This window comes from Bos indicus x Bos taurus, chromosome 26, assembly GCF_003369695.1.
Source record: "Bos indicus x Bos taurus breed Angus x Brahman F1 hybrid chromosome 26, Bos_hybrid_MaternalHap_v2.0, whole genome shotgun sequence".
In the NCBI taxonomy this organism is placed as follows: Eukaryota; Metazoa; Chordata; class Mammalia; order Artiodactyla; family Bovidae; genus Bos; species Bos indicus x Bos taurus.
The window spans coordinates 30,016,212-30,159,558 of record NC_040101.1 but is presented as its reverse complement, the minus strand read 5'-3'; the positions used below and the strand labels follow the sequence as shown (position 1 = coordinate 30,159,558).

Here is a 143,347-nt window from a genome sequence, read left to right as displayed (position 1 = left end):
TAAGTACAGAAAACCAACCCTCACAACAGCCCTGACCCCTAAGGTCTCAGACCAAGCTCCTCGTGACACTGGAACCTAACAGCCCTTCAGTAAGGAGAAAGTACATTCCATCAACTTTGCCTAGGTAGCGTGTTTTCAGTTCCTTTGCTTCCTAAAGGCTGCACATTCTTTGTTTAAGGTTCAGAAAGAGTCTCTTCTTCCTTGCATTCTCTACGCCCATTTCCACCACCTTGTAATCTCTCCTACCATATAACTTCTTGTTCTGGACAGGTTAAAGTTGATTTGAAAAGAAAGCTGAGAGAAGAGAGTACAGAAAGTCAAATTTCTACTCAGAAAGCAATATCTCTATGGCATGTATGAGATTCTTTACTAATAGGCACAGTAGTTCAGAAATCAGGCAAAATTAGAAGTAAGTTATAAGAAAGCTGTCCTTTCAATGCACTTCAGTAACAGTGAAGATGTTTTTGCATATATGTTTTTCACAAAGCTCTCGCAGGGGACATATGTGATAATGAGGATTAAGGGGCTTAGAGGCAGGCTCACAAATACCGGAGATTGGAGTCCAGAAAGATAAGTCTGCATTTCCTTTAATCTTTACCCATCTCTTTACTCCAGTTAAGTGTTCCTGGACCCCATAAACATTTTTCTATTAATGTTTCCACATATCTTTATAATTTCCAAGAAGGCCCTTAAGTCTGTCCCTAAAATTCATTCATTCAACTTAAGTTCCTTTATTTTCCACCACTGAGCCAAGCACTGCCAATACAAATGGGAATTAGACATGATCCTCAACGTTGAGGAGCTTATGGTTTAGTGGTGATTCAAGAAAAAACAAATTCAAACACCTCTGGAGATCTAAAAGCATTTTTAGAAATATAAAGTGGTAACATCTGGATCTTGTTTTGTAGATAAGTTAACATCTTCTGATTTTGTATTACTGAAATCATGACTCCAAGTATCCACCTGTGTATGCATGTAACCTTAGGTGTTTACACGGTTAAATTTTAAATTGGTCCTTAAATAGAGGGGTTTTGCAATTCATTCATTTTTGAGTTTGTTTCTGAGGTATTTCTTAATACTGAAGCACTTACTGGATAGTTTAAACATACTCACAAATTTTGAGAGTCAAAAGGCATCTCTGAAAATAAGTACAGGGTACAGTGTCCAAGAATTTCCTGTTCTCCTTAGCTTTGATGGCTTTGTTTGCCTTGTTCAAAGAGATATTTGACTATTATGTAGAACTCATATTTAACAGACAGCTTTGCAAAGCTGAGTTGTGATATTTTCTCTTTTGCTGATCCATTTTACCATCTAAAGAGTGCTTTTACAGTTTAGCATCTGGGCTCCTCCCTTCAAACACATGGGGCTTGAAATTGAGATACACAGTTAAAATGAAACAAAAGTTTCATGATGCTTCACCATAATTATTTAATATTTATTGTATACCTTTCATTTTTCTAATTATTAACTCAGTTTTGGCTCAAATGATTCTAACCTGTAATCTATATACAATCAGTCTTAATGAATGCTGAGTAGATTAACCCAGAGATAGAGGTAGCCTCGGAGAAGGCGATGGCACCCCACTCCAGTACTCTTGCCTGAAAAATCCCATGGATGGAGGAGCCTGGGAGGCTGCAGTCCATGGGGTCGCTGAGGGTCGGACACGACTGAACGACTTCACTTTCACTTTTCACTTTCATGCATTGGAGAAGGAAATGGCAACCCACTCCAGTGCTCTTGCCTGAAAAATCCCATGGACGGAGGAGCCTGGAAGGCTGCAGTCCATGGGGTCGCTGAGGGTCGGACACGACTGAACGACTTCACTTTCACTTTTCACTTTCATGCATTGGAGAAGGAAATGGCAACCCACTCCAGTGTTCTTGCCTGGAGAATCCCAGGGATGGCGGAGCCTGGAGGGCTGCTGTCTATGGGGTTGCACAGAGTCGGAGGTGACTGAAGCAACAGCAGCAGAGGTAGCCTATGAACTTGAAATCAAGTTATCTTGTAGAAAATAAATATTCCAATTTCGTTTCATTCTTTCATTCACAAACATTTATTCAGGACCTTCCAAAGGATAGGAACTGTTCTAGGCGTTGAAAAGACATCAGTGAACAAAACAGGCTCCTGTAGGGAGCTCATTTTACTGGAGCTTACATTCATTTGACCAAAACCCCCGAACAGCCAATTTTGAGAAGGGACTCCACTTTTTATGGGGGAAGGGAAACAAATGACAATAATCCCAAATCATTTGAAAGCTGCAGCATGGCAGAGTCAAAGGGCCTCTGGATTTGCAATCAGGCGACACTGATCATAGACGTCCTGTACTCGTTTTCCTTGTTGTTTTCTGGGTCTTAGTTTTCTCATCTATTAAATAATGGCATTAAATTTCATAATCTCAAGAGTCTCTTCTGGAGTGAATAGTCTATTATTCTACAATATGTAACAGGCATTTACTTGATTAAGGTAAATTCACATACAGTGAAATGCACGGATTACAGAGATTTCTTTTTCAAAAGTACAGAAATGTCTGGGAGCCATCTTAAACTTCTCTACCTTCTGTTGCTACAGTATGGTGTACAAGTGTATTTTATGTTCAGAGTAATGATCCTGAGGCATTGCAGGATGCTGAATCAGTAAGACAAGGTTTAATTATGTTCATTAGACTACCTATTAAAGCAAGAAAATGACTAAGGCAATATAGAGAGATTTCAAACAAAATTGTCTTCTCATAACCCATAGTTAATTAGAAACCCAATTAACTAGTATGCTCCAGTCCAAGAGTTAACAGTTTTCAGACTTATTCATTCTTCTTTACAACCATGACCAAGTCACTGATCCAGATCCCAGCCATTTCACACTGATTCCACTAAAATCAGTGGATTATGTCTCCTTCAAACTACATGAGATGAACCAAGAACTTCCAGATGTACAAGCTGGATTTAGAAAAGGCAGAGGAATCAGAGATCAAATTGCCAACATCTGCTGGATCATAGAAAAAGCAAGAGAATTCCAGAAAAACTTCTGCTTCATTGACTATGCTAAAGCCTTTGACTGTGTATATCACAACAAACTGGAAAGTTCTTAAAGTGATAGGAATACCATATCACCTTGCCTGCCCCTGAGAAATCTGTATGCAGGTCAAGAAGCAACAGTTAGAACTGGACATGGAACAAGGGACTGGTTCCAAATTGGGAAAGGAGTACATCAAGGCTATGATTTGTCACCCTGCTTATTTAACCTATATGCAGAGTACATCACGCAAAATGTCAGTTGAAGGATAAGCTGGAATTAAGATTACTGATAATCAACAACCTCAGATATGCAGATGATACTATCCTAAATGTAGAAATCAAAGAGCCTCTTGTAGGTGAAAGAGGAGAGTGAAAAAGCTGGCCTAAACTCAACATTCAAAAAATGAAGATCATGGCATCCAGTCCCATCACTTAATGGCAAATAGATGGGAAAACGATGGAAACAATGACAGACTTTATTTTCTTGGGCTTCAAAATCATTGTGGACGGTGACTGCGGCCATGAAATTAAGACAGTTGCTCCTTGGAAGGAAAGTTATGACAAACCTAGACGGCATATTAAAAAGCAGAGACATTACTTTGCTGATGATGGTCCATATAGTCAAAGCTATGGTTTTTCCAGTAGTCATGTACAGATGTGAAAGCTCAACAATAAAAAAGGCTGAGCACTGAAGAATTGATGCCTTCTCAACTGTGGTGCTGGAGAAGACTCTTGAGAGTCCGTTGGACAGCAAGGAGATCAAACCAGTCAATCCTAAAGGAAATCAACCCTGAATATTCATTGGATGAACTGATCCTGAAGCTGAAGCTCCAATACTTTGGCTACCTGTTGGGAAGAGCTGACTCATTGGAAAAGACCCTGATGCTGGGAAAGATTGAAGGCAGGAGAAGGGGACGACAGAGGATGAGATGGTTGGATGGCATCACTGACTCGATGGACATGAGTCTGAGGAAGCTCCAGGAGTTGGTGATGGATGGGGAAGCCTGGCGTGCTGCAGTGCATGGTGTTGCAAAGAGTCAGACACGACTGAGCAACTGAACAGCCACCACCGCCAAAACAATCACTTCAGAGACAGAAAAAAAAATTATTTAAATAAGAAACAGATTTATATAAGACTTATATAAGTCTTATTATGTTAAATAAGAAACAGATGGGGTGAAGTGATACAATTCTGAGTTGTGATGTGTGTGTTTTAAATGAAGGGGCCAAAGCCCGGGATAGGTTAGACACTTAAAGGACAGGCACCTGAGACAGAACAGACACCAAGAGACAGCTCAGTAGACAGAAGGCATATAAAGTGGTAGGTGCTCAGGAGAGCTGGGCATTTTTCAGGAGACTAGAGGCAAGCCGGAAGACATTTAAAGAGGCAAGGGCTGGGGTATGAAAACATGTTTATTAAAGAGGCAGGAAAAGGGAGTATCTTGTCAGGGGCCTGGGCAGGCAAGAAGAACATGCACTCCTCTTCTCCATGTGAAAGAAAGAAAGGAAGAGAGAAAGAAAGAAAAAATATGAGCAAAGTGATAAAGTTCTGAGTTTTGTTTGACAACATTCCAGATGTATTCTATCAAGTATATGTGCAACTAAAAAGCAAGGGAAAATAAGAAATGAAACATCTATTTTCCAAGTGTGCTTTTACTTCAATAAATCTTAATCCTTTCTAAATTCTAAGCATTAAAATATGCTAAATAAGGGTCTCTGGCAAACATGCCTCGCTGATGAGGCTGAGTGTTGGAAGGGCTATAGTGGCGCTAGTGGTAAAGGACACACCTGCCAGGGCAGGAGACATAAGAGACACGGGTTCAATTCCAGGGTTGGGAAGATCCCCTGGAGGAGGGCATGGCAACCCACTCCAGTACTCTTGCCTGGAGAATCCCGTGGCCAGAGGAGCCTGATGGAGAATCCCCAGTCCATAGGGTCACAAGGAGTCGGACATGACTCAGCGACTTGGGACAGACAGATGGAAAACATGCCTCACTGATGAAACTGAGTGTTGGAAAGGCAAGACTATCCTCCTCAATTCATGGTATCTAGGGAGCTAAAGCACAACCAGAACTCTTTGAAATCTTAAAGGACACATATACTGGCTTGATTCTTATAGAAGAATAAAGTCAGATTTCAAAATGGCTTTGGTCTTCAATATTTGATTGTAACATTCAGGAAGAATGTGAAGTCTGGCCTATTGTTTTAAAGCTGTATTCATTTACCAACTGGGTGAATTTACAACTCACACATTCCAAAAGTATAACTTTCTTTCATAGCATACCTTTTGAAACATTCATCTTGGTCATCATTCAGTGAAGAAATCTTATTTTCCTTGTGTATGAATCACAATATGTCCTCAGAAGTTATTGTCCACAACAGCATTTCCACTTTTTGAAAAAACTAATTTCCTCCCTTCATGTTGTCTCTGATTAGACCTTTTCTTCTGTTTTCTTTTTCTGAAACTACTCCTTCTACTGGTCAGTTAAATCAGTCTTTTAGAAACATTATTTTTTAATCCCTTTCTCTTTCCTGGCTCTCCCTCACCTCTCATTCTCTTAAAACACCTCTCCTCATTATTCAGTCAGCCCAAACATTCATGTTGACCAGGCAGTGCCTATTCAACAATGTAGACGTCGGAAGGCTAGAAGAGATCTAGGCTTGGAACCTTCAGTCAAGGGGCTTTCAGTCTGGTTAGGGAGACAGCAAGCATATTGGAGCAAACAAAACCACAAGGAAACCAGGGCACTAGACCCTGTGATCCGGCTTCCAGATCTGAGCTCTAGAGTTCAGAAAACCAAGCAGCCTGAAGCTGCAAAACAGGGAAACAAAGCCACACCATCATCTGCCAAGAAATCGTGCACAAATCTGCAGAGACACAGATCCTGGCCAGTGTGACTACCCAACTTTGGAGCCAATATGGAACTGTTACAAAACAAGAAGAGAAGGCAACCAGGTAGACTATGATTTTATGTACACTTTTAGCATCTTCTTTCTAGCTGTATTAATTTGTTAGCTGGATCACCAAAGATGATCAGGCCATTGAAAAAGGTGTCCATAAATATCAGAAACATGAGTGTATGAGTGTGAGAAATAGACAGACAGAGATGGAGGGAGACTTAGCCAGGTAGGAATCAATCAAAAGGTGAATAATCAGAACACAATGTACCCCAACCTGCTCCATCAATATAGCCAATGTGTCACTCACTGTGGAGAAATAGCACCATATAAGAGGTCTGATATATTAATTAATGCTTGAATTATCATACAAAAAATAAATCTTTCCAAGATCTACCTTACAGCAGGTACTACCTGAGATAGATATTTTTTAAATGAATATTGACTGGGAAACGGGGACCACTCTAGTCTTTCCCTGAGCAAGACTGTCACAGATATTGGCATTTAACGTCGGCAGAAGGCTTGGCCATGGTTTCACAGCGAGGAGATTTTTGGTTTCTGTCTGGCGCAATGTTCCTTCCATCTTGTGCCTTTCTATAAGGATGTTTGCTAAGGTCACCCCACACAGGTAAGGAAAGAAAACTGCCTCACCTAAAAATGTAAGGAAATGGTGCTCTCTGCAGGACAAAATGGTAATCACAGCCCCAGTGACCCTTGAGGACCGCGTCGTGCTTTTTGTAGTACAATACTGTTTCTCTCCACAATGTGGCGCTGCTGTTCTAAACGTCGTTTTCCAGCCAGTTTTGGGCGGGAAAGAGGGTGATGGGGACAGTGAAGATATAGGGTGGGAAGTACAAGCGAATTAGGAGGAGAGATTGGCTAAGGAAGAAAGCAGACTCTTTCTGCCAGAGAGGGCTTGCCTGGCAACTCAAATCAGACCCATTCCAATTAGGAAAGTTACCCCCGAACCCAAGTAGTTCATTTTATTTAATCCAATGGTTCCCAAACCTTCCTGACCAACAGAATCACCAGGGACTTTTTAAAAAAGATGTAGATCCCCAGATTCTACCCTCAAGAAACTCTGATTCATAAATCTGGGGAGGAGCCCAGCCACTCGTCTTTTTAAAAAGCTCTCCCGAAGTTCATTGGTGTTTCATTTATACAAGTTTTAGAGAGGAAAACAGAATTTTTAAGAGGAATCAATTCTTGCAGCATACAGTTTCCATTTCTTAATTCAATAACAACTAATGCCATGAGAATCTATTCTGTGGTTATGAGAATCTATTCTTGAGTTCTCTAGGAAATCAGAGCACAATTGATTGACAATGCCCATCTGTCTCCTTGAAGTGCTTACTAAACAGACCTCTATTCCATGTTTCCTCTCACCATGGGCAAAGACTGTGACCCAACAGAACCATAATTTCCTAGTACCAGACCACACTGTCTCCTTTCCATGCACTGATCACCCCAGTTAGAGAGCAGAGGTGGTCTGGCTAACTTTGGCATCATTCAGAACTGAATTTGAATCCCAACCCAAAAACTGATCGGCTATGGGGCATTTAAAATTTTACCTAACCTTTCTGAACCTTTATTTATAATAGGAGATAGTCATACTTGCCTCTGAAGGCTGTAGAGGACTCAAATGAGGTAATTTAAAGTCCATACATCCTGCCTGGCACAGGATGGTTAATGAATGGTATTTATTACTGGCAGTAGTAGTCATGCTACCTGTGATCTCTGGAACTTCTCTCCAGCACCTGCACAATCTAAGGATTCTCTACATACATGATATTTTTTGCATCCTAATGCCCTGTTTTGAGAAAGACTGCTCAGCCTTGTTTCTAATAACCTGTTTAAAAAGTAAGGAAAGTGTCCTTCCCTTCTCGGAATCATAGCAGATAGACAAAATGAATATCTTTAGCAATCCTTAATCCCCCAATCATTCATGTTAGAATGATACCATTGGAACTTACCTTAGCAAGAGTTTTCAGGTTTTGGTGAATGATGGAATCCTCCAGAGCACATATTAAAAGCGCAGTTTCCTAGGCTACGGCTCATGATTCTTGATTAAGTTAACCTGGCATGGAGCCCGGGCATCATCACTTCAACAATCCGCACACTTGCACCGTGAAAAACATGGCCTTAAAAATAACTTAGTCCCAGGTGATGGGTATTAACAAAACAGAATGGTGATCCTCTTGCAATATATATGTCTGTCGAATCAGGTTGTACACCTTAAACTTCTACAATGCTATATATCAATTATATTTCAATAAAACGGGAAAAATTACCCAGTTCCAGCTTATCAAACTCAAAAGCTTTCAGAGGCCAGGCAGATTGTGCATGTACAGGAAGGGACAGGGTGTTAGGTAAAAATGGTGTGATGCTTACCAAATGCAACTGGAAAGCCCATGCCCTATCTTCTTTACTTTTTAAAAATTAAGTTACGACGCATTTGGAAACAATTTACTAGACAAAAGGAATTTGTCTCTGAGCGTAGGAAGGTAAAATGACTTGCTCTTTATCACTTGAGGAGTGGTGGAGCGATACTCACTTTGTGAATGTCCTGGTTACTGTGCCATTGTGACAGCCTCTTGAGTGGAACTCAATAGTGTCCTTCTTTTTTGGCCTGAGACTAAATTTTATATCCAGTTGGAAAAAAGGAAAAACAGCATTGAGAGAGCACAGCTCAGAGGGTGACTCCAGCCTAGGATGTTCCCCTAAAGAAATCTTTTTTTTAAGCAAAGAAGCCTAGAGTTCACAGAGGAGGTCTTTATCCAGTGGTCCTGAATGCCAAGACCTCTCAAACTGCAGACAAATACGTGCCATCAATTATTTTTGATGGACTTTAACATCACTTAAATGTTTATTTTCAAAGCAACCAGAAGCAGCGTGTCTCCTTCCTGAGAAAACTATGCACCTGACGTGTGCCGTGCTTAGTTGCTCAGTTGTGTCCACCTGGTAATGGTGATCAATAGAGACAAGGAAAGACAGAGTCTGATTAAATGGGGGAAGGGAGCAATGTCAGGAAACTGTGGGAAAGCAAGACATGGCATTTTTAAACATGACTCGCCTGCCTCATAAAATTTCAGGGAAACCAACATCCCATAAAAATAAGCAACAGAAAAGCAGCAAGATTAAATCCAATAAAGGTTATCATGAGGAAAAGGAGAATGAGAAGCAGATAACATTTTTACAAACAGTGAAAATGAAAACACACCAGGAATAGGTGAAAGCTATTACATTCTGCTCTAAAATGAACTGAAAAACACTTTTAAATGATCCAAGACATAAAATAATAGTAGAAATCAGAAGTAGAGATACTTGAAATAAAGTGACAGAACTCATAAAAGAACTAGAAATAAAAGAAAAAATTCAGAGACTGGAACACCAGAGTGAACAAACAAACAGAAAACACCTTAACAGACACAGAAGGTGAAAAATAAGGAAACTTCAAAATCAAAAAGAAATTTAAAATATTAAAGAGAAAGTGACAAATATTAAAGGCAAACTAAAGCAAAAGTGAAAGTCACTCAGTCATGTCCGACTCTTTGCAACCCCATGGTCTATACAGTCCATGGAATTCTCCAGGCCAGAATAGTGGAGTGGGTAGCCTCACCTTTCTCCAGGGGATCTTTCCAACCCAGGGACTGAACCCAGATCTCCCACATTGCAAGTGGATTCTTTACCAGGTGAACCACAAGGGAAGCCCCCAAAAGACAAACTAAGGACATCCAATATACCGATGATAGGTTTATACTACCATGGTTGGGAGAGATCCCAACTAAATTGGGAACATGAATTTAAATTTTAAAATTTAAAAATTTTTTTAGTTTAAAATTTTTAGTTTATATTAAACTAAAAAGGATTAAAATTCATTCAATGATTTTGAAGTTTTTCACTGATTAGAACCCAAATCCCCCCTTCCTGGGACTTATCATGTGAACCAGTCATTCCATTTCTAAGTATTTACTTCCAAATAAATGAAAGTATATGTTCATACAAAGACTTGTATTAAATGTTATAGCAGCTTTCTTTGTAAAAGCTAAGAACTGGAAGGGCTTCCCTGGTGGATCAGTGGTAAAGAATCCACCTGCAATGCAGGAGACCAGGTTCAGTCCCTGGGTTGGGAAGATCCCCTGGAGAAGGAAATGGCAATCCATTCCAGTATTCTTGCCTGGGAAATCCCATAGACAGAGGAGCCTGGTGGGCTACAGTCCATGGCCTTGCGAAAGAGTCGGATATAACTTTGCAATTAAACAACTGGAAACAACCCTTATGACCATCTACACGTGAACAGGTAAGCAAAATGTGGTACATTCATGCAATGGAATACTACTTAGCAAAAAGAAAAGAAAAGAAATGAACTTGATAAATGAACAATTTGGAAAAACCTCAAAAACATTATATTGAATGAAATAACACAGACAAAAAAAGTACATACTGTATATGATTCCATCCATATCAAAAATTCTAGGGCTTCCTTGGTGGTCCAGTGGTTAAGAATCTGCCTGCCAATGCAGGAGACATGGGTTCAATCCCTAGTCTGGGAAGATTCCACATGCTGTGGAGCAACTAAGCCTGTGTGCTACAACAATTGAGCCTGTTCTCTAGAACCCAGGAGCCGAAACAAATGAGCCCACGTGCCGCAACTATTGAAGTCCTCACGCCCTACAGCCTGTGCTCCACAATAAGAGAAGCTACTGCGATGAGAAACCCACGCACTGCAACTACAGAGTAGCCCTTGTTCACTGTAGCTAGAGAAAAGTCCTTGGAACCACAAAGACCCAGCACTGCTGCTGCTGCTGCTAAGTCACTTCAGTCATGTCCGACTCTGTGCGACCCCACAGACGGCAGCCCACCAGGCTCCACCGTCCCTGGGATTCTCCAGGCCAGAACACTGGAGGGGGTTGCCATTCCCTTCTCCAATGCATGAAAGTGAAAAGTGAAAGTGAAGTCGCTCAGTCGTGTCTGACTCTTCTCGACCCCATGGACTGCAGCCTACCAGGCAAGAGTACTGGAGTGGGTCACCAGTGCCTTCTCCAGACCCAGCACTGCTGCTAAGTCGCTTCAGTCGTGTCTGACTCTGTGTGACCCCATAGACGGCAGCCCACGGGGCTCCCCCATCCCTGGGATTCTCCAGGCAAGAACACTGGAGTGGGTTGCCATTAACTAAATAAAATTTTTTTTAAATTATAAAAAATGCAGACTAATCTAGAGTGATAGAAAGATGAGTGGTTGCTTGGAAAATGTAATAGGAAATGGCGGGGTGGGGGTGTGGTGGGGAGTAGAAGTTGGTAACATGGTATCGTACGATTGAAATTTTCTAGGAGAGTAGAATTTAAGTGTCTACACACAAAGAGAAAAGATGAATATGCAAGGTGATGGATGTGTTCATTAACTAATGGGAGGAGCCTTTCATATGTACATGTATATTAAATCAAGATGTACATTTTAAATATCTTATAATTTTAGTTGTCAATTATACCTCAATATGGCTGAATTACAGAGAGAGAGAGAAAGACTAGAGAAATGACTGACAAAGAAGGGATAACCATGACTAGTGGGAAACATACCAATAAATCACCCTCACAGGGAGCGAGCTAGGCTGGTGCTCAGAAAACCTGAGTAGTTAAACAGTTCAGGCAATGGCCAGGCCAAAGCCATCTAAAGCCGTAGGTGAGGTGTCACTTCATCATGGCTCCTCTAGCACATTAGCAGAGGTATGCGCATTTGGGTGAGAATAGTTTCCTGTATTGCTTGGTGCTTTTTTTTTTTTTTTTTAATATGAAATGTATCTCTTCAGAAGTCCAGAGTAAAATAAAACACCAGAGGGTTTCTTGGAGGGCTGGCTTTTGGACAGGCAGAGACCATTAGATACCATGTTTCAGTCTTGCAGAACTTAAGCTGAACGGTTACCATGGGTCTCCTTGACTTGTCCTGTAATTGACTGTACTAAGGCATTCTTCTCTTTCTCCAGCCTGTCCTTTGGCAGATTGCAGCTGCTGACACAAAATAGCTTGCCTTTATTACCCTTTCCTTTATTTCCTCTTTTTTTTAAAAAAAAAATTGTGATTAAAAATATATAATATAAAATTTACCATCTTAACCATTTTTAATGGTATAGTTCAGAAATGTTAAGTATAATTCTCATCATTGTGAAACAGATCCATTCTATTTCCTCTTGCCCCAAACCATCTCCTTTTCTGTTCTTCACTTTCCCTTAATAAGCATCCTACTTTTCGATTCAACATGTCAGGAACAACCTTTGTCTACTTCTCTTCCACTTGCTAATTCCAGTCAGTTCCGTCTGTAAGTTGTGTTCGAGGCTGTAAGTCAGCCTCCTAACTTTCTCATCTCATCAGTTCCTTCCTTTCTCATCTCTGTCTCTATCCTAGTCTAAAGTCTCACTACTTCTTGCCTGGATAACTAAGAGTTTTATAAGTGATTCTCTTATCTCCAGGATCTCTCCCACTTTGATCCATTCTTTACCAAATTAACATTTTTAATACAAGTGTTTAAGCCTAGTATTCATCTGCTCAGAAAAATCTTCCATGACTCCCCTATAAAATAAAATATGGTGTCCTTAGCCTATCATACAAAGGTCTGCATGATGTGCCATAAATTATCTTTCTAGCCTCATCACTAATAAGCATGGTGCAACTTCAGAGGACTGAGAAGAAAAGAACCATTGTCAATGCACAAAGCAGAGAACACATCTCCATCGAGACCATTCCATAACAGCATATGACACTGATTTCATCAATGCTCTTGTTTCAAAGAATGCCTTTCCAATTTTCCATATAATGTAAGTGTACAAGTCATTGGGAAATCATAGGCAGTAAAAGTTATATGTTCATGCTTCTTGCATGCCTATGTTATTTTTCTTTTGGAAATAAAAATATTAATTTCCTTGGACAATCATAGAACCGATGTACTGGGAAAAGTCTTCGTATCTGTCTACTTCTCTTTTCATCTACTGCTACCACTCTTGGCCAAACCACCATCATCTTCTGCTTGCACCTCCACAGAAGCCTCCCAAATGTTTCTCTGTTTCTATTCGATCATTTGTCTAAAGTGTTCTTCACACAGCAACCAGAATACATTTTTCAATAATGTTAACCATATTATGATACTACTCCCCTGCTTAAAATCCTCCTATGACTTCCCATTGTCTTAGAATCAAATCCAAATATCTTGCAGGCTCTTCCTGGCCTAGTTTATTCTATTTGACCTTATTTCCAACTATTCTCCCCGTTCTGCTTACTAGGCTTCAGCCACACACCAAAAGTTATGAAACTTCTGGTTTCATAAATCTGCCTAACTTGTTCCTACCTCTGGACCTTTGCATCTACTGTTCCATTCACTGAAATGCTCCTCTGTGAATCCATGCCTGGTGGCTCCTTCCTGTCTTTCATGTCTCATTTCATATATTCCTCTCTTCAGAAATTCCTTCCATCACCACCTGATCTAAAGTAGGTCTCTGGTCATTTATTTATTTATTTTTATGGTTTTTCTTTTTTAATAAATTTATTTATTTTAATTGGAGGCTAATTACTTTACAATATTATGTTGGTTTTGCCATACATTGACATGAATCCGCCACGGGTGTACATGTGTTCCCTATCCTGAACCCCCCTCCCACCTCCCTCCCTATCCCATCCCTCAGGATCATCCCAGTGCACCAGCCTTCAGCACCCTGTCTCATGTATCGAACCTGGACTGGTGATCTTTTTCACATATGATAATATACATATTTCAATGCTATACCCTCAAATCATCCCACCTTTGCCTTCTCCCACAGAGTCCAAAAGACTGTTCTATACATCTGTGTCTCTTTTGCTGTCTCGCATACAGGGTTATTGTTACTATCTTTCTAAATTCCATATGTATGCATTAGTATACTGTATTGGTGTTTTTCTTTCTGGCTTAATTCGCTCTGTATAATAGGCTTCAGTTTCATCCACCTCATTAGAACTGACTCAACTGTATTCTTTTTAATGGCTGAGTAATATTCCATTGTGTATATGTACCATGGCTTTCTTATCCATTCATCTGTTGATATAGATTGCTTCCATGTTGATAGATTGCTTCCATGTCCTGGCTATTATAAACAGTGCTGTGATGAACATTGGGGTACACGTGTCTCTTTCAATTCTGATTTCCTCAGTGTGTATGCCCAGAATTGGGATTGCTGGGTCGTATGGCAGTTCTATGTCCAGTTTTTTAAGGAATCTCCACACTGTTCTCCATAGTGGCTGTACTAGTTTGCATTCCCACCAACAGTGTAAGAGGGTTCCCTTTTCTCCACACCCTCTCCAGCATTTATTGCTTGTAGACTTTTGGATCGCAGCCATTCTGACTGGTGTGAAATGGTACCTCATTGTGGTTTTGATTAGCATTTCTCTGATAATGAGTGATGTTGAGCATCTTTTCATGTGTTTGTTAGCCATCTGTATGTCTTCTTTGGAGAAATGTCTGTTTAGTTCTTTGGCCCATTTTTTGATTGGGTTGTTTATTTTTCTGGAATTGAGCTGCAGGAGTTGCTTGTATATTTTTGAGATTAATGTTTTGTCAGTTTCTTCATTTGCTATTATTTTCTCCCATTCTGAAGGCTGTCTTTTCACCTTGCTTATAGTTTCCTTCATTGTGCAGAAGCTTTTAATTTTAATTAGGTCCCATTTGTTTATTTTTGCTTTTATTTCCAATATTCTGGGGGGTGGGTCATAGAGGATCCTGCTGTGATTTATGTCGGAGAGTGTTTTGCCTACGTTCTCCTCTAGGAGTTTTATAGTTTCTGGTCTTATGTTTAGATCTTTAATCCATTTTGAGTTTATTTTTGTGTATGGTGTTAGGAAGTGTTCTAGTTTCATTCTTTTACAAGTGGTTGACCAGTTTTCCCAGCACCACTTGTTAAAGAGATTGTCTTTTCTCCATTGTATACTCTTGCCTCCTTTGTCAAAGATAAGGTGTCCATAGGTGCATGGATTTATCTCTGGGCTTTCTATTTTGTTCCATTGATCTATATTTCTGTCTTTGTGCCAGTACCATACTGTCTTGATGACTGTGGCTTTGTAGTAGAGCCTGAAGTCAGGCAGGTTGATTCCTCCAGTTCCATTCTTTTTTCTCAAGATTGCTTTGGCTATTTGAGGTTTTTTTGTACAAATTGTGAAATTATTTGTTCTAGCTCTGTGAAAAATACCGTTGGTAGCTTGATGGGGATTGCATGGAATCTATAGATTGCTTTGGGTAGTATACTCATTTTCACTATCTTGATTCTTCCAATCCATGAACACAGTGTATGTCACCATCTATTAGTGTCCTCTTTGATTTCTTTCATCAGTGTTTTATACTTTTCTATATATAGGTCTTTTGAATCTTCCAGCAAACAAAAGCCCAGGTTGACGGCTTCAAAGCTGAATTCTACCAAAAATTTAGAGTAGAGCTAACACCTATCCTACTCAAACTCTTCCAGAAAATTGCAGAGGAAGGTAAACTTCCAAACTCATTCTATGAGGCCACCATCACCCTAATACCAAAACCAGACAAAGATGCCACAAAAAAAAAAAAGAAAACTACAGGCCAATATCACTGATGAACATAAATGCAAAAATCCTTAACAAAATTCTAGCAATCAGAATCCAACAACACATTAAAAAGATCATACATCATGACCAAGTGGGCTTTATCCCAGGGATGCAAGGATTTTTCAATATCTGCAAGTCAATCAATGTAATACACCACATTAACAAATTGAAAAATAAAAGCCATATGATTATCTCAATAGATGCAGAGAAAGCCTTTGACAAAATTCAACATCCATTTATGATAAAAACCCTCCAGAAAGCAGGAATAGAAGGAACATACCTCAACATAATAAAAGCTATATATGACAAAACCACAGCAAACATTATCCTCAATGGTGAAAAATTGAAAACATTTCCCCTAAAGTCAGAAAGAAGACAAGGATGCCCACTCTCACCACTGCTGTTCAACATAGTTTTGGAAGTTTTGGCCACAGTAATCAGAGCAGAAAAAGAAATAAAAGGAATCCAAATTGGAAAAGAAGTAAAACTCTCGCTGTTTGCAGATGACATAATCCTCTACATAGAAAACCCTAACGACTCCACCAGAAAATTACTAGAGCTAATCAATGAATATAGTAAAGTTGCAAGATATAAAATCAACACACAGAAATCCTTTGCATTCCTATACACTAATAATTAGAAAATAGAAAGAGAAATTAAGGAAACAATTCCATTCACCATTGCAATGAAAAGAATAAAATACTTAGGAATATATCTACATTTATTTCTTTTAACTGAAGTATAGTTGATTTACAATGTTATGCCAATCTCTGTCATACAGCAAAATGACTCAGTTACACACATATATACTTTCTTTTTTTATATTCATTTCCATTATGCTTTATCCCAGGATATTGAATATAGTCCCCTGTCCTATTAGTCATTAGTCATTTCTTATTAATTATCCTGTTTGATAGCATGTATCATCTGAAATTGCTGTGTCATTTATTCATTATTTATCACCTTCACCATCACCACCTCTGTAATGTGAAGTTCCATGACAGAAGTTCATTTCTACGTTTTCACAGCTGTCTCTCTTGCACATAGAACAGCATCTAGAACAGAGGCACCCGTTAAATATGTGTTGAATGAATAAACGAACTACTTCCAAGCAGGCTGAAGGGAAATAGATTGTTCTCTCCTTAAACATTTCCAGAGATGATACCACCATTTTTCTGAAAATGAATTCCAGCATCCAATAACTTTTAGTTGTCAGAAAGGTCTTTCTAATATCCAACCTAAATCCTTTCTAAAGCAATTTCTGTCTCTTCCTATTTGGCTCTCAATGGAATCATTAAATTGTCTTCTTACAGTCAGTCATAAATTTGTTATTAGGCCCTAACACTGTTTTTACTGTTCATATTTTCTAACATTGTTGTCTTCTTCTGTCATTGTCAAATTCTCCATCTTAAACTTTGTGAGCCCAATACTGGACACAAATATTACTGCTTAAAATAATGCCTATGTAAGAAAACCTCAGCTTATAAGTACCAACCTTAAAAAAAAGCAGTTCTCATTGTCATCCCACCTCTTCCTTAATCTCTTTTTCTACAGGTTCCATATGTGTTTTTATAGGAGACTTTTATGAAAATGCTCGGATTTTACAAGAATCTGTAAGTTCAGATGAGAATTGAAATAGCTGAAGGACATAGATCCTAGAAAAGATCCTCAATTTGACTGACCCATCTGTATTTTAGCCTAAACTCCACACAAAGCAGATTACAGGCACTACGTCTGAGGTTCCAACAACCCAGAGGAAGGTTGAATGGATAACAGTAAGGGCATACTTCAGTGAGAAGTTATTAAGACTAAAAGTGAGTTTTAGGGGTAAATCTCTTCAAAGTTGAGATGGCAGAAAAGATAAGCAGAACTTTTAAACTATCTGTTTAAAAGGAATCTTTAAACTAGCTGATATTCAAGAATGTGGCATAGTTTTATTTCCAATAGCCAAGACATGGAAGCGACCTAAATGTCAATCAACAGATACACGGTTAAAGAAAGATGTGGTACATATATACAATGGAATACTAATCAGCTGTAAAAAAGAAGAAAATAATGCCATTTGCAGCAACATAGATGGACCTAGAGATTGTCATACTAAGTGAAGTAAGTCAGAAAGAGAAAGACAAATACCATATGATATCATTTATATGTGAAATCTAACATATGACACAAATTAACGTATCTATGAAACAGAACCAGACTCACAGACACAGAGGACAGGCTTGTGGTTTCCAAGGGAGAGGAGGATGTGAATGATGGATTGGAAGTTTGGGATTATCAGATGCAAGCTATTATATAGAGAATGGATAAACAACAAGGTCCTACCGTATAGCACAGTAAACTGTATTCAGTATCCTTTGATAAACCATAATGGAAAAGAACATAAAGAAGAATGTCTCTGTGTGTGTGTGTGTGTGTGTGTGTGTGTGTGTGTGTAAAACTGAATTACTTCGATATACAGCAGAAATTAACACAACATTGTAGATCAACTATACATCAATAAAATAAATTTTTTTAAAAAGAAACCCATCTTCAGAAACAGTGTAGTGTAGCTGCAGGACGTCCAAAACAAAAAAACTATCTTAAAATCAGACAGGAAGTTACTACTTTCAAAGGAAAGATTATTAGATTTACATCTGACATTTCAGTAGGAACAATGGAAGCCAGAAAACGGTAATGTATTCAATATGCTCAAATAAAATAAGCATAAACTAGAAATGTATATTTAGTAAAACTGTCTTTGAAAAGGGGCTTCCCTGATAGCTCAGTTGGTAAAGAATCTGCCTGCAATGCAGGAGACCTGGGTTTGATCCCTGGGTTGGGAAGATCCCCTGGAGAAGGGAAATGCTACCCACTCCAGTATTCTTGCCTGGAGAATTCCATGGACTGTATAGTCCATGAGGTCTCAAAGGGTCAGACATGACTTAATATCTTTCAAAAACAAGAATGAAATAAAAATATTTCAAACAAATATTGAGAGTTGGCCACAACACTGCAGGAATTCTAAGAGTTATAATTCAGGTAAAAGGAAAATTATCTGTTTCTTCCAAAATAATTAGCAAAGAAAGTGGTAAATATGTGGGTGACTCTAAAAAAGCAATAACTAGATGAAATAATGACAATGTCTTATGGGGTTTAAATAAAACAACATAGAATTAAAATGCATGAAAACAATACCATAAAATTGGAAAGGAGACCTTTGGAGGCAAAGTTTTCTACAGTCTTTTTTATTGTCAGGTGTGGTAAAGACATTGATTACCTTCGGACTTTGAAAAGCTGAATATGGATAATAAAATTCCAAGGGTAAACATTAAAAAAATAGAGAAAGTGTATAATTTCTAAGTTACTACTGGGAAATAAAGAATGAAAAAATACTCAATCACTTTAAAAGAGGCAAGAAAAGATAGAAAAAGAAACATGCCAGAAGGTGGAACAAAGAGAAATCACATAGAAATACAAATATGTCTGTAATCACAATAAATGTAAATGGGTTAAATGGTTTCATTTAATCAGATTGATTAAAAGTAAGTTTATCTATATCAGGTTTTACAAGAGAGACATAAACCATAACAATTTTTCAAGGGAAAAGATGGAAAAAATACGCCAGGAAAACACTAGCAACAACAATTAGGTTAGTTATATTAATATTGGACAAATCAATGTTAAAGCAAAAAGCGTTACTTGAGATAATGCAGATCAATTCCAGAAAGTTTAGCAATTCTGAACAACATAATTCACAATTTAATCTAATAGATCTAGAAGATACCCAACATAACAAGGTATATACTCTTTAGAATTCAAAAATACTTTAAACTAAGTGACATATACCACATATGTGATACAACTAAAACAATACTTAAAAGGAAGTTTATAACATTAAATGCTTTTGAAAAGAGGATGATCATAATAGGGCTGCTAAGTGTTCCCCCAACACAGCAGTTAGCTTCTCCCAGAGCGAGTCATTCAAGAATGAGAACAAAATGGCATATAGCTTAAGAAGTTAAGAAAAGGGAAATCATAAATCCAAAAAGAGTAACTAAAATGAAGGAAATAATTAAGATAACCTCAGAAAGTAAGACTTTACATAGTACTTTCCATGTGCAGGGTAGTGTTCTAAATTCTTAGCACTTATTAACAAAACCATGCAAAATAGAAAAAAACATGCTGCTGCTGCTGCTAAGTCGCTTCAGTCGTGTCCGACTCTGTGCCACCCCACAGACGGCAGCCCACCAGGCTCCCCTGTCCCTGGGATTCTCCAGGCAAGAACACTGGAGTGGGTTGCCATTTCCTTCTCCAATGCATGAAAGTAAAAAGCGCAAGTGAAGTCGCTGAGTCGTGTCTGACTCTTCAAGACCCCATGGACTGCAGCCTACCAGGGTCCTCCATCCATGGGATTTTCCAGGCAAGAGTACTGGAGTGGGGTGCCACTGCCACAAAACATTTTTGGGCATGCCAAGAGGAACATGAAAAAATGCTCAGCATCATTAACTAATGGAGAAATGCAAATTAAAACCCACAATGAAGTATCAACTCACGTTGGGTCACAATGGCCATCATCAAAAAGCCTATGAATGACAAATGGTGAAGAGGGTATGCAGAAAAGGGAACCCTCCTGTACTGTTGGTGGGAATGTAACTTGTGTAGCCACTATGAAAAACAGTATCAAGATTCCTTAAAAACTAAAAATAGAGTTCTACATAATCCAGTAGCCCACTCCTGGATATATATCTAGAAAAGATAAAAATTTTAATTCAAAAGGTTACATGCACCCCTATGATCATAGCAGCACTATTTATATTAGCCAAGACATGGAAGCAACCTAAATGTCCATTGGCAGATGAATGAAGAAAGAAGATGTGGTATATATACACAATGGAATATTATTCAGCAATAAAAAGAACAAAATAATTCCATTTGCAGCAACATGGACGGACCTAGAGAATATCTTACTAAATGAAGTAAGTCAAATAGAGAAAGACAAATATTGGTATAACTTACATACGGAATCTTAGAAAAAATTGATACAAATGAACTTATTTACAAAACAGAAACAAACTCACAGACATAGAAAACAAACTTAAGGTTACCAGAATGGAAAGGGATGGGGAGAAGAGATAAATTAGGAGTATGGGATTAATAGAGACAAACTACGAGCGACTTCACTACTTGCTGCTGCTGCTGCTGCGTCGCTTTAGTCGTGTCCGACTCTGTGCCACCCCACAGACGGCCGCCCACCAGGCTTCCCGTCCCTGGGATTCTCTGGGCAAGAACACTGGAGTGGGTTGCCATTTCCTTCTCCAGTGCATGAAAGTGAAAAGTGAAAGTGAAGTCACTCAGTCGTGTCCGACTCTAGCGACCCCAGGGACTGCAGCCTACCAGGCTCCTCCATCCTTGGGATTCTCCAGGCAAAAGTATTGGAGTGGGGTGCCATTGCCTTCTCTGTACTACTATACATAAAGTAGATAAGGAACAAGGATTTACTGTATAACACAGTGGACTATATTCAATGTCTTATAATAACCTATAATGGAAAATAATCTGAAATATATGTATCTGAATCACCTTCCTGTACACCTGAAACTAACACAAAATTGTAAATCAACTACACTCCAATTTAAAAAGAAAGAAATTCATATAACAGAAAGAATGAACAAAATCAAAGCTTCAATTAAAAATTTTAAATCTCTGGCAAGATTGATCAAGTAAGGGCGGGGGCGGGGGGGGGGGTCCAAATAGTAATAAGTATAAAAATGACAGAGATTAAGTAGGTAACAAGAGTATATTATGATAAAAAACAACATAAATGAAAACTTGCATGAATTGAATCAACTTCCAGAAAAAAAATATAGCTTTCTCAAACAGACACAGGAATAAACAAAAACCTTGACTAATTCTATAATTGTTAAGTCATTGAAACAATAGTTGAAAATCTTCCCAGATAGAAATCAGGTCCAGATTGTTTTACCAGTGAGTTAAAATACACATTGAAGGGCCAAACAATTTCACTTGACATAAGCCAATTCAGAGTGTGGACAAAAATAAATTACTCCCCAACTGATGAAAAGCAAAATCCCGGCACCAAAACTCAACAAGGACTTTATGACAAAGGGGGCTTCCCTGGTGGCTCAGTCGGTAAAGAATCTGCCTGCAATCTGGGAGACCCAAGTTTGATCCCTGGGTCAGGAAGTTCCCCTGGAGAAGGAAATGGCTACCCACTCCAGTATTCTTGCCTGGAGACTCCCATGGACAGAGGAGCCTGGCGGGCAGAGGAAGATTGTAGGTCAGACTCACTCAATAACATAGATGCAAAAATCCTAATAAAGTATTAAAAAACTAAATCCAATAATGTAAAAAAGGGCAATACGTTATGACCAACTTGGGTTTATCCTAGAAGTACAAGCTTGTTTTAACACTAGAAAATCAACCAATATAACTAACCATAGTCATAGTGTTGTGTCACTCAGTTGTGTCTGAATCTTGGCAGCTCTGTGGACTGTAGCCCACCAGGCTCCTCTGTCCATAGGATTCTTCAGGCAAGAATACTGGAGTGGGTTGCCATTTCCTCCTCCAGAGGATCTTCCCAATCCAGGGATCAAACCTAGGTCTCCCCCATTGCAGGCAGATTCTTTACTGTCTGAGCCACCAGGGAAGCATAACTAATCATGCTTTTATATTAAAGAATGATAATATGTTCACTTACTAGATGGATAAAATTCATATAATATTCAACATCAATTCATAATTGTAAAGAAATCTTATGAAAGTAGAAATCAATGGGAACTTCCTTAATCTGATAAAGCTTCTACATAATCTCCCTGCATTTGTTATTCATTTTATACAGTAAATTACCCCCAATGTTAATAGCTTCATTCAATAATAAACATTCATGCTTTCACATGATTTCTGTGGGTTAGAAATTCAGAAGCTAGGGTTTCGCACAAGGTTTCAGTCAAGAATGTTGGCCAGTACTGCAGTCTCCTGAAGACTTGACTAGGCCAGGAGGGCCCACTTCCAAGGAGGCTTACTCACAGAACTAGCAAATTGATGCTGGCTGCTGACAAGAGGCCTCTGCCACACTGACCCTGCCATTGGGCTGCTTGAGTAGGCGCCCAACACAGCACCTGGTTTCCAAAGTAGAGCAAAGTGGAAGCAGCAGTATCTCTTATAATCTAGCCTCAGAAGTCGCACATGGAAATGACACCCTCATTTCCACAATATCTTGTTACACAGGTCAACTTTATTCAGCATTGGGTTGAGTATATCATTAGGCAGAAATCATTTGAAGGCATCCTGAGGACAGGTTATCACAAAGCTATGACAAATATTTTGTGGTGAAGCATTCAAAGTATTGCAATTTCACAAACAAGACAAAGGTTGCCACTATCATCACTTCTATTCAGTATGGAACTAGAGGTCTTGGCTGATACAGGAAAACAAGAAAAAGAAACAGAAGGAAGAAACAGTCACTATTTTCAGATCATATAATGTATCAAAAAAGAAACAACAAACAAATACACCACAAAATAATAGAATTAAGGTGAATAATATTATGTTTCTAGATACAAAATCAATTTATGAAATTCATTTTTAAAATTTTAAATTAAAAAAACATTTGTTTTATTTGTTTGACTATATCAGTGTCTAGTCGCAGCAGTCAGGATCTTTGATCCTCACTTTAGCATGCAGGATTGCAGGATTTTTTTTTTAGCTGCCACATGCAGGATCCAGTCCCTGACTAGGGATCAAACTCGGATCCCCTGCACTGAAGTGTGGTGCCCCAGCCACTGGACCACCAGGGAACTCCCAATCAGTTGAATTTTTACACATTAGCAACAATGTTAGAAAATTCAATTTAAAAGATGATTTAACTTACAATAGCATAAAAATTATGAAGTACCTAGGAATAAACCTGACAAAATATATCTGAGACCTTGGAGGAGAATATCATAAGACTTCGCTGAGTAATATTAGCGATCATCTAATAATGGAGGGATGTATCACCATCATGGACTGGAAGACTCAGTGATGCAAGGGTGCCAATCCCCCCAAATTAATCTGCAGGTCTGATAAATTCCAATCAAAAGCCTAAGAGAATTTTGGGAGGAGGAGAGAATTCACAAAGTGATTCTAAAGAACTAGATAGGAGGACTTGCCATACAAAATATAAAGAATGATTATAAATCCCAAATAATTAAACTCTATCTTACTAATATAGAGATAAAAATGTAGCCACTGAAATAAAATGGCCCAGAAACAGACTCATGAATAAACGAAAACTGGACTTATGATAGAGCTGGTAAAAAAGGGCAGAGGAAAAAGGATAACTTTTTTTGATAGGTACTTGGTTATCCATATGAAAAGTAATTAAATTGGACCCCTATCTTACACCATAAACAAAAATAAATTCTTAGTGAATTCAGAATCTAAATACAAAGGGTAAACTATAATATTTTTATAACACAATATCAGAGATTATCTTTATAACCTATGGATAGGAAATAATTTCTTAAAGAAGCAGAAAAGTTACAAGTTGTTGATAATAATGATAATAATGACAACAGAAACACTAAATTTCATAGAATGTCAGATGCCAATGATTATACGATGCACCACTACTTTTAAAATAGGAAAAATATATCAATTAAACTATAGGACAGTTTTCTTATTAATCAGGGTTTTTAACCTTATATTTTATAAACTTATGTAAACATAGATTTTATTTACGTACATGCATAAGAAAGACAATTTGAGAGAAACAGACTAATTAAAATATTCAATATCCAGTATATACAAAGAATTTATGTACTTCATTAAAAGAGGAAAGACAAATAAAGCCAATAGAAAAAAAATAGGTTAAAGATTTGAAATTACACATCATAAAGTACCCAACAGAGTATAAATTACTGCTGCTAAGTTGCTTCAGTCGTGTCCGACTCTGTGTGACCCCATAGACAGCAGCCCACGAGGCTCCCCCATCCCTGGGATTCTCCAGGCAAGAACACTGGAGTGGGTTGCCATTTCCTTCTCCAATGCATGAAAGTGAAAAGTGAAAGTGAAGTCGCTGAGTCTTGTCCGACTCTTAGCGACCCCATGGACTGCGGCCCACCAGGCTCCTCCGTCCATGGGATTTTCCAGGCAAGAGTGCTGGAGTGGGGTGCCATTGCCTTCCCCAATAAAATACTAGTTGGAATGTAAATTAGTATAATTGCTTTGGGAAATAATTTAACATCGTCTCCTAAAGTGGAAGATGAACTAGCCCTACAATCATGGAATTTCACTTTAGGTATATATTCTAAAGAAACTGCTGTGAATGTGTACAAAAGAATCTATAAGAACATTCACAGCATCTCTGTTATGGACTAGCAAAAGATAAGACACAGCCCAAATACTATCAACAGTAACATGGATAAATTGTAAACTATATATACAATTAAATAGTCTATCACAGTGAAAATGAATGCACTACAGCTATACATTAACAGCATGGATAATCTCAGGAATGTAATGTAATGTTAAGTTAAAAAAGCAAATTGCAGAAGAATACATACAGTATGATTTCATTAGTATAAGTTCAAAAACACAAAACCAGGGGACTTCCCTGGTGGTACAGTTAAGAATCCGCCTTGTAATGCAGGGGATGCAGGTTTGATCCCTGGTTGGGGAGCTAAATCCCCACATGCCACTGAGCAACAAAGCCCCTGCGCCACAAGTTCAGAACCTGCATGCTGCAACTAGGAACTGATGCAGTGAGGTAAACAAACACTAGAAAAAACAAAACAAAAACACAAAGCAAACATTGTTTAGGAATAGAACATGTGAACAGCAAAGGCATGTTAAAGGAAAAAATTCAAGATATTATCTATCTCTGAAGGGGGAATAAAGGAGATAAGCTTGGGATGAGATATAAAGTGCAGTCCAAATGTAATAGAATTAGTCTATTACTTGTATTAAGCTACATAGGTGTTCATTTTATCTTGTCTTTAAATTTTTAGTGTATACGTGTAAATTTTATTTTCATATTAATTAATATCTAAAGACAATTTTTAAAAGCTAGATATAATAGTACATATAAGATTTACATCTACTTTGCAAACACAAATGAAACAGTCACATAACTTGAAAGAAAATCTCAAGGAACTTCAAAAAGTCATGATTATACAAGCTATATTTTCTGATCACAATATAATAAAGTTTAAGATTAACGATAATTTTTTAAATGCATCCATTCAGAAAATATAAAATGCCTAATTAAATAAGATTAGAGCTGAAATCAAGACAGAAATTTTAAAAAAATATGGGATGTGGCTAGGCAGTTCTCACAGAAAAAATTTAAATGAATATACTAGAAATTAATGATCGAAAATGAGTAAAGCATATAATGCAAGAAGTTCTAAAAAGTAAAATAAATTCAACTGAAGCAGATGAAATTAGTAAAGTTAAAGTCAAAATGAAATAGAAAACAAATGATAGGAAGAAGCAACTCATGGAATAACAATCTGAATAACTGTCATTGGTAATCAATAAAATGCAAATTAAAATAAGATACCATTTTTACAAAAGAGATACCATTTCACATCCAATACATTGAAAAAATGTAAAATGTGAAAATAACCACTATAGAATCTAAAGAATCTTTCATTCAGTAAAAATGAAAAAGAAAAAATTGTGAAAACACCAAATGTGGATGAAGATGTGAAGAAACAAGAATTTTCATGTTGCTTATGGGAATATAAATTGGTATGAATACCATGGAAAAATATTTGGCAGAATCTGGCAAAGCCAAGAAAGAATATTTTGGGGACCAACAATTATATTTATAGTTATATATTTTATAGAAACTTTGATATAGGAGTTCCAGGACACATGAATATCTGTGTAAAAAATTCTTAAATATTCACCAAGAAAGAATGGATAAATGAATTTAGTATATTCATGAAAGGTATGTTATGTGGTAGTTTAAATGAAGAAACTAGGTTACATGAATCTACATGAATAAATAACTAAAGAAGAAAAAGAAACAAGGAAGATATAAAACTATGTGGCATATGATTGCATTTGTAGAAATATTGAAAACATCCAAAACAATACTACACATTATTTAAGAATACATATATATTAAAGTATAAAACTTGCTTGGGAATTATAAGCACCAAATGCAGAATAATGATATGCCTGGGGAAAAAATGAAGGGAAGAGAATTGGGACGTAGTATGTCAGAGACTTCTAGTATATCTGCTATCCTTTATTTCTTTTTCTAAAATTAAGCAAATAAATTATGACTTCCCTCATAGCTCAGTTGGTAAAGTATCAGCCCGCAATGCAGGAAACCCAAGTTCAATCCCTGGGTCAGGAAGATTCCCTGGAGAAAGGAACGGCAACCCACTCCAGTATTCTTGCCTGGGAAATCCCATGGACAGAGGAATCTGACAGTCCATAGCGTTGCAAGAGTCTGATACAACATAGCGACTAAACCACCATGAAGCAAGTAAAACAAAATGTTTGGATTTGATGGAAGCAAGATGAATACAGATGTTTGTTATGTTTCAGTTCCGAATGATATATTTTATAATATTTTAAATACTTTCAAATGACTCAAGAATATGTAGAAAACCTGAAAAGACTGATATTTACAAAAGATATGAATATGGTCTACTCAAGACAGCAGCATCTGATTCACATAATTTTATATGAGTTCTAACAAGTCTTAAAGAAATGATAATTTTTATGTTATTTGTATCAGAATTTAGAAAAGGATGAAAGTCCTTCAGTTTGTTCCAAAAAATCTAGCATAATCCTGCTACCAATACCAAACTAGGATGACATTTAGCATTTTAAAAAGGGAGGCAGGTAGGGCTAAATTTACTTACACTCATAGATGAAATATCTGAAATGATATGTTAACAAATTAATCCAGCAATGCAGTAAAGTAATAATATATCATGAACCAGAAAAGTGCATCCCAGAAATCCATGAATGATTTTGAATTATGAACTATATTGATATAATTCACTACATTAACATAGTAATGGAGGAAAACCTATCATCTCAATAGATACCACCAAGATAATTTAATAAGATCAAAGCCCATAACAGATTTTTTAAAACTCAGCAGAAATATTAAGAAAATTTCTCAGTCTCATGAAGGATACTAATCTACAACAAAAATCATATTTAATGATGAAATATTTAGCAGCATTTCCACCTAAATAGAATAAGATAAAAACGACTACTTTCAACATTACATTCAAGTTTAGTCAAAGCAATAAGAAAAATAATTGAGAAATACAAATATTGAAAAGCAAAAGCAATTTGGTAGTATCTACCAGAAAACTAAGCATGTATATACACAAGTTTTATATAGCTTTGAACACATAGTTTTCCCCATTCCCTACTGGCACCACACTCCATTAAAATGGTGACAGGGAACTTATGGTTGCCAGGGAGAAGAGATAGTTAGGGACTTTGGGAAGGTCATGTACACAGTGCTACATTTGAAATAGATAACCAGCAAGACCTATTGTATAGCAGGTGGAACTCTGCTCAATGTTATGTGGCAGCCTGAATGGGAGTGGGGTTTGGAGGAGAATGGGTACATGAATATGTATGGCTGAGTCCCTTTGCTGTTCACCTGAAACCACAACATTGTTAATCAGCTATGCTGCTGCTACTGCTGCTAAGTCGCTTCAGTCGTGTCTGACTCTGTGTGACCCCATAGACGGCAGCCCACCAGGCTCCCCCGTCCCTGGGATTCTCCAGGCAAGAACACTGGAGTGGGTTGCCATTTCCTTCTCCAATGCATGAAAGTGAAAAGTGAAAGTGAAGTCGCTCAGTCGTGTCTGACTCTTCGAGACCCCATGGACTGCAGCCTAACAGGCTCCTGCGTCCATGGGATTTTCCAGGCAAGAGTACTGGAGTGGGGTGCCATTGCCTTCTCCTCAAGAAAATTAGAGATACCAAAAAACTTTTCATGCAAAGATGGGCACAATAAAGGACAGAAATGGTATGGACCTAACAGAAGCAGAAGATAGTAAGAAGAAGTGGCAAGAGTACACAAAAGAACTATACAAAAGAGATCTTCATGACTCAGATAATCACGATGGTATGAAGACCATCAATGTGGTGAAAGCTTCCTCTCTCCTCATAATGCATGGTCTTACACAAAGCGAGTGTGTATGTCAAAGTTTTAAATGGGGATTAAACAATACAGCAGAGCGTCAGGACATGAATAGCAATCATTTGTACAGTTCATATCATTTACAGTACTCATTATATTGCTTTTTTGGCATATGCCTTAATTTCCATACTTTTAGGTTTAAAAGAATATTATCAAGCAAATATCTTCAGACAATAAGCTAGAATTGAAGGAAATTAAGAAACTTAGTTGTAAGATGCTTCAATATGTCAGGTGCTGCTACAAAATTCCAGGAGACCTAAGAACATCTTATTTTCAAGTATCTATCATATTGAAAAGTTATGGAATAATGCAATATATTTTATTTTTAGAGGAAAATGCAAATGTAGTTCATTTTTAACTCAGACCCCTGATTTGAGGGCATCAAGTGGAAACTCCAAACCTAAAATTTGGAGAAGATGAGAGGAGATTAAGAAGGTAATATAAACCTCAAAATTGCTAAAAGACTAAGATTTGTCCTCACAATAAAATATAAATGATAATTATGTGACATGATAAAGCACTAACACTTTAATGGTAATCATCTTGCAATGTTTCAAATCAGCATGTATCAGATCAACTTACACAATGCTGCATGGCAATTATATATCACTTAAGAAGATTAAAAAGTTGAGCACAAACACAAAAGTACTGTGAAACTCATAACCTTATGTATAATCCATTGTACCTCAGACGTGGAGATAACTCCTTTTTCCAGTGTCAAAGTGATTAAAACAGCATTGTGTGTGGGTGCGCTAAGTCGCTTCAGTCATGTCCGACTCTGTGACTCTATGGACTGTAGCCTGCTGGGCTCCTTAACTCCAAATTGAAATAAATCAGAAAGTTGCCAGTTTCTCTGCTAGACTGAAAACAACCCAAAGATTCAGCAAAGTAAGAGTGATGACAATTTATATTATCATGGTCTTAAAATAAGCGAGAGGTCTTTAGGCCCTAGCGTAGGGAGCTGTATAATATTAAATGAGGAAAGCAACTTGCAAAATATAATCTATATAATCTCCTTTTTGTGAAAAATGTTAATATACATGTTTATATTCATATATATATATATATTTAAAAACCCAAAACACCATCCAAAATTTAGTTATTATCCTGGAGTAGGGAGAAGGCAGTTCAGCAAAGGGACATGTGCTCTCGACTTCATATGTTTCTGTTAGGCTTAAGTTTTCACAATGAGAAGGCATTAGCCTTGTTCAAAACAATATGGGTATGAAATCTTTACTTTGTGGGAAAAAATTCTGAGGGAGTGGGACAGCACATCAAAAAACTTGTTTTAAACCAGGTCTCCCTCTTCACAGAAAAGTCACCTAAGTCTGTTCTACTTCCTACGAGTTTTTTCCCTCCCCTGGGAATTTCCTAGTCAAGTAACTGTAGAGTACTCTGTCCCTGTTGTCAGGGAAGAAGTTAGGGTTGAAATTCATGAGTCATTGTGCCTTGTTTTCCTAGGACTTAACTCTGGGTCTTAAACAGACTCCGTGGCTCCCTTTCTGAAAGATGAAAGAGAGAAAGATCTACAAAGGGTACAAACTTTCAGTTACAAGATGAACAAGTTCTAGAGATCTAATGTAGAGCATAGTAACTATAGTTAATAATACTGTATTGTACACTTGAAATTTGCTAAGGGAGTAGATATTCAGTGTTCTCATCACACACATACACACACTGTTACCATGTGAGGTGATGGATGTATAAATTAACTTGATTGTGGTAATCATTTCACAATACAGACATACAACGAACTATCATATTGGACACCTTAAGTACATACAATTTTCATTTGTTAATTATATTTCAATAAAGCCTAGGAGAAAAAAAGAGAGTGTGAAGAACCTAAAGCTATTTGTGTGGGTGTCAAAACTGACTGAGCTTATCTCACTGAGATCCCTTATCTTAAGGGATCTCAAATAAAGAGCTGGAAGATTCAAAATGGACAGCAAAGTTCATGGTCAAAATATTTAAGAGTCCTATGTCTTCTGGCCTGAATAATCCAATAATGAATGGATCTAATAATTCTTTATTTCCAGTTCCCTTTGTCAGTGTAGATCTGGCCAGAGAGGGTTCTGAAGCAAGAGAAATAAAGATGAAGGGAAGGAAACAAAGACAGACCATTGTTTCTGGGGAGCCCTGAGGAAAGGGTGATGCAGACGCTGAAGCAGATGTGGCCACATGGAAGTGTGTTGGGGGCCCTTTGGGTTCCTGTGCTGAGACTCAGGTGACCCTTCCTTTCTAAGTGGAACAGAAGGGAAAACAGCTCTGACATGTGAGAACAAGAAGTTTGGGTGCCCTCTTGGCTTCACCTTAGGGACTTGGTTGCCTTTTGAAATCTCATCCTTTCTTTGAAGCTCAAATTCTACCTTCTTCAGAAAACCCTCCCCAAATAAGCCTACATGATTTATACTCAGTTTGTAGCAATTTAATACCTTATTAAATGACATTCTTATATTATCACCTTACTAGGTTGTAGGTGTCTTTAAGGCAGAAATCTTATTTTGGTTTTAAAAAATGTCCACGATGTCTAGTGTTGGGTTGAAAAAGTAATGTGTTCAACAAGTAAGTGTTTAATGGAAAAGTTGAAAGGAAGAAACCAACAGGCTCCTAAAGGTGCCCAAGCTTCATTCTAACTTGAAGAATACAGAGAGTTGAGTAATATCCCTGCATTCTCAAATCAGAGCGCTGAGGTTCACCCGGTTCATGGTATATTTTTTTCTGAAGAAAGCTACACTGAATGCAAATGAAGTCTCAAAGCCCTACAAAGTACAGTCAGGAAAACACAGTTCCTTCTAAATCCCTTTGGGGACCAGGCTCCCCTCTCCGTGTGTCTGTGTCTGCGGTGAGTATGCCTGAGTGGGGGAGGCTGGGGTGGGTGGGAGGAGGCAGAGGGAGGAGAGACTCCTTGCAGTGATTATGTGGAGGGGATTTGCTATGTCCCTTCCCCCCCCACCCCTTTTCTTTGTCCTCTTTCTCTGTGTTCCTCTCTTTGTCCCCTTTTCCTCGTCCCCTTCTTCTGCATTTGTCTGGGAGAGGATCCTGGAGTGTTCTTTTGATCGAATCAATCTTTCTCTGGCACTTGAGTTCTGATTGGCTGAAGGACTTAGGGAGGAAAAAAAAACTTTAATTAAGGAGATAATCTCTTCTTTGGAAGTTTGGCAGCTCCATTTCACCTCCCCTTAACTCTGTTTGGGATCACTTACACACCAAGGAAGTTGGGGTGTGAGGGGAATTCCACCCCACTACCACTGAGGAGGATACTTTTCCGTCTTGCCTCTCTGTCTCCCAAAGTTTAGAATTCCCTATCCTTATTACTCCGAAGGATTAGGATGCTTGTGAAGCCTTCTGTGTGCATCTTTCTTTTCACCTGTGTCTTCCAACTCAGCCATACCTGGTAAGTAACCTGGACTCTTACCTGGAACTGGGAATAGGTAATTGTGTATAATCTATTGGAGAGAGCTTATTTTCATTTCTAGAACTGGAGGAAGCCTTGGGATCTCTCCTAGGGAAAAAAAAATTGTTCCACGGAGTAGGACTCTTTCTAAATTTACGGTCAGTTTTAGTAAATCTTTAAGATTCTTGGCAATATAGGAATGGATTATAAGATGGGGGGTCCTTACTTTTGTAAATTGCCGGACCACATATATTCAAGTCATTTTGGGGGAAACGGACAGTAGCTCTTTTTACCAAATTCTGATGTCAGCATTGTGGTGAAGAAGAGGTGGTTCAGAGCAAGATCTACTGTAAGCTGAATCTGATCTTTGAGGTGGAGGCGGGAGACAAAATTCAATGGAATCTTATTTTGCACTTTCTGACTTAAATATTTTTTTCAGAATATTCTAAGTAACTGCTCATATCAACACTTCCTAGACACTGAAAAATTTACTCAAGCTACTGAGTTGGTACCAGGTTAACAAACATGTTTGAAATAAACTGTTTTAGAAACATAAACTTCTCTACAAATGTGTTTAATTTATTCCTTTTACACATATTTCTAAATTGCTCAGAAAATGAGAAAATGTGTCTGAAAATGCTTTGTAATCTATAAACCATTACACAAATCATAGATGATATTATCATCCTGTTCATTTAGCTCTTGGAAACCATATAAATATCTATATAAGGAAATGTTAACAAGCAGGTATCCAATAACATACAGAAGAAAGACCTGGGAGATACATGTCGCTAGGTGTTTGGAATTTCTCCCCAATTAAAATATAAACTCAGTTTCTCTCTTTATCAATTTTAGCCTTGCCCATCTATGTAATCAAGATATAAATCCAATTGCTGCATAAACTATTGAGAAAACAAAAATAGGAATTTCATTGCTAAAATCAGCTTCCTATGCTGGTTGAGAGTGTATTCTAATTTTAAATGAGTAAATCCATCTGTATTAGAGAGTCGATCAGAAGTGTGTCAAATGAGTACAACAACTTGCAAGCTAACACAATAATTTGTAACATCGATGATTATAAACTGAACTACCAAATAACTGGTCAGTTTTTAATTGGCATTTTAATTAAATATGTCATGTTAAAAAAAAAAAATCTGTCTTCTCTCTCCATGAGAACAAAAAGACAAAAGGGAGAGGAGACTATTTCAGAGCATTTCTACTGACGTTCATGGTATTCTTCAGCTGATTCAGTATCAGCAAAAGAGAAACACGAGATTCCTTTCGCCAGTCACCAGGGCAGTGTGAAGAATTGTTCTATAAAAATACCTTTACTGTGTGTTCCTTCCCTGCTGGAGGGGGTCATGTTCATTTCATTCCGATACTGACACAGCCACGCTGAAAGGTGGCTGGGTTGCTTGTCTGTCCAAATTCAAGTGTCTGGATTCAAAAAGAGACAAGAAAAAAAGAGATGTGAAAGAAAGTTCTAATTTAAAAACAGGGTTTAAGAACCCCTTCTTGCCTCGCCTGACTTTGAGGAGAAAATGTACAAATCTCCTGTATAATGCAATTAGATTTTAATTGCCTTTCCCCTATAAGCCCCAATTTGAATGCAACATTTATAGTTTGCCAAGAGTCTGATTTGGGTAGCATTTGAAAGTGATTTTTAAGCTTCACATTAAATCTTGATTATTCTTATAATGGAACTATCAGGGTTTTACATAAGGTCATCCTTCCCTTTGTGCCATGAAGAAAAATTTGACCAACCGCAGCCTTTCAGAGTTTCTCTTAATACTTCATTATCAACCTTTTATGTAAGGATCCCAAAAGCATTTAACAAATAGAGAACCACAATTTCTGCTTGGCTGTTCAATTGTAGGCTTTCCTGAAATTGCTGTCTAAAGGAGTCTATCAACAGAAATTCCTGAGCTTGAAAAGGAGAGAATAAAGATGACATTCACCTACAATCTGCAGTTTTACTAGATATCTCAGGGCAAGATAATTAGGAGGAAAAAAGCATTCTCCCCAGTTCCTTTTTGTTGGGACTTATCTGAGAATAATTTTCTTTAATAACTTGAGAATAATATTTTCTTTGAATTTGTTTGTCTTAATCCTAATGGCTTAAGAAAGAGAGAGAAGGGGACTGTATGAGCACATAACACAGCCAAGCAGATGGTGATGGCTATAATGGTGGCCAGAGATAAGCCAATTTGACTTTTCACTTCCAATACTTGTATTTATCTGGAGTGAACAGGCCTAGAACATGTTTTTTCTTAACTTTTACCTTCATTTTACTCCAAATGATGTCTCATAATGATACTAGGTCTTGCTCAGTACTATCCACTTCTCTTTCTTTCTGCTCCACTCAATCACCAAATCAGAAAGATGCACTGGGGGGTAGATGCTAGCCCTGGCTCTGCCCTCATGCTTTAAGGGGGATTTTTAACTACCTCTCCTTCTTTACAAAGGAGTTAAACAGGGTCAGTCTCTTTTCTGCAGGAGAGAAAGAACTTATCTGAAAACTTAGGGTTTTAAGGCAGCTTTGAAATATATATTTCCTTGGTTCTCTGCATGTGCATTTTTTTGGGTAACCTTTCTATGGCTCTTGAAATTTCATCTGATAATGACATGCAAAACCCCTGATTTGAGATTATGTGTGTGTGTTGTCAGGGGCGGGGGGGCTTGAGTCCATATTCTCACTGACTATCATCTCTAGTTTATTATTTTTTGCATGTATGTGAAACTATTTTTCATATAAATTATGAATAATAAAACACACTCATTTAAAAATGATTGAATTCATGGTGATTTGTTGCATATTAAGATTTTGTTGAGTCCTTCCCTCTGATAGATATGAAAAGAACAGATGCGATCGGGTGAGAATCCATTCCATCTCGTCAAACTAAGAGGATTCTCATCCCCACAGAGGTTGGGGATTTTCAAAGTTGGGGACATAAAAAGTAAGGTGTGTGAAATTGCTTTGGAATCTGGAAAATAATATGCCAATATGAAAGATTCACATACCTAATAGCTTCCCTGCTCAATAAAAAAGGTTTATAGCCCATTAAAAAAAAATGGCTTGAGATTTGTGGAGTAACTTGGAGGTGGATTAGGTTGGCAGCTGCACAGTAGGAAGTCCTTCTAAGGGCTTGCGACACGATTACTGAAATTTAATTTCCATTTTGTCGTTGATTTCTCAACAGTGGAGCCATGTATTGTTTCTTTCAGAGTCTCGGTATCTCTTGCCACATATAATAATATTAATATAATAACTATTATATTTACAAAGACTGTGAGGTCTGGAGGAGACACTTCATTACAGCTTTTCTTGCAAAACCAGTTTGTAGAAGCGATGACGACACTGCTCCATGATACATCTTCATTTTTGTGTGTGTGGATGATAATGTGATACAAAGAAAGATCTTCTTTTTATGACATTATAGAAAGAAAATTGGGCTTTCCTGGTGGCTCAGTGGTAAAGAATTTGCCTGCCAACGCAGGAGACGAGGGTTCGATCTCTGGGTTGGGAAGATTCCCTGGAGAGGGAAATGGCAACCCACTCTGGTATTCTTGCCTCGGAAATCCCATGGACAGAGGAGCCTGGTAGACTACAGTCCATGGTGTCACAAAAAGTCAGACACGACTTAGTGACTAAACAACAATAATAATAAGCAAATTGGGATATTTTTTAAAAGGATCAGAAGAAAAGAGATTTCAAACCAAACCCTCTCTCTTCCATGGAAAGAGTTTACTTTTTCCCCTTTTTCTCAGCTGGAACAATTGGTTTAATGCTACTCTATATTGGGTAATGCTATTATCTCTGGGACTATTAATAAAATCCCTTTTTCCTGGACTCCATTTGCTCTTTTTTTTTATCCAACTCATATAATCAATTTCTCTTAATCTGCTGGCTGATTATTATTATTATAAATCAGGGCATTTCTAAAGGATTTCATCTGCTCACATTTGGATGAAATGGGTTTTTGGCTAAAAGATTCCAAAGATTTCACCAGAGCCTTGCCATCTACTCATCCTTAAAGACTTAGCTCAGGTATTCCCTCCTCCAGGAAGTCTTCCTAGATTGAATTAGCTACCTCTGCCTCCATTTTTCATATTTTGTAGTTTAAAAATAGAAAGTTGCCTGGCTTACTGAAGTTCTTAGTGCTGTATAGCTATAGGCTCCTGAGAAAGGAGAACTTATTTTTAGCTTTGGCTTTGTCCCAGATTTGTCTTGGGACACAATCTATACTCAGGAATAATAATGATGTGAACCAATAGTTAGTGAGCATTCACTCTGTAACTTCGCCAAAGACACATAGCTTGTTAGTAATGAGACAGGAATTTGACTCAACATCACTTGCTACACTGAGCCACCAAACCATCCCGTGTCAGACAGGACTGCTTTGTCTCCTCTGCCCATGATTTGTAGCTCAGTAGCCAGAATACTGGACCGTGCTACTTCATACTATGGCCAGACTTTTTTCTCTGTCTGGCACTCCAATTCTTCTGGGAATTTTTAATGATATTAAGTTTAGTCTGACAAACATGCAGAAGTCTGGCACTGAGAAACAAAAGCTTATACCTGGCTAATATTTTAATTTTTAAAAGTATTTCTTCTGTTAGCTTACTTAAATTGTCTCTTACATTAATTATCCATAGAATGCACTTTTATTTCATTCCTTTCATCTCACTGAAAACTATCTTCTACCTCTTGATTTGGATTAGATATATGAAGTACTGGCTTTTGTCCCCAAACTCAAATTACCTGTTCTTTTCAAGACAGCAGGTTTGTGTTTGTATGAAGATCAGTGCAAAAACTTCTGTGCTATCTGTACTGCCTCTGATGTTAAAAGTTTACTTGTAACATAAGGGAGCTAGTTCTGACTATATTCTCCTAAGAATAAAGATATATATTTGTAGCATCTGTTAGAATTTCCAGGAGTCCAAGAATGATTATGGGTATCCTCCATTTCATCATTTTTCATTTAACAGCTTTTAAATAAACACTTGGGAATCTTTAGAGCTCTTTTGCCTTTTTGTTATCAAAGTAACTAGCCAATATAAAAACAAATTACCCAATATTCCTAATTTAATTGCACGACCAGGAGACATATAGAATAAATATATAGAGTTGATCTTAAACCAGACACACCCAAAAAACTCTTCCCTATTTCCATCAGAAAGGCAGAGGAGATTTCATAGAGTTTAGAGAGATGGGGCAATACAATTTTTCTTAGGATAAACTCTCATTTTTCAGAAAGCAGATTTTTCTTCCTAGGTAAAAGATCAGGCAGGGTTAATAGTTGGGGGAACTCTGAGCCTGGTTCACATAAACAACACTCCCCACTGCCTCCCATTTGAAATATACCTACACTCTGAGGGCCTCTCGAAAGAAACTACCATCCACTTTGGACAGACTCTCTAGTCTCATTATGAGCCAAACTTTTACGGTTTGTTTTTCTCGATCTTTATTGTTGGCTCTTGTTATTGATCATATCATTTCACTGTATGCTTCTAAGATCAGAGCTTTCTCCAGACCAAGAGAAATCAAACCATAAGGGGATCATTTAAATCCACTATTGTCTGACCAGTTCAAATTCACCTTTCTTAATAGGATATTTTCCCAACTTCAGCATCCTCCGGTACCAGCACAGTGTGAGGCTATGTGCCAGCAGCCTCAAAAAGACCCTGTAAGTGAGACAATAGCTCAATCTTTCTATGCAATTCCCTAAATGAAATTCTTATGTTTACTAGGTCAAGCTTAACCCATCCTTCAGAATGAGAAATTCCCCTTCATTCAAAACTGTAATTCTTTTTTGCTACCATAAATCATAGTCCTTTTGCTTTACTCGGGCCCTCCATATCAGACTTTGAAGATTTCATTTCATACTAATATCCAAGCTAATAAATAGTGATAGTTGAACCGTTTTATCCTGTCTGGTATTTCTTCATGTTAATCTAAGGCATATGGTAGAGACTAGACTGCACAGATGGTTGGTTCTGTTCAGACTATTTATTCTGTTGTTTAATTCTATATTATAAACATTTTCTTAGAAAGATAGAGTAGCATATAGAATGACCTGCCATAGTTCAGCTTCAACAGTTATCAACTGCTGGCTCATCCTGCTTCATCTATACTTTTTGTATTATTGTCAACTGCATATATTTCTCTTTGTCTAAACCTTCCATGGTAAATACTACCACGGTTCAAAATAGGCAAAAGAAGGATAGGAAAAGGATTCTTGTGCCTGAGAGATCTTGATAGCCAGTAATTAGAGGGAATCTTGGGGGAATATCAAATAGATATGACTGCCCTTGGGGGAAAATCAAGAACACAAATTAGTGAAAAGAGAAAATTTACTCAAACAGATATTTGAGTTTATTTCTATTTGAGATGTGGCTGGTTAGCAAAGGCAACAGAAATTGATAATTGGGTCAGATTGAGGAAAGAAAACTTTTACCATCCATTTGGATTTAGTTCCATTAAGTAATGAAAATGGTACCAAAGTGCCAACGCTTGTCAATTTTCCCACCTTGAACTGGTCACCGAATTGTGTTGTAAGATAATTCTTACAGTTACCATACATACCTTCCTCCTTGATCCTGACATAAACCAATTGACTGATCCATCAATGCAGCTGAGAACATGAATATTTTCTAAAGTCTATACTACAGGGACGAATGTTAAAGATCATAAAACAAAACAAAGTTTTATGCCTTCGTAACAATCCTGGAAGAGGTTCCTGCAATCCCAGGCTTTCTGGGAAGAGTGGTTTGAGCTGTACCTTAGCAGCTTTCACTTAGAGACCACAGGACAGAGAATGAGTTCAGTTTATTCCCAGTTAGAGTCCTCATTTACATGCTAAGTGTTGAAGTGCTTTTCTGTAGCTCAGTGTTTCTCAGCAGAGTTTGCTACAATACATAAAGAAGGAGGGATATGAGGACAGAAAGACCGCTCTATAAAATATCCTGGAATACAAATGCCTTTTCAGTTTCAAGGGAAAAGATTATCCCTTGAAATTTGCGATTTCCTTGGGAAAGGAATCTGCCTGAGATTGTTTTGCAGAGCTGCGTGATACATCGTCGCCTGCGGGCTATTACTGTGGGCTATTATATATTATCTTTGCCTTTGCCGGTAGTTACTTGGCAAGGGCTAGATCTGAGATATCACGGGATTTTAATATAAGCGTTAAGGACAACTGTTAAAACTGAAGCATCTGTTTAACATTTCTTTCTTTATAGCCGAGTGATGTATAACACTTTTTCCTAGTATTTTAGGGCACTGCATTGTAATATAGAAAATTCACATTTATATAAAACAGCTTGAGAATTATTTTTAGAGTTGACTTCCTTTTGAAGAATGAGAGGGAGTTTAAAACCATGAAAGAGATAATGGGGATACGGCCAAAACTACACATTCGTTACTTTTTCCTTTCCTACCGATCTTGAAAAAAACCCTCACTTGGCTCCAGTCTTCACCACAATCATTTCTCTTTCCTTTCACATCCACACTCCTTCAGTGAATCTATGCTGGTTGATTTCATTTCACAACTGTTTACTCGCTGTAATCTGGCCTCTGAAATAGATCTATTTCTCCACTGAAATAGATCTCTCCATTGATATCACCTCTGTTCCCTCCTGACAAATTTTTAAGTTGGAGGAAGCTTATCTTTGAAATACTGAATCCTTCTCTTCCCTTCAAGACTTTAAATATCTTGGGCCTTCTACTTTCTAATCCCATCCAATGACTAAATCGGAAAAAGCCTGATTTCAATTATTTCTACTATACAATGTATAAGAATTAGTCATGCTGGTCACTCTTGGAAAAGCCTGCAATTTAAACTTAACTCTTTCTAGTTGTACAGTGAATTGTTTCTAGCTCAAATCTCCTTAGGTACTATCAGCAAACATAGTGAAAATGTTTGGATCAATGAGATATTATTTCAGTCACCAGTAAGGCTTGCCTTCTACGTATATAATTGTGTGTATGTACATATCTGTGTCTGTGCTCTGCAGGTCCGATGTTGCAGAGGCTAGAGTTACAATAAAATTTGCTCAGGAAGAGCTATCCTTGGGTTTTCCCCGGCCCAGTGGATTTTGTAAATTCCATGAGGTGAAACACCCGGCCGTTAGACATACATTCTAAGAGAAAGTTTTCCACCGTGGCATCTGCCAGCAGCTCCGCTAGTCTGGACCCTCCCCTCAACCTTTCTCCTCCTTTCCCCTATAATCTCTCTGTACCAAACCACCAGCTCCAGCTGAAGATCTGTATCTACATTCATTTACCACCACTTCTCCTCTTCCCTGGGTTTCACCCCAAAGTTATTATTACCAGACTGTCTTCTTGAATCGAGCCAACTAGGGCTTCATGACCCAGAGACTCTCTGTGGACCTCAAAGGGCAAAGAGAAGCCAAACCTGTTACTCAAGGACTTGTGGGGAGAGTGAACCAAGGAGGGGATCAGAGGGCATAGAGATGAAAGTCCTGGGCATTGAGAAGAAAACACCAAATCCTGGAAAATTCTGTTTAGAACCTTTGTTTAAAAAAAAAAAAACAACAAAAAACAAACATGTGTGGAAGGGGAAAAGGGAATCCTAACTTAGAGTGAAGCTATATCAACCACTGGAGTTCTAATGTATCTGGTTACACTTGCCAATCAGTGAGGCTGGCCTGTTAGCTTTGCTGCATGAGACTGAGTTCTTTCCTGGGAGGGACTCTCGTACTGAGGGGATAGCGAGTCGCGTCCACAAACTTAGTGCAGTAACAAGGTCCTGGTCATGCAAAGGGATGAGTAAGTCTGCAGGTAGCATGCTCAGTGCTCCTTCCTGGGCCTGCGCTGGTCTGTGCTGTGGGGCTGTACAGAATCAGGCATGTGTCCTCATGAGGGCTGCCTCACCACTCAGAGCACGAGGTGATGCGCTACAGACCTCCTCACGGACTACGCTAGTTTGGAGAAAGCCTACAAATAGGGAGAAATAAGTAAAACTAATTGGATAGTGTTTGCCCACAATTAGATACAACTAAGAGTGGGCGTGCTTCAACTTTTGTGATTCATGGGGTTGCAAAGAGTCGGACACGACTGAGAGACTGAACTGAACTGAAAAGAGTGCCCAGGTGGCGCTAGTGGTAAAGAATCTGTCTGCCCATGCAGGAGACATAAGAGATGTGGGTTGGATCCCTGGGTTGGGTAGATCCCCTGGAGGAGGGCATGACAACCCACTCCAGTGTTCTTGCCTGGAGAATCCCATGGACAGAGGAGCCTGGCAGGCTCTAGAACTTCTGAGCAACTGAGCACGCATGCACGCAGAAAGTTCTACAAAATTGCAGGTTCCCATTCTCAATTAGTTATGTCTACATGCATGAATGCTAAGTTGCTTCAGTCATGTCCAACTCTTTGCAACCCCATGGACTGTAGCCTGCCAGAGTCTAATACTTAAAAAAAATTTCCTATTTCCTTGCAAAGATGGCACCCTTTGAAAGGGCCACCATATGAAGGGGCTCCAGGCTGGGATCATTGCTTGGGTTCGGCATACTGCAGGCAGATCAGGAAAACTGGGCGGGCTCAGGCCCCAGAAGTTTATCTAAAGGAGTAACTGTGGAGTCTTCCTAAGAGAGCATTCTCTCTAAAGGAAAGGAATTGAGAAGATCAGCTCTTAAATCTTGTCACTGGAATTTGTTAGCAAGCCCCTCAGTTTCAGTCCAGTGGAGGAGGTTGGAGGGTGACCAGGAGGGGGTTATAAGCAAAAACAAAAGAACAGTTTCATGAAACCCTGTAAGACTTGTACACAAACAGCAGTTTTGATACGAAATGGAAAAGTAAAACTCTAAAAGGGGTTAAAAGATATTTGCCCTGACATTTAAAAAATAGACTTTTAAAAGGAGAAGTTTTAGGTTTACAGAAAATTAGAGCAGAGAGTACAGAATTCACATCTATTTGCTCCCCTTCTCCCCTGTACAGTACTCCCAATTATTAATATCTTGCATTAGTGTAGTACATTTGTTTGTCCCTGTTTTTTCATCTCTTGAGCCCAATGTGAGCAGCAACAGTGCCCCAAAATGTACTCAGGGGACTTAGTGGTAGATAAAGCAGAACCTGGCAGATATGGGTGCCTGGTGGGCATGAAGCCAAAGAAAGAGTTAGAGCAATGGAATAATAGAAAGTCAGCAGAGACAAGGTGATAGTTAACTGAACCTTTTATGACTGTGGGCAAAACACCCCTAAAACCTCCAAGAAATACCAAGAAATTTTCGGGGATTGGGAGTCCTCAATTAGCATGTGGGAATAAGAGCAAGAGAAATATGAGTTGCAGAAAAGCACAGCAGTAGGGAGTACATGCTCCAGAAATCAGACCGACTAGGTTCCAACTCCGTCTTTACCATTTAACTAGCTGTGGGACACTGACCAACACTCTGCTTCTGTGTCTGTGGCTGTAAAATGGAAGACATACTAGCTTCTACTTCATATAATTGTTGTAATAATTACGTGAGCTTAAAACATGTAAAGCACTAAAAAGAGTATTTTGTGTGCACAGAATAAACACCCAATAAGTCGTGCAGTAACTACTCCATGGGGTTGTTATAAAAAAATGGAAAACGATGACACAGGTAGAGCACCCAAAAGAGTTCCTTATATATCTAAGAGATTCTTATTACTTGTGTGATAAAAATTAAACTTTATATGGGATCAGTTTATATACCGGAGGACTAACCAAAGGAGAGGAAACAACTGTAAAATTTTTATTTGGCAGCGTAAAAGCAAAACTAACTACAGTTATTTATGTAAATTGCTTGCTACTTATGCCTAATTGCTATGAAGCACAATAACAATTATACATAGCATTAAGTGTGTCAGATTAACGTTGCTAAAAGTTTTGATTATAACATCAACCTCTGTGTACATATGCTCAGTGTTCATTGATGCTCTTGTGGAATGATCTGCTAATGTACCACGCTCATCTGCTCACCATGCTAGAAAATTAGTGGGAGCACAGGCTTGCCACAAACTTCTTTCTCATATCCCCACAAATCTTTTTTCAGTCCTTTTTATCCTAGAATTTTCTATTGATTCTGATGATCCTCTCATTATTTTTGCAAAATCTTTTAATTTATTTTTATCGGGTACTTGCTATGTTCAAGGTACTATATTAGGAGCTGGAGGGGATACAATGATAACTAAGACAGCCTCTACTTCAAGTTGAGTATAAGGGAATACAGAAAAACCTTTATATGAGGCAGAAAAAAGTTGCTGTGAATCTTCAAGAAACTGGTTGTGGCTTTTGAGTTAGATACTAATTTAAGAATAAGTAACATTTTTAAAATATTCAGTTCAGTTCAGTTCAGTTGCTCAGTCGTGTCTGACTCTTTGCCATCCCATGGACTGCAGCACTCCAGGCCTCCCTGTCCATCACCAACCCCCAGAGTTTACTCAAACTCATGTCCATTGAGTCAGTGACACCATCCAATCATCTCATCCTCTGTCGGCCCCTTTCTCTCCTGCCTTCAATCTTTCCCAGCATCAGGGTCTTTTCAAATGAGACAATTCTTTGCATCAGGTGGCCAAAGTATTGGAATTTCAGCTTCAGCATCAGTCCTTCCAATGAATAGTCAGGACTAATTTCCTTTAGGATGGATTGGTTGGATCTCCTTGCTGTCCAAGGGACTCTGAAGAGCCTTCTCCAACACCACAGTTCAAAAGCATCAATTCTTCAGTGCTCAGCTTTCTTTATAGTCCAACTCTCACGTCCACACATGACTACTGGAAAAACCATAACTTTGACTAGATGGACCTTCATTGGTAAAGTAATGTCTCTGCTTTTTAATAATCTGTCTAGGCTGGTCATATGTTTTCTTCCAAGGAGCAAGTGTCTTTTAATTTCATGGCTGCAGTCACCATCTGCTGTGATTTTGGAGCCCTCCAAAAAATAAAGTCTGTCACTGTTTCCACTGTTTCCCCATCTATTTGCCATGAAATGATGGGACCAGATGCCATGATCTTAGTTTTCTGAATGTTGAGCTTTAAGCCAACTTTTTCACTCTCCTCTTTCACTTTCATCAAGAGGCTCTTTAGTTCTTCTTTGCTTTCTGCCATAAGGGTGATGTCATCTGCTATCTGAGGTTATTGGTATTTCTCCTGGCAATCTTGATTCCAGCTTGTGCCTCATCCAGCCCAGTGTTTCTCATGATGTACTCTGCATATAAGTTAAATAAGCAAGGTGAAAATGTACAGCCTTGATGTACTCCTTTCCTGATTTTGAACCAGTCTGTTGTTTCATGTTCAGTTCTAACTGTTGCTTTCTGACCTGCATACAGATTTCTCAAGAGGCAGGTCAGGTGGTCTGGTATTCCCATCTCTTGAAGAATTTTCCACAGTTTATTGTGATCCACACAGTCAAAGGCTTTGGCATAGTCAATAAAGCAGAAATAGATGTTTTTCTGGAATTCTCTTGTTTTTTTGATGATCCAGTGGATTTTGGCAATTTGATCTCTGGTTCCTCTGCCTTTTCTAAATCCAGTTTGAACACCTGGAAGTTCACGGTTCACATACTGTTGAAGCCTGGCTTGGAGAATTTTGAGCATTACTTCATTAGCGTGTCAGATGAGTACAATTGTGCAGTAGTTTGAGCATTCTTTGGCATTGCCTTTCCTTGGGATTGGAATGAAAACTGACCTTTTCCAGTCCTGTGGTCACTGCTGAGTTTTCCAAATGTGCTGGCATATTGAGTGCAGCACTTTCACAATATCATCTTTTAGGATTTGAAATAGCTCAACTGGAATTCCATCACCTCCACTAGCTTTGTTTGTAGTGATGCTTCCTAAAGCCCTCTTGACTTCACATTCCAGGATATCTGGCTCTAGGTGAGTGATCATACCATCGTGATTATCTGAGTCATGAAGATCTCTTTTGTATAGTTCTTTTGTGTACTCTTGCCACCTCTTCTTACTATCTTCTGCTTCTGTTAGGTCCATACCATTTCTGTCCTTTATTGTGCCCATCTTTGCATGAAAAGTTTTTTGGTATCTCTAATTTCCTTGAGGAGAAGGCAATGGCACCCCACTCCAGTACTCTTGCCTGGAAAATCCCATGGACAGAGGAGCCTGGTAGGCTGCAGTCCATGGGGTCGCTAAGAGTCGGACATGACTGAGCGACTTCACTTTCACTTTTCACTTTCATGCGTTGGAGAAGGAAATGGCAACCCACTCCAGTGTTCTTGCCTGGAGAATCCCAGGGACAGGGGAGCCTGGTAGGCTACCATCTATGGGGTCACACAGAGTCGGACACAACTGAAGTGACTTAGCATAGTGTAGAGTAGCGTAATTTTCTTGAAGAGATCTCTAGTCTTTCCCATTCTATTATTTTCCTCTATTTCTTTGCATTGATCACTGAGGAAGGCTTTCTTATCTCTCCTTGCTATTCTTTTTTACATATTAATCGAGATATAATTCATGCATTGTAAAATTTACCCTCTTAAAGCGTACACATCAATGGGTTTCAGGATATTAAAAAATCTGTACAACCCTCACCACAATCTATTTTAGAGCATTTTCATCACCTTAAAAAGAAATCCTTTATCCATTAGCAGCCACGTCCCATTCTTCCACTCCTTAGTCCTTGGCAACCACTAATCTACTTTAAGTTTATATGGAATTGCTTGTTCTGGACATTTGCATAAAAAGAATCATATAATGTATGGCCTTTTGTGTCTGGCTTTCATTTAGAATGATATTTTCAAGGTTCATTCATGTAGCATTAGTACTCCATTCCTTTTTATGGCCAAATAATATTCCATTGTATGAACAGACCACAGTTTATTCACCCATTCATCACTTGATAGACATTTGGGTTGTTTTCACTTTTGGGCCATCATGAATAATGCTGCTATGAACACTCATGTATTACAAGTTTTTGTTGGACACATGCTTTTAATTCTCTTGAGTAAATGCCTAGGAGTGGAACTGCAGGGTCATATAGTCACTCTATGTTTAACCTTTTGAAGAATTGCCAGACTATTCTCCAAAGTAGTTACACTATTTTGTAATCCCACCAGCAATGTATGATGGTTTTGATTTATCCACATTCTTGACAATACTTGTTATAGTTTTTTTAGTTTAGTAGGTGTGAATTCTTGTTGTGTATTTTATTTGTATTTTTATGATAACTAACAATGTGGCTTCCCTGGTGGCTCAGTAGTAAAGAATCTGCCTGCAGTGCAAGAGCCACAGAAGATGTGGATTTGATCCCTGGATTGGGAAGATCCCCTGGAGGAGGGCATGGCACCCACTTCAATATTCTTGCCTGGAGAATCCCATGAACAGACTATTGTTCATAATGTTGCAAAGAGTCAGACATGACTGAAGTGCCTTAGGACGTGTGCAATGATGTTTGGCATCTTATCATGTAGTTAGTGGCCATTTGTACACCTTCTTTGGAGAAATTTTTATTCAGATCCTCTGTCCATTTTTCTTTCAATTAATTTTATCAGAGTATACTTGCTTTACAATGTTGTGTTAGTTTCCAGTGTAGAGCAAAGTGAATCAGCTATGTGTATACATATAACTCCTTATTTTTTGGATTTCCTTCCCATTTAGGTCACCACAGAGCATTGAGTAGAGTTCCTTGTGCCATACAGTAGGTCCTTTGCTCATTTTCAGATTGAGCTATTTGCCTTTTCACTCTTTAGTTGAAGTGCTCTTTATATGTTCTGGGTAGTGTCTAACTAGATATATGACTTGCAGACATTTTCTTCCATTCTATGGGGTGTCTTTTTACTTTCTTGATGGTGTCTTTTGAAGCATAAAAATTTCTAATTTTGATTAAGTCTAATTTATCTATGTTTTCTTTGGTGACATGTGCTTTTGGTATATCTAAGAAACCGTTGCCCGATTCCAGGTCATGAAAAATTAAAACTGTGTTTTTGTCTAAGAGTTTTGTAGTTTTAGCTCTCACACTTAGGTCTATAATTCATTTTTAGTTAATTTTTATGTGGTATGAGGTAGAGATCCAACCTCATTCTTTTGTATGTGGCTATCCAGTTGTCCCAGCACTATTGGCTGACAATACTAAGAATAGGTAAGATTAATGGAACAGCATAATCAAAGGCATAGAGGCATGAATGCATGGATTTCCAAGAATAGCAACTGGTTAGGCCTGACTAGGGGCTTCCTGGTGGCTCAGACAGTAAAGAACCTGCCTGCAATGCAGGAGATTTGGGTTTGATCCCTGGGTTGGGAAGATCCTCTGGAGGATGGCATGGCAACCCACTCCGTGTATTCTTGCCTGGAGAATCCCATGGACAGAGGAGCCTGGTGGGCTACAGTCCATGGGGTCACAAAGAGTCTGACAGAACTGAGCAACTAAGCACAGCAGAGGCCTGAGTAGAGGACTAGACAAGTAGGGGTGTTTAATGGGAAATGAGGCTGGAAAGGGATGTCGGGTCAGATTATGGAGGGCCTTAAGTGGCCAGAGTTGGAGAACTACAAAAGATTCTTGAGTAGGATGCCATTGGAATCAGGCTTTCGGAAGATTGATCTAGCTCAAACCGTACCTGACAGGAAGTGGATAAAAACTGTTAAGTAGAGAGGTTAATCACTAGAGTTCTACAGTGGTTTAGGTCGGGGGCCACAACTCAGGCTGCAACAGTGAGAGTCACTGAGACAATGAGAAAGAAAAGAGGGAACTTGTATGTGAAAAATATTACAAAGGTAAGATACACTCGGGTTTTAATAACTGGTTGGATGCCGAGAATGGATTGAGAGAGACTGGGCGGTGGGGGTAGTGGGGTGGGAAACAGTGAGGTCAGAAGTGGCTAGTTGGCAGGGAAGATGAGTTAACTTTTAAATATTCTGTCCTCCATTGTTTACTGGCTATTTCTATTTCTTTTGGGATTTATGTTGTTCATGTCCTTTTTAAAAAAAAAATGTTTTTTTAATATGTAAGAGCTCTTCATGTGTCATATATTGTAAGCATCTCCCCCAATTTGTCATATGTCCTATACAAGTATTATCTCATCTGACCATCTCAATAGCCTCTGAAGTTGCCACATCATAACCCCATCAGTTATAGTTGAGGTTAACTGAGCACAGACTAGTCTCTTTCCCAGGGCCACATAGTTAATAGGTAGCAGAGCTGAGACACCAACCCTCTGGCTCTAGAACTTCCTCTCTCAGGTTTTCTGCCTAATAATAAGGCAAATTTAATAATAGTTTCCTAGAGAATCATCTGTACTTTAAATAAATTTTAAAGAAAATAGGATATATTTAAATCTTTTATAGTATTTTCTTTGCACACACCAACTTAATTGTATGTATTTGTTTTTCTCTTTTCTTGATGGCTCTAGAGATTTGCTGTCTTATTATCTTTCAAAGACAGCCCTATAAAACTGGCTTCTAATTCTTTAACTTTTGCTCTTATCTTTTTTATTTTAGTTCCCTATTTTTCTTACCTTCACTTTGCTGATTTCAAGAACACATAGCAAAATTTTTTTAACTCTTAAAAAAAAAAAACTTAAGAGTTTTTCTCTTAATATAATAGTGACTTTTAAACAGCATGAGAATGGGGAGGCAGGCTAATTATAATCTCCAGGAGGACTTTTTCACAGATAATCTACTATTCTCTTGTCCCTTGTACCAACTGCCCATCCCACCCCAACCTGTGAAGAATATACTGTTTTGAGAGTGCTTTCTAATAGCTGTGTGTTTCCCCCTGTAAGAAAAAAACTCAAGTTTTAACCCATGAGTTAAAACTTCCCATGAGTCTTCATCCCATGAGTCTTCATATGATATTCTCATTGTTAATATTTAAATTGAAGTTATTTCGAAGGTGTGCTTTTTCATATTAAATGGTAAAAATTAAAAAAATAAACATATTGCCCTCACAATCTGAAGCATTCCCAGTAGAGAAGTCTAGCATTTGTTTGAAAACGTAGCTCTGGATCTCAAGATGGAATTCAGGGTTGGAGGTAAAGATTTGGGAGATATTGCATATTCATGGGGTAAGACCTTGCGCATGAATGAAGGATTCTCTCCTTTCCCCATCTCTCTAGATTGCTGTTCCTTCTGAGTTTCCTCAGATGATACTTCTTCCTGCTCCCACCCCTAAATGTGAGTTCCTTTGTTCTTTCATTCAACAAATATTTATTAAATGGTTACTATCCTCGGGCACTGTTCAAGGCATGGATAATATCTGGTGAACAAAACAGACCAAAAGAAAAAAACAAGAGGGAAAAAAAAAAAAAACCCTTGCCTAATGAAGCTTACAATCTAGTGGAAGGAGAATATACAAATAAAGATGTAAAACACGGCATTTAGATGATGAAAAGTGCCCTGGAGAAATATGGAGCAGAGAGAGGGAGTGGAAGAAGTTGCAGTTTTTAAATAGATGATCCAGGAAAGCCTCAGAGAAAATGACACGTTTGATTAAAAGGCCAGTGCAAGTGAAGGAACAAGCTATATGGTTATATGGGGAAAGCATTCCAGACAGGAAAGATAGCCCATGCAATAGCCCAGAGGCTGAAGAGTACCTGTTGTGCTGGAAGAACAAGAGGACCAGTCTGGCTGGAGCAGATTAAGTGAAGGGAGAGTAGCAGGAGATTAGACCAGAGGCATAACTGGGTACCAGATTGCACAGAATCTCATAAACCACAGTAAGAATTTGGCTATCATTCTATGTGAGATTTAAGAATCAAAACAAAACACTAGAGGATTTTGAGCAGAGTGGCAAAAATTTGATTTATATTTTAAATGGATCACTTTTTTTATGTTTTTTGTTTTTTTTTTAACTTTACAATATTGTATTGGTTTTGCCATATATCAACATGAATCCGCCACAGGTATACACGTGTTCCCCATCCTTAAATGGATCACTTTTTAAAGGGATCAATCATTTTGAGCATAGATTATGAGAAGAATAAGGGTAGAACCAAGGGGTTCAGTTAGCAGGCTATAACAACAGTCCAGGCAAGAGAAATGACAGCTTGGACCAGGGTGACAGCAGTGAAGGTGTTGGGAACTGGTTAGAGTCCGGATATATTTTGAACTGGAGCTGGCAGGAGTTGATGACAGACTGAACACAGGATGTGAGAGAAAGGAAGGAGTTAAAGATGACACCCAGCAGCTGGAAGAAAGAACTGTCCTTTCCCTAGATGAGGAAGACAATGGGAGGAACAGATTTGAAATGGTGACAGTGAAGATCAAAACTGTTTGGACATGTTAAGTTTGAGCTGCCTATTAAAGCCTGAAGTGATGTCAAGAATATAGTTGGGGGAATTCCTGTGGTCCAGTGGTTAGCTCTCTGAATTTCCACTGCAGGGGTCCCAGGTCCAGTCCCTGGTCAGGGAAGTAAGGTCCTGTAAGCCATGCAGCATGGCCAAAACATAAATAAATAAATAAATTGTGCCTCAAACCCTAGTTCCTTTATATATATATATAAAGGAACTTCCCTGGTGGCTCAGTCAGTAAAGAATCTGCCTGCCATGTGGGAGACCCAGGTTCAATCCCTGGGTCAGCTGGAGAAGAGAATGGCAACTCACTCCAGGTTTCTTGCCTGGAGAATTCCATGGACAGACGAGCCTGTTAGGTTGTAGTCCATGAGGTCACAAAGAGTCAGACACAACTGAGTTTTATATATTATATGTATTTATGCAAGTCTGGAGTTTAACAAAGGCCTGAGAAGAGCTGAGAGGGTCCAGAAAGACACAAACCCTTTGACACCAGCCTGGGTCATGTCATCAGCAACTGTATGTAAAGGGAATGGGAAGCTTACACCTCCATGTAGTAGTAGTATGTTGCTTGAACCACATTCTGTAGAGCCGTCTCCATCTTCCACTGTCTGTTAGCGTCTTTCCTTTAATCATATTACTGTCCCTAGGTGGCACACATATACACTTAAATTCCTTCCTCTTTGGCTCTCCTCACATTACACACTCACTATGCCTTCTATAATCTATATTCTATGTCACTCCCTAAAAGGACATATAAGACTGCAAACTTAATCAATAAATGTGTGGGTTCTGACTGATCTACCCACCAGCCCTTCTCATCTCTCCCCCTCCTAGGGCTTCCCTATTCCCTGACACAACAATATTGGCATTAGGTCAGTTGAAAATACCACAATGATCTCTAAGTGTTCCAGTGAAAACATGAATCACTCACTCTAAATCAAAAGCTATAAATTATTAAGTTTAGAGAGGAAGTTAGGCTTCTTTCCCAAACATTGTGAATGCAAAGGAAAAGTTCTTAAGGAAATTTAAAGTGCTGCTCCAGTGAACACAAGAATCATTCTTATCAACAAGAATGATAAGTGAGGGGCTTCCTTGGTGGCTCAGTGGTGAAGAATCTGCCTGCCAATCAATGCAGGAGACACAGGTTCGATCACTGATCCAGGAAGATCCCACATGCCATGTAGCAACTAAGCCTGTGCACCACAACTACTGAGCCTGCGCTCTAGAACCTGGAAGCCACAACTAGTGAGCTCCTGTGTTGCAACTACTGAAGTCCACACACACCTTAGAGACTGTGCTCCACAGCAGGAGAAGCCTGCACCCAGCACCGAGAGAATGGCCCCCGCTCTCTACAACTAGAGAAAAGCCTGCACAGCAATGAGGACCCAACACAGCCCCCCCCCCAAAAAAAGAATGATAAATTAAACAGTCTATATGGAGACAGGATTAGTATTAGTGGTCTGGATAGAAGACCAAACCAGCCACAACATTCCCTTAAGCCAAAGCCTAACCCGAAGCAAGGACCTAACTCTTTTTAATCCTGTAAAGCCTGAGAGAGGTGAGGAAGATGCAAAAGAGATGTTTGAAGCTATCAGAGATTGGTTCATGAGGCTTACGGAAAAGAAGCCATCTCCATAATATAAAAATGCAAGGGCAGACAGCAAATGCTGATGTAAATCTGCAGCAAATTATCCAGATTCCAGATCTAGTCAAAATAATTAATGAAGGAGGCTAAATTAAACAACAGATTTTCAATGTAGATGAAACAGCCTTCTAGTGAAAGAAGATGCCATCTAGGACTTTCACAGCTAGAGAGGAAAAGTCAATGGCCAGTTTCAGAACTTCAAAAGACAGATTGACTCTTGTTAGGGACTAAGGCAGCTCGTGATATAGACTGAAGTCAATGTTCATTTACCCTTTTGAAAATTCCAGGGCCCTTAAGAATTATGCTAATTCTGCTCTATAAATGGAACAACAAAGCCTGGATCACAGCACATCTGTTTACAACATGGTTTACTGAATATTTGAAGCCCAATATTGAGAATTACTGCTCAGAAAAAAAAGATTTGGTTCAAAATATGACTGCTCACTGACAGTACACCTGAGAACTCTGATGGAGATGTACAGTGAGATTAATGCTATTTTTCATGCCTGCTAACACAACATTCATTCTGCAGTCCATGACTCAAGGAATAATTTTGACTTTCAAGTCTTATTATTTAAGAAATACATTTTTTAAGGCTATAACTGCCATGAATGAGTCCTCTGTACAAAGTTAATTGAGAACCTTCTGAAAAGGCTGCACCATTCTAGATAACTAAGAACATTCAGGATTCATGGGAAGATGTCAAAACATCAAGTTTAACAGGGGTTTGGAATAAGTTGATTTCAATCCTCATGGATGATTTTGTGACGTTCAAGATTTCAGTGGAGGAAATAACTGCAGGTGGAAAGAGAACTAGAATTAGAAGCAGAGTCTGAAGATGTGACTGAACTGTTACAATTTCATGATAAAACTTGAATGGATGAGAAGTTGCTTCTTACAGATGAACAAAGAAAATAGTTTCTTGAGATGAACTCTACCCATGGTGAAGAGGCTGTAAAGATTGTTGAAATGACAACAAAGTACTTAGAATATTACATAAACTTAGTTGATAAAACAGTGGCACTATTTGAGAGGATTGACTCCAATTTTGAAAGAAGTTCTACTCTGGGCAAAATGCTATCAAACAGCACTGCATACTACAGAGGAATCATTCATGAAAGGAAGAACCAATCAATATGGTGAAATTTATTGTCTTATTTTAAGAAATTGCCATATCTACTCCAGCCTTCAGCAACCACCACCCCGGTCAGTCAGCAGACATCAACATCAACGCAAGACCCTCTACCAGCAAAAAGATTGACTCAGGAAGCCTCAGGGGATGGTTAGCACTTTTAACAATAAGCTATTTTTTTTTAAAGAAGTTCCCTGGTGGGCCAGGGGTTAAGAATCCACCTGCAGGGGACTTGTGTTCCGTCTCTGCTCGGGAAGATTCCACATGCCATGGGGCAACTAAGCCTGGTCACCATAACTACTAAGTCAGCGCTGCAGAGCCTGTGCCCTGCAACAACAGAAGCGGTGGCAATGAGAAGCCCACACTCCACAGTGAAGAGTGGCCCGTCCCCCAACAACTAGAGAAAGTCTGCATGCAGCAACGAAGACCCAGCACAGCCAAAAATAAATAAACAAATGTCAAGGTTGTAAAGTCCACTAAAAAATAAAGTATTTTTAAAATTAGGGTACATACATTGTATTTTTTTAAGACGATGCTATTGTACACTTAATAGACAACAGTCTAGTGTGAACATAGCTTTTATATGTACTGGGAAACCAAAAAATTCATGTGATTGGCTTTATTGCAGAATTTGCTTTATTGCAGTGGTCTGAAACCAAACCAGGAATGTCGCTGAGGTATGCCTATATATTTGCTGAAGTAATTCTTAAAACTCTTGGCATCATAAATGAGTCAGTGTATCTCTATTACGCTCTGTGGTTTTTCTCTCTTCTAGGTCAGTGAACAATTTCCTGATGACTGGTCCAAAGGTAAGAAAAAAATTCCTTTGATTTCTTCGGACTTAGCTTAGCTTCTTGACTGAAGACTATACATGTCAATATCTTTTCATTATATCCACATCTTTTATTATACTGTGTATCTTTTAGGCAGAAAAACTGTGGCACAGAAAGGGATACACCCCAAATCACACAGAAAACTAATGTCAGAGCCAGGATAAGAACTCAGGAATATTGACTCTGAATTTATGGCCAGAATTAAAGTTTTCTTTTGTAGTGTCAGGCTATAGTTAGCCATCCTTCTCAGCACACAGCGGGCAGGCCGTCCTCCATCCTTAAAATGCTGGCTTTCTACTATATGATCTCTAAGAATATTTCCAGCTACAAAATGTTTTCTTCATAGGATGAGAACAGTTGAAAATTCATAAATCGTGTAACTGAGTCTCATTTTGAAGTGAGTACAGTGAATAGAGGTAGTGAGGTCTAGAGTCTAACGAAACACCAGTTTCATTCCTACTTCCACCATTTGCTAGTGGTGGGACCTTGAGCAAATTGTTTTACATCACCTCTCTGAGCTTAGGTTTCTGTTCTATAAAATGGTACCAATTTCACAAGGTTATTTGTGATGTTACATGAGACAGCATATTGAAAGTGCTTACTCTGTAATTAATTTGGAGGAGTGGGAAAGTGGGCAGGAAAAGATGTGCTTAGCCACTTTAAGGCAAATGCCTACCAAGTTCAGCTGCTGTGAGTCTGAAGTTTGACCCCTGTGTCCCTGCAGGCTTACCTGATCTACTCCAGCAGCGTGGCAGCTGGTGCCCAGAGTGGAATTGAAGAATGCAAATATCAGTTTGCTTGGGACCGCTGGAACTGCCCTGAGAGAGCCCTGCAGCTGTCCAGCCATGGTGGCCTTCGCAGTGGTAAGGAAAGCTTCAGCCACAGGTCCCTGGACCCCTTGGCCATAGGTTAGGGCCCCACTCTCCAGGGATGGAATCCAGCCCCCTCTTTACCTTTGTTGGTCTCTGCTCTCAGGTCATCTCCCTCTCTAGTATCTTCTCTGTTTTTTGCTCCAGCTCCTCTTTTTCTTTACTGACACCCTCTCTACTCAACAAATGGCCCTTATCTCATCCCCAATCCTATACCATCTGCAGCCTCCTAGCCTCCTCAAAATAGGTAGGTAAGTAGAGGTCATATATTTTCATGCCTCTTAGCCTCTTCCTTTAGCAGGCTCAGTAGAGAGGTACAGAGCAAATGGGAATTGACTTGGAGACCAGATTCCCATACAGAAGATTAAAAAGTGGCCATGCCAGGAAATGATTCAGGACTAGCTAGCACCTCTCAGAAGCCTCTCAGACTTCCATGTTCCAAGAGAAAGTGGGGATGGGTTCTTTACAATCTGACCTTCAGATTCTTCCTCATTTCTTTCTTGGTCTCTTTCCCACTTAAATGCCACCCATATCAACAATACTCTAACCACTAAGTCGTAAAATCTGTAACCTGAAAAGATGGGAAGAGAGAAGAGCTGAGGTGAGACCAGGACTGGAGCAGATCCTGGAAGAGAGTAAGGTACATTATAAAGGTGGCAAGATATTGGGTTCGCCAAACAGTTTGTTGGGGTTTTCCATAAGATCCTGTGGAAAAGCCTGAACTAACTTTTGGGCCAACCCAATAGAACAGAGCAGTGAGGAGGGTATATGATGGTATTAAAGGTATGTCTTTGGGGCTGTAATTCCTCCAACTCACTCAATTTTTGGTTCCTGTCAGCTAATCGGGAGACAGCATTTGTACATGCCATCAGTTCTGCTGGGGTCATGTACACTCTGACTAGAAACTGCAGCCTTGGGGATTTTGACAACTGTGGCTGTGACGACTCCCGCAATGGGCAACTGGGTAAGTAGTGATCTTGGGGGTGGGTAGGGCAGCCCAATGAAGTTCATTTAGGCAATGAAAAGCTTGGCAGGTACTTGGTGGAGTGAAAAAGGGTGGTAGTCGTCTAAATCTGAGGAAAATCAAGGTGGACCACTTTGAGCCCAAGCGCTACAGTGACAAACACGGCTGTAGGTAGCTGGGAGCCCTTCTCTCACTGGGAGGTTCCCTTAATTTAAATACAATAGTGATAAAAGAACAGTCCCCTCAACCATGGGAGGGGGGCCCTTCCACAGTGCCTAAAGAAGGAAAGCTACAGGGCTCAAAATAGCCTGGAGTTAAAACTCCCCTCCAGGTCCTCCCCACCGTTCTATACAGAATAAAGCACTTTCTTCCCGGAAGAAAGGAATGGACATTAAAATTACGTTCAGCTCCCAGCCAATCCCAGTCTCTGGCTGGTCTCAGGAATTCCTTGCCCCAGTTGTTGAAAGCTAACTAGTCAAAAATAATCATGAGGAAAAACAGACCCCCTCAAAATAATGTATCTCCGCATATATATGTTTTCCTATATATACCTACTCTCCTTGACTTAGCGCAACAGCCCACTAATCTGACTGCTGCCCATTCTCGCCTCATTAAAGGTGATCAGTTCCTGTAAAGTGCCAGTCTTTTTTTTTTTTTTCTCAAACCTCACCTTCTCTAACTCCCTTACCTTACACCCTTCCCTATCTCATTTCCCCTGTTTACCTCCAGTGTCCTCTGCAGGCCTCTGCCCTCCACCTCAGCTGCCAACTGCTGTTCCATATTACCTCAACTGGCCTCTCTCCCCCTCAGTGTCTGCACCTTCCTCGCCTTTTCCACACTATTTTGTGCCTTCTGGACGTCAACCTCTGGCAGAACATGTGTACACTCTGCCCAAAGGCCAGAAACACAGCCCGGGAAGCAGACACCTGCCTCCCCTGGTAGCTACTTACATCATGGAGTCCTGAGCAGGGGATGGGCTGAAGTTAGGAGTACAAAGGTGTCAAAAATAAATCTGGGGTGAAACTAATCTAGAGCGAGGGCACTAGCCCCACCTGAATCCTTCCTCAATCCCCCTAACCCACTTAGAACCAGCAGCCCAGGAGGCTCTCTGCGGCCTGCTTAACGGCCTTTCTGCCCACTATGTTTTCCAGGGGGCCAAGGCTGGCTGTGGGGAGGCTGCAGCGACAACGTGGGCTTCGGAGAGGCAATATCCAAGCAGTTCGTCGATGCCCTGGAGACAGGACAGGATGCTCGGGCAGCCATGAACCTGCACAACAATGAGGCAGGCCGCAAGGTGAGTCCTGCAGCCCCTGGAATCAGGCACCTGCTCCATCCACTGCCAGGCCTAGGTGCGGACAGCCTGTCAAGTCTTATCTGACTGGGTAAACGCGGTACCAAGCCGGCTGGCCAGGTAGACTTGCAGGAAGCCTCGCAACTCGACAGAGGGCGAGACTCCCCAGGGGCGCAATCCCTGGCCCGCTCACTCCTGGCTCTCTCCCCAGGCGGTGAAGGGCACCATGAAACGCACGTGTAAGTGCCACGGGGTGTCTGGCAGCTGCACCACGCAGACCTGCTGGCTGCAGCTGCCGGAGTTCCGAGAGGTGGGCGCGCACCTGAAAGAGAAGTACCACGCAGCTCTCAAGGTGGACCTGCTGCAGGGTGCAGGCAATAGCGCGGCGGGCCGCGGCGCCATCGCTGACACCTTTCGCTCCATCTCCACGCGGGAGCTGGTGCACCTGGAGGACTCCCCGGACTACTGCCTGGAGAACAAGACGCTAGGGCTGCTGGGCACCGAAGGCAGAGAGTGCCTGCGGCGCGGCCGGGCCCTGGGCCGCTGGGAGCGCCGCAGCTGCCGTCGACTCTGCGGGGACTGCGGGCTGGCGGTAGAGGAGCGCCGCGCCGAGACCGTGTCCAGTTGCAACTGCAAGTTTCACTGGTGCTGCGCGGTCCGCTGCGAGCAGTGCCGCCGGCGAGTCACCAAGTACTTCTGCAGCCGCGCGGACCGGCCACGTGGGGGCGCGGCGCACGAACCTGGGAGAAAACCCTAAGCGACTCCTCTTCCCTCTTCTCGTTTCCCCGTTGGTCCTTGGCCTTTTTTTAGAGACCCCAGTAGTGAGGAATCTAGGGAATAGGGACCCCACACTACCAAGGCCAGGGATCCCGAGGGGAGAGCTGCTGCATTCTCTGCGGAGCTCGCCACTTTCCAACCTGTTTCCAAGTTTCTCTGCTGTCGGCATCGTCCGCCCACCACACTGAGACCTGACACAGCTCTGTTCTGAGACTCTGAGCCATTGATCTTGCCAGGACTTCGAAGAGAATGGGCGTTCCTTCTCCCAGTCGTACCTGCCCTAATGCCTGACCTAGCTTGTGGAACTTAGGAACTGGAAGAACCCTTCTGAGATATGCAGGGCCCAGAGAAAGCATGGCTTTTTTTTTTTACCCATCTTCCCCCCTCTACCCCTACTCCGCTATTTTCTGCTGTCAGCTCTCTGCCACAGCCACACCTTCCTTGGGCAGAGGCCCTCCTGTGCTTCTGATTCCCTAACCACTGGCATAGACTCCCCAAGAATCTCTACTTTTCCTCCCCTTATCCTTCCTTCTTTCTGTGAAAGAGATACTGCGGAAACTGACCCAAGAAAAAGCATGTTTTTAGGGGTTGGTTCCTAGAGGTGGAAGTTGAAGATGGAGGAAGTGATAACGCTTGAGTGCTGACTTGATGAAAACCAAGGGTGCCACTCACCCCCGTCACGTCTCTAATGGACTTTGCCAGTGGGGCAACAACCTTCTTAGACAATCATCCAAGGTGCCCCAGACACATACCCACAACATCCAGGAAAGAGGTAAGGGGAGAGTGCCAGTTATTTCCTACCCTTTCAAATAAGCTTCTCTGTGCTCCTAACCTACATTCTCCTAGCAACCAACTTTACCTCTACTCTTCCCCAAAGGGTCTTATTCCCCTGAGCCAAGACTGAGATAAATAAAGCTAATTTCCCTTCAGACCCTGGTTTGCACCTCTGAAGACAGGTCATGAGGAATGAGAAGCTGGGATCTCTCCTTTTCACCAACCTGATTCTCAAATAGGCAGGATTCAGAAATTGGATACTTTCCTTCAATATATAAACTTTCTGCAATGAAACTGTTAATAGGAAGTTCAGTACCTTGAACCTTAATTTATTGCAGTCACTGTGACATCTGTTTTTCTTTTTCCAGGTATTGAACTTATTCTTGGGGCTATGGGGAAGGGTACATGGAAGATGTAACCTCTACGCCCTCTCCTCCCTCCCACCTTGTCTGGATACTATTCTCCTGTGGGCCTCACTTCCATGATGGCCTAAGTAGTTATCCTGGCCTGACTGAGGTTCATCTGCCAAGTATTAGGAAATCATGCCCATAAATCTTCCACGGATACAGTCACTCAGTGGCTAAGACCCTGCTACTTGTGGTGCTTCTCATTCTCTTCTCAGAAGGAAGCAGTACAGCAGGGACTTGCTGATGGAATGGGGCTCGGGAAGGGGAGAACTAACTCCTGACAGACCCTCTACAGCCCAAGGAGCCTCCCAGTCATCTCCCTCCCCTAGGCTGGTCCTGGATCTGGGTGCCAGGCAACCCTCTGGAGCAGAATGGGCCAAATGCTAGAAGACTTCATCTCATCTCTTGTAGAGGAGAGCACCGAGGAAGAGTAGCTCCAGATCACTGAGCGCAGAATGGCTCCCATGCTCCAAACTGAGACAACAGCAAGGGCAGACCTCAAACCCCTGGCCTCACCCTACACGTCTTCTGGTCCCACTAACACCTACTGAGTAGAGAGGCTCACCTTCCCTCCTTACAGGGTACATGCTGCCCTTCAGGGTGTTGGAGTGCTTCACTTCCAGTTCTATCAGCAAAGGCCTTTTGCGCCTTTCCTCAGCTTTGATCTGGGCCTCCTGGATCTCCCAACTAGCCCTTTGTCCCTAATCAAGCAGCAGCATGCACTAACTTGGCTGTCCCACTTGGCAGAATTGCTTGACAGTATAGAAAATATAAAAGTAAAACCTTATAAAGGAAAGTGACATTCCCCAGGAGGTCTCTCAGCATACTAGTAGGAGAACTATTGTGCTTCATGTGTGACAACTCCAGGTCGGTATTTGAAACATGTCATGCTGCCAGAAAGTTCTTTCACAGGTTATTGTTTTACATTCCCAAATGGCTATGATTGACATCACATTCATTTGTGTCTATAAAGAAAACAATACTGAGCTACCTTAGATCTGGATGGCTTTCCCCCTGCCCCTTACATTATCCACGGATTCATTTATTCATTCAACAAACACCACAGTAGAAATACAGTGGTGAACAACATACTGACCTCCTGCATTCATGGAGTTTAAGTTCTCTCTTATAATCAATCGCCAGTACTGTGTTCCCCTTTATAAATGTGGACAACCAGACTGGCTGCTTGGGAAGACAACTTCAAGGTCAGCGAGTGAAAAATATTTTGTTTTATAGATTTAAACTGATGCTGAGAAAGATGTCTGGCTTGTTCCACCAACTTGTAAGGTACCATGGGGTGAGTTCTGGAACCCAGGCCCCTCCCCTCCTCTTGTGTGCTCCTTAGGAGTCCATCTGTCTCAGCCAGGGGACAGAAGCGGAGGGAGGTCCTGAGAAGTGACAAGGATGCTGGGTGGAGGGGACAAAACACTGTCTCCTTCCTGTCCCTGGCCTGTGAGCCTACACACAGGCAGGGCTTTCTTTCCTTGAAAAGAATCTCAGCCTCAACTGGCCTTAGCAGCAGGTTAGGGCAAAGACATAGACAGGGTCGTGCTCGGTGCTGGCGGTGCTGGGGGTGGTGGGAGGGAAGGGCAGGCCAGGGCACTCGCCTATTGTGGGTCTGGATTGGATGCTTCCACTCATTCATTTCCTTTTAATTAACCCGCATTCCTGGAGGAGAAATATTTATGTTGGCTCCCATAGAGGCAATCTGCAGACTGGAAAGAAGGGGGAAGAAAGCCCGCCTTAGCAAAACAATATCTCTAAAGAGCTCAAGAAGAGAAAATAAGAGAACAAAATGCCATTAAAATAGCCTTCTACCCCCACCGGAGTCAATGAAAACTTCATTTCACATGCTAATCCCCCACTCCGCCCCCTTCCCTTCTCACAACACCTTTCCGAAAGTGTTTGGGAAAAGTCTTCGCAGTCAGTACACAGCTCCCCGCAGCTCAGACTTCTCCTTGTGTTAGTTCAGGGCCCCAAGTGGGGCTCTCGCTCCAGCAGCGGCTTTTTTCTCCCCCCCTTTAATTTAAACAAAGACTTCGGAGTTCATCAACCTCCCACTGAAATTCACAGCTGCTGAACAAACTAATCCCCTCTCCCGGCCTTTCTTCCCTTCAATGGGCTCTTGGCTTCAAAGACACTTTGGGAAAGGACTTTGCTGGGGCTCACACTGCTTCATCGATAGAAGTTAGTGCAAGTATTATCTGAAGAGCAAGTGGCTTTACAAACAAATACTGCCTAACAATCCCTTCCTCCCAAACACACACATCTAGCCCGCAGACATGATGCGATCTACAACAGGATTAGAGATCGTACCCCTGGCTTCACACCCGGTCCCTTTGTGTAGCTGAGCTCAGCCCTGAAGTGGTGTGGGGAAAACCCTGGAGCTGAATGTCAGGCACGGATGGAGACACACACACACATACACACACACACAGTGGTGTGGGGAAAACCCTGGAACTGAATGTCAGGCACAGATGGAGACACACACACGAAGTGATGTGGGGAAAACCCTGGAGCTGAATGTTAGGCATGGATGGAGACACATGCGCACACACACCACACACACACACACACCTCTCCGAGTGGCCATAAATGCTGCAAGGAGAGCGCTTAATTCAGTGCCACCTCCTTTCTTCAACTCTCCTGACTTCCTATCTGTCCCCAAGCCTCTCCCTTGCCTTACTGAGGTACAGGGAGCCAGAACAAAGGACTGGGAAGACAGATAAGAGCAAACTAGGACCCAGAGAAGATAAAAATTGGGAGATGACTGAGGAAACCAAACTAAAGCAGCTTTATTGCACATAAAGTACATCAGGGCTTCAGTGCAGAGTCCAACCATGAAAGTGCAGCCAGAGAGAGAAGGCAGCCCTGAGATGTGTGGGGGTGGGGAAGAAGGGCCTCCAAGTCTTGAAGAAGAGTGCCAGAAGAGTCTTTCATTAATATGGCTCCTATTCAGAACCAGGCTTCTAACCAAAGAATGAATGGGTCTATATCTTGCCTGGGCCAGGACTCAGGCAGGCTGAGTCAGGGGCTGCTCCCAATGGGCAGTGGTCCCTCTGCTCCTATCCCATAGCTTAAGACAACTCTCAGCAAAAGGCAGTGCACCCCCTTCCACCCTCCACCTCACCTAGTTCACCCTTAACAATGCTGGCAGAGAAGTCCCTTCTTAAAAGGGCCTGATTTCTTTCTCTTGGTTCTGCTCAGCACCCATCACTCATGTCTAGGATTTGTTGAAAGGCTGAGTAGCAGTCAACTCTACCCCAGTCTCTGGGGCTCAGAGAAGTATGGAAACATGAAGTCAGAGGCAAGGAGAAGGTAAAGTCAGGCTCATAACCCACAGAAGGGGAAAGACAAAAGACCCACATGATGGGTTCGGCAGAGGTAGACTTGAAAAAGTGATCCTGCTCACCCTCTCAGAAACCACCTGGACAGAATACCCCTGGGGGAGAAGGCACACTGTGCCAGCCCCTGTTGGAGGATAGTTTTAGGGAAAGTGAAGGAGAACAGGCTGACCGAGCTCTGGGCAGATCCCAGAGGGCCAGGCATAAAGGGGTAGAGAGCAGGCACTCTGCTGGTTCGGAGCCAAGTCTACAGCATCATATACCTGGCAGCAAGGGAGGAAGGCTGGGAAAAACAAACAATCTGTTCCAAAATTCCCTTCCTGCAGGAAGGAATTAAGTAACAATAAAAGTGGTCTCCTGGCAGGCGGAGCTGCCTGGTTTAGACGCGCAGCTTATGAGCAATGGTGAGGACAGACTTCAGGACAGGCATGAAGCTGGAGACCTCACTGAAGCTGCTGCAGCCCACCACCTGGGCATGCATCGCAAGGCCCTGCTCAGGGCTTCCTGCGTCCACACATCGGGCAATCTCATGGAGCCCGGCCAGCACAGGAGGCGAGAGCTGTGGAAGGATTGGCCCAGAGTTAGTAAGCCCAACTCCACCCCTACCCTGGAGGCATGGAAGGGAGAAGCGATGACTCCCTTCTGGAGTTCTGGAGCCCAGTCCAGGCAACATGTCTATATTCTGTAGGGAACCCAGGGTCAGTGAGGCTTATGGGAAGGGACACTGCGTGCCCTTTGGCCAGGGGTGAGGGTGGAAAAGCAGGAGGCAGATGAGAACCACTGAGTGTACTTACTGTCCCCTCGCAGAGCTTGTCATACAGACATTCTAGACGTTGCGCAGCTTCATCTAGCTTCCGTTTTGTCTTCTGCAGGGAGGGAAATGGATTCTAATTCCAGCCCCTAAGCCTAATACTACACAGGACTGTAAAGAATCATGGTACCTTAGAGCTAGAATGACTCAATGCTCTTTCTTTCATTTGACAGAGGACAAATGGAGGCCTGAAGAGGGTAAGTGACTTGCTCTAGCTGACTCAGCAAAGAATGAATGGCACGTCTCCTCACTACTGATCTCACCCTCCTTCTAGTACTCCCTGCTGCCTTTCCAAGAGCTAAGTCTCAGTGCTGTTGGGTCCTGCTATCAAGGAGCTAAACTCCAGACCAGACAAGTCTTCCCCAACTCCACACCGACAATATCAAATAAGTATAAGCTACAGACAGCATGTCCAGAGACGGTAAGAAGATTCACACAAGGAGCTGGTCTTACAGTTAAGGGATCCTGGGACCAGCTGGGGTCGGAAGGGAGCATCATGCGGAAGGTTTAGACTCACTAAATCAGTGGCAGATAGGGAGCAGCGCTGCAGAAGTGCCTCAAAGCTGATCTTCAAAGACTGGTGTTCAGGGGGAAGCTCCTTCCTGTTGATCTTGTCCAGTGGCTGCTGACATTGCTGAGGAGGGAGCAGGGAGACAGGAGAGATAGGCAAGCTGTCCTGCTTATGGCTCCCCTCAGGACTAGTCCTCTGTGACTTGGGGTCATGCTGCTCCCACTGGAGCAGAGATGGGGAGGGCCATCCCCCTTCTCTGTAGTAGGGACACTTGGTATCCGCCCCCCATCCCATCTCTTTCAGCCCAGAGTCTGCCTCCAACTTGAGGAATGAAGCCATCCTTCATGCTCCCTCCTTTTCTACACCCAAGAAAAGAAGGTTTCCGAGGGGAAGGAAAACATCATTCCTGTCATCTGCCGGCTGAGTTCTCGTGGGGCTCCGGGGGGAGCATGACTCACACTGGGGACAGCAGGTTGTGAGGAAAGGACCCCTCGAGGCTCAGGGGTGAGGCACATAACTGGAGCAGTAATTGGTGCTGGGGGCATAAATGTCTCTGGCAACTAAAGAGAGAGAAAAGAAAGGCACATGAGTCTAAGCTGAAAGACCCCTTCCACCCTGCTTTGAGGGAGTGGCAGAAACTATGAATGAACAAGGGCACAGAACTGTGAGTGGGGAACCTAGAAGTCAGGAGATGGTGAATAAGAAGGAAGAGGAGGTGGCTGAGGGGAGAAGAGTAAGTGGGGAGAGAGAGGGGACAGAGTGCCCGTCTGAGCATGGGAAGGACCAGGCTGCTTCTGTAAGGAACTAGAGCGTGGCTCATTGGTGAATGTATGAGGGTTGAGTGGGGAGAGATGTATTCACCTTTTTCCTCTGGAGGTTTCCCTTGGGCACTGGAGCATTTTTCAAGGAATCCTGAGGTCCTGCATAGTATAAACACAGGGGTATTTAGGGGCATGACCAGAAACACTGAAATTTTTGGTCTGAAGATCAGTAAAATTGTTTTAGTTGGAGTCTTCCACACACACCCTCTGCAGACCAGCCACACTCTCAGTTGACATTCCTAATCCTAGTTCACTGGCTTGAGGAAAGAGACTCCCAAGGTGGTAGTGGGGAGGGGAGGAGAGGGAGGCCATGGGAGAAGACTGACCTGGGTGAGGAATCAAGATGCCAGTGGTCGGGAGGACACCAGCGCATGGAGTACCTGGCCCTCCTGGAGGGTGGGCCGCAGGGAAGCTGACAGGAGGGGCTGGTGGCTGGGAGCTCATAGGGCTGAAGCCTGGTGCTCTCACAGGAAACAGAGGGTGCACTGGAGGAGCCCTAGGCAGGGGGACAGAGCCAGGCTGCATAATGTTTGGGGGTGCCATGGGTGGAGCCAGGAGAGGCCATGTTCCAGGGAATCCCACGGGGTTAGGAGCTTGTGCCCTTTGCCCTCCTAACAGCTGAGGCTGAGATAAAGCTGAAATGGGACAGAGAGGAGATTCAGACCACATCAGAGAGGAATCATGGAGGAATTAAAAAAAAGAAACTGTAATAATAATTAATAATATAAGTGTATGGAAATCTACCATTTACAAACTATTTTTAACTATATTCCTTATTTGACCCTCAAAACAATCCTGTGGGGTTGAAATGAACAATATAACAATCACTCTCAATTTTCAAAAGAAACAAAGTGGCTAGGTATAATGCCCAAAGTACAAAGCCAAGTACTGACAGTATTAAGAATTCAGACTCCAAGCTCCTCCCACTATATGGACATGCTGCTGTTGCTGCTGCTAAGTCGCTTTAGTCGTGTCCGACCCTGTGTGACCCCATAGACAGCAGCCTACCAGGCTCCCCTCTCCGTGGGATTCTCCAGGCAAGAACACTGGAGTGGGTTGCCATTTCCTTCTCCAATGCATGAAAGTGAAAAGTGAAAGTGAAGTCGCTCAGTCGTGTCTGACTCTTAGCGACCCCATGGACTATAGTCCACCAGGCTCCTCCATCCATGGGATTTTCCACTATATGGACATATTACTTCCCAAATCCATGCTAGCCATGCCAGCTATTTTTCTCTGCACTCTGTCTAGCCAGATCTCCACTCAGTTGGTCACTCACCAGGCCTTACCCCAGGGCCCAGAGGCAAAGGCTGTGCTTCCTGGACCCCAGATGGCCTGTAGTCACTTGTATTCTGCATTCTGGAGCCCTGATAAGGGCTAGGATGGGAAGGTGTCAAGGGCATCATTAGTGATGACTGAGGTGTAAAAATCCTTGGCCTTGGAGGTAGAATTGGAACCTGTAGGAAGAGAAAAAAGGATCAGCATCTTGGAAGGGAAAAGAAAGTACTAAGTAACTGAAAATGGAAAAACAACAGGGAAAATGAAACCAAAGGCTAATTTTTTTTTAAAAATCAACAAAATGGATAAATCTTTATAAAGACTGACAAAGATAGAGAAGACACAATTCATCAAGATAGAGGATGAAGCAGAGAATACTCCAACAGACCCTGAATCCATGAAAGAGATGATAAGGAATGTTACAAATAACTTTACAAATAATTTGACAACTTAGAAAAATGGACCAATTCCTCAAGAACCACAAACTACCAAAACTCTGCCAAAATTAAACCAAAAACCTGAATGTTCTATAACTATTCAAGGAATTAAACTTGTAATTAAAAACCTCCTCCCACCCCCTTCCCCCAAAAGTTTCTAGGTAGACCTAGATAGTTTCACTGGAGAAATTTTACCAAACACTCAAACAATTGACACGAAGGTTCCATAATCTCTTCTAGAATATAGAAGGACCATTTCCTAATTTACTTTATGAGGTCAGTACTACCCTGATACCAACACCACAAAATAAAACTACAGATCAATATTTCTCATAAACTTAGGCACAAAAATCTTAGGCACAAAAATCCTCAGCAAAATTTTAGTAAGTCAAATCCAGCAATGTATATAAAAATAATATACCACAACCAAATAGGATTTATTCCTGGTCATGGGACGTGTATCATGATGTATTTAAAAATCAATCAACACAATCCACCATATCAGAAGAAAAATCATTTGATCATACAAAATGATGCAGAAAAAACATCTGACAAAATTCAGCACTGATTCATGACTCAGCACACCAGGAAAAGAAGGAATTTCCTTAGCTTCACAAAGAGCATCTACAAAAACCTAGAGCTACCATTATTCTTGGTTCTGGAAGACTGAATGTTCTCCCTCTAAGACTGGAAACAAGGTTAAGGTGTTCACACTCACCATTCTCATTTTAATACTACAAAAAGGCAAGAGAAATTAAAGGCATGTAATCTGGGAAAAAAAGGAAGAGGGACAGCCTTTTTAATAAATGATTCTGGATATCCACTGGCAAAAAAATAAACCTTGACTCAAATTTCACACTTACACAAAAATTAATCCAAAGTGGAACATGGACTTAAAACTACTTCTAGAAAAAAACAGTAGGAAATTTAGGGGACCTTGTACTAGGCTAACAGTTCTTTGACTTAACATGAAAAGCATGAACCACAGAAGGAAAACTTTACAAATTGGACCTTATAAAATTAATTTTTTTTGTTGCTCTGTGAAGGACTATTAAAAAGATGAAAAAAAAATTCTTACATAGTTATACACACACAGACACATATGAGGACATGTAAAACCAGTGAAATCTGTGGATAATACTGTCAATTTCCTGGTCTTGCTATTGTATTGTGGTCATCTGAGATACTGACATGGGATGTGGTGGGTCTGGTATGCATGAGACTTCCCAGTACATTTCATTGTGCCTTCTTGTGAATCTATAATTATTTCAAAGTAGAAAAGAGAGAGGAAGGTTGGGGAGGGAGGGAGAGAAAATGAGCAAGTAGGATAATAGAAAGAGGTGGAGCAGAGGGAGGGACAAAAATGAGGGTGGAAATTAACAGATGGGACAGGATAAATCATCAGAATTTTCCTGCCTAATACCTTTATCTACAATCTCCCTGGATTTTGCTCCCTTCTGGTAGGCTCCTGGTCTCACAAATTAACAGCATCCTATCCATCTGGGTACTGTCCTCTACACCATCATCAGTTTCCATCAATTCTACCTACTAAATATCTCAAATCCAACCTCACTTTCTAGTTTTAGATCACTTCATTTCTTCATCATCTCCTGCTATGTTCCTAACGGTCTCTAGCTTTGCCCTTTCTAGACACATAGCTAATCCTTCCTCTGCACAAGACCACTCAATAGCTCCAGAATGCCTTCAGGGTCAACTCTAAACTCTTGAACACAGAAATACCAGGTCTCTCTTGATCTAACTATACATACTGTTACCCCAGCCTCAACTAACTCATTCCACTGCCACAACACCTGCTTTGTAAAGTCATTAAAATGTTAGTCATTCCTCAAACAGGCTTTGCTTACTTTCCCTTTACTGCCTTGGCAGATGCCATTCCCTCTGCCTGAAATAATCTTTCTTCCCTCCTCCTTTGCTTAAATAACTTTTAATCTTCAAGACTCAGATCAAATATCAGTAAATTGCTTTCCGTGTGATCTCAGGGCTCTTTTATCATATCCCAATCAGGGCATTTATGAATTTTACTGTAGTTAATTTTTACACATCTATCTTTTTACTAGACTATGAGCAAATTAAGGGCAAGGATCATGGTTTGTATACTTTTCTGTTCTAAGTGCCTAGCCGTTGTTCAATAAACAGCTATTTAAAAATAACTGAATCTATGCTTTATGACTGAGGTTCGTGACATTGTACAGGAGACAGGGATCAAGACCATCCCCATGGAAAAGAAATGCAAAAAAGCAAAATGACTGTCTGAGGAGGCCTTACAAATAACTGTGAAAAGAAGAGAAGCGAAAAGCAAAGGAGAAAAGGAAAGATATAAGCATCTGAATGCAGAGTTCCAAAGAATAGCAAGAAGAGATAAGTAAGCCTTCCTCAGCGATCAATGCAAAGAAATAGAGGAAAACAACAGAATGGGAAAGACTAGAGATCTCTTCAAGAAAATTAGATACCAAGGGAACATTTCATGCAGAGATGGGCTTGATAAAGGACAGAAATGGTATGGACCTAACAGAAGCAGAAGATATTGAGAATATCTTAATATTCTTGCCAGAATATTAAGAATACAAGAAGAACTGTAAGAATACAGGCAAGAATACACAGAAGAACTGTACAAAAAAGATCTTCATGACCAAGATAATCACGATGGTGTGATCACTCACCTAGAGCCAGACATCCTGGAATGTGAAGTCAAGTGGGCCTTAGAAAGCATCACTACAAACAAAGCTACTGGAGGTGACGGAATTCCAGTTGAGCTATTTCAAATCCTGAAAGATGATGCTGTGAAAGTGCTGTACTCAATATGCCAGCAAATTTGGAAAACTCAGCAGTGGCCACAGGACTGGAAAAGGTCAGTTTTCATTCCAATCCCAAAGAAAGGCAATGCCAAAGAATGCTCAATCTACCACACAATTGCACTCATCTCACACGCTAGTAAAGTAATGCTCAAAATTCTCCAAGCCAGGCTTCAGCAATACGTGAACCGTGAACTTTCAGATGTTCAAGCTGGTTTTAGAAAAGGCAGAGGAACCAGAGATCAAATTGCCAACATCCACTGAATCATCAAAAAAGCAAGAGAGTTCCAGAAAAATATCTATTTCTGCTTTATTGACTATGCCAAAGCCGCTGACTGTGTGGATCACAATAGACTGTGGAAAATTCTTCAAGAGATGGGCATACCAGACCACCTGACCTGCCTCTTGAGAAACCTATATGCAGGTCAGGAAGCAACAGTTAGAACTGGACATGGAACAACAGACTGGTTCCAAACAAGAAAAGGAGTACGTCAAGGCTGTATATTGTCACCCTGCTTATTTACTTATATGCAGAGTACATCATGAGAAACACTGGGCTGGAAGAAGCACAAGCTGGAATCAAGACTGCCGGGAGAAATATCAATAACCTCAGATATGCAGATGACACCACCCTTATGGCAGAAAGTGAAGAAGAACGAAAAAGCCTCTTGATGAAAGTGAAAGTGGAGAGTGAAAAAGTTGGCTTAAAGCTCAACATTCAGAAAACTAAGATCATGGCATCTGGTCCCATTACTTCATGGGAAATAGACGGGGAAACAGTGGTAACAGTGTCAGACTTCATTTTTTTGGGCTCCAAAATCACAGCAGATGGTGACTGCAGCCATGAAATTAAAAGACGCTTACTCCTTGGAAGGAAAGTTATGACCAACCTAGATAGCATATTCAAAAGCAGAGACATTACTTTGCCAACAAAGGTCTGTCAAGTCAAGGCTATGGTTTTTCCAGTAGTCATGTATGGATGTGAGAGCTGGACTGCGAAGAAAGCTGAGTGCTGAAGAATTGATGCTTTTGAACTGTGGTGCTGGAGAAGACTCTTGAAAGAGTCCCTTGGACTGCAAGGAGATCCAACCAGTCCATTCTGAAGGAGATCAGCCCTGGGTGTTCTTTGGAAGGAATGATGCTAAAGCTGAAACTCCAGTACTTTGGCTACCTCATGCGAAGAGTTGACTCACTGGAAAAGACTCATGCTGGGAGGGATTGGGGGCAGGAGGAGAAGGGGACGACAGAGGATGAGATGGCCTGGTTGGCATCACCGACTCGATGGACCTGAGTTTGAGTGAACTCCGGGAGTTGGTGATGGACAGGGAGGCCTGGCATGCTGCAATTCATGGGATCGCAAAGAATCGGACACGACTGAGCAACTGAACTGAATTGAACTGATACTTTATGAAGATAGGAATTTTCATCATTTTTTTAATTAATATATTGCAATCATGCCTGGTACTTGGTAGACACTTAATAGGTATTCTTGAATGACTGAATAAGCAGGGTCTTACCTGGTGAGAAGACTGGAATTTCAGTCTGGGAGAGGATGTCTCTTGAGAGTAGGGGGTAGCTCCCACGACAACCCGGGGAAAAGGGAAAGGGGGAGACTGTTGGCCCAAGACACCAGAACCCTGGGCATGAAAAAGTCGATCTCTCAGCTGCTGAACTGGTAGCTATAAAAGTTACAATAATGAAAGACTGTGTTAAGTAAAATTAAAACAAGCAAACATCCTCTCTTATAAGCCTAGCCCCACATAGCTTTCAAACCTCAGCTGACCCTCCACATTTTGCCATCTCAGAGAACTCAAAAGATCTCTAACCCCTACCAAACTTACATCTGCTTTACTAGTTATTTCTCTTTGAAGGTCCAACTCAGCTGTTTTAAACCACTGAGAAGCCTTCTTCAGCTTCTCCAAACAAAGCCAGCCCCTTGCCTGTGAAGTCCCACAACGCTTAGTATAAGCTTCTGTTATGGCAGGATAAATTATTGACATCTGGTTTTCCTCCAAGAGACTGTGAACTTCCTGAAGGACTAGGTCTTATTTATCCTGGGAGCTTTAGCATTTAGCATAGTGCCCATAACACAGAAGTGCTCAGCTAGTGTTAAGATGACTGAAAGAAATGGTTTGCTCTCTCCACATGCTCCCACTTACCTGAGCACAGTCACTGGGTAGGTAGCTCATGGCAGTGGCCAGGCTGCCCTGGGCTGCCAGGAGGTTGGCATACTGAGTGATTCTGTAGGTTGTGGCAGGGCCTGGGCTCACCCCATCAGGACCCCGCAGTAGCTCCAAGCTCCTGTTAAGGACCATCACTTTCTCCATCAGGTCCTGAAGGGACAAAGAAAAGGGCAGTCAGTCCTCATCAACCCACACCCTGCTCTCTTAGCTCAGGCAGCTCAACCAAGGACTTCCCTGCTACAGATACCAGGTGATGATACATGATATGTAAGAGACATAACAGCCAGAGAAGGGCCACTTGGCTTCACTTCCCAAGCTGTTTGGGTCTTACACTCTTGTACATTTCTGCCTCTTCATTTTGGATTCTTTATCTTTTATGCTAATACATCTCAATTTCAGATTCTGCTATCCTTTTATTTCATGTGTGACTTTGTCTCCCCGTGACTGTGATCACCATCTTCTCTGGGCACCCACAGAGTATCTGGTACAACTTAGATTCATAGGACTTTTCATAGATGCTAATAAAAGGCCCAAACTCAGTATTATTCAAATATAGAGTAAACTTATATACCCAAACCTGAAGTGGGAAAAAATTACAAAGTTAATATCCAAGCAGCTGCTACTCAATCTCCCTTGACTGAGAAGGAGGGAAGATGACAGCTTATCCATGGAAAAGGTTCCAGACTTTGAGGGCCCTTCCCTCTTCTCTAAAACTCCTGATTCTATCCTGGATACCTAGAAGACCCGCCTCTGATGTCCCTGCAACCTCCACTGCTAGCCTCTCCTGAAGGCCTGGTATGGAGGGACCAGGGCCCTGAAGTGAAGGGGTACCTGTAAAGCCATGGGGGATGAAGCCGGCTGGCATTTTGCCCAGCACTCCACCAGCCGCTCCACACTCCCTGAGCACACATAACAGAGTCTGGCTTCAGAGGTGAGTGCCCAGCCACTCTCCTGCTCCATACGAGTTCCCAGCCTGTCTGCAGAGAGATAGAAGCTTCTTAAAATGGCACAGCTTCCCTGTGCTTCTCCTCCTTCTCCTGTTTGAAAATAGGTGGGGGACCATGAGCTATGGGACAAGTAGCCACAGTGGCTTTAAGACAACACCAAGGCTAATCCTGCTCTGCAGTGAAGGGCAAAGCTCTTGCACTGAGATTTGACAAGAAAAATTAAAAGAGGACAATTAATGCCTTCCACAGAAAGTAGAGATGCACTCTAATCCCTGACAACATGGCTTGGCTTCCCAGAGTTCAGGCTGTGCCTCTGTCTCCTCCCTCAGTGTGTCCACTGACTCCATGCTAGAGTCACACCACTCCACCTTGGAGCCAAGGGCCACCTACCACAGAGCTCGGGGAATTTCTCTGGCTCTGAGTATGTCAGCAGCAAGGCCAGAGCCTCTCTCCAGTTCTTCAGGCTACAGGCATGCACCATGTCTTTCCAATTCTTCTGTATAATGCAGGCTAGCAGCTGTAATGGGCAGTGAGGGAAGGAGGCCATCAGCTGCTCATGCAGCATAGGCAGCAGGAGTCATACACAGGGATGTGCTGAGACAAGCCTCTCCTAAGTAGCCTTCCTATTTGACCACTGACTAGGGGCTCGGGGTAAGGTAAGGGTGGTTGAAGTAGGAGGAGAGAGAGGCAGATCCTCTAAATGCCAGTCCCGTAGTGCAGACAGCCACTTGACAAAGTCCAAATAATCCCCTCCTCCTCCTCTCTGCATGGTGGGCAGTTACCGGGGCGATTCCGGTTTTCTTCTTGGCCAAGTAGCGCTCCTGTGCTTGCTTCAGCAGATCTGAGCCTCCAGCCTGGGCCAGGATGATGGCATCAGCAAAGCGCTCTTCCTTCAGACACAGCTCTACGGCAGGGCCCAGTTCTCCAAGCAGGAGAGCCCGGCTCAGGAGTCCCTCCGTGTCTGCAGGCAGAGCATCCCCTCTGCATCAGCCTGCCCTCAGACCGGTACTTTCTGTCCCCACCTCCTATACCCTGCCTCCCTGAGTCTCCCTCACCCCAAACTCCCAAGATTCATTCCTTCACAACAAAATGCAGGGAGGTGTCCAGGGGTGCCCAGGTCCAGTGGTAAATCTCTAAGGACAGAACCCAAGACAAGGGAGGGACTCATGGCAGCATCACAGGTGTGCCGTGTGTTTGCTCAACAAGAAGAGGGTCACAGTTCTTTAAGCAGGAAGACAGAAGGATGAAGAATACCTTGGTAGAAGGCCTTCCATATGAAGGATCCATCCATGAAAATCTTTAGCCAGAGAGAGCTCTGACTGGTACAGGACCACCCAGCATTTGCGATCATGAAGGGAAGCAGGAAGCCGGGGACAAGAAGGCAGTGTCCAGGTCTCGAGAATTCTGAGCCCACCTATCCCCACACAGAGGGTTCCTCTCCCTCGGGGTCAGGGTACCTTCTGTGATGGGGATCTCCCACAGAGTCATGTTTTGAGGGATCAGCTCATCAAAGAAGTCTGAGGAGACCGAGGCTTCCCAGGTGGTATGTTTGGAGGTCTGTACAAAGAAGGACAAAAGTGGCTACTTGGGAAATGAGCCTAGAAGACAGAGAGCTGGCTTAGTCGCTCTCTCTGGGAGTGCTATTAAGAGTTGTCCCTTCAATAGAAATAAAAGAAAAAATAAACAAATGGGATGTAATCAAACTTGCAAGCTTTTGCACAGCAAAGAAAAACAAAAGACAATAAACAGAATAGAAGAAAATATTCACAAATGATGTGACTGACAAGGGCTTAATTTCAAAATATACAAAACAGCTCATATAATTCAACAACAACAAAAAACAACCCAACTGAAAAATGGACAGACAACTTAAACAGATATTTTTCCAAAGAAGACTTACAAATGGTCAACAGGCACATGAAAAGATGCTCGATTATTGAGAGATGCAAATCAAAACTACAGTGAGATATTACTTTACACTAATCAGAATGGCCATCATTAAAACGTCTACAAATAAATGCTGGAGAGGGTGTGGAGAAAAGGGAACCCTCCTACACTGTTGGTGGGAATGTAAGCTGGTGTAGCCAAAACAGTATGGAGGTTCCTTAAGAAACTAGAGTTTCCATATGATCCAGGAATCCCTCTCCTGAGCATATATATGGACAAAACTATAATTCAAAAAGATACATGCATCCCTATGTTCACAGCAGCACTATTCACAATAGCCAAGACAGGAAACAACCTAAATGTTCACTGACAGGTAGATGGATAAAGAAGAAGTGATACACACACAACGGAGTACTACTCAGCCATAAAAAATGAAACAATGCCATTTGCAGCAAGATGAAGAAAGACAAATACCATATGATATCATCTATATGTGAAATCTAAATTATGACACAGATGAACTTCTCTATGAAACAGAAACAGACTCATGGACATAGAGAACAGATTTGTGGTTGCCAAGGGGGAGGGAGGTGAGGAAGGGATGGAGTGGGAGTGTGGGATTAGCAGATTCGAACTAATGTACATAGAATGGATAAACAAGGTGCTACTGTACAGCATGGGGAATTATATGCAGTATCTTGTGATAAACCATAATCGAAAAGAATATAAAAAAGAATGTGTATATATATATATATATATACACACACATAACTAAATCACTTTGTAGTACAGCAGAAATTAACACAACACTGTAAATCAACTATATTTCAATTAAAAAAAAAAGAAGAGTTGGCTCTTAATGGGTAAAGCTAAAAGAATAACCAGGTAAAGTTTGGGAAGTGCTATACTTCATGGTTAAAAGAGCTCCACTCCTAGCTCCAAACCTTGTGGGTTCTGTGTCTCTCCCTGGTTCTAAATGAGTGAGGAGTTTGAAAACTTCCACAGAAGTTGAGCACTTATTGAGAGCAAAGTGAAGGGCTAGGAAGGGGAAGATTCCTTAAGGGCAGGTTTTCTATGCTACCCTAGATGGGGCTGGCTGGGCTCCTTCCATACCTGTATGGAGAAGGCCTGTTGTCTGTTACTGTTGAGGTCATCTCCCTTGGACTGAGGGATCTCACCCAGCCTCAAATCACTTCTCAACCATGTGGCCACCTGCAGGGAGAAACATATGAATACCACTCTTCCCAACATGAGATCAAATGAATATTAAGCTTTTCTTCCCACCTTCATACTCCACCAACTGGACTTACTGAGATCTTTGTACTATTTTCCTGGGAATCAGAATAACTCCAGGAGGTAAAATCCTCATATATGCATTACTGAAGCCCAGAAAGAGGTATTCTGAGATGGTTTCCACCGGCAGGATTCTCTTTTTCTACAACAAACATGTATTTCTGACGTGAAGGCAGCTTACCTTCTTCTGAAGTTCATCTTTACTGTATCCTAATAGCTTCAGGAACTTCATCCTGGCGTCCTTCTCTAAAGTCACCTAAAAGCCGCAGAACACAGAAGTGTCCATTATATGAATGTGAATGACTCTCTCCTGCACCAGCTGGATGGGGTGCTAGTGTACCCTCAAATGTAGCTCTACCAGAAGTGCCCCCTGAGGCCAACACCATCTTTCCACTCTTTTCCGCAGGCTTGATTCCTGTGGGATTATGGGTAGATGTGTTAACAAATCCTTTCTCCCTTCTGCATGAGAACTGGACCTTCAAGTTGACTTCCTAGATCTATTACGCTGGTACCCTGATGAGAGTAAAATGTCAGCTATGTTTCTGCTTGTGACCGATAAATTGCCTCTGGACTGGAACTATGTAAACTATTAATAATTGATGTGGACACCATGCTATGGGCTTCCCTGAGAGCAAGGACTCTTGACTAAACAAATCCCTTGCAGGAACCCTAGAAGTTATGCTTCTGGAGTTTATAAAAGAGATATTGGCCCTTGTGGGCCTGAGGCTTCTAAGCCAGGGCAGCTAACACACCAGCTTGATGTATATCTCATCTCCTTGCACCTGAGCTGTCTTCTGAGGAGCTGAAGGGGAGAACCCTAAGCTGCTGCATGGACTGCAACAAGGGCTCCCGCAGAAGAGAACCACTTGATGCAGTCTTGTGAATCTAAATGGCTAGGTGAGAAGACTCCTTCCAGCTGATCTTCTTCCCTTTCTACTGCCCCATGGCATGGCACTGGAAAAGCCTTCACCCTGGCTCTGGTAAAGTACCCAGGACATCACCATAGTAGAAAAAAAGGCCAATGTCACTTGTATTCCTCAGTTTCCCTAGCTACAGAGAGTCTCTGAGCCTCTGGTAAAATGCAGATTTTGTTCCCAGGATGGGTGCTGTATAGGAAAAAACCCAACAGGGTTAAGGCCTCTGTAATCTGGGCCAGAGGGTGGTTGTTGACAGAGGCTGAGGCATCTGGCTTTGGGGAGACACTTATGAGCAGCCAGCCTTCAGGCTTCCTACCTTCAGAAACTGCCAGAGCATCTTTTCACTTTGCAGTGATGCTTGGTGGATCTTGTTCTGACAGTAATTCAGGAGATTTCCTGATCCGAGGGCCTCCTGCAGCTCAGCTGACTGTGCCAGGAGTTCAGGTTCTGTGGTGACCTGACTGATAAAGACTAGGCGGAGGCAAGGCTGTGGCACCTGATGGACAGGGGTGCTGGGGAGGCCAAAGGTCACCAGCTTGCCCCCAAACTGATAAAGAAAAACAAGAAGGGTAGGGCAAAAATTAACACCAAGTCAGGATTACAGGGGAGGCTATCTATTGGTCAACCCTAAAAGATAGGAAAGCAGTTAAAAAAAAAAAAAAAAAACTCCTGGGGGTGGAAAGAATCAGGAATTGAGTAGTGAATGTGCCCACATCCCAAAACCACCCCTGCACTTTCAGCACCATTAACTTAAAAGGTACAGTCCATGGTACTCATCCTTTTCTCACCTGTTCTGGTACCATCATTCTCCTAGAGTTATATGATAGTTATCACTATCCCAGGTACGGGGCTTCCCTGGTGGCTCAGATGGTAAAGCATCTGCCTGCAATGTAGGAGACCCGGGTTCGATCCCTGGGTTGGGAAGGTCCCCTGGAGAAGGAAATGGCAACCCACTCCAGTACTCTTGCCTGGAAAATCCCTGGAAAATCCCATGGACGGAAGAGCCTGGTAGAATACAGTCCACGGGGTCGCAAAGAATTGGACACGACTGATAGTTATCACTATCCCAGGTAACTCTGGACTAAACTCCTTGTCATTATCACAGTCTTTTTACCCACTGTAGCTGAGCAACAATAAAATCTTCCCCCTTCTTGTTCAGTGTCTCCCATGCCCTGTGCTAGCATTCTCCTCCTTCATCCCAAGCCCTAGACTACCACCCTTTTCCTACGGCCATCCAGGAGCTTGTACTGGTTTCACAAGGCCACAGGAGAGAGTTTAAGCTCCTCTGCCTATAATGCACAAAATCTTTCAAAATCAGGACCAGACCTGCCTCTCTAGCACCGTTCTCTCTGTTCATTCATGTGATCATTCTGTGCCCAGTACATTCCTGCCTCTATGCCTTCATCCACCACAACACTCCCACCTGAGCATCCTTCTCACCAAGTTAGGTACTTTATTATTATATAAAGCACCTGGCCCAAAAGCAGAGCCCAGTCAAACTCCTTTACTCCAGCAGTTCTTCCCCTTGGCTGCACATTAAAACCACCTGGGGAGTTATCCAAGGTCACCAGGCTATACCCCAGACAAAAAAAAATCAGAAGCTCTGGAGGTGGTACCCAGGCACTGGTAACTTTTTTAAAGTTCTTCAGTTTATTCCAATTGTGGTCATGTTAGACAACTACTACTCTACTCCCCAACCATTCACTACTCTCCCTCTTTAATGAGTGTTTTCAGCCAGAATTCTTCTCGTGACTCTTATAGCACAAAATCTACACTACAGGTCAGTGCTAAACACAGCCATCTTAACTTCTGATTTGTATAATACTCAATCGTTCTTTACAAAGTGCTTATATGTATTCTTTTTTGAATGTTGGATGGCATGGACTGTTTGCTAACCTCTGTTCTCCTAGGGCAGGAGACGTGGGGGGTATCAAATTCTCTACCCTCTTCCTCCTGTTCTTCCTAAGGAGAGATTTCCATTTCTCCTTGGCCCTAGTCCCTAGCTGAGTCTCAGTGGACCACAGACAGAGGGACTGAGGGTTAAGAGGTGATGTTGGTGGGAGACATGCAGGAAAATCCTTCCCTCTGCTGTCCCCCACTGGGAGAGGGGTTGGGTTTGGAATGTGAGAACAGTACATAAACAACGTTTAGGGTAGTGTCCCTCATCCCCCATATATTGTCACGCTGCTAATTTAACTTCTATGCAGAGTACATCATTTGAAATGCTGGGCTGGATGAATCACAAATTGGAATCAAGATTCCTGAGAGAAATATCAACAGCTTCAGAAATGCAGATACCACTCTAATGACAGAAAGTGAAGAGGAACTAAAGAGCCTCTTGATGAGAGTAAAGGAAGAGAGTGCCAAAGCTGACTTAAAATGCAACACTCAAAAAACTAAGCTCATGGCATCTGGTTCCATCACATCATGGCAAAGAAAAGGGGAAAAAAGTGGAAGCAGTGACAGATTTTATTTCTTGGGCTCTAAAATCACTGTGGATGGTGACTGCAGCCACAAAATTAAAAGACCCTTGCTTGTTGGAAGGAGACCTATGAAAAACCTAGACAGAGTATTAAAAAGCAGAAACATCATTTTGCCAATAAAAGCCCATATAATCAAACCTATGGTTTTCCAGTAGTCATGTACAGATGTGAGAAATGGACCATAAAGAAGGCTGAACACTGAAGAATTTATGCTTTCGGATTATGGTACCAGAGAAGACTCTTGAGAGTCCCTTGGACTGCAAGGAGATCAAACCAGTCAATCTTAAAGAAAATCAGCCCTGAATATTAATTGGAAGGACTGATGCCAAAGCTCCAATGCTTTGGCCACCTGATGCAAAGAGCCAACTCATTGGAAAAGACCTTGATGCTGGGAAAGACTGAGGGCAGAAGGAGAAGGCGGTGACAGAGGATGAGATGGTTGGAGGGCATCACTGACTCAATGGACATGAATTTGAGCAAACTCCGGGAGATAGTAGAGGACAGAGGAGTGCCTGGCGTGGTACAGTCCATGGGGTTGCAAAGAGTCTGACGTGACTTAGCAACTGAACAATAAGAACAACCCCCACCCGCTAACCATCCCTGGAGGTAAATGGGGCTCTGTGTACATTTGGCCTTGAGTCTATAGGGCAACGGCAGTGGGAGGTTCAAAGGTTTTGAGCAGAGGAGAGGAGGAGATTTACATTCTTTCTCCTCTGCTTTCTATTCATTCTGTTCTTGCTTTGTATTATAACCATGCCTGGACTCTCTATCAGTCCAGGTATGCGGGAAAATCAGATGGAATGGCAGGCAATTCTCCATAAGTGAGAGTTCAAAAGCAACCAATTCTTTTAGACAGGACTGGCACTGCAAGCAGGGTAAAGGGGTTGAGAAGGAAGCTTAGCAAATCACTGCTTGAGCAATAAAATGGAACCTGATCTGAGACTCAGGCAGTGAGAATAAACTTCTTATAGAACACAGCTCCATGCTGGGGACACAGTAGGCTATACACACACACCACACTTACAGCAAATGAAACACCTGCTGGCCTCCTCATCCATTTGGGGGGTTTTTTCAGGGGAGGTATCAGTGATGCTTGGGCCACTTGCTCTGGTACCTGCAATGGTGGGAGAGGCTGGCCTTTGCTGAAGGAAGATGAGATCTGGGGACAAAAGGACACCTGCATCACCGGTGTGGGGTGGTGGCTTAGCAGGAACTCCACCTACAAAGTCCATTTTGGGAGGGATCCCTGAGATACCCAGTCTGGCCCACAAAAGTCAGGACTCTCATATTTCAGGGGGCTGGTAGTAGGATGGAATGCCCATGCAGCAGGCTCCTGGAAAGCCAACTATATTCGATGTCTACAGTGAAGTGTGACACAAAATGTATCTATAGGAGATAGGGAGGTAAGTTCATTCTTCAAAATAGTGGGGGTCCCAGCATGGAAGCCCAATTCCCCTGAAATACCACAAGGAACATCCAAGAACAAGAGTCAAGGTAGAGGCCTCCTTTGTATTTGGCAGGAACTGACATCCTTCCAGGAGGATGGACACTGGTGCAAAGGTTCACAAACCCGGGGTTCCCAAACCCAGGGCCCTAGTCTCCCAAGTCTTCAGGAGTCCCCACTTCTCCCCAGGCTTATGTCCTTTGTTCTCCCACTGAACAGAGACAGTCCCTTCCCTCCAGCATTTTCCACCAAGCCCTTCAAACCTTGTCAGCCTGTCTCATCTGCTGGACTTCCCAGCTCCTACCCATCACAGAGTATAAATTGATCCAGCCATCAAAGGAAGCAGCAGAGAACACCAGAGGGTCCCGAGGGCACCATTGCACATCAAAGCACCAGCTGCTCAGCATGGGTAGTTTATACACCACCTATTGTGAGGGAACATAACCAAGAGGGAAACCCTGACTTAGGTAAGGCAGCTAGAGCACAGAGGTGCAGCTGAGACTGCCCTACCACCCCAGCACACCCACAGAAGGGCCAGCCTACCTCACTGCTCCCCAGGTTCCAGCACAAGATCTGGCTGTCCTTGGCACTACTGAGCAGCAGCTCAGCATCAGCCTGACTCCATGACACTGACAGGATCCCCCTGAAAAGGAAAGGGAAGAGGAACTAACATTTGTTGAATGCCTACTACAAGTAGCGTGCCTTATGTATCTTGGGTAAATGTCATCCCCTCAAAATAAGTAGTGCGGCTTCATTTTACAAATGAAGAAAATGAGGCTTGGGAAGAAATTGAGGAACTTGCAGCAGTCATGCAGCCAGAATCCAAGTCAAATTTCAGAGTGTGGGCACGATGTGCTATAACCACTCTGCCACCCACAGGTCCCTGCAGGATGGCCTGCTTCTCTTCCCTGATTGTAGAGTGGGTGGAAATTCTGAATCAGCATGAATCAGGGAAGCAAGCATTCCTATGGGTGCTTTTAGCCCAGGAGGGTAGTGAGGACCTAACTCTCCGAAGTCCCCAAGGAGTTACAAAGGCATGATCCTTGAGTTAGAAAGAACAGACTATGGGGCTGCTGCTTCTGCTGTAGGCCCAAGAGCTAGAGCTTCAGAGGCAGGCCTGTTCACAGGAAAAACAGGAGCCAATGTTCTTTTATTGAGAAGTCTTGGAGGAGGCAACCTAATTACCTAAGAAATGAGCATGTCCTCAGATCAGAGACTGGGGGCTCTCCCAGAGGAACTAAACATTGGTTCCAATATTTCTCATGACCCTACCCCCACTCGTATGTCTGGAGGTTACATGGAATCTCAGGCTCTTTTCTATAACCTCAGGGTCTACAGGAACTCCTCTAGATTGGAGGTGGGGCTAGAACTGCTTAACTGTGTGTTCACCAGGATGGCTCTGAAGCCGGGAAGAACGTCTGCTAGCCAAAGTGAGGCACGTATTGCCCTCTACCCAGGTCAGCTATGCCCTGCCCTCCACCAAGGATGACATGCTACCTGCTGTGACTCTCCAGCACCTTTAGGGGTGAGGAGGCAAAGCGCAAGTCCCACAGCTGAATTACTGGAAGACGATCATCTTCTGAACAAAGCACCAACTGGGTGGCGATGTCTGGGTGCCAGGCCAGGCCTGAGCAGTGCATCTGTGAACAAAGCAGATCCCAATGGGCAATAGAACCTGACTCTTCTTTTTATGAACCCTTTTTGTCTAGCTGAAATGGGACCTCTCTGAGGGTTTTGTGTCTTTGTGTTGTCTTTCTTATGTAATTGGGAACACCACAGCCATTGGGGAACAAGTGATGACCGTAAGCAAGGAGCTTCTCTGAGCTTTCACTCTCAATAGGAAATCTACCACAGGGCTGAATCCACACGTTTAACAGCTGAAAGCAGAACCCTGGCCTGGGGAAGAGCAGCTCCGACGCTAGGCCTGAGAGAGACAGCAGAGCGCGAGCCTATATTCTGCCTGTATTTAACTCACCCGGTTGCTGTGATCACTGACTTTGATGATAGGTTCATTCTTCCTGAGATCCCACACGACTGCCTTGCCGCTGGGGTGAGCAGAAGACAGAATGTGTTGAACTTGACGGTTCCAAGAGAGAGCCTTGATATCTTCCAGGGGCTGCTAAGGCAGAATGGGGCAGGGAGTGGGATGAGGACAACCTGTCACCCCTGGGCCAAGAGACAGCTGGTCTGCCACTGATCCCAACCACCCACAGAAAAGCCAAGAGTAGACGTGGGGCTACCCAAACCATGCCAGTCTCAGGAAGCTGGAAGGGAAGTTTTCCAGAGAGGATCCTTTAGAAAGTGATGTAGAAGCTGAAAGAAGGACAGGTGCACCTGGGTTTTACTCCTATCCCAAGATGCTCCTGAGAGGACAGAGTCAAGATTTTAAAAAGAGCCTTCTCAACTATGACAAGAGAAAAAGGGAGAGGAGAAAGGTGAGGGTAGGAAGGAGGGAAATATAGACACCCAAGACCCCCAGGGAGAATGAGGCAGACAGAAAAGCCATTGATACTTTAGGGCACAAAATGCTATCAAATTCATACTGAACTTACCTCACGATACTGTATGCATAAGACAGAAAAGCCAGAAAGAAAAAGATGGAGGCCCAGTTACAGACTGACAAGACATGTACACTCAGACACAGAGATACAGGAGACCCCCAGCTACATGGGGGAACAAGACACAGGGACAAAGCTGACCTCTCCACAAAAGGACAAGGGTGTATCTGGGTGTCCTACTCTTGCCCCTGGTTGGCTAAACCCAGGGCCCGGCCTTGCTTAAATTATACTATGATAAACAGTACAGTCACCCCTTCTCTCGGTGTCTTTTACTCCCCTCACTCTTCTTGCCTTCCAGAAACTTCTAGGACAATCAATGACCACAAGCCACTTCCACCCCTACCCCTATTCCCCAACCTCCCACCAGTCCCCACCCACCTCCATCCCTCTATTATCTGGCTGGTAGGCAACATGTTAGTCTGTGGAGCTTTACTGCTCTCCAGTGGTGAGACTGAAATCTGTGCGCTGGCTGCCTCCAGAATTTAATTCTCTCTGGGAAAATCAGCTGCACACTTTTAAGCAGCAGCACCAGGAGCCTCCTCACCTGTGACTTGGATCCTGGGGTCATTGGTACACTCAGGTTATTCAAATCCCAAATGAAGATTTCAGAATCATTGGCCCCTGAGGCCAGGAGGTTGCCCTGTATGAAGGAATATGCCTTTGGAGACATACCATCCCAGGAAGAGATGAGAGCAGAAAAAGGGGAAAGAGACCCACATTTGGGTTCAAAGCCACCCCCGTAACAACCTGGGAAGGCTGAGTTACAGACCAGAGGTCACAAGTGCTTCCCTTCAGATCTGTTGCTCCATGCCTCGCAGGTCTGATCAACTGAGATGCTAGTACCTGGAAAGGATTAAAGTCAAGGGCTCTGACAGCCCCAGAGTGCTTCTGTCTCTGGGCAATCACAGGCTCCTTTCCCGAAGACAAGACGTGGGTCACATTGTACAGAGTAAGCATGCCATTGTCCCCGCCGCCTGCAATGACCCCGGAGGCTTCCAGAAGCCCACTGCCAAAGCTCCCCCAGATCAGCTTGTGAAACCTACAAAGAGGAAGAACTGGCATCAGCGACAACTCAGGTCCACATCAGTCAGTAGAGAATGGGCATCTTTGTCAGCCTCTGCCATTATGCAGGCATCCCCAACCTTAGGGCCTGCCTGTCTCCCTCATTTCCCAGATGCAGAACAGAAGTCTCCTCTGCCTGGCCGTGCCCTTTGGCTGAAAAAAAATACTTCAAATAGATTACTTCACTTAATCCTCCCAACTCAAATAACAATACTTATTGATAAGTTCCTATGTACTAGGCACTGCTTTAAGTGCTTTACATGTATTAGCTGATCAACAATCCCATGAGGTATTTACCTTATTTTCAATTGAGGAAAATGAGGCACAGAGAAGTTACAAAACTCCTGTTATACAGCTAGTAATTTTACTCCTATTTGATGGGGAAACAGTGGAAACAGTGTCAGACTATTTTTGGGGGCTCCAAAATCACTGCAGATGGTGACTGCAGCCATAAAATTAAAAGACGCTTACTCCTTGGAAGGAAAGTTATGACTAACCTAGATAGCATATTCAAAAGCAGAGACATTACTTTGCCAACAAAAGTCCGTCTAGTCAAGGCTATAGTTTTTCCAGTAGTCATGTATGGATGTGACAGCTGGACTGTGAAGAAAGCTGAGCGCTGAAGAATTGATGCTCTTGAACTGTGGTGTTGGAGAAGACTCTTGAGAGTCCCTTGAACTGCAAGGATATCCAACCAGTCCATCCTAAAGGAGATCAGTCCTGGGTGTTCTTTGGAAGGAATGATGCTCAGGCTGAAACTCCAGTACTTTGGCCACCACATGCGAAGAGTTGACTCATTGGAAAAGACTCTGATGCTGGGAGGGATTGGGGGCAGGAGAAGGGGACGACAGAGGATGAGATGACTGGATGGCATCACCAACTCGATGGATGTGAGTTTGAGTAAACTCCGGGAGTTGGTGATGGACAGGGAGGCCTGGCATGCTGCAGTTCATGGGGTCGCAAAGAGTCGGACACAACTGAGCAACTGAACTGAACTGACAGCTAGGAAGGAGAAGGCAATGGCAACCCACTCCAGTACTCTTGCCTGGCAAATCCCATGGATGGAGGAGCCTGGTAGGCTTCAGTCCATGGGGTCGCTAGGAGCCGGATACGACTGAGCGACTTCACTTTCACTTTTCACTTTCATGCATTGGAGAAGGAAATGGCAACCCACACTCCAGTGTTCTTGCCTGGAGAATCCCAGGGACAAAGGAGCCTGGTGGGCTGCCATCTCTGGGGTCGCATAGAGTCAGACACGACTGAAGCGACTTAGCAGCAGCAGCAGCAGCAACAGCAACAGCTAGGAAGTGACAGACTAAAGGTTCAAAGTCAGACCCATCTTATGCCAAAGCCTGAGCTCTTAACCATCATAAAATATGGTCTTCTACTGAGAGGAAGATCCGAACTCTTCTACACCTGAATAGAAGCAGGTTCCCTAGGCCAACAGTTGCTGTCCCCTCTTAAATAGGAAGTGAGAAAAGATCTATAGACCTGCCCTTCCCATGCCATGCTCATGTGACTAGTCTACTGGAGCTGCCATATGTATTCTGTGGGCCAGCCTTAGAGAAACAGAGGCATGAAGAATAAATGCACTGTTTGGGAAACACTTTTCTGGCTTTCTGAGCATCTTGCATTCTGGCACACTAGAAAGAGATGGACCCTGGGCTTCCTGGTCAAGAATAGGGTCCCCTGAAAAGCCCCTAGGGAAGGGATGTGAAACCCCCAATGCCTCACAGGTCGTCTTCCCTCCATTTCACAGCTGTTAGCCAAGGATATTTCCACACCCCTTCTGAGAAGGCAGATTTCACACTGAATGATGTCATGTAAGATCCCTAACTGAAATTAAATGTTTCCACACTCTGGGAACAGTCAGCAAAGAAAATAAATGGGGAAACCAGGCAAGAACCTGTCTAGCCAGTCCTTAGATCAGAGCCAACCTCTCAGAAGTGAAGAGCTGAACACTAATTCAGACAAGGCCAGCATCTGAACAGAAACAGCACAGCTGAACAAACAGTGGGTCTAAAACTACTGTCAGAAAGGCTGCTTTCTAAAGTTACGCTGATGTTACCATGGCAGAAGAATGGTTCCATGCTGGCTCCAGAGGATGCCATGTCATCCAGGGGCTAGAGCTCAGCACGGGCAGAGAACAAGACAGCAGATTACCCAGAGAAGCCTGACATAGTCCACACAAGAAGCAGAGGAAGGTGCACCCAGAGAAACTCACATGGGAATGCAGCAACCTCAGTATGGTCATAGCACATGACATACGAATCAGAGTAAAAGGTACCCAAGACCTCAAAGGAGTCACCACAGGGTTAAAGAAGAGGACCCAGTTACTTTAGAGTGGCTGAACTGCAGAATACAGGGTGCGACAAAATCATTATCCTTTGTGTAGGCATGTAGAAAGTACATTCCTATTGTTAACACTTCAATGAGAGTGGAACTGGAGCCTGAATGGCTGTGATAGACAACACCTGGGAGTAGGGAACACCTGGGAGAGTCTGGCAAAGAAGACTTAGTCGTGTGTGTGTGTGTATGTACAAAGAGAGCACACAGCATGTGAGCAAATGTGATGTCTGTTAGTGTTAAAAACATTAACAACTGATGAGTCTAAGTGAAGGTATGTGGGCTTAGTCACTCAGTCATGTCTGACTCTTTGCAACCCATGGACTGTAGCCTGCTAGGTTCCTCTGTCCATGGGATTTCCCAGGCAAGAAGACTGGAGTGGGTTGCCATTTCCTTCTCCAGGGGATATTCCTGACCCAGGGATCAAACCTGTGTTTCCTGAGTCTCTTGCACTGCAGGTGGATTCTTTACCATTGAGCCATCAGGGAAGCCTTTATCATTGTAATATTCTGCAACTTTTCTATGTTTGAATATCTTGAAAACAAAAAGTTATAAAACAAACAAAAAAGATGACCTAAAAATAGGAACTAAAAGATTTAAGGAGAGGTATAGGGAGAAGAGTTTGTATAGGAAAGTGGGAACTTTGAAAACATGAAAATACAGGTGGAATTCTTTGCTAGAGTTTCCCAGGATAATGATGGCAGTGATGGAGACTGTACAGCATCACAGAATGAGAGGAGGCACCTGAAGAAAATACAGCTTCCTTGATTCCCTCCCAGGCCACCTGAAGCAGAATGTCCAGAGTCAGGCCCTTAGAATCTACATTGTTAACAAGTGCCCCCCGTGATGCTAACAAGTTGCCAAGGTTGAGATCCATCAGACTGCATACCAGCCTAGAACAACAGGAAGTAGCTGAATTCATAAAGAACGAACTAGCCTATTGGGGTAATGAACTCACGGCTACACTTTTGGTAAAAAGGAAAAGACAAGGCTGGAGAGACCTGTGAGATCAGATTATCATACCGGCTAAGCTCATCAGAGGCCAAGCTTCAGCTGCCGTATGATTAGGAATACATGCTATATAATTTCTTGTCCCCATGATTTCTGTACTTCTGTATTTTGGATTTTTATTTTATTTGCTTAGTAACGTTCCTTATGAAAAACCTCAACCTCATGTTAGTGGGTTAGAGTGAAAATGAGTTTGTCCACATCCTGGCCAAAATAACTGAGGAAATCCAAGTTTCCTTAGAAGCTAAACAGAGCAATGAGGGCAGTGCTCCAAGCTGGAGAATGAAGACAGTGGGGTGGAGCAATGGCTGTTTGAGAGGAGAACTACTTTTCTGACTGCCTAGTATGCACTAGGCTACAATGTGCTGACTATATATCTCAAATTTACAGTAGAGAAAATAGAGTCAGAGAAGTTAAAATAAGGTGCCCAATAGGACAGAATATGGTAAAGCTGGGATTTGAACCCAACAACAAAGCCATGTTCTCTCTACTCTGTGATCCTGATGTCTCTAAAGAGAAGGCAAGTCTTAGAAACAAGAAAACTAGGAGTGGTAACAAAATGATCTCTTACCTAAAGAGGGGTCATACTGCCAGCCAAGGAGCTGAACTGACATAACTGTATTGGAAGATAGATTACTTACTTTCTCCATGTTACTAGAAGATGAGTCAGACATAGGCTACAGAGGCCACTCAGAGATCTAGAACCTCAGTATAGACAGAGGTAGAGAGCAGAAAATCACCCAGTGACCTCTGAACTCATTCAGGCATAGGCAGCCGTGTCCCTAACCCAAAAGTCAATACATAAACAATGTATTATTCTACCAGAAAGCTTTCTTTTTGGGGGGGATTCATCTAACAAACCAAACATCACTTGCATCAGCACACATGCTAATCCATTTTGATGCTGATTGCATCCAGCGGCATTTATCCATACGCTCTCTTCACTCTATTTATAGCTTTTAGCTATCTCTTATCTACACTCAAACACTCATGGTTTTCAAAACATTCCTCTTTCAGTCAGGTATTTCTAAGTAGATAATATTTCTCTGATGCATCATGGATTGAGTATAAGGGGATCTTCAGGATTCAAATGTAGTTGAGGCCTGGGTCAGGTAAAAAGGGCTGGCAATGGAAGAGGGAAGATTTTGAAAAATGTTAAATCAATAATAAGAGAGATACAGAGAGGGGGTTTTTTTTGTTTGTTTGTTTTTGTTTTTAGGGGAAAAGGAAGGAAATTAGGCTAGAAAAAGGGAAGAACATAAGACCTAAATTTGGAGCCCAGTAGGTTCTTAGACTTTTGGCCACCTCATGCGAAGAGTTAACTCACTGGAAAAGATTCTGATGCTGGGAGGGATTGGGGGCAGGAGGAGAAGGGGATGACAGAGGATGAGATGGCTAGATGGCATCACTGACTCAATGGACGTGAGTCTGAGTGAACTCCGGGAGTTGGTGATGGACAGGGAGGCCTGGCGTGCTGTGATTCATGGGGTCGCAAAGAGTTGGACACGACTGAGCGACTGAACTGAGGTTCTTAGAAGTCATCTTATACAACCTCTTCTTTATACATAAGTGAGGAAACCTAAGATCACTGATGGAATTAAATTTGCTTGAAGTCATATAGTTTTAGGCAAGGCAGCAATCCAACACAACTGTGCTTTCCATTTAACCATGCAGAAGATGACACAGAAAAGAGGAAAGCATAAAGCAAAGGGTGGGTTGAGCTTTATCTACCCTGATCATTTTGGTCAATTGTTTGTGATGCTGACTTTTGAGTAAGTGGCCTAACCTAGGCTAGAATGAAAAGAAGTGAGTGCCTTAGACCCTGGAGCATCTAAGATGATTTCTTCAGAAAGGCCGCAACAGAACTGCATCAAAGGTAACCCCCTAGGTCTTCGAGAAGGAGAATCAATCTTTAGACCCAATTACAGAGGTGAAAAAAGGAAGCCTTTTCAACCTAGTTGGCTGCAAAACAGGTTGTTACCCTTGAAAAGCTCTTCAGGCACTAAGACCAACAGAAGACTGACCATAACTAACTGAAGTGGTGGATATGAATGCTCAGGTTGGTAATCCAGAAGTTTCTAATATCACTCATTTATTCCACAGATATATTTTCAACTACCTAATGCCAGGCACTATTCTAAGATGTTAGAGATAAATAAATAGCGATTAATAAATAAATAAACAGCGATAAATAAAACAGACAAAAGTCTCTGCCTACATGGTTCTCAGGATTCAGTTTCAAGGTTTCTTAAGCAATAAGCTCTTTCTTAAGAACTCTTGGCCTTAAGGAGCCACTACTGTGCTGAAGCTGCTACTTGGCTGGTTTAAGAAAAGAGTCCTTGCCCACTGCCCCTTTTCTTATCTTCAGGAGTATAAATATGATTAAATTAGCTCTCCTCTTTCAGCAGCCCTTTCTGAAATGCCTACTTACAGGTTAAGAATATCTCATCATTACTGGCAAAATTGCCAAGGCCTCTCTTCAAAAGGTACAGGTACTGGAAATAGAAAGAAATGTAAAAAACTGCAAAATAAGAGATACTGTAATAAAGTGATAAAGGAGTGATAAATAATAAAGGAGTGATAAAGTGATATACAAGCTCAAGAAAGTAAGAAGAATAACTTATTTTCATTATTAAGTCAAGCCATGAAAAGAAAGAGGAGGGTACTTCTATGTATCTTAATCACTCAGACGAACTAAAAAAGGCGTAAGATGAAAAGTTACATAACAGACCAGCAATCTTTTAAGGGGGATGGCAAGAAAATCCTCTGGGATATAAGAAAAGGATTTATATTTTTATATTAAAAAATAATACAGTAATACATGTATATTATTTATATTGAAAATATACTTGAGTGCAATGAATATTCACATTTCTCCTGATGGTGCAAAAATCTGGGGATCACTGATTCAGACTATAAGCCTCATCTTTACAAAATTAATAAAAGAACAGTTGAATAATAGAAAGCAGGTCTTGGAGTCAGCTAGGACCAGACTTAAATTCTAGCTTCCCGGGGTTTTGGTTCCCTCCTATGTAAAATGGGAATAATGGTATTTATTGGCTAGATTCATTTTAAGAAATGAATACAATATACAGAGCCCCAGCATAGTGCCTGGCATGTGTACATAGGCTCAGTGAATGCTCATACCCAGCCCTGTAAGTCTGCCAGAGCCATGAGATCCATGAGTGCCCAATCAGTGCCTGACAGCAATGAGGAGAGGATCATTCATTTGCCTCTCATTGGCAGAAAAGGGAGATACTGTGCAAGGCTGTTATTTTCACAAGAGCCAAGGGAGGAAGGAGCCAACATCTCTGGGTTCCAGAGAGAGACCAGGTACTCATGGGTCCAGGCTTGTGTGAGGCATCTCTATCACATCATTCTGCCTGATGCTGCTGCTCCCCACAAAGGTGTGAGTGGGAGTTTTCAAATTCTTCTTGCAAAATAAACCCAGAATTAATTTCTCTCCAACTTAAAGATCATTCTCCCCTCACTTGTCCCCTCATGAGCCCTGAGAAACACACACCACTCCTGAGATTCCCCATCAAGGTTTGTATTAGGATCTGTCCTGCATACCCATCAACAGTTCAGACATAGTACCTGCTGGAGGCAGAAAGGACTCCCTTGCGTTTCAAGTCCAGAGAGGGGTCCCTGAAATCAACCTCAAAGATTTCCAATGTGCCATTTGTACTAAAGGAGGCATCTAGCTGCTGGGCAGATGTTCCTAGGCACAAGAAAAGTCAGGAAGAGGCAGCATGTGAGCAACAATATATGCATGGATTTGGGGTATAAATGGTTAGGTAGTAGAGAAAAGGAGGAATGGGGGAAAACTGGATATACCCTTTTTCAAGTGGTACCTCCAAAAAAGAGCAAGAAAGCATGAGGTGCTTAGCCTTGAGCCATAATTGAAGATTGTCCCCAGGGACTAAAACTCCTAATATCCCCTTGCTTATGCTGCTAGACAACCCCACCTTTCCATGACTCTGAAACTTTCTCTGAAGCACAATCAAGAGCACTGGATACTAAGTTTCCCTTTAACCTATCCAGCGGATCCTCATCCACAGTATCACCATACCTGTGGCCAGATACACAGGGTACTGGCTGGCTGGGCTCCACACTTGGACAGCTTGTCGCTCAAGCTCCTTCAGCTTCATGGTCTGTCCTGTAGGTGGCAGAAAAGTGACATGATCCTCAGCCTACTGAAAACAACAGTAGAAACCACAAGCTTTTGGGCCAGATAAAGGGAACACCTGTGGACACGAGCACCTGTTTTCCTCGCTCCACCATAGGATGGAGTATTTGGAGGCAATACAGGGTGACAAATACATGATCGACTGCAGATCTGTAATGACAATTCATTTACCCAGTTGGACAGGGAAACCTGGTGTGCTGCAGTCCATGGGGTCGCAGACAGTCAAACACAACTGAGCACTGAACTGAACTTACCCAGTTACTGAAATCTAAGGCTTTAAATCCTAAAAGATACTGAACCACACTGGTTGCCACAGGCCCAATGGTGATGATAACCATCAAACCAGAAAATCTCAGCCACTCTATCCATTCCCTTGGTTTTAAACATTATCCATATGCTGATGACTGCCAAATTTCTATCAGCAACACAAATCTCTCCTCTGAGTTACAAGTTCTTATATACAACTGCTAATCAAATATTTCCACTTGGGTTTAGTAAAGATACCTAAAAGTTAGTCTGTCTAAAATGGAATTCTCCATTCTACCATCTCACCCCTTCATCTGTTGTTCCTTCAGGCTTCATTTCAGCAAACAGCCAACTGCTCAACCCCAAACCCTGCAAATCACCCTAGATCCCTCCTTCTCCTTCTTTCCCTTCTAATCTATCATTAAGTCTTCCAGATTTTACCTCCAAAATATATCTTAATCTATTTTTCTCCATCTTCACCACCACTACGCTATTTGAAGACCCTATCATCTATCACCTAGATTACTGGTCATCTCCCTGCTGCTCATCTCCATCACCCAATTCTTTCTTTGCATAGAGCAACAGTAAACTTTTAAAATAAAAAAGAGGATTTTGACATTCCATGCTTAAAGTTTTTCAGTGGCTTCTATCACACTCAATAAAATACAAACCCCCTTGAGCCCTGCTCAAAACTACCACTTCACTTCAACAATGAACTTGATGGAGTAAACTTGGGACCCGCTGTGACCTGCTTGAGCAAGCCCACAGCCAGGTTAGTCTTGACCAACAAAAACAAGTTTTATTACTTAATCTCAAATGTACTGTCCAGCTTGAAGAAAGCTTAGGGCTGCCAACTCAACCAAGACTTCCCGGGCACCTCTAAACACTTGAGGCTACAACAGGACTCCTCTGACGAGATTGCACATCATACTATACGGTCACCAGTGCCACCTGCTGGTCAAGATCATTTTCACGTTTCTGGAGAAAGGTCTCTGAAGTGGGAGCTACAATTAGCTCAGTGCACTTAACGTGCACCTCCCATTTAATTCTAATAATGGTTCCGGGGTCAGTAGTTACTATCCCCATTTTACAGGGAAGAAAACTGGCTAGGCCAAGCTGTGAACCCCAACCAGCCTTCAGAGCCCGTTGCTTTTAACCATTACACCAGTCTAAAGTAAACTCCATAGTGCTTAAATACCAGCCTACAAATTGAGAAGATAGGCTTGTCATCTACTTTGTTCAGAGACAACTGTTGGCAAAAATGGTCCCCGCTGCGGTCAGAATGGCGGGGCCTAGGAGCGTCAAAGGTGGGGAGAGCTATGATCATGCAACCAAGAGCTGGACACACTGGTGCAGTGAAGGGGGAAAGCCAGCCTCCTTAGCTGTCCACTCCCTATGGAGGACGGTCGGCCTTCCCCGCGGTTCACCGGCGTCAGCACCGACGGGCGTTTTCGCCCGGGCGGGACGCACGGACCCGCGGCCGACTCTGGGCCCCGGACAGGTCAGGGCCCAGGGCTGCTGAGGGAGGCGCGAGGGCAGCGCTGGAGAGAGATCGTCGTCGGGCTGCGGGGCCCGGGCGCCGCAGGGAGAGTGAGCCGGCTGCAGTCCGACAGCAGGGCGGGCATCGTGGGGTCCCCTGAGAGGCACACCGGCCTTAGCCCCCGGGCGGGAGCCTGGGGGGCCGGGGTCTCCGCCGAGGACGAGCGCCTCCTGGCACTCCTGCTAGAGAAGAACCGCGCTCTGGGTCCCCGGCGCGCCTTCTGCTCTCAGGAACCCCGGGACAGGCGGGGAAAACCAACCTGCGCGGAGAGCCCAGCTCAAGGGTCTGGGGCCGCAGAGCTGGAATCGGGAGCCGGTTCCCTCAGGGCTTTGGAGCTCCGCGGGCGCTGTGGACGGCGGCTGCAGAGGGCCAAAAGTAGTGCAGGCCGCCCGCACCGCCACAGGCGCCGCCAGATGCCAGGCCCGGGACCCGGACAACCCACGGAGAACGTTCCCTCATAGAAATGTAGCTTTTAGTGGGGCTTCCCTCACCTGTCCTGTGATTATGCAGTGGGTCAGATCCCGCGACTATTAAAGTTCTGGTGTATTTTCCCTCAAAGGGAAAATACTAATTAAGCGGAAAAGACCTGGTCCTAGCTCCAGGAGCGCTCTGTGGAATCCACTTAGCTGAAAAGGTGAAAAGCAATCTAGGCCAGGTGGGGCTAGCGATAACCCGCCTACCAATGCAGAAGACGTAAGAGACGCGGCTTCCTTCTCTAGGTTGGGAAGATTCCCTGGAGAAGGGCATGGCAACCCACTCCAGTATCCTTGCCTGGAGAAGCCTGTGGACAGAATCACCCAGCGGGCTACAGTCCATAGGGTCACAAGGAATCGGACACAATTGAAACGACTTAGCCCGCACAGGCCTTAATAGCAGAGTGACTTTGTGCGGCGAACCAAAAACTGGTGCTCCCAAATGTTGAACTAATTAAGGGCTGTAGATGGTTGGAGAGCGAGGGACCGTAGACCAGGGGCTGCTGCTGCTGCTGCTAAGTCGCTTCAGTCGTGTCCGACTCTGTGCGACCCCATAGACAGCAGCCCACCAGGCTCCGCCATCCCTGGGATTCTCTAGGCAAGAACACTGGAGTGGGTTGCCATTTCCTTTTCCAATGCATGAAAGTGAAAAGTGAAAGTGAAGTCGCTCAGTCGTGTCCGACTCTTCGCGACCCCATGAACTTCAGCCTACCAGGTTCCTCCGTTCATGGGATTTTCCAGGCAAGAGTACTAGAGTGGGTTGCCATTGCCTTCTCCGAGACCAGGGGCTACCCGGAAGGTATCAGAGACGAGACAGGTGTTGCACGTTGAAGTTTCAAGAAGATAGGTGATGTCCCAACAAAGAGAAAGGGGCCCAACAGACTGATAGGCGCCCTGGCATTTCCCATACTGTGAATGAAAGCGGCTACAGTTGGGGAACTGGGCTGACTACAGATTGTGGAATACTAATTCCACTCTGCGGGTAATTGGGAGTTACTGAAAATTATAGGTAGATATGGTGGCTCAGGGGTAAAGAAGCTGCCTGTTAATGCAGGAGACTCTGGTTTAATCCTGAGTTGGGAAGATTCCCTGGAGAAGCAAAAGGCAACCCACTCCAGTATTTTCTTGCCTGGAAAATACCATGGATAGAGGAGCCTGGCAGACTGTAGCCCATGGGGTTGCAAGAGTCGGAACCAACTTAGTGACTGAACAACATGCAGTAAGATTATATCACTAGCAATCTGGATCCCCTTGCAGAGAGAACAGAGCTGGAGGCAGGGAATCAAATTAGGAGACTAACAGAACAATTCAGGTACCAGGTGATGAACTCTTGGATTGACGGATTGTAACAGATTGTAATAGCTGAACAGGCTCTTGTGACTGATAGGTAAACAGTTGGCAGGGATATCTATGATCATATATATCGATTGAGGGAATTATGGCATTTCCAAGTAAAATATTCTGTAGGCAGCTGAAGATTTTGGACCTAAGTTATTTTGATTCAGAACTTTAATGCATGAATTCTACTGTAGTCCAGTCTGATATACCTCCAAAGATGGTGAGCTGATTATGACTGGGCCCTGTCTTTGTGACACAGCTCTAGATTTCCTTTTCACATGGATATGGGAGTTTTGAACTCAGAACAGAAAAGAATGTAGGGTACTGGTGAAGAAACAGGATTGAAAACTGAACCTCAGGCAACACCTTAAAGGAGGGAATGAGGCCAAGGTGTGTGTTCTGAAAGAAATCTGAACCAAAGGCATAAGGTTAGTTTCAAGTAGGACATGATTTAAAAAAGAACAAAAAACACACTCTTCCTGCAACTGGGACATCTTAGAAATTCTTTTCACCTTGTTTTATAAATGCTAGTTTTCTTTTCTAGGTAACTCACCGAAGGCAATTATTTTCTTGTTCAACTTTATATCCCCAAGGCCTATCAGTGTCATATATATTAGGCAGACAGACGTTTGTTAAATGATTATCAAATGCTTTAAAGGACAGAGAATGAAGACATAAAAAGCAGTGGAGACCTTCAGAGAGGCATTTCAAAAAAGAAGAAAAAAAAAAAGAGGCATTTCAGCAGACATACTCCCTGATCTCATAAACGTCTTTCACTGTCTTCACACCTCCAAAGGACCACTTATCTAATGTGAATGCACTTGCTTCCATAGATCATGCTGAATGTACACTTTTTTATGGGACAGGTTTTTAGGCAGTATCACTGTAATTTAAGAAAATGTCCCTAAAGGGAAGAAAAGAACATAAATTGGTTCTCTTTAACAGATGCATTGAGATAGACCCTTAAAAACATGGTTTTTCTCTTCCTAAGGCTATTATAGGAGCTTGGATGAATCATTAAGGTAATGAAAGCCATGCATAGGTTCAGTAATAACTCAGTGACTATCCTCTAATTCATAAATATAGGTAATGTCAACTTATAACAGTCTAGGATTCAGAAGCTGCTTTGGAATACATATTCTCTTTTTTTTAAAATGAAGTATAGTTATTTACAATGGTGTGTTTTTAATAAATACATATTCTTATGAGATACACACAAAATTAGAGGCAATCACAGCCCTAGGCCTGTCCCAGAACACCTATTTATCCTATAGTATTTTGAAACATGTAAAAGTACACTTTTTTTAGCTAACTACTATTATTACAAGTTTTTTTATGGGAAATAAATCTGTTCCAATTTGAAAAGTCAGAACACCCTGTAAATGGGGAGCTACCCGTAACTACCTGCTGCACAACTGGAACCCTCAACTACCTTTCCCAGCGAAATTAACAGACCAACATCCTCTTATGCTTCAGTTCAGTTTAGTCACTCTGTCATGTCTGACTCTTGGCAACCCCATGGACTGCAGCATGCCAGGCCTCCCTGTCCATCACCGACTCCCGGAGTCTACCTAAACTCGTGTCCATTGAGTCAGTGATGCCATCTAACCATCTCATCTTCTGTTGTCCCCTTCTCCTCCTGCCCTCAATCTTTCCCAGCATCAGGGTCTTTTCAAATGAGTTATGCTTAAGCAGTAGCTATTCCCAGAGGAAATGAGGCACAGATACCACAGCACTAAGTTTTATTAGGGATTTCATTAAAGTTAAATTTCTAGGATTGAAGGAGTCAGTTAGGGAACACAAAGCTCATGAAGCCTCCTCAGATCTCATAGTGAACCACTGGCTCAGGTTCTTTGTTGGGATCGCCGCCTCGTTCCAGGTACAGATTATTGTAAGGATACTGCTTTGGCCCCTAAGGAGAAAACACAGGTCAGCAAGAACAACATATATCCAGCCAACACCTGGCTACAGCCTACCCTGAGCAAAGAATCACACACAGTAAACAGGTACACAGTAGCTTCTGGTGAGACCCAGCTGGGCCAGAACAGCAGGGACAGCACTCTTTTTCCCAGCTCAGCCCAAGGCAGTGAGAAAGCCTAGACTGTAAGAGAAGTGGTGCCGAGAGAGAGGGAGAGAGGGAGAGAGGGAGAGGGGGAGAGGGGGAGAGGGGGAGAGGGGCAGAGGCGGAGAGGGGGAGATGGGGAGAGGGGGAGAGGGGGAGAGGGGGAGAGGGGGAGAGGGGGAGAGGGAGTATACGTGTGTGTGTGTGTGGTGTAAGAGAAGGGGTGCCTACAGAGAGAGAGTGTGTATAAGTGAAAGGGTGCCTACAGAGGTAGGGGGAGAGAGAGAGAGAGTGTGTGTGTGTGTATAAGAGAAGTGGTGCCTACAGTATATGTGTGTGTGACAGAGAGAGAAAGAGGAGGGAGAGGGAGGGAGAGAGAGAAAGGGAGAGCATGAGGGAAGCTTTCTAAATGAGATGATGCATCCATCCATCCCACTCTCTCGGGGTCGAGACAGACTCAATCTCCTTTAAGTCACTCAGCCTCTAATGGCTCCACCACTAAAGTGGCCTAGCAAATGAGGCGTGCAGGAGCAGCAGTGGGGTGAGCACAGAGGAAACGTGGCTTGGACGTGCTTTAGGGGCTGCTGGCTTTACCAACAAACAGCTGTCAGAGAACAGCTCAAGGGGAGGAGAAAAGGGTGATGTGCTTACAGAATTGAAAAATGGAAGAGCCACACTGCATTTCTTGCTCTCCTGAAGTGAAGTTAGTGCTCACACCAGCCCTATGTGCACTCTCCAGCCTGGGGCCCCTGGGGCTCGGTAGGAAGGCTTGTGTCCATGCACAGACATGCGCGCTACCGTTAGGACATTGCCTATCTCAGCAGAGGCAGCACTGTGCAGCCAACTGGAGACACAGCAGCCTCCCGCTTTTAGTACCTTTCTCACAGTCCACCCTGTAGACTATTCCCAGGTTAATCTTTTAAAAACCTAGGCATCATTACAGCATTCTTCTGTTCAAAATCCCAACATGGCTCCCTGCTTCCTAGAGGCAGGCCAAGTCATCAATGTATTCCCAACCCTTAGCACCTTCTGTACCTGGTACATGACAGGAGCTTCATAAACATTTATTCAACTAATGCATTACTATACCATCAAGTCCACATCCCTCAGCCACGCAATAAAAGGTGCCCAACCAAACTGATCAAATGCACTTCACAATATTTCTAACACAGCAGTTTCCACACCTGATTTCCCAGCACATCAAAATTACCTGGGAACTTGTTAAATATTGATTGTAGAACCCCACTGTGGAGTTACTGAATTAGGCTCTCCAAGAGCTAAGGAATCTGACTTTTTAGCAGTTCCCCAGGTGCAGCTGGTTGTCTGAGAGCTATTTATAAACCTATTCCACTCCAGCTAACTCATTGTCCTCTTCCTCCATTCTGTTTTCTTCCCCCAAATGTTCTCTTCAACTTCTCTCCATCATCTAAACATATGTTTTAGCATCTAGCATAATCCTAACAGCACAAGCACATATATTCACTACACACATATATACACAAAACCTGTGCCAAATTCCTATGTATGTTCCAATGTTGCTCACGTCACATATCTAAATTTTCTTATCCGAATTAAATGTCCTCAAAGCTAGACAGTATATTTTCATTCTTCTTTTAGTTTATTTAAGTATAGTTGATTTACAATGTTTGTTAATTTCTGCTGTACAGCAAAGTGATTCAGTTATGTGTTAACTGAATCAATCAGTTAACTTTTTCATATTCTTTTCCATTATGCTTTATCACAGGATATTGAATATAGTTCCCTGTGCTTTATAATAGGACCTTGTTGTTTATCCATTCTATTTATACTAGTTTGCATCTGCTAATCCCAAATTCTCAATCCATCCCTTCCCCACCCCCTTCCTGGCAACAAGTCTGTTCTATACAGACAGTATATTTGCTGTGTCCTTCATGTTCTTTAAATTAACTGTCCATGCTTGTAGTAAACATTTAATTGCTTCCTATAGAAAATGCCCTTCACACCAATAAAGGATAAGCTTTCAACTTGAGATTCCTGGACTCTACCTTAAAAGATCACTTGCTGAAATACGGTGGTAAGTACAGTTCTCCAAATGGCAACTCTAAAGACTAGCTGGCTTCTTCATTCTCATTCCTCATCTAGTCCTACATAGTTTCTTCTCACTCAGACTGACCCAAGATACAGGCAAAAGCTGTGCTCTGGTACTTATTCCAGGCCAGTAGCTAATAGCTAAGGCCCTCTATAGGCCTCACCAGGAAGCCAAGCTTGGTATCGGGTAGATCTCTACTCCAGAGACTGCATTCCCTCAGGAAAGTGTGCCTGAGGGAGCACTCATCAGATACTCACCACAGGCTGGTAGGCGGGGTAAGTTTCCCCTACCCAAAACATGAACAGCATGAAGGCGACGAAGCCGAAGAGGTGCTTACACATGAGGTTCCAATTAACAGGAGTCGGGGACGTGTCCACACGGTTCCTGATATACATGTCCAGGTCCCAGTGCATCTGAGACAGAAAGGCAGATCACCGTCACATACTGCTCTTCCTGCAAAAGGCAGGCAGTCCAGAGTGATTAGAGCCTCAAACAAGACTTGAAAGGCATTCTCTTGCCCTGGGCAATATTCTGAGAGCCACATCTGAGATACTCTGGCCCACAGGACTGGATGCTGGCTTATGTCTGGGTTTGGTTGATCAGACACAGTCCCAATCATGAACATTCACAACTCAAGAGCTTCAATTATTCTCAGAAGTCCTTTACACACACACACACACACACAGGGAACCTCAGATCTCAGAGCACTTGACCCTGCTTCCTTGGGCAGAAAAACCTTAGTGTTGTTGATGTTTAGTCGCTAAGTCATGTCCGACTCTTTGTGACCCATGGGCTGTCCATGGGGTTCTCCCAGCAAGAATGCTGGAGTGGGATGCCGTGTCCTTCTTCAGGGGATTTTCCTGGATCAGGGATCAAACCTATGTCTCCTGCAGTGGCAAGCAGATTCTTCACCACTGAGCCACAGGAAAGCCCACTTGGGCAGAAAAGTGCCATCTGATCTACAGAAGACATACGGAAAAGGAAGAAAGGGCAAATGGGACATGGTTCTCTCACCGGTTCACCCCAGTTCAACCGCAGGTCTGGGTGGTCCCAGTCATACCATGGATCCCTCTCCTGCTGTGAGCGGTCAGGCAGTTTCGGATAGTCACCATACCTGAGAGACAGCAAGAACTTCTGGACACGGCTTTGAGAGCCTCCGACAATGCACAGCCTTCTCATCTCTGAGATGAGAAACCAAGTGACAAGATAATGGCCTCCCCCTAAGGACAGAGGAACTAACCTTCCAATCAAGATCTCAGTGTTTTCCTGTGGTGCACATATTGAGAAATGTTGGGTTAAAGGGCTGCTGGTAAATATCCCAAATATCCCCCCAGAAAGACTGTGGCAATTTACATTCCTACAAATGGTACAAAAGAGATTAATTTTCCTGAATGCTTTCCAGTATCAAAATTATTGTTAATAAAATATTTGCTATTTTGTTTTATTAAATCTCAATTTTTACTCACTAAGCACAGCACTAACTGCAGAAGTCCAAATTGTTATTAAAAATTCATGTCAAACTCCGAAACATTATTTAACATATGTAAGCTTTTCTTATCTTCTTTCAACAAAAAGAAAAAAAGTCACACCATGTTATAATGTTAGCAATGGAAGGGAATTTGACAATCAATCACTCTGTTTTCCTCAGTAGACAGAAAAAGAAACTGAAGTTTAGAGTCTGAACCTAAGGTTGCCCAGTTAACTGGAATAAAAACAAAAAGGTACAGATGAGAGAAGCACTGTTCCTAGCAACTGTGTTTCTCAACCACAAAATTGACACACATCTCGAAGCCTCAAACACCGTATGGGTGTGATAGGCTGGATTTTTCACCAACAAGTCCAGGTTCAACTTATACAGACTGCTACGGAGGCTGCTCTTGTCCACAACACAATAAAAGTCATAGGAAATGATGACAACTAGACATGTGTCACAGAAAGTGATTGGAAAACAACAAGACGAATAGGAGCTGCTGAAATCACCGCTGAAAGAGTGATGCTAGGGAGAAAATGAGGATGACAGTAATCAATTCAGGTAATTAACCACAGAGATGGTGTGGGGGAAAATCATCAACTGGAGCAAGAGTTAGCCATTTAACCTTTTAAAGTTGCTAAGATTTCCAAAACGCTAACAGCAACGATTAAAAAAGAGAAATATACACATATTAAGACACAGTACTCTATCTACAAATAAGGTTCTCATGACAGCAGTCCAGCTCCAGCCTGGTCACGTGCCTGGATGACACCACCTGAGCCCAGCAGATGCTCAATCTAAATGAAACCTTGCGCTCTGGATGGACCAAGGAAGGTTCCCGCTATTCAGGGGTCCTCAGGGGAGCTATTAAAACCTCAGCTTCCTCATCTGAGAAAACAGCCTGAGCCAAGGAGAAAATTAAAGTCCTCTCGACTGCAGCTGCTCACCCTTCCCCTCCCACCTCTCTCCACCGAGAAAAGCACCCACACCACTGACTCTGAGGGGTCACGAAAAGGTTCGGGGAAAAGGGTCAGAGTAGAGCCACCCACCCAGTCCGAACTTCTCCCATTACTACCCGGGTGCGAGCAGACCCTATCTCACCCCGTGCCATCATCTGGGTACGGCTCGTAGTCTTCCACCCGCATATTATACTTCTTGGCGGCGGCAGCCCGTTCTTCTTGGGTCTTGGGATAGGGTCCCGGGAGCATGTCCTTGGTAATGTGGGAGGCTGGAGGGCAGACGAGGGCAGGTCAGAAGCGACCTCATTTTTCCTGCCACTCTAAAGGCTTCAGGCTTCAAGGTCAGAGCCCGAGGCTTCGAGGGACCAGCAGACCTTCCTTCTGTTTTTGTGGATATCCCAACTCCACCTCCGCCCTTCCCCGGACTCGGCGGCCGTGGTACCCCACCAAATCCACCCTGCGCCCAACACAATAAACCTCAGGCACTCCCCCCTCCCACCCACACTGAGGCCTCGACCGTTCTAGCGGACCTGTCCGTGCACCCAGCGGCACCACGTTTCGGGCTGCCTTTTGCAGCCATCGGACTCCCAGGACCCCCGCCCTGGCCGCCGCCATCTTCACCTTCTTTCAGTTTCACCCCGCACATGCGCAAAGACCTTGTCACGGCGGCTGAGCCGGGCCAAACGCGATTAGGGAGAAAAGTGTTAAAGGTTCACTAAGGGCGGGGCTTAAACGGTGCTGGGAAGCCACACGGAAGGTCCGCGGATCTGTAGAGGCTGAGAGGCAGGGAGGAAAGGACAGAAAAACAAGCGGGTCACTGCTTTGACATTTCTGATTGTTGAGTCCCTTTTCTCCCTCTGCTGACTCAGATGCATCCCGGAATAGCGGGCACTCGGAATCTGAGTATCTTGGGTGGACAGCTGACTCGCCTCCCCCAGGACCTGTATAAATAAAATGAGCCTGTTTAATCTCATTTTTAGGGCTTCCCTTATAGCTCAGTCAGTAAAGAATCTGCCTGCAATAAAGGAGACTCGGGTTCGATTCCTGGGTCCGGAAGATCCGCTGGAGAAGGAAATGGCCACCCACTCCAGCGTTACTGCCCGGAGAATCCCATGGACAGAGGAGCCTGGCAGGCTACAGTCCATGGGGTCACAAGAGTCGGACACGACTTAGCGACTAAAGAGAGAGAATCTCTTCTCTGACTGCTTGCCTTGTTCCTCTCCTTCAGTGGCACTTCCTCTTTACATATTCAAACGTGATCATTCTTCAAATTTAGTGCTTGGTTTTGTTTGTTCATGTTTTGTTTTCCACATTAATTTTTCCTTCAGTTAGAGTAATTTTTTTCTTCACTTAGAGGCACGATGCAACACATAAATTGGCCACAAACCGGTTGTTTTGTTTCAGCCGCGCGGCTGGGGGAATCCCAATTTCTCGACTGGGAACTGAATCCGCACCCTTGGCCTTGAAAATCGAGAAGTCCCAACCACTGGACCACCAGGGAATTACCCCCCGCCCCACAAACGGTTCTTCAGTTTCAGTCCCGTGTTTACATCCGAATGTCTCAGTTACCTCAACCCAACAAATATAAAATCAGTCCTATTATTTGAACCCGCCTCAGATTTACTACGGAGAAGGCGATGGCACCCCACTCCAGTACTCTTGCCTGGAAAATCCCATGGACGGAGGAGCATGGTAGGCTGCAGTTCATAGGGTCGCGAAGAGTCGGACACGACTGATCGACTTCCCTTTCACTTTTCGCTTTCATGCATCGGAGAAGGAAATGGCAACCCACTCCAGTGTTCTTGCCTGGAGAATCCCAGGGACAGGGGAGCCTGGTGGGCTGCCGTCTATGGGGTCACACAGAGTCGGACACGACTGAAGCGACTTAGCAGCAGCAGCAGCAGCCCAACAAAAGAATGGGAGGGGCATTATTGTTCGAATATGAATGTTTTTATTTACACAAGTATGATTTGCATAATTTACAGTATATACATGCACATATTTCCAGGAACTTTTAGGGTGATTACTGTTTTGGAGTAGAATCCATTATTATAGACATTCGCAAATATATATCAGAGCAATAAAAATTGATACATACTCTTCAGTATATGAAATTTGGGGGAGAATTATAGCAACTTGCCTTCTTGCAAATGAGCAACTAATTGATGTTCAGAATGGTGGGATGACATCTGCACTCGATCAACAGCAAACCCTGATCTAATTCAGTCGAGAAACAGAGTTGGACTAAGAAAAAAATGCCTTTTAAGTAGGTGAGATAGCAGAGAAATCAAATGGTGCCAAGCAAAAAAAGAAAAAGAGAAAACGCCTTTGATTTCGGAATTCAAGTTGCCATATATTTTTTTGCAGAGGACTTCAGATGAAACTTTGCTCAACATCTATGTATTGGACAACTGCTTTTCCTTCTGACTTCCTTAGGTGGGTCAATTTTGTGTCTCTCCCCATCTGTTAGGGTAAAATTTAATGCCTCACCAGAGGATGAGATGGTTGGATGGCATCACCGACTCGATGGACGTGAGTCTGAGTGAACTCTGGGAGTTGGTGATGGACAGGGAGGCCTGGCGTGCTGCGATTCATGGGGTCACAAAGAGTCGGACACGACTGAGCGACTGAACTGAACTGAAACTTGCCTTCTTCTTTGCCTGTTGTGTAGGCCTGGACGCACTGAGCAATAATATTTTATGAACTGGTTAGCCCAAATGATTACCCGTGCTCAGCGAAGTAATTGTCTAGTCCTAGGTCTACAGTGTAGAGCTATCGGTTACCATTAGGAGGCACTCCCCAAGGGCTCGGGCCGGCGTTCTTAGTGTCTCTGGGCCGCTCACTCTTGCCGCCTATCTCTATGGTTTCCGTTGTATTTTTCTCCGGAATAGGCGCAGCTTCCGCTTCCGGTGGGGCCGTCCCTAGCGGTAGAGATGGCGGCGACTGCAACGGAGGCCGCGTCCTCGGCCTCTGCAGAACCCCGGGAAGAGGCTGAAGGCCCTGGCCCCGCCTGGGATGAGTCCCAACTGCGCAGTTACACCTTCCCGACCCGGCCCATCCCGCGTCTGAGTCAAAGCGACCCCCGGGCGGAGGAGCTTATCGAGAATGAGGTAGGGGGCGGAGCCGCTTTCGAAGTTGGAGGGGGAAGGGACCAGGTTGGGAGGAGAGGTCAAAGGCAAGTGGTGGTAGAAGGGAGGGACCCGCTGGGCTGTGGACAAGGGGCTAAGCGGGGATGGAGAGGGAAGCAAGGAGAAATGGAACTTGCGGGGTTCATGCTAGTTAACAGAAGTTATTTTGAAGTTGGAAAATAATTGTAATCTTGGGACAAGAACCCACCAGCTCCTTGGGACAACTTGATTTTTTTCATTTAGGAGCCTGTGGTGCTGACGGACACAAATCTTGTGTATCCTGCACTAAAATGGGACCTCGAATACCTGCAAGAAAATATTGGCAACGGTGACTTCTCCGTGTACAGTGCCAGCACCCACAAGTTCTTGTACTATGATGAGAAGAAGATGGCTAATTTCCAGAACTTTAAGCCAAGGTCCAACAGGGAAGAAATGAAATTTCATGAGTTTGTTGAGAAACTGCAGGATATACAGCAGCGAGGTGGTGAAGAGAGGTAAGTTCCAAGATCATGGCTTTTTCTATTGAATCTAGGGCATCCATTTTTCTTTCCTGTATTTATTTGGGGCTGAATTTTTTAGCTTGAAGGATGATGGAATGACTAGACTTGAAGTGTGACTTTCAAATTTGTTGTTTTCATAAAGTGAGAGTCACACTTGCCTAGCAGAGTCTGGTAGGTGAATGAAATGAGTGGAGGTTTGGGTGAAAGCTATGACGAAGCTGAAGGCATATGCCCTGTTCAGAGTGAGAAGTCATTACTTAACTCTTGTTTCCATTTTGGAGTGCAGCCCCAGGGTTGCCAGATAGTCTGATCCCACCCCTCCCTGCCCCACTCCAGCCCCGAGAAGCTAGAAATCAGGATTTCCATTTTAAAACATTTTTAAGCTTTAAGTGTGGGCAGCTAATTCAAATTTTTTAAAATGCTGCCAGAGGCCAGTTTAAAACATCAGTGAATTTCCTGAGACTGCAGGTTTGCAGCCTTTGTCCTAAAATATTTGAATGGGGGCAGCACAGGCTGAAAAGTTGAATAGGTGAGGGTAGGGAGAATATTGATGTTCTGCATTGTATTGACAATAGCAAACACAGGACACCCACACACATAGGGGAGTGACTTACCTCTCCCTTTTAACTCTCTTTATGAGGACCTTCTCTTACATAGTTCTCAGACAGCATCCAGTCCTGCTTTAACTTTGCTCCTGGGGAATTGCTGTCACTGATTACTTGATGGTGACTGACTATCTCCATCTCACATTTGGTGCCCAACCCTGGGCTTTTCTTCAGTTTCCAGCCCCATTTGTCTTTCAGACTCTGTTAGCAGTATGTGGCAGAGTGAAAGGATTTGAAATACCCACCTCCTTCCCCTCCCCCCCTTTTTTTGTTTTCCTAACTCTTAGCTATTGTCATAATGTTGGGACTTTTACCAAAAGAGTTTCCAGAATCTGAACTACAATAGATTCGTTCTTTATGTCTTATAGAGACTGTTGCAGTTGAATCCGTTCATGCATTAATGTCCTCAAATTTACCACAGTGTGCACTGATGCACACACAAACACACACACACAACCAACATTGAGAAGAAAGATTGATTTGAATGATGCTGGTGGAGTGTAAATCTGTTGGGTGAACATATGCTCTAGAATGAGCTTGAGATAAGATATGAGTCTTTTGATTTCCCAGTCATTTTAAGGTTCTTGTTTCCCACAGTGAGAACATTTTGCCTAAATGTGAGCTAGGAGTGTAGTCTGTACCTTATGGATGACTTAAGGAAAATTTCTTTACTGTTTGCAGATTTTTCCCTATAGGCTGACTTTAGCACCAACTAACCCCATTGTATAATGATACAGGTTGTTATGATTCTGAGGTAAAGGGATCCTCTTTGAGCTGTTTTGAGTATTTACTGTTAAGGTTTCAGAGGAATTGTTTAGATTCCTGTTTGGGAAGTGTTTCTGACTCTTTGAGAGTTACTTGAGAAATATTTGTATGAATATACGTACTTCATAATCTCTGGGGAGCATTCCAAGGTTGTATTCAAGTCCTGAGGGTTCCATGTCCCCACACAGGTAGCTCTCTCCAAGTTAGCAAGATTTTTAATTAGGGTTGCTTTAAACATCATGGTTATCATCAGGCACTGAGATACCTTTGAGCCTTTTGAAATAATGTTCTCAGCACCATTACTTTTTTTCCTTCATGTTTGCCGCCTAAATAATATTTCTTTGGGGACTTGAGCAACTGTGTTTGGGTTTTCATATGTATTAAGTAATTTCTTACCTTCCTCAGGCGTCTTAGGGGCCCTGAGTCTGCAGAAAGCTTAGTGAGGTTTCTTCCTTCAGCTCCAGATGGCTGCTATAGATAGGTGGCTGAATCAGTTAAGATAAACTAGGCTTCATTCCAGGACTCAGCAATGTGAAGCAACAAAGGTTTATTTTTCACACATGCTACATGTCCATCTTAGGTCACCTGGAGGCTCTGCTCTTAGGTCATCTTTTCCACTTTGGGACCTAGATCGCTCCAGCAGTTGCTATCTGAAACTTTGCAGTTGCTGTGGCAGAGGGAAAGTAATGTGGTGGTAATGTGTACTGGTTCTTAAAGTTTGGAAGCAGCACCAGTCACTTCTGTGGACAGCTTGGTGGCCAAAGAAGTTAAATAAGGAAGCCTTACTTGAAGGAGGTGCAGAAGAATAACTCTCACAAGGAGGGAATATGATCTGCCACAATGGCTGTTGGAGGCCAAAGGAGACCTCTCAGGCCCTGAGAGTTTCTGGAACAGGCTGAATCATTATTCTAGGGTTCCTAGTGGGCTGCCATCTCTGGGGTTACACAGAATTGGACACGACTGAAGCCACTTAGCAGCAGTAGCACCAGCAGCATGGGTAGGCTTTGAGGAATCTATGAAATTAAATGAAAGTTCGGTGTATGAGCATTTTTATGGGGAACCTCCCTTGGGTACTTTTTTCCCCTCTTAGATTCATGAACGATTCATAATGTGACCCAGAAAAGCCAAGAATCACTTCTTTAAAATACAAAATTTGATGTTGAACAGAGCTCAAAGAAGGATAGGAGAGGATTCAGCTCTGTGAGAGTCCCATGACTGCAGCTGTTTTTGTTAGAAATGTTGGTGTGGGCTTGGGTTTGAATTTCCAGGTGTAGGGAGGCCATGCCACAGACAGTGTGTACATGCACTAATCGGATTTTCTTTTTGGGGAACATAGGTTGTATCTACAGCAAACACTCAATGATACTGTGGGCAGGAAGATTGTCATGGACTTCTTGGGTTTTAACTGGAACTGGATTAATAAGCAACAGGGAAAGCGTGGCTGGGGGCAGCTGACCTCTAACCTGCTGCTTATCGGCATGGAAGGTAAGAAATCTTTCAGAAAGCAGCACGACTTGGGGTCACATGAACTGATTTCTAATCCTTTCCCACCACTTACTCGATCCATGACTTTAAACAAGTCATGTAACTTTCTTAAGCCTCAGTCTCCTCATTTGTAAAACAGACACGGTAATACCTTAAAATTGACTATGAAGGTTCAATGAGATTAATATATGTTACATGTTTAAAATAGCTTCAGGTACTCTAAAAGAAAGTTCCCTTTTCCCTTCTTCAGCTGCTTTGTGAATACATATACTCAGTTACTGGAGATCTCTCTAAAATTCTGCTGTTTTCTGTTGGATATGTCTGCAGATTTTTATCCTAGTAGAAGAAAAATATTTTTCCAATATAAATTGAACTTATCTTTTGAACAGATAATATATTTTTGGGGTTAAATTCAAAAGGTATAAATAGGTATGTAGTAATAAATCTCTCTTACACTCCAGTTTCCCAGCCTCTCAGTTTCCATCCCTCCCTGGAGGCACCAAATGTTGTTAGCTGCTTCTGTATCCTGCTAGAGGATTTTACACGTATATAAGCAAATACTTGAATACTACTTTTTTTTTTTTTTTTAATTAAAAAGAGACACCTTTAAACTCCAGTGAGGAGAAAGAAAGCTACTTACCAACCAGGGTCATTGTGTCAATTCTGTCACTAGCTCAGTGCCGGCTCCTAGTAGAGGTCCTTAGTAAATGGTGAGTAAATTGAGTTGAACAAGGAAGCGGAGTAATGACTCATTATCAGTCACCACCAGGCTCTGGAGTCTCTTCTTCCCCTTTGATTGTCTTTTCTCCAGATTTGTATCTTTTACCACTAGTATTAATGAAAGCTTCTAGTATTGCAGCTAATGAATTGTCCCTTAGCCTGCCCCTTTGAAGCCAACTCTCGGTTGACCCACCAGGAGCCAGTTCTTGTTAACTTGACTCTGAATTTGTATGTTGCCTTTCTATCCTGTAGTAGAGGGCAAGGAAGTAGATCCAGCAGGCAGAGACGAGAGAACAAGTCTTCTTCAGGGATGCACATGGACTCTGCACCTAGTAAAGTGGCTGTCTTGGCCCACTCAGGCAGACTGGGGAATGTTTTCTAAACTCCATGCCTTGCAGAGGGCCTTTGAGCTCTTAAGGACTGTGCAGAGAAACAGTGGGGCTCTTTATAACTGTCAGATGCAGCCCCAGTTATAAAGAGGAGCATGCATACACAAGGGCAGATAATTCAAGATGGCATTTTAGATAATTTGCATTATTCGGTGTACGCAACACTCTTCAGGAATTTGTTATGCTCCCCCTGCCCCCACGAGAATCAACAGCTCCAGTGTTGATCTAAAGAAGTGTTGCAGTCCAACAGGTGTGTTGAAGTGGGAGCAAAGGTTGAGAATCTTTGAGCTCCAGAAAGTGTTAGTCACTCAGTTGTGTCCGACTCTTTGCAACCCTATGGGCAGTAGCCCACCAGGTTCCTCTATCCGTGGAATTCTTCAAGCAAAATTACTGGAGTGGGTAGCCATCCCCTTCTCCAGGGGATTTTCCTGACCTAGGGATTGAACCCGCGTCTTCTGCATTGCAGGCAGATTCTTTACTGTCTAAGCCACCAGGAAAATCCCTGGTGAGCTCCAGAAGAGCTACCCAAAGTAAGTACATATATACAACTTAAAATGACTGGTTAACTGCATCAAAGAAGAGCATGCATGCATTGCTGATACCATCATTTCAACTGTTTCTAACTCTTCCTCATGTTTCCCTTGAGTTTGTGCCATTGTCAAGAGTTCAAGTGCAAGTTCCCACTAGCTGTCTGAAAGTAGACCATCCCTGTGAAACCTTCTATAAGCCAAGATGATGTAAAACAAAGAAGCAGTTATCCTAGGGCACATCTTGCTAACGGATGCACAAAGTAAATAGAGAGAAAGCACAGATGCTCACACAATCAGAGCTGTCGTGGCTTGATGCTGAGTGTAGTTTCTAGGGGAGGAGGTTGGCAGTGCTACTCTTACTGCTCGTGCTCACTGCCTCTGTAATGGCTCACTCCAGAGCAAACTCTGAGTGATACTTCTGCCTTTTTCTTTGTAAAAATGAAAATTCTCTTTGAATTTCTTTCAGTTAGCAAAATAGGTGTAAATATAGGTCTCCTGTAAAAGCAAAGTGATATAAAGCGAACTTCTGAAAAGCAGGGCATAGCTGTATGGAGTGTATTTTGTCATGCTTGTATCATTTTGATGTGCAGTTGTATACAGTAAGGGCAGCAGCTGTCATATAAGGAAGTCTATTCTGCTGATTGATGGTGAACCCTTAGCCAGTGATGTTTGCTACTAGACCTATCACCTATTAAAAGTGTAACACCTAATTGAATGAGAGTTGTGATTATAGTCTCCCTGATTTTGATTTGGACCCTTTTGCTGAGGGGGCAGACTGGGTTTCTCTGTAACACTGAAGCCTGTGTTCCATCCTGTGCAGTAGAGCTACTGTCTTGAATAAGAATGTCTTTTTTCCTACAGGAAATGTGACACCTGCTCACTATGATGAGCAACAGAACTTCTTTGCTCAGATAAAAGGCCACAAGCGATGCATTTTGTTCCCTCCGGATCAGTTTGAGTGCCTCTACCCGTATCCTGTTCACCATCCCTGTGACAGACAGAGCCAGGTGAGCTTGCGTGATCCGAGGAGGGTATAGAACTCCTTAGAGATCCAAGATGGGCATGGGTCCCCCTTCTCTGTGGCAGTATGCCAGGTTTGGATAAACTCAGAGGACAGTTTCACAATGTAGCTTACGTATTCCTGGCCCCTGTGGTGGTCCCCAGATGGTCCGGGCAAAGCCCTCACTGATGCTGGTGGGCTCTAGTTATTCTATTTGATTGGATTATAAATTCATGAAACAAAATGTGTATGTCTCCATTAGATTTTATGATTGTTTACTTTTGTCACAGATGCTACTTTTTGATAAAGAGAAGGATGAATAGAATTGAGATATGTCACTTAAGGTCTTTTCTGGATCTCAGTGAGGTATGTAGTTGACTTTGTGGCCAACCAGAGAGCTCCTCTTCTTCCTTGAGGAGAAAGCTGCTTAGCTGCCTTGTGTAGGAGTCTTTGCTGGTTCGAATATGTGTTTGGGAGAAAGTTTCTGAAAGTTTGGCTGAAAGATGAGTCCTAATTCCTCAAATCTGCAGGCCATGAGTAGGTTTCTGACCTGTAAACCTCGATGATTGGCTTTTGACCTCAGGATCACGAGGCCTAGTATTCATTTAGCATTCAGCAGTGCCCATCTTCTTATGTCATTCTCTGGGAGAGTTTGCGTATGTTTAATGTGTGTTGTGTCTTTTGCTGGATTAAAAAAAATAATTCTCAAGACTTTTTAAGGGATCTTTCTTGATTACCAAAGTAACAGATAAAAATTTGGTGATTGACTGATTTTTTTTTCCTCTTGAACCTCTCAGGTGGACTTTGACAATCCTGACTACGAGAGGTTTCCCAATTTCCAGAACGTGGTTGGTTACGAAACAGTGGTTGGCCCCGGTGATGTTCTTTACATCCCAATGTACTGGTGAGGACGGGGCTAGACTGGGGGCTTCTGGGGAGCTTTCTTTCCCATTCCCTGGAAAGCCTTATCCATGTCACTTCTTTTGAGTTGTGGCAGGATTGGACTTAATGTGATGTACAGGAAGGTTGGCATATCCGGATGATGAGCGTACTTAACCCGGGGGAAATGATAACATTGTTTCTAGACAAGATAACAGTTCCTCTGGTCCAAAGAGGCCCCAGAGGCTTGAGGCTTGGCTCTTTGGTATTTGAAGACCAAACACCACTCCCTTTAGCTCCAGGGTGTGTTTGATAGGATGAGTGTGAAGATACTGTTTTCCTTATATAGGACAGCTATATAAGGACTTCCTAGTTTCAGAGGAACCATCCCTCTGAAAAGTACTGGTGGCAAACAGCAACCTGTTTGTTTTCTTGCAGGTGGCATCACATAGAGTCATTACTAAATGGGGGGATAACCATCACTGTGAACTTCTGGTATAAGGTGACTATGGTTTTTTGTTCTAGATGGGAGTGGGGTGAGGTAGGTGTGATGAATTATTTGGGGGTGGGGCAGGGAGGTTGGCTGTCTCTGGAAGTGATTGCCGGGTCTTTGGGGGAGATGAAGAGGGTTGGGGTTGAACTGGGTTTCTTAAGAGAGGATGGTGCTTGGTATAGTGCATGACACTGAAGCCTGCTAAAGACATTTCCTGAGCTGCTGCTTCCTTTGCAGGGGGCCCCAACTCCTAAGAGAATTGAATATCCTCTCAAAGCCCATCAGAAAGTGGCCATAATGAGAAACATTGAGAAGATGCTTGGAGAGGCCTTGGGGAACCCACAAGAGGTATGTGGCTGCCCCAAAGTGGTACTCCTGTGACTCTGGGCAGAGTGACCAGGGAAAGTCAGGGTTGGTGTCATGTTCTCTGTAGCTCGTCTGTTTCAGTATCTGTTGTCCTCTCTCTTCATAGAGGTTATGGATATGTTCAGAAAATTCTAATTTTTTGGTGAGAGCTGGGCTTGACTGGCGGATCAATTATAATCTGTTCCATGCTAGTAGTAATGTTCCTCATGGGGCTTGTGTGCCAGCTGGGGACCCCTGAGGGGATTCTTCTGGAACGGAAAGCGAGCAGTAAAGCATCTTCTCGCATGCTCCCAGCTGTGCCAAGGCTGCTCTAGGTAATGTTGAGACCTGCTTCCCACACAGGTGTGCCAGTGGCCCATTGCATAAATGGGGGAGATTTGTATTTGTGATGCTCTTTACCTCTGTCCTGTGGATAGCCTGTGCATCCATAGCACCTGTGGGGAGAGAGCACCAGCCCCAACTGCAAGTGATCCTTTCAGGATAAAGAAGCATTTAAGATTCTTAAGACACATTTACGAAACACGCAGATAGACACTCTGAGGTGTCTGGGGAGTGTTAGCTCCTCTGACCGTCTGTCTGTCAGTTTGGTGCTGCTTACGTGTATAGGGTGTTGTGATAGGGAAAGTAATCCAACATGGACCCAGAGGAGGGGACCATGCCCCAGAATACTGGGTTGACCTCCAAGAAGAGAGTTGATTAGAGGGTTTACAAGATTGAACGAAAGCCTTGTCCTTGCCCTTGGCTGGACGTTGATGTCTCCAGACACACCCCGTCCTGCTCTGGGGCTAGAGGACAGACAGTTCTGACTGGCTCCCCATGTCTTTCCACAGGTGGGGCCCTTGTTGAACACAATGATCAAGGGCCGATACAACTAGCCTGCCAGGAGTCAAGGCCTCCTGCCAGGTGACTGCTAGCCCGTCCACACCGCTTCATTGATGAGGACAGGAGACTCCAAGCGCTAGTATTGCACGCTGCACTTAATGGACTGGACTCTTGCCATGGCCCTGGAGGCAGGTGTTTGGGGCAAGGCAGGGTGGTTGGCACTCCACTCCCATTCGGAGGGACTTCTTACCCTTGCCTCTGTGCCCCAGCACCTTCCCTCTCTGCCCCCTAAAGTCCTGCATTCAGTGTGTGGAGTCCCCAGCTGCTGGTTGTCATCATGTCTGTGTGTTGGTCTGTCAACCTCGGGGTGTGTGTGCGTGTGTGTGCCTGCACACGCGTGTATGTGTTTCTTCCTCACTCCCTCCTTCTGGGTCAGGATGCCACTTCTGGCTCTCAGCTCTGTCTCCTGCAACCTCAGTGCCTCAGCCTGAGAGAGAGGAGATGCTCTCGGATGCCCCCACATCTGGGCTCCAGGGCCACAGCTGTCCTGTCCGTGAGGTCAGTCTGCCCCCTCCCAGTTTTTACAGAGTGAGGCTCTAGGCTGGTAGGAACACTACGGGACTCTAATGGGAGAGAGAGGGAGGGGGAGGCTTCCCTCTGAGAGCCTCAGTAGCTTCCTCGGAGAGCGAATTAGGCAGGGTTCCAACTTGGACCTTCAAGCTCAAGCCATACACAGAAAAGCACCTTGGGACAAAGGAACCAAGGATTGTGCGAAACGTCCAAATTACAGGAGTTTTTACATACAGCTGCTTTCTTTCAGCACCAGCTCTTGCTCTCTGTCCTGGGTGCCAGGGGAGTCCTCCAGCAGTGGCTTCTGTAGGTTCTAAGGGTGCAGGCCTCTTGGGGATATGTGTGTGTGCATGTGTCTACACTGGCCTGCCTCTCTGCTGACCAAGTTTCTACTGCTTAACCTTGTCCAGTGGAGCATGCAGCGGGAACTCCAAGGCAATACTGCCTGAGCTGGTCTAAAGCTTTTAAACTCATTTTTAGCCATTGGATGTTTGTCAGGCCTCACTGCAACAACCTGCCTGAGACCGACTGGCTAGAGCCTTCAGATCCTACGACCCTCCCTGCCCAGGCCAAGTCCTCGGCTACGTCTATGGAGCTTCCTGGCACAAGTAGACTAAGTGGGGTCAAGCTGAGGCAGCTAACTCACCACCTGTCATCCACCTCATGGCAAGGGCAGAAATGTAGCCTTGCCTCTTGAAGCCAGCACCTCTGCCAGACCCCACTGTAATGTTCCACAAACACCTTCAGAAGTCAGGGCAACTGGTGGAGCATGGAGTGGAATTTCTTTTCTGTTCATAGTTACTTGTGGGAACCACTCTCAGGGCTGCAGCTCACAGCTGGGTCACTGGGCACTGCACAACTCAAAGGGCTCGTGTGGTGAAAGTGGGGCCCTTGGAATCGGCAGTGTGGGAGCCCTGCGTCCTGTCGCCTCCACTCCCATCTCCACGCGCCTTCTCTCTGGAAGGAAAAAGGACTTGGAAGTCTCTGGGTTCATTTTTTTCCTTTTTTTTTTTTTTGCCAAAGGTTTACTTCCAGTGTCTGAGCTGTGGCTCTCACCCCCAGAGCTCAATTTATAGTTAACAGCGCACTGATGGACTGAGAGGATGCGCGTGTGTGTGCATGAGCGCACCTGTGTGTATTCTGGGGTGGGGTGTTTATTTTTAGTACCCCATGCTGGGGTTCTCTGATGCAGTGTGGGTGTTCAAACACGGTACCTTCTAAAGTGTAGTTCTTTTAAATATAGCCAATGCTGGAAAATGTGACCGCAGTGGTCTCCATCCCTCCATCTCTTTTGGGAAAAAGGAACGCAGCAAAGAAAACAGGACAGAGGAAGGATAAATTGATCACATTCACATTTTGAAATACAGCACATTCTTTTCATTCTCCTCAGCATGTCTGCAGCCTTCCTGGCTCATTCCTCAAAGATGTGGGTGATGGCTTGGTCCTCTCAGCTGATCGTCTCTGGGTGCTGTGCCCACCCATGTCTGACCAAGGTGGAGGGGCCTTCACAGGTTGGGTCCTGATTCTTGGGTAATACAACAGGGACCCCTGACTATTAAGACACCTAATGTCAAGTGCTTTTGTCTTTGTTCCTCACTGTCCTGCAAGGTAGGTATTTTCATTTTACAGCTCAAGAGTAAGTGATTGGTGGCAATCAGGATTCCAACCTAGTACTATTTGGCTACAAAGCCCCTGCTGTGCTTCTCTAGAAAACTGTTGATTCTCCTACTGTACTTCCTCTAAACTACAGGCCTTGCTCAGATCTCACCCACTGGGCAGTATCTAGTACAGACAGGCTTAGCCCAAAAGAATACAGCTCAGGGTAAAAGCTATTCTGGGCTCCAGCAAACACTTCTTGGGGAAAATGCCAGGAAGCCATACTATGGAGTTAAAAGAGTTCTGAAATGAGTTACAGGGAAACAGTTCTGGATCCCATTGATTACGTGTATGTCCTTGAATAGGTCCGGTCACTTCTCCCAGCGTGCTTGTGCACGTGGAGCATTGAAGATCTAGGTCTGGAAGTTCACTGAGAACTGTAATTCATGTTCTGCTGCCTGCATTTTCCCTGATGAAAAGATTGAGGCCCTTCTTTTCACATAGCTAGGCTAGGGCTGTTCAGGCAAAAATTCTGCTTGTTGCAGAGGAAGCGTCTCTGCCCTATTGCTTAACACCTATCCTAACTAGCAGCATGAGGGCAGACACAAGAAGGAAAGGTGGGCGTTTGGGCCTGTATAGAGGTCAGCCATGTTGCATGCTCCTATTTTTAAACCAGCAGGTACAGAGGAAACTACTCTCTCGTGAAGTCTAATATTTGTTGGGGGGTTGGAGTTGGGGGATGGAGGAGGGGCTGTTCTGGGCATCAGTTGAGCAGATGCCCAGGATGCCTGGGGGAGACCAGCTTCTCCTACAAATCAGAGCTCTAAATTACAAGGTTTTTACCAACACGAACAGTTGGGGGAAGTCGTCTGCTCTCATTTGCGTAATGGTTTCTGTCACTGGTGATTAGACACAGGATGAAGGAAAAGAAATTTGACAATTAGGAATGAGCAATCATTAATCTGAATCTGTTAGGAGACAGAGAGGGGAAGGATCCTTATCAATGGCCAACCCAATGTGACGAGACCCTCCCTCTGTCCCCCAGAGACTCTTGGGCCACATACCCTTTCATTGTTTCCTCCACAGGCTGAGCTGTTATCTCTCAACAAAGGCTGGGTGGGCCCCTTCCCCAGGCTGAGGTAGATACAGGAACAGACATCTAGAGCTGACAAGGAGTGTCAAAGAGTGTCAAACGCAAGCGATAGGGCAAAGAATAGCAATAGAATGGTTTTGACATGTGTTTCTTGTTTGTGGAAAATGTTTTTGTAATCAACACTACAGATACCCCACCTATGACAAGAATTTGTTAGATTCCAACACCGAAGGATGTGGAGAAAACCTGCTCTTTTATCCTCCCGGAGCCTCTCTAGTTGGAGAGGAAAGCACACGAAATACCCAGAGGTTATGAAGCCATGTGTCATGCACCCTGTGAGGACAAGATTAGAGGCTGTTGAGAGAGGAAGAAGATGAGTGGAGAGCAAAGCTCAACCTCCGGGCTCCTCCTGGTGCTTGGGCTCATCAGGGAGCACGCTTCACCCTGGGCCTTCCCCCTCACATATCATTGCGGCTGTAGTTACGTGGAAGGCCCTGATGTGTGAGCAGGTGACGAGATGAACTAACAGGCTGAGTATTAAAGTGTGAAGAGCCCCTACTTGGATCTTATGTCTCCATGTCACCTTGTCTCATCCTTCTGATTCTTCGAAGATCATGGACAGTATTTGCATCAGTTGTTATTTCTCAGTTTTGTGACTTACATGTTGGTGGTTCCTTAGGTCAGAGGCTTCCTCAGGGATTGGAGGCAGGGATGGCAGAGTTGGTGGTTCGTTGTCTCCTTAGAGTGGGAGCTTCCTGTGGATAGGACTGTCTCTCCCCTTGGTAACTTCCCTACCTCTGGGTCTTCTACCGTTCAAAATCCAATGCAGAGGTCAGTAGGACTGCAAAGAGGGGTCCTCAGTGGTCAGTTTTACCCAAACAAGTTGGATATAGGGATACACCTAAGAAATGCTTGTAGACTTCCAGACGCCCTGGCCTTTCTGCCCGTGTCATCTTCCCTTTTTCTGGTACCTCTGGTGCTTCCATCCAGCCCCAGCCCGCTTCTCTGGTATCCTCTCAAATTGCCTGCTCTAAAGAGAGATTCCAGCTTCCTTTTCCAGAGTACCCCTTCCCCCAGTTTCTCCTACTTGTCCTCTCCCTGCCTAGTCTCTGCAGCAGCCCCGTCACCAAGGTCCTTTTTGTAAACAGTCACTTTCGCAGAAGGTCCCTGGCTGAGGTGTTTGGATTGACTTTCTCTAGGGTCCCTTCATCTTCCGTTTCTGGTCTGCAGTAGTTTTGTGTACCTGTTGTGTACCTGCTCTGTTCTCTTGCCATCCAGTCCTTAGTCATGTCTGCACATCCTGGTTTGGCTTTGCTCACTCTGGGAGCCCTTTCTGCTAGTCTTCAGCCAGTTCCATTCAATCCTCATAGGGTTTAGGGTCCTCTTCAGAGCCCTGCCGAGCACTTCTGGTGTTATTCTGGGGAACAAAGCCTCACACGTGGGCAGCCTTGAGTCCCAAGGGCCTGTGGTTAGTGAGACCTCCAGTGAGGAGTGAGAGGAGGGAATCCAGAGTCATGGACAGTGGAGGACCAGTGAGAGAGATTGAGCAGGAGACTCCCCAGGAGTAGAGTCAGCTGAGCCTGGCAAGCCTGGAGGGAGGAACTGAAGTTTGTGCTTCTGTCTACATGCATTGGTGTGCCTCGGGGTCCGGCAGTTGAGGTTTGGTGGGTGTTCTGCGAATGTCCCCCGATTTCTCTCAGGTATCTTTGGTGATGCTCTGAGTCGCCAAATTGGCTCACTTCTGCGTTTCAGTGTTTGCTGAAAGGGAGAAGCACACTGAGTAGTCATGTGTTAGGAATGGAGGGTCTTAAACAAGAAAGACCCTGGAAGCCAGGGTAGCAGGAGACAGGGTTCCAGTGGTCAGCTTATATAACCAGACTGTCACTTCACTCCTCCAGGTGTTTAGTACAATAGCTGGTTAGAGGAGTTTAAAAAAAAAATTGGGCCTTGCCTTCCCCATCTAAATCTGGTCTTCAGGTGATGTTTTAGGAAGGAGCATGTATCCTTTAACTTCCAGTGAGAAACAGCGTAACAATCTAGTGTAGCGTATAAAAGCATGGATTTGGGAATCAGATGTATTTGGTTCAGATCTCTAGTTCTGCTACCTTCCGGCTGGGCTGGATCTTATTGATTGAGTAGACCTTTGTGAGCCTCAAGTTTCCTCAACTATAATGATACCTGTGTAGGGAGAGGGACTGGGTGTTGAAAATATCTACCTCAGGGCTGATGAATCGATGGAAACAATGTTTGTAAAGCTTTAGCACAGGGCCTGGCAAGCACTTAATAAATGGCTGTGGTAGTTGTGGTTGTACTTATTCAGAAACTCAATTTTAGTGATACCTTCACTCAAGAAAAGTGTAAGGAAGAATAAATTGTGCTGGAGAAGTTCATATTGAGATTGGACAGACAGATGAGCCTTGGTAATCTTAAACCCACCTTGGAGGGAAACAATAGAATCTGATGCCTTCTGCTTGGTCAGCCAGATTTTTCCTCTCTACACCAGCCCAGGGCCGGCGTGAGAAGCTGTTAGGTGCAGGCTCCCCTTAGACTCTGAGGGCTGAAGGCAGCTGGATGAGTGTCCATTATATCCGAAGAAGCTATTGCCAACCTTATACCATGAAACATGGCAGCAGCTAAGTCAGGCCCCCTCGGTGCAATGTTATTTCATGTATTTAACTTGATTATTCCAGGACAGAAGGGCATTCAGAAGAGAATTCAGAAAAAAAGACTAGGATCTTTACTAGCTACCATTTGTGGAGCCTCTGGAGCATTTCTGTTCCATACCCAGGGCCCATCTCTACCCACTTGTGCTCAGTTCATCGCAGCCATCAAGCAGGCAGTTGGTGTCACAGGTCTGCAGAGGAGAAGCACCTGACAGGCTCAGGTGTTCACAGGCTTCCTGCAAGAAGTCACACAGTCTAAGCTGATTCATGGAAGACAACCAGGGTTTGGGAGAAGTGAAAGGCTTAAGTTTCTCCTCTGGCTTCTCACTCTCCCAGTTCTCAAAGCAAACACTCTCTTCTTCCATGTTTAAGTGTTTTAGGAATCACTTCTAGGAAGGAGCTAGACAGTGGACCCCCAAAAGAAGAAAACCCTTTGGTTGGCCAGAGAAACCTTTGAAAATCGTTTTGGTTGTCAGCCCAGGTTTGTCCTGGAGTGCAAATGGATTTGACTTGCTCAGTTGTAACCCCATCACTGCCTTCTCAGAAAGACTGCATTCTGGCCTTTGGAGTTACACTCTGCCTCTCTGCCCAGAAGAGATGCTGGATCCAGTACTTGAGCATCAGCCCGAGATGTACTCTGATTGCCTGGAATGCTCAGTCTTCACACTGAATACCCATTTATCTCTTAGGTTCTGCCTTCACCCCCTGCCACTCCCCTCCTCCCCACTGTGAGCCACTCATATCCCTATGCAACTGACCCTGGCTTCCAGCCCTGTGGGTGAAGAAGACCTCTCTAGCAGGTGCCAAGCCATCTTTGGACTGCAGGCCGTTCTATAGTCATTTTGCAGTCACATCTAGATGTCTTTCACCCTGGACCTTGGCACCCTTTTCTTTGGCCACAGAAAATGTTGCTGTGTTTTTTTTCAGTTTGCTTGAAACTTACTTGGTCATTGAGATCAGTCCTGCCCTTCAGGAAAGCTCTACTACTTATCTCCAAATCCAAGCTACTTCTGAGCCAGGTTCTGTTACCTCTTGAATGTGTAGTGAATGGTGCAGTATAGGGTCATGGTTGAGAATGAGGACTTGGCATATTTGGCTTTGAATCCTAGGTCTGGTATCTTATGTGACCTTGAGCAAAGGACACTGCCTGAAACTTCATATATATGGGTATAAATTCCTACCTTGTCAGGGTTACATGAAATCACATATGTAAAGAAAGGCTCAGGAGGGTGAATGTTCCATAGCTCAGACTCATCTGTCATTGGACCCAGCCTTGTCTCTCAAGGCCTTTATTTCTCTTCCCATCTCGCTTTCTGACAAAGGTCCTGCTTCTACTCCCAGAGCAAGTCTGGTTGTCAGGTCAGGAGCAGAACAGAGATAGGAGCATAAATTTCCTGCTCATGTTACCATTTCCTACCCCTTCTTGGGTTTTCCTGGTGGCTCAGACAGTAAAGAATCTGCCTGCAATGCTGGAGACCTGGGTTCGATCCCTGGGTTGGGAAGATCGCCTGGAGGAGGGCATGTCAGCCCACTCCCGTGTTCTTGCCTGGAGAATCCCCCCATGGACAGAAGAGCCTGGCAGGCTACGGTCCATGGGATTGCAGAGTCGGACACGACTGAGCAACTAAGCACCCCTTCTTGGTGATCTCCAACTTATTTTTTAAAAGGACTCTAATCTGTACTGCCATTGCTGGGGATTGATCTTCTGAAGTTGTCTTCAATTATATTAAGAATACCTGAAACACACTTTCAGTGAAAATTAAAAACCTCAGACCTGCTGCCACCAAGGGGATCAGAGGCATTGAAAGTGTGTGGGCTGCTGGCACAACAGGTGTAAGGTGGGTGTGGCAGGGGCATGGGGGCAAGGAGGTTGGCACAGAAGCTGTCGTGCTCATCTAGAGGCAGCACATGGGCTTATTAAATTTCCCTCCAAGTTTTTGAGTAGTGAGCTTTTGATTTGTTGGAGCAAAGCCCCACCCACTTTACAGTCAGTACAGTCATTGTTTTCATGGGCCTTATGTGATGTTTTGACAAGAATGGAGGTGTTGGATGTGACTTCTGGGCTTAAATCCCTATTGTCCACTTCCTAACTATAATCTCTTAAGTCTCTGTCTCTGCCACTTCACCTGGGAGGGGTTGAAAATAGCACATGGCTTGCAACATCGTTAGGAGCGTTTGTGATGAATTTTTTTTTATTGGAGGATAATTGCCCCACAATACTGTGCCAACCCTTGCCACACATCAACACGAATCAGCCACACAGGCACACGCATGTCCCTCCCTCCCAAACCCTCCCCCACCCCTCCACTCCCATCCCAGCCCTCTAGACCATTACAGAGTACCAAGCCAAACTCCCTGCATCACACAGCAAATTCCCATTTGCTGTTAGTTTTACATATGGTAATGTATATGTTTCTGTGCTACTCTCTCATGATTTAAAAAATATGTATATATTTGTTTAAATGCACTGGATCTTAGCTGCAGCATGTGGGATGTAATTCCCCAACCAGGGATTGAACCTGAGCCCCCTGCATTGGGAACGTGGAATCTTAGTCTCTGCACCACCAGGGAAGTCCTGTGTGATGATGTTTTTAAAACACTCAATTCAGTATGGGCACTCAGAAAATGGTTTATTATGTAGACTCAGTATTTAGTTAGTGCTTGGAGGGCTGGGATTTTTTAATCCTGCCCTGACCCTCAAGTTAATATGTGAAGTGGAATCACAGATATATTGGGGTGGGGGAAGCAAAGTGGAAAAGATCAGGTTGTGAAAGAGACAAAGTCTGTGAAAGGCAGAGATGGGGACAAAGATGGTCCAACTCTGTGCGACCCAATGGACTATACAGTCCATGGAATTCTCCAGGCCAGGATACTGGCATGGGTAGCCTTTCCCTTCTCCAGGCTATCTTCCCAACCCAGGGATTGAACCCAGGTCTCCTGCATTGCAGGCAGATTCTTTACCAGCTGAGCCACAAGGGAAGCCCAAGAATACTGGAGTGGGTAGCCTTCCTGACCCAGGAATCAAACCAGGGTCTCCTGCGTTGCAGGAGGATTCTACCAACTGAGCTATCAGTGAAGCCTCCCTAGTAAGTGCCCAATACATATAAATTCCCTTTTCTTTCTCTTCCTTTCAGTTCACTTCAGTCGCTCAGTCATGTCCAACTCTTTGCAACTCCATGGACTGCAGCACCACAGGCTTCCCTTTCCATCACCAGCTCCCAGAGTTTGCTCAAACTCATGTTCATTAAGTTGGTGTTGCCATCCAATCATCTCATCCTCTGTTACCCCTTCTCATCCTGCCTTCAATCTTTCCCAGCATCAGAGTCTTTCCCAATGAGTCAGTTCTTCACATCAGGTGGCCAAAGTATTGGAGCTTCAGCTTCAGCATCAGTCCTTCCAGTGAATATTCAGGAATGATTTCCTTTAAGACTGACTGGTTTGATCTCACAGTTCAAGGGACTCAAGAGTCTTCTCCAGTACCACAGTTCAAAAGCATCAATTCTTTGGTGCTCAGCTTTCTTTATGGTCCAACTCACATCCATACGTGAGTACTGGGAAAACCATAGCTTTGACTAGATGGACCTTTGTCGGCAAAGTAATGCCTCTGCTTTTTAATATGCTGTCTAGGTTGGTCATAGCTTTTCTTCCAAGGAACAAACGTCTTTTAACTTCGTGGTTACAGTCACCGTCTGCAGTGATTTTGGAGCCCAGAAAAAGTCTATGTCACTGTTTCCACTGTTGCCCCATCTATTTGCCGTGAAGTGATGGGACTGGATGCTGTGATCTTAGTTTTTTGAATGTTGAGTTTTAAGCCAGCTTTTTCACTCTCCTCACTTTCATCAAGAGGCTCTTTAGTTCCTCTTTGCTTTCTGCCATAAGGGTGGTGTCATCTGCATATCTGAGGTTATTGATGTTTCTCCCAGCAATCTTGATTCCAGCTTGTGCTTCATCCAGCCCAGCATTTCACATAATGTACTTGACATATCATTTAAATAAACAGGGTGACAATATACAGCCGTGACATACTCCTTTCCCAATTTGGAACAGTCTGTTGTTCCATGTCCAGTTCTAACTGTTGCTTCTTGACCTGAATACAGATTTCTCAGGAGGCAGGTAAGGTGGTCTGGTATTCCCACCTGTTTAAGAATTTCCCACAGCTTGTTGTGATCCAAACAGTCAAAGGCTTTGGAGTAGTCAAAAAGCAGATGTTTTTTAGAACTCTCTTGCTTTTTCTATGATCCAATGGATGTTGGCAATTTGATCTCTGGTTCGTCTGCCTTTTCTAAATCCATCTGGAAGTTGTCAGTTACCTACTGTTCCTTTAGGGAGCATCTAGTTTACCCAGTGTAAAAGGAACTCAGTTGTCCATTCCTTAGTGTGAACAAGTAATATCAGAATTCCCTTTTCTAGGATGAAATCAGTTACCCTAAGGAGTGTGAGAAAGAATTTAGGGAGAAGAGTGCAGGGGTCTGCTCTATTGGAGCTGGAGTAGGGGTCCTTTGGTCATCTCATTGGCATGGGGGTGGGTGAAGAAACCATGGTGTTGAGAAATGAGTTTGAAGAAAGAATGTGGGTGCTGAATGCTAGAGGGAAAAGTCAGTCGATGAGGAGGCTGTGCGAGTGAAAGACAGGGACAGGTCGGTGAACTATGGATGAGAGCAGAGTTCTGCAAGGAAAACCTTAGAAATTGTGACTTCAAATCAAAGTTGTGAGGAAAGTCTTACATTCAGGCTGCTGTCATCTTAATACGTCTAAAACTTGTGGTCTTTCCAGAAAGGAAGACTATAAAAAGAAAGCAGAAATCTTCAAGATGGAAAGCCTTTTAAGTGTTTTCAGAGCCGAGGAAATGCACGACTTAAACAAGGTATCTGACAGCCTAGGTGGGGTTCAAAATGTCTGAGAAAATGTAGTATGTGCTGAAGCACACCAAACTCAGGGATATGAGTTGGGGACCAGCTCACTAGGTAATGGAGGCCCTGTGATAAGACTTTCAGAGACAATAAGGAATTTCTGGGTGCCTTTTTAGAATATAGTCAGTAGCCCAATCAATGTTTCTGGTAGTTTTACCATCTTGACCATCTGAGAAGGCAACCTCCAAAATAATGGGGCCGTATCAGTTGTTTCCTTGACAGGAAAGCATCTTTTAACTCTGGAGAACTTAGGATGAAGGATAGGCATGTTTAAGAACATGGAACCTGCAGCGTTACTGTGTTTACTTGAATCTGTGCAGTTTGTTTTTAAATCCTTTAACATAAGAGGGAGAATTTGCCTTTTAGTTTGATAGGCTTACCATATAATACCAACTAAAGAGTGTTGAATAATTTATTTAGGCTTGAATTTTAAGTTGGAATCTTGCCAAGTCTCTGTTGTTTTGAAAGATTTGAAATGATTTGAGATTTGCTGTATTAGTGTGATTTATTGGTGATATGATAAGTACTTGGGAAGGTTTGTTTTAGTCAGATAAATGAAGTACTTAAGGAAAAAAAATATTAACCTTACACAACTCCTTTGTTGTATAAACAATAAGGTTTGCAAGCTGAACTTAACAGCTTAGGCAAGAACTAGAATTTTGAATATGAACTTTGAGTATGACTCTTAGAATTAATTTCTGGATAATTATTTTCTACACACAAAAGCATCCCTAAACACAAAAGCATCAGACACCTCCCAGGGAAACTGCTGTAGCATTAGTATTATAACAGACCCACCCACTCAGCCTCTCCAGGTACCAGTCATTCTCCGAGCAGCAGTCAAGATGGCCACCGTGGGTCAAATCATAGCTACCGACATGGGTTTTGAAGTTTTTGAAGTTGGTTGGCAACATTTAGGATAAACGTAAAAAACAAAAACTTGTGGTTTCTCTGCAAAATTAGAAGATCTGGCAACAGTTAAATCACATTTCCCATTTGACAACAGTTGGCTCAAGCTGAGTATCTACCACCACTTTGGGCACATTCCTTCCAGTTTGCCAGTCACCACTCTTCATTTTGGAACCTAATACCTGGTTTATCTCACCTCTGTGACCTGTGTGACTGACTTTTTTGCATGTCACCTCCGAACTAGAGATTTTTCAAGGTTCCTAACAGCTGATTGATAGCTGAGGGAAGGGCTCAGGAAAAGTGCAGTCCCTGCCCGCCTCTCTATTCTCATCGTCCCTACCGTGGCTGGGCCATCTTTTTCCATCCACGTGGCCCTAGGGCTGGCTTCAGCCCGTGGAGGAAATATACTAGAAGTTCCCTGGCTCAAACTTCTCCACATTTGCTGCTCTTGTCTATAACCAGACTGCTTCCAGATATTCTCTTGCCCTATCTGCCTGGGCTCTGATCTCACATCTCAGTTTGATGTGAACTTCCTGCTTACCTTGGTCATTTAACCACAGCCTTGCTTTAAGGTTTAGGGCTCCCAGGCTCTGCTTTATGAAGCTCCCATAGCTGACTAGACCTGGTCTGTCAGGCTTGGTTGTGAATCTTCCAATTTAGACTCCCACATCCCAACCATCTCCACCATCACTGCTAACTCACTGGGCAGTGTGGTTACTCAGCTGAGGAATGGAGGACTGTTGAGGGTTCAGGAGACATGGGAGGTGAGGTTGGAAGTGTTTGCACTTTCAAGAGAAGGATGGAGGCTGAAGCCAATCACAGTGTAAGGAGGTAGACAGGAGAAGGCTTTTTAGGTGAGGGAGGCCAGCAAGCCTGGTTGTAGACAGAGGAGAAGGCAGCAGGAGAGAGAGAATTCAGGTGTGAGAAGAAAGTCACAGAGGAGGCTCAGAGTGATAGGATAGGAAATAGCAATAGTTGGTGACACCCAGGGAGATTCTGAAGCTTAGGTGCATCTTAACACCTCAAGAGTGGCAGGAGTGGGCACTGTTGGAATTCTTCGGTCCCCTAGAGTTAGGGTTAAGTAAATGTCAGAGGTTAGGAGAGTAGAAAGAGGGCATGACTATGGTGGGGCCAGACCTGGGACGAGAGAAATTTCCAGCGGTGCAGCCAGCAGCATCTCGCAGTATCTGTAGACATGGTAGAAACATCTGAACCAAATGGTCATGAAGCTTGGTGCAAACGAGACCCAGTGAAGTTTGATGTTGGATCCACATCAGCCTAGACTAGAAAGATGTCTGCAGCAGTATGCCTTAGGGCTCAGTCTGGGCCTGTGTCCTGTCTGACATTTTTATTGACAACTGACCGAGGCGGCAGGCTCATCAAGTTTGCAGGTGGTAGAGCTAGGAGGGGCAGCTGATACTTTGCATGAAAGAGTCAGGATTCAAAATGATTTCAACAGGCTGGAACACTGGGCTGGAACCAACAAGATTAAATTTAACAGGGATAAATGTAGAGTCCTGCACTTAGGTTAAAACAAAATCAATGACATAAGTACCGGGTTGGGGGGTGGACCAAGCTTGACAGCGGTTCATGAAGAAAAGACCTGGGGGGTTTAGTTGACTGCAAACTCAATATGAGTCAGCTGTGTGATGTGACTGCTAAAACCTCAAATACAATCACGAACTGCATTAACCAAAAAGGAGGAGCCAAATAAAGGGAAATGCTTACCCCACTGTTTTCTGAGACTGTCAGGCCACCTCTGGAATACTGGGTCCAATTCTGAGGTCCATTATCCTAAGGAGGTCAGTGACAAGAGAGAATATTTGAACAAGCACCCAGTGTGGCATTAAGCTTGAATACTGCCAGAAAGTTTCCAGAAATTATGTGGTGCTGAGGTTCTGGGATGAAGGGCAGGAGTGACCCCTGGCAAAGACGGTTGTATCTGGAGCACTTTTCTGCTATTTGGGAGGCTTCCCTAGTAGCTCAAATAGTAAAGAATCTTCCTGCAATGCGGGAGACCCAGGATCAATCCCTGGATTGGAAAGATCCCCTGGAGAAGGAAATGGCAACCCAGTCCAGTATTCTTGCCTAGAGAATTCTATGGACAAAGAAGCCTGGTGAGCTACAGTTCCTGCGGTCGCAAACAGTTGGACATGACTTAACAACTAACACACACATGGGGACCTACTTTTCCTCGCTTCCTATGGGTACCCAGAGGCATTGGCCTGCAAATTTCATCCCAGATTTCCTGAAGTCAGACAATTGGGGATCACTTAGAAGGGATCTAGGATGGGGATCAGTGTGAGAGCAGGTAGAGAAATGGGGCAGTGTGGCAGTAAGGTATCTGCACACTTGGACCTCAGCAACACCTTCCCAGCGTCCTTCTCCAGGACATGTAGTCCCCACTTCTGTCACAGCGTGGCGCCCTCACTCCATGTCGAGATCCCTAGTCCACAGCGGGGAGCCAAGTGGGCCGCAAGGCCGCAGCTGCCCTTCCCACACTCCCCACTGCAGGGAGCCTGCGGGGCCACTCTGCTGATGTGTGACTGGCCTGGGGCTCCCGTGTGGCAAGAAGACAAACAGACGTGGAATTCAGGTGTGGCTCCTGTTACAGCTGAGCATTCTGGCCTGAGCTACTGTGCACGTGGCCTCTTGTCTGCCCTGGCACAGAGCCCAGGGTGCAGAGAGATGATGCTCTGGCAGGAGGGTTCCTTGGCACCAAGAGCTTCATCTCTGTGGGGTCATGGACCATCCCAAATCCCCTGCCATGGGCTGGCTAACTGACTGTTCGCAATTTACCTAAACCAAGTTTTGTTTGTCTTGAGTTCCTGAACTATTTGAAGTAGAATAACACTGCCAAGTTCATAGAGTTGTTAGGACTGAATGAGTCAGGCATCTAGGGCAATGATTCTGAACAGTTACAGGAATCACCAGAGGCGCTTGTTGAAAGTATAGATTTGTGGCTCCATCAGCAGTCATTTGGTAGTTCTGGATGAAGCTCAGGAATCTTTTTAGTCAGCTCCTCAGGTGATTCCGATGTCCATGGCATTTTGAAAAACTGACCTAGGACATACAAGACTACCTCGTATGCATTAGTTCTGTTTCCCAGAGCACACAAGAACAGTGTGGCGATCAAGAGTACACAGTCTTTCTCTCTAGATTATTTAGCCAAGATGTTGGGAGGAGGAGGATGGGTCTCGGGACAGGGACACAATGTTTAAGCCCAGAATGGGTGTTTGAGACCTGAGGAGGCTGATGTAAGGAGGGCCATAGAGAGCTGGGGTGCTGGCATTGTTGGAGAGTGATGGGGGTGTGTCAGTGTATTGTAATGCTGAATGCAATGTGTTGTTGAAGGGAATGAGATCAGTGTACTGGGGGGAAGGAGCAGAGAGGGTGGGTTGGGGTACATTGGCGTTTTCTTGAGGAGCTGGAGGTTTGTTATATCATGATGGGGCCACAAAGATGAAGTGGTGGAGACTGTGATGCTCAGTGAAGCCCCACGGGGGCAGTCATGCTTCGTGATTTATGGTGAGACATCAAGCCCAGGCTTCAGACTATTCTCTCTTTGGTTCTCAGAGGGGAGTTGAATGCTCCTTAAGCTTCTGGGGGAACTTTTCTGCTCCCAGAATGTACCAGCACAGTGTGTGAGAGAGAGCGAGAGAGCGAGAGAGTGGGGAGGGGAAGGTGAGCTTATGTGATGAGATTCTGAAAAGTCTTTCCCTGAATTTCCTGACTGACTTGAGGAGAGGGAGTCAGTCTCTACTCAGTCAGTTTCCTCTCCCCTACCTTCACAAAATAATGTTTGACCTGCCTGGTTTCTCTTGGGATTCAACTCACCAAAAGGGGGCACTCTTGTCAGCTGCTCATGAACATGAGGATGTCTGCTAACTGAAAACACCTTCCAGAAGCGCTGAAGATCTTCCCAGAGGAACATTCTAGAAAGAATCCTCAAATTTCAAATCCTTGAACACTGGAATTGGAAGAGATCTTAGATGCCACCTGATACAGTCTCCCTCAGTTTGGTCCTGGAAGGACCTTGTGAGAACACCCTACTTTCTAAGCCTTTGGATATTCCAGAGCATGGTGTGGGAGACAAATCATACGTTACCTAGGGAAAGGGGGGCTCAGTAGAGTCAGGTAGGGGTTTGTGGGTTCTGCTGGTAAACACCTAGGAGGTCAGAGGTAGGTGAGAGCCTATAGAAGGCTCCTTAGAGCCAGGCAGTTGGAGCTACACCTTAAAATGGGTGGAATTTATTTTTAGTTACATTTGTTCAATGATTTTATGAAAATTAAGGAAACAAAAAATACCGGGATGAGAGGGTGAGGCATCTGTCTATAGGGGAGCCTGAATCCATCTGAGGTTTGGAAGACAGTAGAGAGACCACCTTGCTTAGAGAGCTGGGACCACTGTCAGAGCAGAGAAAGTGAGGAAGACAGAGTGGTCTGGCTGTGGCGGGAGGGGTGAGACTGGAAGCCAGAGGAAGGACACTGGGGGTTGGGCTCTCGGCAGGGTTGGTGAGGGTTGAGGCTTGAAGAGCAGTTGAGAACACCCAGGAGACAGAAGAGAGAAGAGGTTTCCAGGGCCAGGTGTGAACATACTTCCCATCCAGAGAAGCACTGCTCAAGGAAGCAGGAATGGAACCCAGAGAATAGAGGTCATTGAGCTGGAGAGAACACAGGAGCGGCAGTCACAGCCCAAACTCCAGTAGCCTCATTTGGTATAAGAGGCAGGGGTGAAGACCAGTGGAGGTCCTTAGAGTTGGTGATTAAGAGGTTAGCGGAATAGTAGGGGTTGAAGAGTGAGTTTGTGGATAAGAAATGGGGCAGTAAGTGTAGACCACTCTGGGTTATTCTCTGAGAAATATACAGAGGGCTGGAGATGGGCTGTAGTTTGAAAAACAAGCTGCAGCAAGGCTTTATTAGCCTTGGGGAGAGGAGTAAATCTGTGGACAGAGGACAGGGGAGAAGGAGCTGTTGGAGAGGAAGAGATTGAGCAGACACTGGGAAGAGCCGAGTTGTAGACAGGGATCAAACCTGCATCTCCTGCATTAGCAGGTGGATTCTTTACCACTGAGCCGCCAGGAAAACCCATCCATGAATTAGGTAGATGCTATTATTATTATTTTATAAATGAGGAAATTGAGGTTCAGAGAGGGGAAGTAACTTAGTTGAGGCCACACAGCCAGTCGGTGTCAGAGTTAAGTGTTTGGTTTTGCTGATTCCCAAGCATGTGCTTTCTGCTGTGCCTTTTAATCACTACTGGGTAAGTGACCGTGAACAAATTAATTTCTTCCTCACTTTCTTCATCTGAAAAGTAGGGATAATAATAATGCTACCTCATAGATTTTTGTGAGGATTAAATAGATTAATATATGAAGAGGACTTAAAACACGGTCTAGTACGTAGAAAGTGCTACTTAAGAGGATGCTGCCATTATTATTATTATTTGTAATTAATCCTCAAAGCCTCCAGCCAGAAGCTAAGGACTTATAGAGAAGTGAAAGGAGATCTTGGAACATACAGGTAATTTAGAAAGGATCAAGTAGTGGGAGAAGAGTGAGAGAACCGTGTCGTACAAGCGGTTCTCAACCAGGGATGTTTTTGTTGATGTGGCCGGGAGGAGCTCCTAGGTTTTGGTGGAATCCCGAGTGTTAACAGTGTGCAGTCATTTCCCAGTTGAAAATGTGCAGGAGAAACTTAGCTAGAAAGGATGCTTGGTATTAACTCCTCAGAAGAGGAGTTAATTCCAATTCCAGACTGGGAGCAGCTCGAGCAAGTGTCGGGAGGAGCTTGAAGATCTGCCTGGCTGGAGAGAATTAGACTCTGTTGGAGGCAAGTGTTCCTGGAGGGAAGGGAAGGGTTAGGGCTGCAGAGGAGGCTGGGAGCACATCCTAGAATGTCAGACTGAGGGCTCTGGACACTGAGCAGAGAAATGGAAACCCATGGGGTTCTGGGTGAGAGCATGGCATACTTAGGGAGACCACTCATGCAGTCAGGGAAGACAGTGACTGAGAGGGGGAGAATCTGGACTAAACCCTGGAAGAAAGACTCATGAATTGGACTAGATTTGGGGCTGGTTTATGCGAATAAGCAGCAACCTAAGGGACACTTGAAGGAAAACTCCCAGTGTGAAGATGCATGAATGGAGAGTGGGCTGAACCTGACCTAGCAGGCACATGACCTAGGAGAGAATTCTGGGAGAGGTGAGCTGGTTTGGGACTCAGGTGGTCACAAGTGAATTTAGTGTGTAGTGATGGGGAATCTGGAAGGAGATATCTGGTGAGGAACTGGGGATGCTGGTTGAAAGTCAGGACTGAAGTACCGATTTGGGAGTCATTAATCCACATTATTGAGTACGCTCAATACACATATAAAAGAGGGCCCCTTTGAGGGTCATTCCTTTGGGGTTGCTAGTTGAATTTAAAGTCCTGCTTGTAGATAAGTTGGTCATGGGAGAGAGGCCCGTTCTGCAGGTAAGAAGAGTTGCTGGGAGAGAATCAGAGAGGTTGGAGAACTAGGAGAGGGCAGAAAGCGTCCAGGAGGGCATCACCAGAGCCAGATACCCCAGAGAAGAGGCCTGGGGCTGGCTGCTTCCAGAGCAAGTGACTTCGGGACAGCAGTAGGGTGGAGGCCAGAGACAGGCAGAAGGGCCACTAAAGGAAGGAGGCAGTGTGTAAGGATAGCTGGTAGGCTGGAGATGTTTGGGAACTCAAGGAAAAAGAGAATTGAGGTTCCCAAGGCAGGTTGTAAAGCGGGTATATGAGAGGAAACACTGAGACTGATGGAGTAGGAGAGGAAGCACTCCTCTGAGCTGAAGGGTTCCCTAAGAACCACCCCCGCCGTAGGTACGAAGTAGCAGATTTCTCTTGGCTCCATTCTCTGGCCTTTCTCTGCTCCTCTTTTAACCCCTAGTTTAGGCTATTATTTCCTCTCTCCCTGCCTCAAGAAACAGAGAAAAACAGCTATCTTGATTTATCTGGCTTTTCCACCCTGCCCTCCAGACTCAGCGATTCTCACCTCCTGTGCCCTCAGCCTTCCCTTCTCCAGGATAAAGTTCAGTTCCTGTAAGGTGACTGGACTGTAGAGTTTTTTCCTGTTTGCCATCCTCAGTGCATGTGGGCTTTTCAGAAAGCTTGTGGGCCACCCTGTGCCCTTCTCCCCCTCCCCCCTTGTCTTCTACTAGCCCTATTCAGGCAGGACTTGCCTTTTTTTGTATGTTGCTTTGATCACAGTCCCTTCTGAGAAATGGTTCCCTGATCCCTCCCCCACCAACTCCCTGGTCTCAGTCTGTCACCAGACTTAGGAGTCAGCAAAGGATGTTGAAAACTCCTCTCCTCGAGGAATCCTCCAGCAATTGGGCTCATTCAATTCTTATTGCTACTTCCTCTGTCGATTTTGCAGATGGGGGTCCACTTAGATAACTTTGCAGATAAAAAGCAGCACGTGCTCTGGCATCTTCCTGTTTTGGAACTATTCTGCTTCTGTTGTATTGTAATATTCCAGAAGGCAGCTAGAGATCGCCTAGTTCAGGGATTTCAAAGACTATTTTAAATTTTAGAAACTTCAATTCTAAGTACACACATACACACAGATGAAAGCAGAAATGCTGTGGCTGAAGTTTGCTCACCTTTGCTCCCATCCTTGCCCACAGCAGCGTGGGTGCTCCTGAGCCCCTGGAGCTCCACAGAGCACATTCTAATGTCTTCATTTACAGGTGAGGAAATGAGGCCCAGAGAGATGAAGAGACTTGCCCAGAGTCACACAGCAAGAGCAAACACTCAGGATTTGCCCGTGATCTTCCCGGTTCTGGCATTCTAGGACTTACTAACTAGCCAGGCTGTCCCTCTAGTGTTCTTTATGTACTTTGTGTTTGTCATTCAGTCATTTAGACGTTTATTGAGCACCTGCTATGCGTTGGGTACAGAGTAGGCCCTCAGGACTATTAGGTAGCAGTCCTGGGAGTCAGTGAAAGCAAAAGCAGACACTGCTCTCATAGGGCCTTCAGTCCAGTGGTGGAACTGAAAAACTGTATCTGTGAAGAGCACCATAATGGAGAGATCAGCAGTTTAATAAGGAGGGCTTATACGTGGCATGTCAGTCCTTTGGGGCTTTTAGAACAAAACACATAGACTGAGGCGCTTATAAACAACAGAAATTTATTTCTTACTGTTTCAGAGGCTGGGGAGTCCAAGATCAAGACACCAACAGGATTAGTTTCTGTTGAGGGCCCCCTCCTTGTTCACAGATGACTGTCTTCTCACTGGGTCCGCGCACTACAGAAGGGCAAGGGAGCTCGCTGGAGCCCCTCTCATAAGGGCACCAATCGCCACCCAAAGGCCCCACCTCCAGATACCATCATGGTGGGGATTAGATTTCAACATATGAATTTGGAGGGACACACAGACATTCAGTCTATAGCATGAGGGATTTAACCTAGTGAGGAAGTGACCTGAAGCCAAAAGCTGAACCTAAACTAGAACAGAGGAGAGAAGAGTTCTAGGTGGAGGCAGCAGCATAAGCAAAGCCCAGTGGAAGGAGGGAGCCGAGTGGGATGAGGAATGAAAGGAGGCCAGGGTGACCTGAGCGTAGGAAGTAGGGCTGTGGCCGGCCGGGCAGGCACACAGGGATTGTGTATAAGACGGCAGTGCAGGCTGTTGAGAAGTACTGGAATTAGATTTGTGTTTCGGAAACTTGTCTCCAGTTGCAAAAGTAACTGAATGACTTGTGCCCGACTCTGTCCCAGCTGGGTTCCTTTCATTCCATCTCCTTCTATCTGCTCTTCTGACCTCAGTTACATGCTGCTTGGGTGGTACTAGCAGAGTTTGTTTCCATTTTTTATGGCATATGCATTTCAGCTCTAAGGTATATGTGTGCAGTGTAGTGTGTGAATGTGCTATGACCGTATCATTTATTCATTCAATAAATATTAAGTTATTGAGTGCCAAAGAATCTGCCTGCCAAAGCAGGAGACGCCAAGAGATGCAGATTTGATCCCTGGGTTAGGAAGATCCCCTAGAGTAGGAAATGGCAGCCCACTCCAGTATTCTTGCCTGGAAAATTCCATGGACAGAGGAGCCAGGTAGGCTACAGTCCACAGGGTCACAAAGAGTTGGACACGACTGAAAAACAGAACACGCACACTTGAGCCAGGTACTATTTGATTATCATTACGGGCAACCAATAAGCTGAGTGATAGCATGTGCTAGTGTGTGATGTTGGTGTGTCGTGTCATCATGTGTGGGTGCCCGTGTGTGAATGTGTGCTCTTAATGATGCTCACTGCAGGTGGCTGTGTTACCACGTGGCTATTGGTGTGTGTCTCCCCTAGGTGTCCTTGTATGTGACTGTCGTTATGGGTGTTGTGTGTCGCTCAGTATAACAACAGTGGGTGTGGTTGAGGGTATGGGTGTGTTGCTGTGCAGTGTGAATGTAGGACTGTCAGTGTATGGCATGCATGGCCTGGCCAGGTGAGGCTTGGTGTGTGATGTGTGTGTCTCGGTGGGGGCCATGGGAGACCCCCATCTCCCGCCGTAAATCTGGAGGAGAATGAGCTTCCTGGACTGTTGGAGGCTCTCTTGGTGGCCCCCGGATGATTGATGCAGGAATGGAGCCTCCGCCTGGCACGGCCCTGGGACGCTGGGGAGCTGGAGCCTCCCCTACTGGCGCTGGAGGGAGAGGGGTGATAGGGGCGACTAGGCGGCTCTGGACTGGCCAGACGAGGCCAGATTAATAAAGAGGGACCCGGGGGAGGGAAGGCCAGGGCGGCGGCTGCCGCAGGAGACAGCTGAGATGAAAGCGGCCCGACTGGTGAGCAGGCAGGTGGCCTCTCCCCTGCCCTGTCAGCACTTTTTAATGTCCCCCTGGTTAGAGCGTGCGGGAGGACTGGGGCGAGGGGAGCCAGAGCTCACCTTTCCCAGGCCCTGGGGGAGGGACTGGGGTGGGAGGAAAGCGGTCAGAGATGTAACTGAGAGGAAGAGCCTGGCTTATGCCCTAAACGCTGTCCCCTAAACACTTACCTTGGCTTAGGCTATCCAGGGATGGCAAGGTTAGGAAGCAGCTGGAGAAACAGAAAACCAGAAAGGGGGGTAGAAGGGGGTGACTGTGTGTACAAATGTGGGCACAGCACATGCAGATTACGGTCAGGTGGGAGTGTGTGTGTGTGTGTGTGTGTGTGTGTGAAATTGAACCAGCTACGTAAATGAGCGTGAGGCTGAGTCCAAGGGAACGTGTGAGCAAGACCAAGACCCTGTGTGTTTGTGTTTGTTCAGCTCTCTGCTGTCGGCAACTAAAATTTTTAAACAGGGCTCTCCTCCTGGCTTGGCCTGTTGCTGGTATGTGGTTTGGGGAAGGTCGTTTAATCTCCCTGAGCTCACGTTCAACTGTAAGTCTCTCTATAAATGTTTGGGGTCATTGTTAATAATTGCACATGGGTGTGTTGGGTGACTGTGTGTGAAGGTGTGGGTGTGTCTGGAGGCCTGAGTGTCATGGTGGGTATCAGCCATAGTGGGTGCGTGGGTGAGAGAACAAGTGTGTTAGTAAGTGTGAACTTTATTTGCAATGAACTGTTGTGGGAGGGAGTATACAGGTGTTTGAAATGTATTTGCTAATCGTAGTAAAATATACGAAAATACCTGTATGGGCCCAAGAATGGGGAGCGTGTCTGTGTGTGGCCGTGAATGTCGTGTTTGGGTATCCACATCATCCCGTGTGTCCGTTTGCAGTAGGTGATTTTGTGTCTCAGGGTGTATCTGAGTTAGTTGTCCTGGCACCTGCGATGAACGGGTGCCTCTTGGAGCATACACTGGCCGTGTGGGGGTGTGCGGGAATGGGTTTGCATGTCCGTGTGTGTCTGGGTGTGTGTCCCAATGCAAGTGTGGTTGAATGTGCCTTTGTCTCAGTCGCCTGAGTGTGATGGCAGTGTGTGGTGCCTTGGTGTGGCTGTGTGTGACAGTGTATGTGCGTGTGTGCGTGCGCGTGTGTGTTTGGTGAGCGGCTCTGCTGCCTTAAGCACCTTTCGAATACATTGGCCACAGCTCATTGAATCCTTTAACAATCTGACTCTGCTCTTCCTTCCCCGTTTTTTCTAATTCAGTTCCTCTTATTACAAAAATAAAAAATAAAGCGCTGCCCCTTTCCAGTGGCTGGCCCCACGGAGCCCCTGCCTCGGGACCAGCCTCGTTTCACTCCATTTCGGAGAAAACGGGAAGTCGGTAATTTTAAAAAATATTTTCTACTTTATTTGGGATTTAATGTTCTTACAGAATCCTGCTGCCTCCCTCTGTCCCCCCTCCCCACCCACCCCCAGCCCCACATGCAAGAGGCGTAATGGCCCGTTCAGCATATTAGGGGAGCCAAGTGTGCGCCCTTGTGTGTGTGTGTGTGTGTGTGTACATACCCACACTCTTGGAGAAAAACACGCAGAGACCCACAGCAGACACACGTAGGAATACACAGCAGCTCAAATGTATACTCAGACATAAATTCAAGCACTCTTTCCTAATACTCAGACACCACACAAAGAGACAGTCACACTCTGAAGGGAAACGCAAAAGCAGGAGCGCTGTCGGTGAAGACTCAGCGGAGACATGAAGGGAACCAGACAGAGAGGGGAGGAAGGAGAGAGATGTGCTCCTAGTGACAGATCAGAAGCAACTTTTACACCATAGATGAACATGAGTGGTTCAGGAGAACCAGAGGGTGTAGAGCACCCCTGGGCTAGGTCTTGTCCCTTTTGTACCAGGGGATATTGATGGTCAAAAAGTGATTACTCAAGATCAAGACTAGATGTGGGGACAGAAGTAATTCTGTGCCACTTCCCTGTATCCTCCTATCAGGGTCCCAGGGCAGTAAAATGCATAACTGTATGCGTGTGTGTGTGTGTGTGTGTGTAAGATGTGCTTTTGAACAGGACTAACTTAAGTGACACATACATATTAGGCCAAACAAATGTTTGCAGAGGCTAGCAAGGCCTAGGTATGGCTGTATTTGCCTTTAAATGTGTATTTGAGAACCTGTGTCTACACAATGGGAGCACCCATCATGGTGTGTAAGCCTGTGTAAGTGTGGCTGTGTATGGCCGTGTCTGCACATAGACTGTAAGCCCCACAGGGGCAAGACCAAGTGTCCTCTCTATAGCTCCATCACCTAAGAAAGGGCCTGGCACATAGTAGGTGCTCAATAAATATTCATTCAAGAACAAATGAATGGACAAATTCACTCTGGAAGATCAGATAGCTTAGGAAGGACCTGATCATCATGGATAGAGACCATGAGCAGCCCAGTCTCTGGGCAGGACCTGGGAAGAGGGAAGATGGTATATACCATGAAATGTGGAGGGTGGGAACTCAGGCAGTCTCTCCCTGCCTCTGTCTCTTTTGCTAGGAGATGTGGGCCCTGTGCTCAGTGCTTTGTCCAGAGTGATGAGTTTCAAGAGTTATTTCAGACGTTCTGTAGTGAAAAAGAGAAATGAGCTATCCATTTTAAAAATATGGGACAGGTGAGGGAGAGAAGGGCAGAAGTGGACAGAAATTCAAGATGGATGGATGGACAGAGATAGATAGACACACTGAGTAAACACATGAACTCATTAATAGATTTATTTATAGACAGACCAAAAGACAAATAGAGACACAGATAAACAGGTGTACAGATAGACACACACACTGACATGGATAGGCAGGCAGTCTCCAGGAGAGACTGACAGATCAACAGACAGGCAGACCAATGGATGCACAGCTAGATGGACAGGTGATTGCACAGAGAAGATGGATCTGTAGCTCAGCATATAGAATGGGCCTCCTCAGTGGCCATGCCCCATATTCCATCCTCCTTCTTGGCTAGTGGAACCCACTCTTTTGTTTGGTGCTCGGAGACCAAGTGATTTGGGGAAGGTTGAATCTCTCCCTTGCCCCAGAGGTGACTCTGAATTGGTCCAGGAAAGTCATGATAATTCCATTCCCCTTGCTGGAGATTGATTAAGAAATGGACATATGATACAAGTCTGACCATTGAAATGTGGGAGGAAGTCTGTTAAGGAAACTTTGGGGAAATTTTACCTCAAACTTATACAAAGACCCATGGAAGAGATGTGCCCTCTTCTCTCCTGGATTTTGGACTTTGCTGTGTGAAGATGTAAAGTGTTGAGTTGCTGCAGCCTTTTTGAAACCCTGAGGCTTCTCCTGAGTCAAAAGCCGATGTGCCAGAGATGGCGGAGGATAGCTGTGAAAATCTGGGTGCCAGACGATGCCCCCAGAGTCACATTAACCAATTTAGGAATCTCCCTGCCTCCAAACTTCTTGTTATCTGAGATAATATTTTTTTTATCATCTAAGCCACTTTTGGTAGGACCATCTGTCACTTGCAGCCCAAAGCATCCTAGTTGCTACAAAAATCAACTGAAAAATTGGCAGACAAATGGTTAGGTCAAAAACAGGTAGAAAAACAAATGGGCAGGTGGACAAAGATGGGTAGTCAAACCTCAGGCATGTAGCTATATGGCTGGTTAGACAAATTTAAAAGCAAAAAGAAATGGGTACATGAATGGATGGATAGACAGAGATGGACAGATAAACAGACAAACTGGGCAGCAGACAGTTGGAAATACAATCAGACTCTGACCCTCATGTTTATGTTTATCACTTATTAGATACTTCATTGTTCCTATAACTGTGTAATTTTCCGTTTTGGGAGAAACTCTCTCTGTCCCTCTACCCTCTCCCTCCCCCTCTCTCCCGCTCCCCTACCTCTCTCCTATCTCTTCCCTCTGTCTCTCCTTTTCTCCCTCTCTCTCTCTTTTCTTTTCTTCTCTTTTCCTTTTCCCCATGTCCTCCCCTCTGCTTTCTCCTCATGCTTCATGTGCCTCCCCTTATATACGTGCACACTGACCTCCAACTATGTTGACAACATCATCAAGAAATTCCTCCACCATGTCTTATGCTTTCTTCTCTGCTCTGGTCAAAGTCCAGGCTCCTGCAGGCTCTTGGTTCATCCCCTTGACCTTTCATATTCTCGGTTCCACTCTTAACAAAGAGGCCCTAATATGTTTTTTGGGTTATGGCCCTTAATGTGTTCCCTCAACCTTGCTTGTTATCTGCCCAGACAGTGACCCTTCCTTTCCTCCCCTCCTCCACTGCCCTTCCTCCTCCTCTTCCTTCTCAACATCAACAAGCTTCCTTGAGAGCCTACTGTGTGTAGAGTGTGTTCCTTCCACCCGTAAGGCAGAGATCTGGAGCCTGACTGCGCGGGTTGTAATTCTGGCTCCACCTCTTCCTAGCTGGGTGACCTCAAGCAAATTTCTTAGCTTCTCTGTGTCATATTTCCCCATCTACAAGATGAGGTTAATAATGGTATTAACACCTGCTTCACAGGACTGTTGAGAGGATTGATTTGGTATGAGAAGGGTGCTTAGAACAGTCCTGACATATAGTCAGTACTATAAAAGTGAGAGTTCTGCTTCTCACTTTATTATGCTTCTGACTCTAGGAATTCAGAATTCTCAAGTATAGAGGAAGATAATTATCAGCAACAAAGCAGCCCCTGTATGCTGAGGGTCTTATATGTGGTGTCTCAATTAAAACAAAACAAAACAAAAAACCTTGTGAGATGGAACTGTCACCACATATGTTTCCTGAACAAGGCAACAAGGCTTTAGGTGGCTGAAGTGACTCGCAAGAGACCTCACCACCCGTAACGGGGAAGATTCAGGAGTTGAACTCAGATTTAGTTGATTCAAAAGCTGTGCCTTTTCCAAGACACTGTGCTGTTTCTTTAATTTGTGGATCAAGAGTTTAGGATTTGGAGTTAGCAATTCAAAGATATGAGGTCTCAGAGTGCTGGTGCTTTGGGTGTCCTCTTACCTTGACTGAGAGCAGTTGGAATATGAATAGCTTGTTTTCAGAGTGGTTAGAGTGTGTGACATGGGATTGCAGCCTCCCTGCCATATATCCCCACTCTCTGCCTTCTGAAATCAGTGCTGGCCTCACAGTATGATTTGGGGGTTTCCGGAGGGTGAGGGTCAGGTGAGTACTGGAGGACAGCAAGAGTCACCAAATTAATGCCTTGCCTGAGGTCAGGAAGTCCAGGGCCACCTGGAGATGAATTATCTGGTTAAGAGGCCATGACCAGGTAGATCAATGGAGACAGAGGGTTTTGCCACTTATCGCCCTGCATTTAAAGAGCTGTACTGCTGGGGCTCATGAGGACTGTTGCCTTTCTCCAGTAGTGCCCCCGCCCTGGACCACTGAGTCCTCAGGGAGCCTAACTGGGAGACCTAAGAACTGAGGGCTTCCCTAGGAAGCAGACTCTGAGATAGAGATTAATACACAGGGTGTTATCAGGAAACTCTTGGGGTCAAAACATTTGGAGGGAGAGGAAGGAATCAGGACTGGGCAGAGGCCAACCCTTTGGGCCACTCTGGGAATAGAGTGGCCCTTGAACTTTTCCCCAAGTTGGGGCCAGATTTTCTGCCCTTTTCTATCTTTTCTACCCTTGGGTCATGGAATACAAGTAGTCCCGGAAGTGGGTGTGACCTTAGGCTGGGCTGCTCTCCTCAACTGAGGCCAATTCCCCCATGATAACAGAAAGCTGAGGACTGTCTGCAGCACTCCCAGCAACTGGGGTAAGTCCTTCACTGAAGGGGATCGGGCAGCACATTACAGTGTCCGCCAAGTCACCTCCCTGAGCTGGGGAGGACAGAGCACTCACACAATGAAGGAAGGCTTCCATGTATGAGACAGTGCCTGGGCTTTGAGAAGTGTAAGTAGGCAAAAAAAAAAAAAAAAGTCAGGAAGGGGAACAAGTAGGCAAAGGGGAGTTTCTAGTTGAAAGAACAGCATGTACTAAAACCCAAAGACAAAGTGGACACATGAGAGGTAGGCAGGACTCAGATCTGAAGCTCTGCACTGCTGTGCTAAAGAATTTGAGTTTTTGAGGACTTCTCTGGTTGTCCAGTGGTTAAGACTCCATGCTTCCAACGCAGAGGCACAAGTTCGATCTTTGGTCAGGGAACTAAGATCCTACATGCCGTGCAGTACAAGTGGTGGTGGAGGGCAGGGGGAAGAATTTGAGTCTGTGTATTAAGGAGGTGGGAGCCTTTAAGGACTTTAGGACAGCGTGTGGCATAATTAAAATTCACACTTTAGAATAATCTTGACATGCCACTTACTAGCTATGTTCCTAAAAAGTGACCTAACCTCTCTGTGCCTCAATTCCCTCCTCTGTAGAATGGGGCAATGGTAGTGCCTGCCACTTGGAGTTATTGTACGAATGCAGTGAGATAGTATGGATAGAACTGGGATGTGGCAACCCTTGGTGAAGATTAGCTGTTGTTATTAGCTATTATAGGCTAGATTGGGATGGGCAGAGACCCGTAGAAAGAGCAATGAGATGGCCGTGGATGGAACTGTGATGGAGCTTGGGAGTGAGACAGAAGAGATCTCAGCGAAGCAGAAGAAAGAAAGAGGTGCTGATGTCAGGAAAGCCAAGGGAGGAAAGAGACCCCCAAGGAACAGCCAACACAGCTCATTGTCACAGAGAAAGCATTAGCAATCAAAGTGGCAGAGTCTATGGTGAGGGGTTCCTGTGATATACCCTGAGGAAAGCATATCATCAGAGTGGTGGGTGGAAGGTAAGTTGTGGTAGTTTGAAGAGTAAAGATGAAGCTGAGGGTTGTATATCTCTGAATGAACAGACATATGGATGGAGAGATTCACCAAGGTCCATGCTGAGGCCATCCAAATACAGTCTTTCCAGATGACCTAAGCTTGTGCCCTCCTCTCATGTTTCCCACCATAGACTGTATCTATCATAGTCATCTCTATTCCTTCCTATGTGTCTACTGGACCAGAAGCTCCTTCAAGCTAGGATCCTCAGCCATGTCTGGGTCCTTCTCTGTACCAGATGAATGGTACTGACTACAGGGGCAGGAAATCAGCAGCTCCTTTTGGAGAGAATGAACCATCTGAGGTGAGACCAGGAAACAATTTTCCTGGTTTGTAGACTGGTCAGTCAGCAGAGAAGTAGTGAAACTATGTCCTGAAGGAAGATGTGTGAGGGCAAGAGGGTTAGCTAAGTATACAGGGAGGCATGAATCAAGGGATTTAGAGAAAAATAAATATAACTGACCTTTGAGCAGAAATTCTTAGCCTTTTTAGATCCTAGATCCCTTGCAGATGCAATGTAAATAATGAACACTTGCCCCAAGAAGAACATGTGTCACACACTCATATTCAGTCTACATGTGATTTCAGGAGTTTGATAGCCACTGACGCTCATCTGTGAACCTGTCCAGTGGTCCCATGGGTTTCAAGTCAAGAAAGTGCTTCCAAATGAAGTCCTATGACCTGGGGTATATCACTCACCCACTTTTGGCTTCAGTTTCTTTATCTGTAAGATGAGGAATCATGAGATGGAGACCATAGAAATGAACAACTTTGCAAGTCATCTGAAGCAGGTATTTTATTATACAGACCCACAAGTATTCTACCTGATTAGTAGGTAGAATTATCTCCATTTTGAAAACAGGGAAATGGAGACTTGGTTCAAGAAACTTGACCAAATTGACACATGAGTAAGTGAAGGAGCTAGAGAATCTACCCAGATCTGTCCAGCTCTAAATCCTGGGCTCTTCCCTGTAAACTGAGCTGCCTACCAGGGATAGTACTATTGATGTCTGTCTGCTCATCCCTGGCATGGTTAATGCACTGAAAATACGTGAAAATTATTTAGAAACTGAATAGCACTTTTGCAAATATAAGATACCACATTGATATCCTCATTACTGATCACCCTGTATCTAAATCCCTTCCTTGGCATCTGTTAGTTCTTCCTCCAACCTCAGGCAGCTTCTTCCTTGCTTCTGTCACCTGTTCTTTCTTTCCCTCCCACTTCCTGAAGGTAGGTTTCTTTAGTCCCTCTTGCTTTCTTTTCTTTACTTTCTAAATCCTGTCATCCTACAGCTTCAGCTGTGACCTCCAAGTAGTGAAGTGAAGTGAAAGTCACTCAGCCATGTCTGATTCTTTGTGACCCCATGGACTATACAGTTCATGGAATTCTCCAGGCCAGAATACTGGAGTGGGTAGCCTTTCCCTTCTCCAGGGGATCTTCCCAACCCAGGGATTGAACCCAGGTCTCCCGCATTGCGGGCAGATTCTTTACCAGCTGAGCCACAAGGGAAGCCCAAGAATACTGGAGTGGGTAGCCTATCCCTTTTCCAGCCAATCTTCTTGACCCAAGAATTGAACTGGGGTCTCCTGCATTGCAGGCGGATTCTTTACTAACTGAGATATGAGAGAAGGTGACTCTCAAGTCTATACTCCAGTCCAGAGCATTATTTCAAGCACTTGCTGGTAATTTATCGCCTAAATTATGGGTCTCAGGCTTTGCTGTGCATTAGAATTGCCTAGTACTCTTGCCTGGAAAATCCCATGGACTGAGGAACCTGGTAGGCTGCAGTCCATGGGGTCGCTA

General features: G+C 43.6%; 4 protein-coding genes across 18 annotated transcripts; 2 read left to right on the top strand and 2 right to left on the bottom strand.

The window, feature by feature from the left end:
• The first annotated feature begins 31,757 nt into the window (after window positions 1-31,757).
• WNT8B (Wnt family member 8B) lies at window positions 31,758-58,722 on the top strand. The gene is made up of 6 exons (XM_027528693.1): window positions 31,758-32,070; window positions 53,835-53,868; window positions 54,617-54,755; window positions 55,600-55,725; window positions 56,877-57,019; window positions 57,228-58,722. Exons 1-6 carry the CDS (start codon window positions 32,006-32,008, stop codon window positions 57,771-57,773), a joined length of 1,053 nt encoding a protein of 350 aa, XP_027384494.1. The 5' UTR covers window positions 31,758-32,005; the 3' UTR covers window positions 57,774-58,722.
• Window positions 58,723-60,183: 1,461 nt separating this feature from the next.
• On the bottom strand, window positions 60,184-93,455 carry SEC31B (SEC31 homolog B, COPII coat complex component). Of its 14 annotated transcripts, none has more exons than XM_027528685.1 (27): window positions 93,349-93,455; window positions 91,187-91,273; window positions 90,712-90,835; window positions 83,542-83,737; window positions 83,243-83,338; window positions 82,693-82,701; window positions 82,116-82,259; window positions 81,638-81,780; window positions 80,684-80,783; window positions 80,404-80,565; window positions 79,721-79,855; window positions 76,530-76,760; window positions 75,478-75,552; window positions 75,117-75,215; window positions 73,574-73,673; window positions 72,899-73,077; window positions 72,507-72,633; window positions 72,001-72,146; window positions 71,146-71,319; window positions 70,504-70,665; window positions 65,738-65,915; window positions 64,788-65,096; window positions 64,502-64,560; window positions 64,099-64,200; window positions 63,647-63,763; window positions 63,113-63,184; window positions 60,184-60,689 (listed from the first exon to the last, which is right to left on the bottom strand). In XM_027528685.1, the coding sequence occupies exons 2-27, from the start codon at window positions 91,263-91,265 to the stop codon at window positions 60,630-60,632; spliced, it is 3,378 nt and encodes a 1,125-aa protein (XP_027384486.1). In that variant the 5' UTR covers window positions 91,266-91,273; window positions 93,349-93,455; the 3' UTR covers window positions 60,184-60,629. The 14 variants fall into 14 exon arrangements, 13 of the variants coding, with proteins under 13 accessions (XP_027384486.1, XP_027384480.1, XP_027384484.1 ...); XR_003508837.1 differs by lacking the exon at window positions 60,184-60,689 and adding an exon at window positions 61,746-62,877 and having other exon boundaries at window positions 64,788-64,957; window positions 65,748-65,915; XM_027528679.1 differs by lacking the exon at window positions 60,184-60,689 and adding an exon at window positions 61,746-62,877.
• A 3,170-nt stretch (window positions 93,456-96,625) lies between these two features.
• Window positions 96,626-102,121, bottom strand: NDUFB8 (NADH:ubiquinone oxidoreductase subunit B8). 2 transcript variants are annotated; one of them, XM_027528343.1, is made up of 5 exons: window positions 102,082-102,121; window positions 101,603-101,729; window positions 100,045-100,144; window positions 99,288-99,443; window positions 96,626-96,812 (listed from the first exon to the last, which is right to left on the bottom strand). In XM_027528343.1, exons 1-5 carry the CDS (start codon window positions 102,104-102,106, stop codon window positions 96,720-96,722), a joined length of 501 nt encoding a protein of 166 aa, XP_027384144.1. In that variant the 5' UTR covers window positions 102,107-102,121; the 3' UTR covers window positions 96,626-96,719. The 2 variants fall into 2 exon arrangements, with proteins under 2 accessions (XP_027384144.1, XP_027384143.1); XM_027528342.1 differs by having other exon boundaries at window positions 101,991-102,115.
• A 2,237-nt stretch (window positions 102,122-104,358) lies between these two features.
• On the top strand, window positions 104,359-114,974 carry HIF1AN (hypoxia inducible factor 1 subunit alpha inhibitor). Its single transcript, XM_027528341.1, has 8 exons — window positions 104,359-104,570; window positions 104,832-105,082; window positions 107,795-107,943; window positions 110,444-110,589; window positions 111,380-111,486; window positions 111,900-111,963; window positions 112,192-112,302; window positions 113,151-114,974. The coding sequence occupies exons 1-8, from the start codon at window positions 104,394-104,396 to the stop codon at window positions 113,193-113,195; spliced, it is 1,050 nt and encodes a 349-aa protein (XP_027384142.1). The 5' UTR covers window positions 104,359-104,393; the 3' UTR covers window positions 113,196-114,974.
• The last annotated feature ends 28,373 nt before the right edge of the window (window positions 114,975-143,347 follow it).

Excerpts from the sequence above, each read along its gene's own strand:
- WNT8B (XM_027528693.1), top strand. The coding sequence starts at position 32,006 with ATGCTTGTGAAGCCTTCTGTGTGCATCTTTCTTTTCACCTGTGTCTTC. Across the intron at positions 54,756-55,599 it reads CCATGGTGGCCTTCGCAGTG|CTAATCGGGAGACAGCATTT; the intron begins GTAAGGAAAGCT and ends GGTTCCTGTCAG. Across the intron at positions 57,020-57,227 it reads ACAATGAGGCAGGCCGCAAG|GCGGTGAAGGGCACCATGAA; the intron begins GTGAGTCCTGCA and ends CTCTCTCCCCAG.
- SEC31B (XM_027528679.1), bottom strand. The coding sequence starts at position 91,265 with ATGAAGCTGAAGGAGCTTGAGCGACAAGCTGTCCAAGTGTGGAGCCCA. Across the intron at positions 90,836-91,186 it reads CCCTGTGTATCTGGCCACAG|GAACATCTGCCCAGCAGCTA; the intron begins GTATGGTGATAC and ends TCTTGTGCCTAG. Across the intron at positions 75,216-75,477 it reads AAGATGAACTTCAGAAGAAG|GTGGCCACATGGTTGAGAAG; the intron begins GTAAGCTGCCTT and ends TTCTCCCTGCAG.
- NDUFB8 (XM_027528342.1), bottom strand. The coding sequence starts at position 102,075 with ATGGCGGCGGCCAGGGCGGGGGTCCTGGGAGTCCGATGGCTGCAAAAG. Across the intron at positions 101,730-101,990 it reads GCCGCTGGGTGCACGGACAG|CCTCCCACATTACCAAGGAC; the intron begins GTCCGCTAGAAC and ends TCTGCCCTCCAG. Across the intron at positions 100,145-101,602 it reads TACCCAGATGATGGCACGGG|GTATGGTGACTATCCGAAAC; the intron begins GTGAGATAGGGT and ends GCTGTCTCTCAG.
- HIF1AN (XM_027528341.1), top strand. The coding sequence starts at position 104,394 with ATGGCGGCGACTGCAACGGAGGCCGCGTCCTCGGCCTCTGCAGAACCC. Across the intron at positions 104,571-104,831 it reads AGGAGCTTATCGAGAATGAG|GAGCCTGTGGTGCTGACGGA; the intron begins GTAGGGGGCGGA and ends TTTTTCATTTAG. Across the intron at positions 107,944-110,443 it reads GCTGCTTATCGGCATGGAAG|GAAATGTGACACCTGCTCAC; the intron begins GTAAGAAATCTT and ends TTTTTCCTACAG.